At 46.1% G+C, this 136533-nt stretch overlaps 2 protein-coding genes, 1 long non-coding RNA gene and 2 pseudogenes across 3 annotated transcripts; 3 read left to right on the top strand and 2 right to left on the bottom strand.

Annotated features, from left to right (window-relative positions):
- Positions 1–16882: 16882 nt before the first annotated feature.
- LOC123283947 (ral guanine nucleotide dissociation stimulator-like) lies at positions 16883–19643 on the bottom strand. Its single transcript, XM_044766464.2, has 7 exons — positions 19574–19643; positions 19420–19473; positions 18927–19001; positions 18330–18362; positions 17843–17964; positions 17533–17636; positions 16883–17208 (listed from the first exon to the last, which is right to left on the bottom strand). Exons 2-7 carry the CDS (start codon positions 19459–19461, stop codon positions 17051–17053), a joined length of 534 nt encoding a protein of 177 aa, XP_044622399.2. The 5' UTR covers positions 19462–19473; positions 19574–19643; the 3' UTR covers positions 16883–17050.
- A 28553-nt stretch (positions 19644–48196) lies between these two features.
- Positions 48197–50957, top strand: LOC123283963 (ral guanine nucleotide dissociation stimulator-like). The gene is made up of 7 exons (XM_044766481.2): positions 48197–48266; positions 48367–48420; positions 48839–48913; positions 49478–49510; positions 49876–49997; positions 50204–50307; positions 50632–50957. Exons 2-7 carry the CDS (start codon positions 48379–48381, stop codon positions 50787–50789), a joined length of 534 nt encoding a protein of 177 aa, XP_044622416.2. The 5' UTR covers positions 48197–48266; positions 48367–48378; the 3' UTR covers positions 50790–50957.
- Positions 50958–71040: 20083 nt separating this feature from the next.
- On the top strand, positions 71041–134810 carry LOC123283957 (large ribosomal subunit protein uL15m-like; annotated as a pseudogene).
- On the bottom strand, positions 103148–118354 carry LOC139039825 (uncharacterized). Its single transcript, XR_011493034.1, has 2 exons — positions 113491–118354; positions 103148–113122 (listed from the first exon to the last, which is right to left on the bottom strand). It is a non-coding gene; the product is annotated as an uncharacterized lncRNA (long non-coding RNA).
- On the top strand, positions 118352–125422 carry LOC139039820 (ligand-dependent nuclear receptor corepressor-like protein pseudogene; annotated as a pseudogene).
- Positions 134811–136533: the final 1723 nt, after the last annotated feature.

Here is a 136533-nt window from a genome sequence, read left to right as displayed (position 1 = left end):
AGTAACTGGAAGTAACAGATAATAAGCATCTTGTATATCTTGGGAGGAGACTAATCATAACTCACTTTCGACATTCTTAAATGAATTACGGTTATTAAAATTGTTGAAATATCACAAAAGTCAGAGAGAGAAGATAAAACTCTGTTTCAGGAATATAGAAGAGAGGGGACTTTGAAAATTCTCTCATGACAAAAGCACTTAGAATATTGCAAACATCATTGTAAAGGTATACTGAAATGCTCATGATTGAAAGTGTAACACCTCGGCTCCAAAAACAAAAAGTGAATGGACAGCTGGAGTGGAAAGTGAGAGCTGACACAGCCGCTGTGCCAGGAGGCACGTCTGTATAGTGGTGACCGAAGGCTTGGCTGATAGTCGTCCACAAGACAACGTGTAAGTTCTACACTAGGGCTGAAAGGGAGCACCGATGCTTCAGCCGTGCTTGTGGCAACTGTTGATAGTGGTGATCAAAGGGCTTGAGTGCTAATGGTCACATAGGATGTGGGAATTTGAGAAACAGATTTGAGCATGAAGCCTGGACTTGCAAAGGATCTCTGCTCTCCGTGTAAATGTGGACCAAAAGAAAATGCCCACCTTCAATAGGAAATGAAAAGAAATATTGTCTGCTTCAGTTCTGGCTGTGGAAAGGGTAGAAAAAAAATGTTCCCCCTAACATTTTATGACCACATGCTTCCATTCACATGGATTTTTGTGCTAATATTTGTATTGCTTTACTTATGAGGTCTGGGAACTCAGACGACACAGGATTTCTGAGATAAAGTCGCACCAAATGGAAACTTTCAATCTAAAATAACAAAATACAAGAGGAAGCAAGCTATCATGATGTCAGCCGCAGACAGAAACAAATCGCATCATTAATCTGTCAAGAAGAGCAGAATCGAATTATTGGGCGGAGACTATGTGGTGTAGACTGGCTAGCTGTTCTCTCAGTGTGTTTCATCTTCCTCTCGGATTCAGAGATGGAGTCATTACATTTCCAAGTTTCCCTTATGGTTGGCTATGGCCGTATGACCAAGTTCTGGCCTATGGAATGTGTCACTTTCAGGCCTACTTGATGTAAACTTCCAAAATACAATCCTCCATTCTCAACCTTGCAGAATGGAGAGAACAGTATGGGTTTGGAGGAGGAGGATCCAAGATGTATACTCAAATAGGCACAAGGAAGACCACTCAGCCCCAAATACCTGTTGATCTGATTTCTGTTTGCAAGGAATATGTGGCACAGAGACTGATTGCGTTTTTGCAGCAACAGCTAGCACTAAACAAATCAATAAACTATAAAATATGTGTAAGTGATTAAACAGATAAAAGAAGGAATTGAAAATAAGAAAAAGAAAAACTCTTTCAGTAAGGACCAGGCAGATTTGGAAAAGAACCAAAGTGAATACCTATAAACTATATGCATCATCTTGTATATCTTGGGAGGAGACTAATCATAACTAGCTTTAGACATGAATTACAGTTATTAAAATTGTTAAAATATCACGAAAGTAAGAGAGAAAGAAGATAAAACCCTGTTTCAGGAATCATATGAAAGCCTGGGGGAGGGTGTGGTCTTTACTCCCAGGGATCATCATCTGTATTATTGATCCTTCAGCCAGTTGCAGCTATGTGACAGTGAGGTCCAGAGATGGTCCTCTGCTTCAAGCAAATTTGGAAATATTCCCTTTAGCGGCTGCCACTCTGATCCTAGATTAATCCATAAAAGCTATGATCTTAAGCATTTTCCATCAAGCTAATGAAGCTCAGCCATCAGGGTCCCTACACTTGCTTGCACTCCTTAAGGGCCTTGGGATAAAATCTAGCAGTTTGTTCACCTGGTCAGAGATATTTTTGTAATGTTGAAATAGTTTTAAATGCAATTGACTCCTGTCTCCAACTCTCAACTTTCCCTACATCCCACATTCTCTCGTATCAGAAGGCTTGAGAACGACAAAGCTGACTTAGGCTATGACTAAATTTGGCTGAATGGCACTGATTTTTGAGGTTTGCAGTCACATCTGTATTGTTATTTAGAACAGATGTAGCAAGATGACCACTCTCCACTGTGCTGATTCATCCTGCACCGTTGTGACACAACAGTGTCACAAAATACGTCAGGTGCAGCTCATGTCCTTTTTTTCATTGGGGTAAAGGCTTCTACCACAGTTCCTCATGCTGTTGACTATTTCGATATTTTACAATAGTTTACATTTTCTTTGGGAATTTGGCTATTATGTGGAATATGTTGACTACAGAGCAACTTGAGTTTTTCTTTATCATTTAAATGTAATAAGATGCTCATTATACAGCTGTTCAAGCCTTGTAAGGTGAGTACAGCAAGGTTTTGAAAACTAAAACATATTTTTGCTGAATTAGAGGAGAAACCCATTCACAAATGAGATGCAAAATATGTATTTAAAAAGCTAATAAAGTTTGAATCCTCTATCTTAACTGAAATGGCATTTGGAAGAGTTTCAATGAACCCTGTTAGAAGTGGCAGATTCCTGGTTGGGTGTAGGAAGTTGCTGTGGATGGGTGGCACGGAGGCTCCAATATTTCACATCCCTCGGTTTCTGTGCCCTTCGCCATGTGACTTGCAGCGTCTGCCAACTCAGCCCTTCGAAACAGGCCTAGACTTGTGAGCTGCTTTGGTCAACAGAGTGGGCAAATGTGCCAGTGTGCCAGTTCTGACCCTAGGCCTTCAGAAGCTGTGTGTGCCTGTGGAGTTGATTTCCCCTCTGTCGTGATCATGAGAACACGTCTGTGTAGCCTGTTGGGGGATCAGGAACCATGTGGAGGAGCGATGCCTCACTCCCCCTAGAGGACATTCCAGACCAGCCAGCACCCAGCTGACAAGCCAGCTGAATGCCGACACCTGAGTGAGCCCAACAGAGCTCAGCAGAGCCCGTCCGAGACCAGCGCAAGCAGCCAGCTACCCCCGAGACTGTGCAGAAATGGTCAGTAACAGGTTTTTTGTTCTACCCAAGTTATGTTTTGAAGTGGGTTTATTATGCTCGTTATTGTGACAACAGATGCCTGACATAGAGGGATGCATTCTTTGTTTTTGTTTTTATTAATGAAAGAAAGAAGAGGAAAAACAGCTAAGAATTAGGGAAATATGGGAAATGTAATAAAATGAGCCCTAAACTTCATAGACATTATTCAAATACTGTAGTGGGCTGCACGGTGGTCCCCAAAAGATATGTCCACATCCTAACCCCTGAAATTGGTGACTGTTACCTTATTTGGAAAAAGGGCCTTTGCAGCTGTAGTTAAATTACGGATTTGAGATGAGATCATCCTGTAGGATCCAGGTGGGCCCTCAATCCAGTGACAGCTGTTCTTATAAGACACACACAAGAGAAGACAGACATAGAAGAGGGGGCGACGTGAGGGCAGAGACACATTGGAGGGATGTGGCCACCAGCTGAGGAAGCTTCAGCCACCAGAAGCCACAGGGGCGTGAAGTGGATGCTCCCCGCAGTCTCTGCAGGGAACGCGGCCCTGCCGACAACTGGATCTGAGAATCTTGCCTCCAGAGCTGGAGGAGAGGACATTTATGGTTTTTTTAGGCACCAAGTTTGTGGCAACTTGTTACAGTGACCCTAGGAAATTAATGCAGGTACCCAGAAGTAATTTGTAGTCAAAACATTTTAGATTCTGACCAAGCCGCTGCCTCAGAAACCACACGAGCCTCTTATTGTCTGTGATGGTCTCTAGGGAATGAGCTGGTCAGAGTCAGGAAGGAGGGGCTCGAGACCTTCCCATCTGTTCACCAGCAGCGATGCCCTGACACTCACCTGAGCAGGGGCCCTGGGGGGCCCAAGTCCAGGCCTGAAAATGACCAAGTGGTCCCTTGTGAGGGGGCTCAGAGTCTGGAGGAGAGAAGGACAAATGCACAAAAGCAGGGACATGTGAAAGAAAAGAACAAGTGCTAACCCGAAAATGAAGAGTGTGTGAGGGAGGGCTGGGCAGTCACTGGGTGGGAGAGTCTGAAAGGCCTCACTGAGGTGACATCTCCTGGGGCCAGGAAGAGAAGAGGGAGCCAACCCTGCCCAAGTCTGGGAGTAGCGTGGCGGGGAGGAGGCACCACTGGGCAGAGACTCACAGGCAGAAGTGAGTTTGATCAGAGGAGGCTAGAAAGGTGGCCAGTGTGGCTGGAGGGAGCCTGGGAAGAGCGAACAGCAGATGGGATGGATGGTAGGGCCAGGGCCTGGGGCCTGGTGGACTGTGTTAGCTATCTGCTCCTCTCTGGCAACATTACTCGAAAACTTAGCTCTTAGAAAGCACCATATCTAATAGCTCACAATTGCTGTGGGCCTGGACTCCAGGCACGGCTTAGCTGGGTGTCTGCCTCAAGGTCTCTATGGAGTTGGGGCTTTGGCCTCAGCTGAGGCTCCGCTGTGGTGGGATTTGCTCCAATGTGGCTCACATGACTATGGTTGGGATTCAGTTTGGACTGGGAGCCTGAGTTCCTTTCTGCCTGTCGGCATGGGCGCTCTCTAGGCTGCCGTTTTGCTGACCAGCACCTGATATTCGATTCCGTCTGCTCCGCTCCTTCTCCTCAACACACAGTCAAAAGGAGGAAATAATACTCTGCAGACAGCGCACTCAGCGTTCAAACTTGAACACGGGTTAACAACAGAGGGAAACTGGGTGGTTGTGAACAAGCGTGGTAAGGGATTGCTAAGAGAATTTCATCCTTTTTTGGAATCTTTGAAAATTTTATGAAAACTTTAATGTGTTTGAAAGTGGAGAAAGTAAAGAAACGATTCCTCGTTGCTCCCTCTGGTCCAGCCCTCTCCGTGCTCCCAGCTCCATGCTGCACACCTTCCACCCCAGCGCCTGTCAGCCTGGGTTGGTTGAACTCACCTGGTGAAACATCTGGGTCCTCATGTGCTTCTGCTCTCACTCATGTCTGTGGCCTGTGTCCACCGCAGGCCTGAGCCCATTGCCTCCCGTGCACAGTTAGAGAGAGAATCCTCCCCACACCGAGACCAAGGGACGGAGGACAAAGCCACCATCTCCCACACTTCCTCTCTGCAAGAGCATCCTGAATGGAGAAGGGAATAAATGAATCAATTAGTGAAAATGTTGGGAAGGGGCTAGTTTCTTGACTCCCTGATCTGCCATGTGAGGACAGGGCGCTAATATTTCCTGGTGCATTTAGAAGATCAAGGCCAAGAGGAGAAATCTGCCCAGCTGGCAAAGACGGACCAGCTCAGGAGTGTGAACAAGTACCTACTCACCTGTGTGTCGGTGTCAGGAGCTCAGCCCCACCTGTCTCCCTCTGTGTCCTCATCCAGGGACAGTCTGCAAACCAAGCAGATAAAGCAAAGAAAGAGAAACATGCCATGAGAATCCAGGCTTTAATAACATTGCTAGAACCAGCAGTCATGAATCCCCCCCCCAGACATACACCTGCCAGTGACCCTGCCCAACCCATGCACCTGCAGGTGACCTGAGACAAACAGGACAGCCTTCTCCTCTCCCAGGGCTAGGGGTAAGAAGGCTTGGACACTGCTGCTCATAAGGAAGACAGTAATAGCCCCACTTGTAGGTAAGATGATATTCAGAGCCTTTTAAACTTGAATTAGACCTCCCATTTGGAAGTATTATTTAATTAATATTTAATGCCTGGGATTAACACCAAATCCTAGGAAACCCTCACAATTATCACTTGGGAATTCTTGTCTCTACAAGGACACCGCTCTGGAATTTCTGAGGCATTAATTCTTGGTTAGGTGCACACACGTTTCTTCTCCAGCACCCGCCCCAGCCCTCTCTAGCCCCCACCCTCCCTGCCGTACCCTGCCCCCTGCTCCCTGACACACCCATCCCCAACTATCTTGGCTCTCCTCCAGGTGGGATTCAGGCAACATGAGGACATTGACCCTGACTTGCCCTCCATGGCCTTGGACATGTGGCCAGGCCACTTTGGGATCTCCTAATGGTGGGTGAAACATGTCAAGGACTCACATCGTGTGAGAAGGTTCACTGACTCTCATTGTGCATATCAGGGACTAAAGAGCCCTCACACAGGAAAGAAGCAGGAGGACACACGTCAGAAGTCTACTGGTGTGTGCCACGATCCCAACAGGGCAGATAGGCTCAGCAAATGCAGAGTGCAGGAATTTAATTTGGGGAGTAATTTAGTTGACTTCTTCCTGAAACTGAGGATGAAGAGGTTAAAAAATCTTTCCTGGACTAGAAGTAGAGAAAAAACCTTTGAGATAATCTTTGCTAACTGCAACTGTGCATACTCAGCATAATCAACTGTTGTTCAAAACTAAACAGATCTTTCTGTCCCTCCCTAGTATGTGAGCGAGCGAGTTGTCTTTCCCAGGAAGTAAAGGTCCAGACATCAAGATTCAGCCTCACAAGGCCAAATGCAGGCTGACGATGAAAACTAACCAGAAAAGTCCGGAGAGTCAAAGGAAAAAAAATCTCAGCCTTCAAGGCCAAGTGCAGGCTGACGGGAAGGAACCAACCAGCAAGGCAACATGCTCCCCCTCCCCTGCCTAAAAGCCCAGCACAAGCTGCCTCCTCTGTCTAAAACCCCAGATAAAAACCCTTATCTTCTTCCCTTCGAGGAGGTGGATATGAGTTCTATCTCCCATCTCCTAGTCTGCTTGCCTTTTGATAATAAACCTCTTTCCTTGCCACAAGCCTGGCATTTCCAGTTTTGGGCCTTTCAGTGTAACAGGTAATGAACCTGTGTTTGCGTTCAGTAATATTCACATATCTTAGTGAAATGGTGTCTGGAGATCTGTCTTTGTAATTAACATCACCAGGATTATACCTTCTTCTCACAATTTATGTGTATTAAAGCATGTGTCACCTCCAAAGTACTACCCGCATCAACGTTAATAATTCTAAATACGGCATGGACGAATAATGCAGTGTGTCAGGAACAGGGGTGGGGTACAACCTTTAGATCCCGAGCTCCTGAATAGAGAAACCATGTCTGGTAGTACGAATTGAAACCCAGTGAGTGGGAAATACACGTATTGGCTCATATAATATTTCCCTGAGGTTTCCGGAGGTGTTACCCCTTTGACAAGTGAGGTGACCTGCGCTCAGAAAGCTTTAGTGATACCCCAAAATTCCATGCTACAAAATGAAGAGCTAGAGTGTAAACCTACCTCTGTTGTCTCTGAATCTCAAACTTCGAAACGTGCTAGTCTTGAGGGAGTAGGTCCCAGACCCAAGTTGTACCTGGGTGTCCCCTCAGATGAACGATCAGACACTCTTCCCTCTCACCATGACTCTTCTCCTTTCAGCAAGTTCCCACAGTTACTCCCCATGTTAAGCTGCTCCTAATTCAGGGGAACTTTCAGTGCATTGACCCAAATTCCCAAATATCAGGCCTCTGCTCTCCTCTGTTTTACGGATGTTTCACCTCTACTTACTCATGTCAGCACATATGCACCAGGAACAAACGTGCTCACGGCCCTCCAACCTTTTACCGCATCTGATGATCCCAGCTGACTCCAAAAACTGGATCGCCCTTCTCGTGGCTGCATCTGCTGCAGCACGTGATTAAAACACTGACCAGGTCTAATTGTGGCGTCACAAATCTCCCAGTGGCTTTCAAAATGATGAGACATCCTACGGTGCCTTGATAATTGACGCGTCCTTCCGTGCTTCATAAATATTTCAGACCTTCACCGAGCCTTTCGAATCTAAAAAGTTCTTGCCTTTCCCCTCACTTTCCACCAATGGGATCATCTCCTACTATGTTGATGAGTTAGATCATTACAAGAAATACTTGAGCTCACTGCCACAAAGTCTACAAATATCCCACCATTCTTAACCATCAATGACTCCTCTCCTGATTCCATTGAAAATAACATCTTGATCCTTGGTTTAGCCTAATTGTCTCCCTTCTTCCTCTTCTCTAGAGAAGTTTTATTATTGATTCCAAATGTCATGTTCTCTGCTAGCAACCTCCCCTCCCCCATCGAATTCCTTTCACTCATTCAATCTCTTCATTATTGAAACAACAGCCTCTCCTGAACCCATTTCTCTCTAGTTCTCGCCCCACGTCTTCCTTCCCCTTCACAATGAACCTGAAGGATCAGTGTTCATGGAATTACCATCTCCTCACTCCCCCACACTTCAGACTTACTGAATCACCAATGGTCTGTGTATTAATCAATCTTGATAATATCACAGCTATCTCCCCATAATTAGATGCAAAGAGTGTTTCTGCATCTTTCTAATACTTGGAACAAAAGCAGAACTGGGCCACGATTGTCTTTTGGAATGATTCCCTGTCCTCGGTTTCTCGACATCTCAGGCTCCTGACTGCCTGTGAACCAGTTCACACTCCCTGGTGTCCTTCACAGGGTCCTTCTCACACAGCACTATTGCGAAAGCTCAGGACTCAATGTGAGCCCTATTCTCTCCATTGACCCTACGTTGTCTCAGTACTCTTGTGCATTTTTTCTATTCTTTGAATGCCTTCCACTGTTATCTCTATGATGACGATGTCTAAAAACCCCGTCCAGATCTTATTTCTGAGCTATAATGCTACAGGTGTATGTTATAGGCACCTTAAGCAAACATATTTCCAACGGAAGCTGTTAACTCCCCCTCGCCAACTAGACACCCCTTCACCTCTCGGTCTCCGATCTCGTCTGATGACTACAGTTGACATCCAGGGAGTGATGTTTAACGCAAACTCTCAGAACCACCTGACAGAACAAGCACTGCTGCTGCCAGCACACTGAGCAGTCACCCTTCATCTCCGCCCCAGGATCCACACACGTATTCCTACTCTATACTCCGTTTCAGTTCAAAACGTCAGGTCCTCCGAGATCCCTTTGTTCAAACTGCTGCTGAAGTAAGCCTTCCCTCCCCGCCTGTTGTCTGGTGACTTTCCCTTCAGGCCACTGTGGAACAAATTAGGACATTCTTTTCATTGCATATTGTGTAACCTTTGAAATTGTCTCAAATAATAGTAAAATGATTATAATCACAGTGGATATTTGAGAACTGAGATATGAAAGTAGAGAGCAGAATCCTGATTTTATAAGAACAAATGCATGTTTACCTCTGCAGGGAAAGTTCATCCTCTATCGCACCAAACAGCATCCTCCCAGGGGATGAGACAGTGAAGCACGAGGCCTGTGCTCATTAAAGAACAAGGTTCCTGCCAGGAGGCCAGTAAGTTTGTTTTTCCATTGTTGCACCTCACAGTTAGACGCTTTGCGTGCCCTACGTGAGCAATTCATTTGATTTTTTTTGTTTCTTTTCCAGATTGGCACCTGAACCAACATCTGTTGCCAATCTTTTTCTTCTTCTTCCCCTTCTTCTTCTCCCCAACCTCCCCTCCCCAGTTCATAGTTGTGTATCCTAGTTGTAGGACCTTCTGGTTGTGCCATGTGGGATGCCCTCTCAGCATGGCCTGATGAGCCGTGCCATGTCCCTGCCCAGGATCCCAACCCTGGGCTGCTGAAGCGGGGCACGGGAACTCCACCACGCGGCCGTGGGGCTGGCCCCCCAACTCATTGAATTTAACATGTGCTCTCTCTCTCTCTCTCTCTCTCTCTGGGTTGTCTTGTTTCAGTTTCGATGGGCTGGGGAGTAAGGTGAACATCCCTGAGGACTCCCCTTGCTGAGTGGACATGTGTGGTCCTGGTGAAAGCCCTCACCCAGTGGGGCTCCTAGAGATGTGACTCAGGGGCACTAATTCCCTTTTGGTGCCTGGCAAACTGGGACTCATCTTCCTCTGTCTGCTATTTGCTCTGTATTATGTCTGCTCCTTTGGAAGACAAAAATTTGTGTCCAAAGGGAAAGTTCCAGAAATGCTTCCAGGGATGATGATGGGACTTTGATTTCCAAGTGAGTATTTCTGGCATCTGATTCAATTCCGTTGTCATTAATCAAAAGCTGGCTCGTTCTGGATTGGTTCCATCCTTTCACAGCGATAGCACCATCTTCTACGGTCATTACCAAAAATGATCATTTCGTTTGAAAGCTCTTCCCTTAGAAGCCACTGCTGTGTTAGTACTTTATCAAGCTAAAACACTTAATTTTACATGCCTGGGTTTCTGTTTTGGTTTTTTGGTTTTTGAAAGCAGCTGAGCATGTTTGAACTGAAAATGAAAAGTATTTATTATGGAAGTACCCATGCTACCTCATTAGGATAGAATAGGACATATCATTTATTTGTTATAAGATGTGAAAATTCAGAAGTTTTCCCTTGATCGGTAAAATTGCCCCTCTCAAGAAAGTTTTTTTTCTTGATGTTCAGTAACTTGTTTTGGAGACCCACGGGGTCATGTCCAGTGAGATAGTTCTGTTGGAGTGAGGATAGTGCTGCTACAACCTGTCCTTCATGCCACCTGCGACATGCCCTACTCTGCACCACAGACCAAGGACGGTCCTTCTGAAGACAGGGCTATGTTTGCATTATGAGTTGAGAGATGCTGCAAAGACCTCCTATGGTTTCCCTTCTACCCTACACTACACAAATAGACACTTAGGCTTTTAAGTCTTGGCATTTCGTCTCGAGTGTCTGTTAAAACGTGAGTATCTAGGATAGAAAGCGGCTGTCATCCAGAATCTTACCAGGGTTTCCTGCTGGCCACTTTGGAGGACAGAGCAGAGTGACCCACTAGGGGAGGGGCGCATGACTGCCGGGCCTTGGGGAAGAGCTGACCGGAAGCTGACTCACCAAGGACCGTCCATGCTTGTCTTGGTTGGCAGTGACAGCAGCTGAACGCAACTTAAAGGATTTTAATTTGCATGCAGCTTTGCACAACAACTTTCCATCTTACTTCATCCTCCTTGCTTCCTGTGACATTTGGGGATAGGATAGTTTCAGGGATTCACTGAACATGTTTGCAATGTTCAAATAGTCTTGTATGATGTGTGCGCTTGTTAATTGAGGTATAATTGACATATACTTTATATTAGTTTCATTTGTACAATATAATGATTTGCATGTATCGTGAAATAATCACCACGATAAGTCTAACTAACGTCTGTCCCCAGACGTAGTCAATATTCATCTTCTGGATGAGGACATGTTGTGTTTTAAGGTGCAGAAGAATCGGTAATGATGTCATACTTTTCCGTATACAACTTGATGAATTTGAACATAAGTGTCCACCCATGAGACCATCACCACCATCGAGGCCATAAACATATCCATCATCTACCAAAGTTTTCTCCCACCCCCTTTACTATTATCATTATTTTGCTTTAAGAACACTTAACAGAATATATACTCTGTTAGAAATTTTAAGGACAAAACACAATACCGTGAGATTGCTACATTATACGCTAGGTTTAATTTTTAGAGGAACCTCCAGACTATTTTCCATCATTACAGTATTAGTTTACATTCCCATCAGCAGTTGCAAGGCTTCCCTTGCCTCCACAACCTCACCAACATTTGTCACCTCTACTTTTTTTGATAATAGCCGCCCTAACCGGTGTCAAGTGATATCTCCTTGTGGTTTTGATTTGCATTTCCCTAAAGATTAGTGATGCTGAGCACCTTTTCATGTGGCTGTTGGCCATTTGTGTGTCTTCTTTGGAAAAATGGCTATTCTACTCCTTTGCCCATTTGTTAACTGAGTGCCTTGGTGTTTTTGCTATTGACCCGAGAGATGAAAAAAGAAAAAAAATGTCCAGGCATTATGGATGCTTCCCAGTTGATGCAGATGATTTTGTCTTTATGGTGATGACAAAATATCGTGTTGTGTGCTTTTTCTTCAGCAGTTATCATAAGACTAGCAGTAGAATGGCAAAGCAGATAATCAGGATCTCCCGGGTTTCCAGTTTTACAACACAAATAAGACGAGTGGTAAGGAATTTTTGATTATTTCAAGGAAATTATTGAGATCACAGTCCGTGGAATGTAGGACTGACAGGTCCACGAGGAAATTAAAGTGAGGACATGGTGATCTGGCATCACTTCCGATCTGAAGGAACAGGTATCTTCTGTATGAATGTTTGAAGACATATTGGAAATCAGGAATTTGTGGTGGATGAATACATTTTCTGAAGGGTTTATTTCTTTATTTAGGAGGAAGATTACCCTGAGCTAACATCTGTGCCAGTCTTCCTCTCCTTTGTCCGTGGGATGCCTCCACAGCGTGGCCGATGAGTGGAGTAGGTCTGCACCTGGGATCTGAACCCGCAAACCTCAGGCCCCTGAAGCAGAACACACACAACTTTAACCACTCAGCCATGGGGCTGGACTCTACCTTATTTAGTTGTGAACATGATCGTTTGGGTTATGTAAATGTCAGGACCTGGGAGTGAGTCGCTAAGAGTGGGGTAGTTGATAATGTCACAATTGATTTAGAACCCAAAGAGGCTAAGAGCAACAACTGGCCAATGGGTTAACCAAAGGAATAGTCAGAAAACACAGAAAGGATGGGAATGGGGATCTATAGTAAGCTGGGGGATCACGTGTCCTCAGAGAGAGTGCCAGGACTTGCACAGAGGAGAATGGCAAGAGCAATAAAAGAGAATAAAATCACACTGAAACAAGGAGGGGGTGTTACGAGATGGGGGAGGAAAACTGATCTGGAGCAGTCCTGAGTTTTGACCTTGAGCTTTCTGTCCTTGACCCAAATCTGCTTGACGATGTCCTGGGACACAGGTCAGAAGAGCTCCAGAGGGAGAGAGGAAGGGTGGAAGTACAGGGAAACTGAGATAATTGTCCTAAGAAGCCATGCTTCATTTCTCATTTGGGTCCAGTTTCATGATTACTTTTACAGGATGAGAGGAAAAGAAGTGAGGATGGTCAAGTCTTCGCAGAGGAAGCTGCGTGATCGTGGGAATCAACCCAAACCAAAGCCCGGATTAAGAATTCCCATCTCTTTGAGGATGCGCAGTTACATATTCAGAAGGCCAGTTACTAGAATGCCATCCCACCCAGCAGTGAGGGGTCACTGGGAGAGCACGTGGCACCAGCCCCAACAGGTCTGCTGGCAGGAGAGAAGTGGCAAGCCCTTTGGAACTTGCCGTAGCCTTGCAAAATTGCACCTTGCAGCAGAGGTGAATTCCTGCGGGGTGCGCTCGCATGGGGTGCCCCGTCCGGTCCCATACACACCCCTGCCCTTCCTCAGATTTGGCAGAGATGATTCTGGGAACTGGTCTGGGCATCCCACAGCTCCACAGCCAACAATTGCTGGTGACTGTGGAAGATCTGAGCAAACAGGAGGGGACAGGGAAGAGGGCGGGAGAGAGCAATTGTGGACAGGCTCAGCAGCGAGGCAGAGAAAGTGAGCGCCCAAGAAGGATGTGCTGACAGCACCAGGAAAGAGAGGAGACGCTGGTGCCCCTGCGATGGAGCCCGGCACTTCACTGACGTCTCCTTGAAGGGTCCCACGTTTTCTTGCTTGAGCTCTTGCAACTTCAAGACATACCAATCCTTTTCTTTTATTAAACTCCTCTGTGGGACATAGGAAGCATAGACAGGGATTTCTTGTGGAGGAGAGACTGGATTTCAGCTGAGTAGAGCAAGGAGGGCTTTCCGTTTCACGGTGCTCTCGCATTTTCCTTTCCGAAGTATATTATTTATCTGCGCTTGAAAGTCACAGAGAGTTACCGATTCGCGGGATGATTCCGTTGTCGCCCTCACAGCGACACAGTAAAACCTACCTAGTCGGAATGGATCATTCCTTCTGTGTAATACTCCGGTAGATTCCAAAGATCATTTCAAAAGCGCTGGTATATCTCTGTTCTCAAATAAGAGGTCTGCTTCCAGGTCTCCATTTTTCTGCTCTTTATTGCATGTTAATTCAGAGTTGCAAGGAGGAAATACCACATTCGCCTCAATCTTTAGATCTCTATGTGCTGGAAATTGGATTCACAGAAATGGACAAGGCCTTTGAGGGATCGTGCTGTCAACAGAGACCTTTTCCGGCATCAGCAACGTGACAATAAACCGCTGCTTGTTAGGACTTGATTGTCTATTGGAGGGATGGAGCTTGCAGTATTATGGAAATCCTCTTTAGAATTGCTTACCTTCACGTGACAGATTTATCAGTTTCTGAGAGTGATGTGTTAAAAAATGACCTAGGGTGGCGCAGGGCTTAAACTGGCCCACTCCACTTTGGAGGCCCGGCATTGGCACGTTCGGGTCATGGTTGTGGACATTCACACCGCTTATCGGGCCATGCTGTGGCAGACATCCCACATGTTAAATAGAGGAAGATGGGCACACATCTTAGCCCAAGGCTAGTCTTCCTCAAGGGAAAAAAAAAAAAAACCGAGGAAGATTGGCAATGGATGTTAGCTCAGGGTGAATCTTAGCCCTTGGGCATCTTCAGCTGTGGTCATTTGCAAAATATGTAGACCATGCATGTACTGGGCAAGCCCAGGCAGGACAGCGCAACCGGCCTCCCGCCTGGATGCTTGGGGCTGCTTGTTGTGGAGCCTCTGCTGGAACCGTCTGGGTGGATTCAGTGCAGAGAATGATGACAACGGACTGCCTTGCTTCACCCTCAGAGTTTCCCCTGAGTTTTCTCCATCTTGACATGCAAAGCAGACACTGTCTGGAGCCCTCGTGTTCCTCTGGGACTCGGGCTTCCCTCTGCTCCTCAGCCTGGAGAGGAGGAAGCCCACGTGTGGACTTCAGGAGATTCCTGACCGCGTTTTGTGGGCTAGCACGTCCTGGGCTTGAAGTCCCCAGGGAATGAGCAGAATCCAATCCAGGTAGGACTGCCATGACCCGGACCCTTCAGGAAGGCAGGTTATGGTCCCCTAACCAGGCAGAGCACCATGACCAGCCGCGGGGTTTGTGGAGGGCGAAGGGAAGATGAAATGGGTCCTGGAAGAAGGTGCTTATAAATACCAGCTACCGAGAGGGAACCAGCTGCAAAAGCGTGCATTTGAGGAGTATGAGTATTATTTCTTGATTCTGTTTGGAATAAGTTAGAGTGCATGATATATTTGTGTGTGAGTGAACATATATATATAGCTCTCTCTCTAAAATTTATATCAAAGTAACATAAAGACTGATGAGATACAGGTGCTGCACATGTGGGCCTCTTTTTGTTGGCGATCAGTTCATTTTTGGCCATTGGAAGCCCAAAGAGGCAACGAGTTATTGTCCTCTGCCGTCTGGTAGGCTCATGACAAACAAAGCGCTGCAACCAAAGGGTCGGCTCTCAGGAGCCTCACGGCCCTGTGAGGGAAACCCCTTGGACACGGTGTCTTCCTCCTGGGCCTGGACTAGCCTTGGGACTTGGCACTTCTCTTTCTCTGTGGCGGGAAGGTACAGCCGGCTCCGGCTTCCATTTAGAAAGTCACCTTCCTGGATGGCTGTGCCATACCAAGAAGGGCCTGGGCTGCTGGGAACCAGCATTCCTCCTCAGCTGCTGGCCGTACTGAGGAGGCCTCCCTGGCAGGGTTCACGCTGCTGTGTGTCTGGGTGACACTTGCAGCCATCAGAAAGGAGGGGAGAACTCAGAAGGGCCAAGCACTTCCTGTGGTCCTAGTCTTACAGGGGCTTTCCCGGGGTGGGGCGGGGGGGGGGGGGGGCGTTCAAAATGCCAGGTGGTAACCCTCTAGCTCCTGGTCACCGGGTGGGTTCTTGGAGTGAGCTCGGAGCAGTGTCTGCTCACCACCAGACTGGAACCATTTAAGTGTTTTAATTTTGTCAGGCTGTGTTTACCCGTCATCCGTTTGCTTGCGTTCCCTGCTGGACCCCTCAACCACCCTCCTCTCACGACTCATCTCTGAAAGCTTCCAACGGGAAAGATTCACACCCACACCATAAACAGAGCATAAGGCTGGGCAAGAGAACACAGCCCTCCGAGGGGCTGCATGGACCGAGGGGCTCAGGTCCTCCTGCCCCGTTAGGATGAGTCAGAAACAACATGCCTGAGTGTGTGAACAGGTCATTGCCTGAGACCACACACCTCAGAACCACAGGGGCCCAGATGTCACCCTGGGCAGCGAGGGAGAGTATAGGTCATTCTTTGGCCAGGATTAGGGTATCTAATGTTTGCAAGGCAGACTCCACCCGTGATCCGTCAGACCCTGCCAGGGAGGAGTGGCCACGAGGTACGGGACAGAGAGGCTGAGGCATTCGAGGGAATTTCTGCCCTTCCAAGAATTGTAGAAGGAAGTGCACGGAGGCAGGGAATCCTGGTGGACAAGGAGCAGTGATGCGTCGAGAAGGAAGCCCAGATGCAGCCTTCAAAGCGGCATCACAGATCTGTCCCCCTGGATACCAAACTTGCAGGGAAAGGAATTCAGAGCCGTGGACCGGGATCCCAGAGGATTCCATCCAGGTGAAGGGTGAACATGGAGCCCCCAGAGGGGCCGGGGGAGGGAGGGTCCTGCCTGCCCTTAGTCCATCTGCACATGACCTTCTCCGGCCTTGACCCTCCACATGCACGTTTTGAGCTTTTACATCGTTCTCTGCACTTAGAGCTGCTGCTGTCCAGAGCCTGATTAGAAAACGACAAGTTCCTAACATCTGGTGAAGAGGAACCTCCACAAGAGAAGCCGAAAACGTGGCCTCTCCTCCAAAGGGGTGGAAAAGCAGCCACTGTCCTGGGGCAGGTCGTGGTGCTGGCCCGTGCCATTTGAAAGACACCCGCATTCCAGTGGTTGTTGCTCTGCCTGTGAAAGTACCTCCACCCTCTAAATGCCAGGAGTTCTGGGTGCTGTCTCTGCTCCTGGCCCACGTGAACCACACTGAAATGAACCCATCCTCTGAGTAAGGGGGGGCGCGGAGGTGTCCTTCAGTATCCAGGGAGGGGCCTGGCCCTTCTCCCTTCTCTCACATACAATAAGCCGAGACCCTGCAAGATTTCTTCATTCCAGGAGGAACGCGAGAGTCTGTGTCTCCTTGACACGAGCACAGGAGGGGAAAGAACCAGACCGTGACTCGCAGGCTGGAACAGAAACAGGATTTTAACATCAAATTCAAAACTAGCACTAACTATTAACACGAAAGAAATACGGCCCCTTCCCAAGTGGTAAACAGGCGCTGGGGTGGAGATGCCAGGCCTGTGGGGTGGGGTCGTCCCCTCCCTCTTGGGCTCCAGGGGTCCCAGGAAAAGGCTTAGAATGTTCTTCTCCCCATCAGCATGGGAGGAGCCGGCCTGGGGCCCCGCGTGTTTCCCAGCTGTGTCCCCGCCGCTGAAGAGCAGGCTGCACTCGAGCTGTTGGAAGGACCGGGATCTGCCACTGTTGCTGGGTTCTGCGTCGGGGGTCTGGTGACTGAAGAGAAGACACTGATGACTGGGGGGTCACACCAGTATCCCAGCCCAACACCTCAGCCCCACTGCATTCTGCTCCAAACCTTGTCCTGAGTGTTCAGTCAACACTACCCCATTGTCCCTGACATGGGAGCTGGCATTTCGCTTCACCCATTTCACAGAAGAGGAAGCTGAGTCCCACAAAGGTCAAGGGAATTGTCCCTCACAGGCCTGGGCAGCAGTGGAGCTGGGATCCCCGTGCCGGCTGTCCATCTCCCTAGGCCCGTGCTTAGCCCGAAGCTTTCCGGAGCCCCTGGCTTCAGTCCCTGCCTGTCTGGACACTCACCGAGCCCTGAGCTGAGAGATGCGCGGTTCTTCCTGGGCAGGAAAAACCGGCGCATCTTGCCGGCCCTCTCCTGTGGGGGCTCCAGGTGGCAGGACAGGCTGTAGCTAAAGGACAGAGTGGACTTTTCAGCTACCGGGAGCCACACCTCAGGTGACCCTCCCAGAGACGGCCAGCAGTTGGAGTCCCAGGGCCCCACGGGTGACCATGCGACAAGCCCCGGGACTGACCCGGAAGCCACGGGCACGGGCTCCCTGGAGCTGGCCATCAGAGAGAGTCCGCCTTGCCCTCACCAACTCCTGCCCCGCCTCACCTCTCATCCTCGCTGAGGGGCTCCATGGCCTCGAACCAGGCCCCAAATCGCTCCTCAGCCTCAATGTGGTAAAGATGGACTGCCTCCTGGAGCAGGAAGATCTGCTGGGTGACTTTGAATTCCTGGGAGAAAGGGCATGATGCAGACGGGGCCTGGGTGGGGGACCGTGCTGGGGACTCAGACAGGTGAGAAGAGGGTCAAGGAGCTGGTCTGGGGTCTTGGCCCACATGGGAACCCTCCTTCCCTCCAATTCCGTGCAGGACTTGCTCGTTCTCACACTTGGCTTGAAATAGCTCCTCCTGCAGGAAGGTGTCCTTGGTGCCAGCCCCTTCCCCCACGCACCAGTGGGACGGCTTTCCCAGCTCTGGGTGCCGAACTCTCCCAAGAAAAGCAAGGCCCAAGGCATCGGGCCAGAGAAGGTCTTCCCCGGAGGAGTCTCTGATTGCCACAGCCCCACCCTCCGCACGGGGAGGCCACAGCTGCTCACCTCACTCCTTTTCTCATAATTGATCTCATTTCCCTGGAAGGCAGAGAGCCAAAGTCCATGAGCAACAGCCCCCTTAGCCCATAGCTAGCCCCCGTCTCCACCCTTTCTCAGGTTGCACTACCAGCAGGGTCGACCAGGGAGCAGGCGCTACCAGAAACAGGAATGGGTCCCGGGCAAGACTCTGAGCTCCAGAGCAAGGAGGCCACGGGGCTATGGCTCAGGGACATTCTAAGACAGCCCTCTCTGACAGACAGACAGACTGAGGCCTCAGGCAGGAAGGGATGCTCAGCCACTCGTGTGCTTCCTGCCTTGGAGGGGCCTGGCTTCACTCCCTGCAGGGGCGGGGCCTGAGGGAGAGGCTGAGTCCAGCTCAGACACACCCTCCAGCAGCTCCGCAGTCAGGCAGCCTGGACTGGCGGCTCACCTGGATCCTATATTCACTCATCACTAAGATGGGCATGACACCCAGCTCCCGGGGTGGCTGTGAGGCCCTCACGAGAGGACTCTGCCAAGGGTTGTGAGCTCAGGCCTCAGTGCAAGTCTCTCCTCCCAAATCTCCGAATCCTGATCGCCAGCCCCACCTCCAGGCTCACTCACCTCCAGGTAATCCTCCATGTTGGTGTCCAGCAGCAGCAGGTAATTGAGGAATGTGCCAAGGAAGGGGATGAGCCCCTGTGCCAGCAGGGTGGAGATGGTGATGAGATCCCGCTCTCAGGAGCCGTCAAAGACCTCTCCTCCACTCCTCACCCCAGCCTCCTGCCCAGCCCAAGCTACCCACCTAGGCGGCCTCCCCCCAGTTTCCTCCTCTTCTCTCCTCCAGGAACCCCAAACTCCTGCAGGCACCTCCCAGCAGCCGGCTCTGGCAAAACCCAGGGTACGTGGTCCCCGCCCCTCCCTGTCCCAAATCCGTTGTGCGCCCATCCGTTCCAGGCCTCCTCCTGGTCACTTCCAATGCAGGCATTTCAGGTCTGTGGCACCAGGAGCAGGGCTGGAGGAGAAAGGCTCCCTCTCTGCTGGTAGAGACCTCCGGCTAGGAAGGGGAGTCCCCTCTCCTGCGACTCCTGGGCCCCTCCTCCACAGGCACCCTTACCTTCTGGGCACCTATGGGGCCCGTCTCCAGGCTGGTCAACATAGAGGTCGCCTCCTGCCAGGGTGTTGACAGGGCCAGTGAGCCGATGCTCCCCTCCAAGTGTCCTCCCAGACCCCTCCCAGATCGGGGACCCTGGACATGTGGCCCCAGTCACCTGGTGCCCCTGCGGCTCCCACCTCCAGGGTGCTCTGCTTCCAGAGCCATCCCAGCTCCAACACTCAGTCCTGTGTGACCTTGGGCCCGCCCAGGCCTCCCTGAACCTGTTACCTCGTCTGGAAGGTTTGACGAACTCTGTCTGCCTCCCACAGTCTCCTGAGGCCCAAGCGTCATCTGACCGTCATCACTGCTCTCCGCTCAAGCCTGCCTTTGGAGCCAGGTCCAAGCTCCCCACATTCCTCCCCACCCTTGAGCCTCGTCACCCACTGTGAGGCCTGCACCACGGCTCATCTCCCTCTGGCTCCCAGATGAGGAGACCAAGGCCCACACAGGGGCAGGGACTTGCTCAGGGGGCCCCAGAGGAGAGGCTGCTCCCCCTCCCAGCCACAGGCCCTGTCTCCTCTGCCCTTCACACCACCCTCTGCCCAGCCGCTGACCACAGTGCTGTCCTCGGGACTCTCAGACTGTGTTCGGGCCCCCAGCTGGGCCGAGCCATGGATGGAGGGAGATGAGGTGTCTCAGGAGGCCTGGTCAAGTGGCTTCTGCCAGCCCCAACCCCCAGGAGTCTCTGATCCCAGGCCGAGGCCAAGGCCTTGCTAAAGCCCTCAGCTCCCTAGGATCCCCTCAGGGAGTTCCCCTGCACAGAATTCTTTCTTCATCCGCTCAGGATGGGGACCCCGAATGCCACGTCTGACTAGCAGGGGAGGGGGCGACCAGGGCACTGCGGGGTGGCATTTCCTTTCTGTTTTACGAGGAAACTTCTGACGTCTGGGCAGGAAGGATCCCTGAAGAAGCCATCAGTTCCCTGGGCACTTGCCCTTGCCCTCCGGGGCACATGTCATCGCCAACAAGGACCTGGGTGAGCATCCCACTGGGACTGTCTGCAGCGCCCACTTTAGGGGCCAGAGTGGGGAGTCACCGAGGGGACACAGATCTGTCCCAGGTCCAGTGTCCGTCCCAAGGCTGGGAAGCCCCTGAGTGCCCCCGGCCCGTGGGATCCGGCAGTGCCCATCCCTCAGGCAGGCAGGGTGCCCTTCTTGCGAGGCACAGTGAAGACAGAAGGAGCAGTGGGGCCCTGGCTTCCTGAGCACAGACTGGGCTGACTTCGGAAGAAAGGAAGCCCGCCCACTCGCTCCAGCCAGTGGCCAGGAGGAAGATGCAGGGCAGCTGATGGAGCAGCATGGAAGCCAGACACCGGCACCTTCTGCCAGGTCCTCAGCCTCCTGGAACAGTCCAGCCCGCACCATTCTATCCCATGCCCCTGGCCTCCTGTCCCAAGCTGCCCCCACCTGCCCATGGAGCTAGCACATCCCTCTTCCTGTCCATCTTTTCCTGACCAACTTCACGTGACAGGAGAACCAAAGCTCATCCTGCCGGGTCCCCTCCCCTCTCGCTCCCCCTCCTTCCAGATGTGCAGCCTCCGTCTTACCTTCACCAGCTGCCTCCTGCTCACCCACTGGTCTTTGATGAACCTCTTCAACTTTCGAGAGCTCTTCCTGAGGGGAGAGGAAAGGAGGAAAGAAAACCCGGGGCGGTTGAAGGCGAAATGCCTTTTGTTGAGAACCCGGAAGGTTCCAAGGGCCTGGGGCCTGGACGAGGGTTTTCCCTGGGTTCTTCGGAGCTCTGAGGTCACCGTGGGACTCGGGTGGAGGCTCTCCTGCGGTCACCTGGGGCCTCCATTCCCACTCCGACTGAGCACACTGTTTCTAACAGTGTTGGTTGCCGATGAGGGCTCCGTTGCTGCGAAGTACACCCTTGGAAATCTCCAGTGTGGCTCAATCCAGGATGTGACAAGGGGGGAACCTGACTCCTGAAGCAGAACCACTGCCTAGGGTCTCAGAGAGTCTCAGAGACCCGAGAAAGGAGGCCAGTCCCCATCCCTAGGGTCCGCTGCCTCCCGGATGGTCCTAGCTGAATGAGGGGTCCATGGCAGTCGTACGGGGGATGTCTGGTCCGCCCTGGTGGTGCTTGGATGGAGCACGGCCTACCCACCTGGCAACTCGTCCCCATGTCTTTTGCAGACGGCTGATGGAGGGGCTCTGCAGAGCAGACACGATGGCACGCAGGGACGCATAATTGCCAAGGACTCGGCACTCCTGAGGAAGGGAAGGGAATGAGCTGCGACGGCGGGCTGGAGCCCTGCTTCCTCTGGCTTGTGTCCCCTCATGGGCTTCTGCTGTCCTGGATGAGGCAGATGCCCAGGGAAGCGAGGGAGGGCACACCTGGGAGCTGATGAGTAACGCTCGCGGGCAGGAAGATTTTAGCTCAACCCAGGGCGGGAAGGGAGCTTCCCACCACTGGGACCAGCACTCAAGGTCAGCAGGCCCTTGGCAGCAAGGGGCCTAGGACTTTGCCGAGGCCCAGACCACCGACTTCAAGGCTGAAAGCTGCGAGAGGAGAAGGGGCAGTCCCCCTGACTCCAGGGAGGGGCTCCCTGGGCCCTGCCACTACTGACCTTGGCCACCTGAATCCACAGCTCGACGACTCTGGCCCTGTCCTGGGCCGTCATGCTGACGTCCCCAAGGCACGTCGTGATGACGCAGCCGGACACGTGAAGAAACTGGTTGATAGTGGCCCGAACGGTGGGAGCCAGGTACTCCTGGCTCCCATTGGGCCGCTGGCACCACACAAAACCCAGGCAGTGGCGGGGCTCCACCTTCTTGAACAGCTCCTGGGGAGGATGGGGACTGTCACCTGACCCTGCCACACCCGAGCTCAGAGTCTGCAGGCCCCCACAGCCCCAGGCAGGAGGCACTGGTCAGCTGCAGCTCAGGAACCTGAGGAGGTGGCCTGAAGCTTCTGGGAGTCTCTGGGTTTTGTCTGTGTCCGCTGAGGCCGCCCAGCGCAGGATGACCGAGGACCCAATAGGGGCGAGGAAGAGAAGTCCCATTGGCTCGCAGCCCAGTCTTGCTTCCCCCAAGCACCAGAACACGGCTCACACCTGCCCATCTCAAGGGGCATCTTCCACCCGTTCTCATCACCCCCTGGTCCCACTCCCCTTTCAGATGCACGTTCCCCCGAGGCAGCAAGAACCATGGGCTTTGTTTGCCTGTCTTCCATGTAGGTAAGGACGCACTAGGTGTCTAATAAGTCCGGAGGCTGTTGAGGCCTCCTGGGCCGATGGGTGAGTGACCCAGGACTTGGCAGCACTCCAGTGAGCTTCCCTCCCCCACCAGAGGGCTATTCTCTGCCCCGCTTCCTCTCTGTTCGACCTCATCCATCTGCACAGCCACTCTGCCCAGCAGGTGCCCGCCCTTGGTGTGCTCTCTACTGTCCATGTGGGGACAGCAAGGACTTGGGGGCCAGAAGGTGGCCCAGGTCACCCGGTGGGTAAGTGGGGGAGCTGTGACTTGCACCCACATCGTTGGATTGCGGCTGAGGGAACAGGAGGTCTGGGGCAGCTGATGGCCCACCAAGGCGGGCCCCACCTAGCCCAAGAGCCCCGCTGCTCACCGCATCCATCCGGGTCAGCTGCTCGGCCACCAGCTTCGGAGGGAAGTCCAGCAGCTTAGGCCTCTCCTCTCTCAGCTCGGCGCTCGCTTCTGCGGTGACTTCGGCAGCTGGAGGCAGAGATCGTCCAAAAGTCAATGGCGCATCTTGCTCCAGCTCAGAAGCTGGCACTGGGGCTGAAGCTGATGGCGCTCGCTCCGGCCCTGGAGAGGCCGATGGAGGTGAGGCTGCTGGAGGTGAGGCTGCTGGTGGTGAGGCTGCCTCCAGCTCCGGCGCGGACGGTGGAACTACAGCTGGAGCTGCCTCTGGCCCCGGAGCTGGCCCTTGCTCTGGCTCTAGAGCCGGCAGGAGCTCTGGAACTGGCGCTGCAGCAGGAGAAAGAGAAAGTTTCACCTACGTACCCGACTTTACAAGACAGGAGAGACTCCGCTGTCTTGAAGGGAACCCCCGCCCGTGAACCCCACCGCAGACAGTCTTCCCAGACTGCTGTCCCCTCACCTTCCAGCTCTGCCCTCCTGGGCCCCAGATGTTGCAGCTGGACCTGGGGAAGGTAGGCAGGGCCTCCCAGGTGCGACCCAGGCCAGATGACACGCAGAGAGGCCAGCCGCATCCTGAAAGAGGGAAAGGGCGTGGGCTCCCAGAAATCCTGCATTGGGTCCAGCCAGGTGCCCACCATAGAAGACGCGGTACTGGGCGGAAGCAGTTGGGCCACAGAGCCAGAGGCCTGGCCGTCACTTCCACACTGTCCTCCCAAGGCACCCTGCTTTGGGTCTGGGCCCTGTGCCTGCCCCTTTCCACCAGGGGGGAATCCCACCCCGGCGCTGACTCCTGTGTGGCCATCCTGGCAGTGGCAGGCCTGCTCATCCAGCAGGTGGAACACGGGGTTTGTGTGAGTCTCTTCTTCCCACTGCCACTCTTCTCGCAAAGAGGCTGGACACAGTCCAGCCCAGCCCTCCACGCCCTTGTGCAAGTGGACTGAGGACTGAGGCCGATGTGTGAGCGGCTCGCTAACACCCCTTCTCTTCTGGGCCTGCTGGTGGTGGTCAGAAGGGGTGGATATGGAGAAGGGGAAGCGGAGGGAGACGGGACTGTGGTGGGGATGGGTCGCCAGGGAACAGCTCAAGCCAGCCTCCCCTCTGGTTCCCAGGGGCTCTGGGACCCCACCCACAGCTCTCTTTCACTCCTATCCCCTTGCAGTAGAAGCCATCAGACCTCAGCCCTCCCAGAGGAATCAAAAGATGAGTGAGATCAGAGTTGTGCCGGGCCCGCCCCAGCCACAGTCCTCTGTCCTCTTGTTCTCCCCCAGCCCTGTTCTGTGGAGACAGGAGGCCCTCGTCTGGCACTCAAAGAACACTCAGGTCTTTAGTTGGCGCTGGGGTCCATCGTGCATGAGAACGTGGGAAGAGGCCTCCAGTCGTAAAGGAGCATAGGAGGGCATCCCCTGGGACAGGCGGGGGACAGGATCTGTGGATGATATGGTGTGTGACTACTTGAGTCTCAGGCTGCTGCGGGGGTCCAGGGGCTGTGTCTGCTTCATTCACTGCGTTGTGCCAAGTGTCTCTAAAGCTCCTCTAAAGCATGTCACAGGTGCTTAATATACAGTGTTCTCGAATGAACTCCAACCAGAAGCATCCCCGGTAGCTGAGTGGGCTGGGGGCCCCTCTGCGGCCCCGGAGACCCCTCCTTGGCTACTCCAAGGACCCTCCCCACGACCAGCTGGATGGAATCCCACACTCCCTGCCAGAGTGCTTTCCGTGTGCCTTTGCAAACTCAGAAAGGCCCCATCCCAGCGATGGGGGAGCAGACTGCTCTTCATCGGGGACAGGGAAAGAATAACCAGGAACAACCACGGCACGTCTCTCAGCCCCTTCTGTAGAGCCAGGCCCCAGGGAAGCACCTGCCGTGGCTCATCCCATTCGTGCCCACCAGAACCCGATGAAGTTTATCCTCTCCCACTCCACTTTGCAGAGGAGCAATCGAAGCTCAGAGAGATGGAGGGCCGTTTCCAAGACACACAGCTGGCAGTGGGCAGAGTCACCACTGTGCTGAGGAGGGGCTGGGCACTCACGTAGCAAGTAGGTGGTCCAGGACCCCGTGGGAGGTGAGGACAGCCGCGCAGTCGAACATGATGGTGGTGACGTTGGCCACGTTTCGAGGCGCCAAGGCTGGTCCTATGGACGGTGGCAGCCTCTCCAGCAGGCCTGCCTGGAGGGCCCGCATCCTGCAGGCCTCATTCCGCTGCCCGAGTGACTCTCCGCGCTGGGTGTGATGAGGAAGGACACAGAGTCACCAGCACCAGCGTGAACCTCCAGGAAGTCAAGGTCTGGAGGTCCCCCAGGAACTGTGAGCCCCTCAGGGATGTGTGCAGAGGAGGGACAGGATTGCCCACAGCCAACCGGTTTCCAGGCTTGAAAAGTCCAATTTGAGTTTGGGCGGGGGAAGGATTATACGATGAGTTCCTCAGGACACTTGGCTGGCTTGGCAAGGACAGACCGCCCCGCACCAAAGCGTGCATTAAGAGCACTGACCAGCGAATCCAACACAAACATCCCCATTCTAGAGATGAGAGGATGGAAGCTTCGGGCTGCCAAGCGGCTGCTCAGGGTCCTGTGGGTCGGAACTGAGAACCGCCCTAAGCCAGGGCTGCAGGACTCCCCCGCTCCCCCACCTGAGGCTTCATGTGCTCCTGACATGGCGGGAAATGTCTGGTGGGAACCTCAGCCCTCCCCAGTCGGGAGACAGAGACGCTGTGAGGATCTGGCTGACTACAAGAAAGGACGCTGGTTTTTCTTTCTTTGACACGAAAGGGAGGTTTGAGACCCTCGTTACAGAGGTTTCAGATTCAGAAAATGGCAAATTTCAAAGATGCCCCTGGCCGAGTGTGAAGCGCAAACATCAGTGTTTTGTCTACTCCGCCTAGGGTTAGGAAAGAGCGACTTCCCACCCTCCTAGGTAGCTGGTGAGGAGGCGTGGAAGTCCAGATTCCTTTGGGACTGGGCCCTTGGGACACTCCAGTGGGAAAGCCCTGGGCGGGTCCAGGGGAGGGCTCCAGATTTGACTCTGGATTGTGGACACACCCCGGTGATCTCAGGGCCCCGGGTGTCACTCACTCTCCCCTCAGTCCAGCCCCGGGCAAGGTCGGTGGTCTGCTGCACTTGCCCCCTGTCCAGGGAGATGGAGCCGTAGGACCCATGCGCCAGCTCCTGGACCATCTCCTGGGTGGAGCTCTGCAAAGACAGCGTCCGGTGGCCGCGGCGGCAGGTAGCAGGGGCCTGCCTGCACTTGCCCACAGGGGGAAAACTCTCCCACACACCGAGCACAGACAGAGGGGCATCCGCATAGACCTCCAGACAGGGAGCGAATGAGATGACACCTCACGGGCTTGGGATTCACCTACGGGTAGGGCAGCTTGACTCCCAGCACTCACCTTCCATCCTGCCAGCCACCACCTGGGATATGAACACGACATACCGCCAGGCTTCCAAGCCCTAACCGTCTGCTCCCGTCCAGGGTAGCTCCACGCTCATCCCTGCCTTCCGTCACTCCATGCCCGCCAACACACACACACAATAAGGGTCAAGGGGTGTGGGGCTGCCCGCGTGGGAGGGTGGGATCACACTTGTGGCCTGACCCGGAGTGGCCCGCCCTGGGCTGCCTTGTGTTACCTGAGGGTTCCTTCTTCCGAATGGCCTGAGGTCTTGGAGGTGCGGTCTCAGCCAATGTCGACAGCGATGGAAAAGACTGTCATTGTTGGCTTTCTGTGCGCCAGAGCCTCGCAAAGAGGGGATACATGAACACATCCTCCTGTGTCGAGCGTCTCTGGTCAAATGGGCTATGTGTACAAAATGGCTGCCTGGTGACCAGAGTTCTAAGCTCTGTTGGGGTCGGTCGCCAAGGAAGTGAGGTCATGTCTCCAAGGTTCCAGGATGGGGGGCCCTTCCCTCCATCAGACCCACCCAAAGCCCCCTCGGGGCTGTTGACCGCTCACCCTCCTTGCCCGTGTCATCTCCCGAGCTGTACAGAAAGTTCCATCACAGCCCTCCCCACAGCTCCTTGGGATCGGAACCAGCGCCCCAGCTTTGAAGAGAGAGCGCCCAGTTCGGATCGCCTTTTTCCTAGCAGTTCTGTGTCCTGGAAAAGCCACTGTGCCTCTGAGGGCCTCCCCAGTCTCCCAACCTGCCCGATGGGATGGCGCTAGAAACACATTCCCAGGGACGTCTTCGGGTGGACATGTGATAACGCCTCCCATATCTGGGAGGTGGTGCCACCTGGGTCTGGTCCCCGAACTTAGAGGTGGAAGAATTACAAGAAGGGGTGGATGCAGTTGGGAATACCTCTCCAAACAGGCCTGGATGCCAGCCGTGTGATTTGGGAAGAGTCACTGCCCCTTGGGGGCTCATTGTCAGGTCTGCACCTTCAAGGGTTGGAAGTTCGAGGAAATTCAGATATTGTCATTCACTAGCATTCAACCTTTCCCAGTCTCCTGTTGGCCTTAGAACCAGACCCAAGCGCCTCATTGTCGGCCTATGTGGTGGGCAGCCTCCACCAAGGCTCCCAGCGCTCCCTCCCTCCTGCTGTGCACATCCTTGTGGAACCACTACATCCCGAGTAACTGGTTTCTGAGCAATAGAATACAGCCCAGCTGATGGAATGTCACATCCAAGTTTTAATTACCAAAACTCTGTCACTTCCCTCTTGCTTGCTTTCCTGAGTTCCCTCCCTTTATCTCCCCCTCTGTTTCCATCTCTTGCGCTCTCTCTCTGTCACATTTCTGGAAATGAGATAGCAAGTGGCGATGATTTCAGTTGCCCTATGTAGAGGCCAAGGGAGGCGAGATCTGAGGGAGCGCCCAGCCAACAGTCACACGGAAACTCAGACTCTCAGTCCCAATGACTCCTGACACCACCCGTGTGAGTGACTTGGGAGCAAATCCTCCCCTAGTCTAGCCTCAGTTGAGACTGAAGGTCCTGCTTCGCGGAGACCTGGAGGCAGAGGCTCCCAGCTAAGCCGTGCCCAATGCCTAGACCACGGAAACCGGGAGAAGTTCAATATTCGTACTTCAGAGGTGCAACTTTTGGGAGCAGTGTTGTGAGAGAGAAACCCAAATGAACGCAGACTCCCGGGTTCCCTGATCTGGCCCCATTAACCGCCGCCCCTGCCGCAGCTCCTGTTGCTTCTCAGGCTCCCTCCAGCCGCCTGGGCAGCTTTCTGACCTCCTCTGCTCACGCTCACTTCTGCCCCAGAGTCTCTGCACCAACAGCGCCTTTCCCCCTGACTCCCTGTTCCCGGACCTACGCAGGCGTGGCTCAGTCTTGTCCTTCTGGTCACAGCCTAGGTCACTTCAGTGAGGCCTTTCAGAATCTCCCAGGCACAGTCTCTGCCACCACACATCTCACATCTGGAAGCGTCTTCAATTGTTTCCTCCTTCTTGCTCCCATTTGGATAAAGCGAGCCCAGGACGAGGGGCTGTCTGCTTTGGCTGAAGGAGACGTAATTCCTTCTGGTTACCCCGGGCACACGGCTGTCTCCTCCAGGCTGAGTTTTTCCCACCACCAGTCCATCGGGAAGGCACACTAGCCTTCCCTCTCTCCCGGGGGGCTGGTGTCCCAGGAACACGGTGAGCCGTCCTCTCTCCCTGTCATGCAGCACCAGCCCCTCACCCCACGGCCAGAGAACTAGCACCCAGTCTGAGACTCCACCACATCCTGAATTCAGTTACTGCTGAGACCCTCCCATCCATTTGGGGATTCCCTGGTACCTCCTGAGGGCGTCTTTCCCTGAGACCCCACTCCCAGCCTGCCCTTGCTTATTCCAGTAACAATGGCCTTTCCTCAGAGCCCTCCCAGTCTGGAGAAGAAATGTGTTGAAAGGTTCTCTGTGTTAATTTTCAGGGCCAGGGGAAATTGGTAGAAGTAATTTGGGTGTTTCTGTGCAATAGTTCCCAGGAAGAAGATTCAGCCCTAAAAAGAAATGAACTTCTGACACATGGTACAACATGGATGAACCTCGCAAACCTTACGCTCAGTGAAATAAACGCAACCCAGAAAGACACCTATGATACGGTTCCCCTTACATGACGTGCCGAGCACAGGCAAATTCATCGAGATGGAAGGAAGAATAGAAGTTCACGGGGGCTGGAGCTGAGGGTCATGGGGAGGCAGTGTTTAATGGGGACAGAGTTTCTGTTTGAGATGATGAAAAGAAGTCTTGGAAATGAACACGGTGATGGTTGCACAGTATTGTGAATGCATTTGATGCCACTGAATTGTCCACGGAAAAATGGTTCAAATGGCCAAGTCTAGGTTATGCATACTTTGCCACAATCAAAAGGCACTTAAAAATGCAGCGGGGGCTCAAGATGCAGGTTCTGGGGCCCTCAAGTCAGCATATGGGCCAGGTAGGTGTCCAGGGTCTGAGATCTTGGACCCTGGTGAGGCTCTGGAGTGGTCCTGATTGATGCTAGTTTACAAGTTCAAAGTAACAGGATTGGAGCAATTTCACCGATTGGGGGATAAGAAAGGAAACAACTGCATTCAGTCCCATCCAACGTGGAAGAGACCTTTTTCTTAATGGGAAGCAAATGTCAGTCCTTCAAGGAAGTCACTTCTCAACGTCTCTACCCCTCCCCAACCCCACCCGCTACTCCCAGAAAGACGCCGCAGTGCAGAGCTCGGGTACCGTGGTTGTGGCCTCATCCGTGAGTCATGTTTGGGGTCAGATCCCCTGTTTTCCTTCCCCAGCCATGTGACCCTGGGCATGTCACTCAACATGACTGAGCCTCCATTTCTTCAACCATAAAATGGGGAGAATCATCCTGGTAGGGAAATTATGAAGGTCACAAGACTTTCTCAGAGGAGGTAGCACATGGCAGAGGCATTATGCTGAGAGCCGCGCCCCACAGGTCACACGTTTTCTGATTCTGTTGATACGACCTTCTCAAAACAACAGCATTATAAAGATGGAGAACAGACGAGCGAAGGCCAGGGGCTGGCCGGGCAGATGTGACTATGAAAGAGCACCACGAGGGAGGGCTTGTGGGGATGGGACAGTTCTGTGTGTGGATTGCGGTGGTGGTGGCGCAAATCTGCCTTTGTCATAAAATGGCATAGAACCACGCGCGGGCACACACACACGCACACACACACACACCCCAGTGAGCTCATGTCAAACTAGCGACCTCAGAAGTCTGCGGTCTGTGGGTTTAACACTGTCGATTCATGTCCTGGTCGTGACGCTGTACTAGAGTCCCGCAAGATGTTAACCCCCGGCAGAAGCTGGTGGAAGGGTCCAAGGCACTCTGTACTATTTTTGTTGCAACTTCATGTGCTTTCATATTTATTCAAAGGGAAAAGTTAACAGTGAAAGACACAACAGGACACAGCCTGGCATGTAGTAAGTGGCAAACAACACGGTTCTCGGTGACAATTCTTTGCGATTGTAATTGCACGTTCATTTCCAGTCTCTCTCGATACACAGTGACCTTGGTGAGGGACGGACACACCTCACTAACGTCGTCTGCCCTCTGCCCAGCACAGAGCACGCGCCCACTCAATATTTGTCCACTAAATCCCCCGTGGTCCCTGCGCCAGGTGTTCTTACGTCCGTGTTCACTGACCCTCCACGACAACCTTAGGCAGTGTTATTCTTCGTGCTTGGCAGGTGAGGAAACTGAGGCACAGACGGGAAAGTAAATTGTTCCAGGTCAACACACTGGACCGACGAGGAGGTGCCATGCCCTGCTCTGGAGGAGAGCAGAGGCTGTCCATGGCAGCTCCAGGGTCCCTCACGGCGGCTCCTCTCTGCGACTGCCAGGTCCTAACTTTGAGGCCAAATAGCTTGACTTCCTAGAGGGAGCTGGAGAGAGAAGTCACCTACCTGTGGCGCTGAGGGGGTCGGTGGCACCAGTGGGTTCTGTGGGAGGAGCATGGAGGTCACAGCAGCTGAGGAGAAATGGTCTGGAGTGAGACCGGGGACTCCGAGGGGGGCATGGAGGCCACCGCGTGCATCTTTCCTATCCAGCCTGAGCCACTGATTGCGGGTCCTCTGGCTTCTTCTCCCGTGGGTGCCCTGGGATGAGGAGATCAGTCGCTCTCCCTAAGGGGCCTGCAGCACACGGTCATCAGAGCCCTGAGGACTCACCGCGGGGAGTGAGGGCTGAGGTCCGATGTGTAACCTGCTGTGAGAAAAGGAGACAGAATTGGCATGCAAGAGGGGCACGAATGTCCAAAATACAGCCCGAGGACCACCAGCCCCACCCACAACTGACACTTCCAGTCTACACGCTTCCACATTATGATTTAGGAGCAACTATCTCTTATTCCTAAAAGGCTGACAAATCAAAGATCCAGTCCCTGTTTTCATGAGTTTGCAATTTATGTGTGAGATCAATGCACTAACCTTGCTCGAACATGGGTTTGCAAATTGTGCTCTTCAGGTTCCAGAGGTATTTAGAGGTGCTGGCAGGGAGAGAGAGGAATAGCCAGACTCTTGAATGCCCATTGGCTTCAGAGGGATACTCTCTTTCATCTGACTGGAGAAAGGCTTCTGTGCCTCAGGCAAGGGGACGAATCACAGCCCCAGAGTGCAGAGCTGCAAAGGGAAGAGAAGGATTCACAAAGTGCAGGGCCTTGGGGTCCCTGAGCCTTGAGGGAGGTTGCTCAGCTGGAAGACTAGACACACAGGATGGCTCCTGAGGAACACTGGAGAGTGCACATCCTCCTGGGGCCCATCCTTAGCTTCAGTATGGGGTTACTAAATAGATGCTCCCCAACGACGTAGAGGCTGTCGCTGTCCAGGATGAAGGAGCCCAGCTGAGTGCCCCCACAGGTCTCATGTCTCAGCTTCTGTGACAGCCCCTCTTTTTCCAGCTTAAGGCCCACAGTGTCAGGATGGTGAGTGAGGACAGTATCATCTCCGCCGGCTGTTGCAGTTTTCTCAGGCCTGGAGCTGGAGGGACACAGGCATGGGGAGGTGGGGACTCCAGGCAGGGCCGTTGAAACGCCTCCCTGAGGGAGGGGACAGAGACAGCAGGAAGACTGATGGGCAGCTTGGAACAGCCTTGGTGCTGGGGGAGGGTTGTAAGTGAATAGGACAGCCAAGGTCCCTGAACACAGAGGACGTAGCACCTCCAAATGTTGATGTCGGTGCTCAACTCTGAAAGGACGTTCATGATACGGCAACGCACACCCTAACAACAAAGCGTGCGGCAGCGAGCGGAGGCAGGACTCTGGGCACAGGACCAGGTGAAGCAAGGCAACATCAAGTTGCTTAAATTGCAGCTCTGCCACTCACTTTCTGCATGCCTCTGGGTAAGTCTCCCAACCCCTCTGGCTCCTTTTCTTCATCTGTCCAGTGAGGTGAGAGTTCAGACCTCACAGCACTTAGCACTAGTAACTGTTCGATGAAAAGCGGCCATTTTCCTTAGGTATTAACAGGGCCCGCATTCTTGGTGTCAATGGACCTGGCAGGGAGAGAGACTGAGCCTTTTGAAGGCAACACTTAGGGCAAGCAGCCGTCCTGGGATGGAGGCGGCGATTGGGCTGTGTGGGATCTCAGAGCCAGAAACATCTCAGGGCCAGTGGAAAGGGAAGACACGCTGCATCACGGCTGCAGGACAATGGCGAGGACCTTTGGAGCTGGGTCATTTCATCCTCAGACAAACGGGTTCATGACTGGGAGGTTCACACGAGGGCTGAGGCCACCCAAGTGCTCATGCTGGGGTTCCCACGTGCTGGGGTCCTTCTCACAGTTGGGTGTAAGAAAGGGTGCGAGTCCTTTACCGCTTATTGTCTACATGTCGGGACCTTTGCTAAGCACTTTTCATTTCCATCCTCACACAAATTCCTCTCCCCAGTGAGAAGCAGAGTCTACTTCCCCATCTCTTGAATCTGGGCTCGGCCACATGACAGGCCTTGGCTAATGGATGTTAGTGAATGTGACGGAAGCAGAGGCTTGGGAAGCACGTGTACACTAGGGCTTGCCATTTCTTGCTGCTCCTGGAACTCGGAGCAGCTCAATGAGCCCAAGGTGCCCACTGGGGGATGAGAGAATGTGCGGGAGACCCGAGGTCCGCCAGCCAGCGGCCGACCGCAGGCACATCAGTGAGCCTCAGCTGAGATCAGCTGAGCCAGCCCCGGCAGGAGAACTTCCCAGCAGCATTCAGAACAAATCACCATTCAGCAGAATGTGGGCTAAATTTGTTCTGCAGAAAAGCAAACTGAGCCCTTCCGATTGACCGATGAGGTGGCCGAGGCACAGAGATGTTTAGCAACTGGTCAGGGACACACAGTCTTGAAGCAGGGAACTAGGATCGGAACACAGGCCTGTCAGACCCCCCAAAAACCATGTGACCACTGTGCTCTACTGCTCAGGAATCCATCTGGGGGCGCACAGACATAACTTGGTCTGTAGCACGTGTCACATATTTAACAGTCTGCTGGAACTAGGCATGTTACACAAATGGTTGAGCTGGTCAGGACGGAGCGGTGAGGAAGTGGAGAGTGTGCATCATGTCTACAGCATGTAGAAAATGTGCAGGGTCTTGACTCACGAAACAAAGAATTCCTGAAGGCGGAATTCAAATTTCAGGACTCCAGTTTATATCCCATGACTCCAGACTCACATGGCAGGATTAAGGGATGGGGAGGCCCAGCCTGGGTCAGGACACAAGCATGAAAAAGACTCATAGACTTGACTTTTTTCTTCTTTTTTTTGAGGAAGATTAACCCTGAGCTAACATGCACTGCCAATCCTCCTTGTGTGCTGAGGAAGATTTGCCCTGAGCTAACATCTGTGCTGATCTTCCTCTATTTTATACGTGGGATGCCTGCCAAAGCGTGGCTTGAGAAGTGGTACATAGGTCCACGCCTGGGAGCTGAGTGGGCCAGTTCACCGGAACCACAGACCGCTGAAGCAGAGTGTGCACACTTAACTGCTACGCCACCGGGCCAGCCCCCATGGACTCAATTTTAAAAATGAATCTTCAGAGCTGGGGTACGACAGGTTCCACGGCATCAATCAAGCCTCTATATCAGGTTCCTGGAAACTCAGGGGCTCTCAGATCCACATTGGGGCCAGATGAGGAGACAGGGCTAGAATCAAAGTCATGACTAAGATCCAGAAAGATTTTCTGTCTGTTCAAATAGAACCCACAAATGTGGACACGTACAGACATTGCTACATTCATGCATTCATTCCAGCAAGCAGCATAAAGCGAGTGTCAACTAGGTACTCGGCGCCAAGGTGACAAATGCCTAAAGACTGAATACAGCAAATGATAGTAAATTCCATGAAAGAAATACTCAGGGTGATATGGGAAGAGAAAACCTGAGGGCCAGGTGTGTATTCAGAAGTGCTACTTCATAGAAGGTGGTCTGGCAAGGTCTTTCAGAGCAGCTGATGGTTGAGCTGAGATTTGAACGGCAATGAGGTGCCAGGCATAGCTGCTCTGCAGGAAGAGGTAGGATAAAGGCCTGATAGAGGCTAGGACATTAGTAGAACAGACAAGTGTCTGAAGTGGTTAACGACAGAAAGAAACCGAGAGAAAAGATGAAATGAGACAGCTATGAGGAACAAAGATTGGGAATGTGGAGGTCCTCACACACAGGAGAGACAAGACTGAAATTCTTTTGCTAAACGTTGTTTTCTTTCCTCCTCTTCTTCTTCTCCCCAGTGCCTCGCAGTACATAGCTGTCTATTCTAGTTGCAGATCGTTCTAGTTGCACTATGTGAGACACGGCCTCAGCGTGGCCTGATGAATGGTGCCAGGTCCGCACCCAGGATCCAAACGGGTGAAACCCTGGGCCACTAAAGCAAACCACATAAACTCAGCCACTTGGCCACGGGCCCGGCCCCCTAGACTGAAACTCTAGCCCAACGCTCAGCAGCCCTGCTATCTCTTCCCTCCAGGGCAAGGGCACCTGCTGAAACGACAAGTGTTAAGCAATCCCAAAAGGACTACTAAGGACAGAGGCATCTCATGAGGAAACAGTGCACAGCTACTGAGCCTCTCCCCACTCTTCTCAGGACAAGAGCATGTTGATCAATCTTTTAGAAGCATTATCTATTGTTTCAACGTGGGAACCCCCGCATGAGCACTTGGGTGGCCTCAGCCCTCGTGTGAACCTCCCAGTCATGAACCCGTTTGTCTGAGGATGAAATGACCCAGCTCCAAAGGTCCTCGCCATTGTCCTGCAGCCGTGATGCAGCGTGTCTTCCCTTTCCACTGGCCCTGAGATGTTTCTGGCTCTGAGATCCCACACAGCCCAATCGCCGCCTCCATCCCAGGACGGCTGCTTGCCCTAAGTGTTGCCTTCAAAAGGCTCAGTCTCTCTCCCTGCCAGGTCCATTGACACCAAGAATGCGGGCCCTGTTAATACCTAAGGAAAATGGCCGCTTTTCATCGAACAGTTACCAGTGCTAAGTGCTGTGAGGTCTGAACTCTCACCTCACTGGACAGATGAAGAAAAGGAGCCAGAGGGGTTGGGAGACTTACCCAGAGGCATGCAGAAAGTGAGTGGCAGAGCTGCAATTTAAGCAACTTGATGTTGCCTTGCTTCACCTGGTCCTGTGCCCAGAGTCCTCCTCCGCTCGCTGCCGCATGCTTTGTTGTTAGGGTGTGCGTTGCCGTATCATGAACGTCCTTTCAGAGTTGAGCACCGACATCAACATTTGGAGGTGCTACGTCCTCTGTGTTCAGGGACCTTGGCTGTCCTATTCACTTACAACCCTCCCCCAGCACCAAGGCTGTTCCAAGCTGCCCATGAGTCTTCCTGCTGTCTCTGTCCCCTCCCTCAGGGAGGCGTTTCAACGCCCCTGCCTGGAGTCCCCACCTCCCCATGCCTGTGTCCCTCCAGCTCCAGGCCTGAGAAAACTGCAACAGCCGGCGGAGATGATACTGTCCTCACTCACCATCCTGACACTGTGGGCCTTAAGCTGGAAAAAGAGGGGCTGTCACGGAAGCTGAGACATGAGACCTGTGGGGGCACTCAGCTGGGCTCCTTCATCCTGGACAGCGACAGCCTCTACGTCGATGGGGAGCATCTATTTAGTAACCCCATACTGAAGCTAAGGATGGGCCCCAGGAGGATGTGCACTCTCCAGTGTTCCTCAGGAGCCATCCTGTGTGTCTAGTCTTCCAGCTGAGCAACAAGGCTCAGGGACCCCAAGGCCCTGCACTTTGTGAATCCTTCTCTTCCCTTTGCAGCTCTGCACTCTGGGGCTGTGATTCGTCCCCTTGCCTGAGGCACAGAAGCCTTTCTCCAGTCAGATGAAAGAGAGTATCCCTCTGAAGCCAATGGGCATTCAAGAGTCTGGCTATTCCTCTCTCTCCCTGCCAGCACCTCTAAATACCTCTGGAACCTGAAGAGCACAATTTGCAAACCCATGTTCGAGCAAGGTTAGTGCATTGATCTCACACATAAATTGCAAACTCATGAAAACAGGGACTGGATCTTTGATTTGTCAGCCTTTTAGGAATAAGAGATAGTTGCTCCTAAATCATAATGTGGAAGCGTGTAGACTGGAAGTGTCAGTTGTGGGTGGGGCTGGTGGTCCTCGGGCTGTATTTTGGACATTCGTGCCCCTCTTGCATGCCAATTCTGTCTCCTTTTCTCACAGCAGGTTACACATCGGACCTCAGCCCTCACTCCCCGCGGTGAGTCCTCAGGGCTCTGATGACCGTGTGCTGCAGGCCCCTTAGGGAGAGCGACTGATCTCCTCATCCCAGGGCACCCACGGGAGAAGAAGCCAGAGGACCCGCAATCAGTGGCTCAGGCTGGATAGGAAAGATGCACGCGGTGGCCTCCATGCCCCCCTCGGAGTCCCCGGTCTCACTCCAGACCATTTCTCCTCAGCTGCTGTGACCTCCATGCTCCTCCCACAGAACCCACTGGTGCCACCGACCCCCTCAGCGCCACAGGTAGGTGACTTCTCTCTCCAGCTCCCTCTAGGAAGTCAAGCTATTTGGCCTCAAAGTTAGGACCTGGCAGTCGCAGAGAGGAGCCGCCGTGAGGGACCCTGGAGCTGCCATGGACAGCCTCTGCTCTCCTCCAGAGCAGGGCATGGCACCTCCTCGTCGGTCCAGTGTGTTGACCTGGAACAATTTACTTTCCCGTCTGTGCCTCAGTTTCCTCACCTGCCAAGCACGAAGAATAACACTGCCTAAGGTTGTCGTGGAGGGTCAGTGAACATGGACGTAAGAACACCTGGCGCAGGAACCACGGGGGATTTAGTGGACAAATATTGAGTGGGCGCGTGCTCTGTGCTGGGCAGAGGGCAGACGACGTTAGTGAGGTGTGTCCGTCCCTCACCAAGGTCACTGTGTATCGAGAGAGACTGGAAATGAACGTGCAATTACAATCGCAAAGAATTGTCACCGAGAACCGTGTTGTTTGCCACTTACTACATGCCAGGCTGTGTCCTGTTGTGTCTTTCACTGTTAACTTTTCCCTTTGAATAAATATGAAAGCACATGAAGTTGCAACAAAAATAGTACAGAGTGCCTTGGACCCTTCCACCAGCTTCTGCCGGGGGTTAACATCTTGCGGGACTCTAGTACAGCGTCACGACCAGGACATGAATCGACAGTGTTAAACCCACAGACCGCAGACTTCTGAGGTCGCTAGTTTGACATGAGCTCACTGGGGTGTGTGTGTGTGTGCGTGTGTGTGTGCGTGCGGTTCTATGCCATTTTATGACAAAGGCAGATTTGCGCCACCACCACCGCAATCCACACACAGAACTGTCCCATCCCCACAAGCCCTCCCTCGTGGTGCTCTTTCATAGTCACATCTGCCCGGCCAGCCCCTGGCCTTCGCTCGTCTGTTCTCCATCTTTATAATGCTGTTGTTTTGAGAAGGTCGTATCAACAGAATCAGAAAACGTGTGACCTGTGGGGCGCGGCTCTCAGCATAATGCCTCTGCCATGTGCTACCTCCTCTGAGAAAGTCTTGTGACCTTCATAATTTCCCTACCAGGATGATTCTCCCCATTTTATGGTTGAAGAAATGGAGGCTCAGTCATGTTGAGTGACATGCCCAGGGTCACATGGCTGGGGAAGGAAAACAGGGGATCTGACCCCAAACATGACTCACGGATGAGGCCACAACCACGGTACCCGAGCTCTGCACTGCGGCGTCTTTCTGGGAGTAGCGGGTGGGGTTGGGGAGGGGTAGAGACGTTGAGAAGTGACTTCCTTGAAGGACTGACATTTGCTTCCCATTAAGAAAAAGGTCTCTTCCACGTTGGATGGGACTGAATGCAGTTGTTTCCTTTCTTATCCCCCAATCGGTGAAATTGCTCCAATCCTGTTACTTTGAACTTGTAAACTAGCATCAATCAGGACCACTCCAGAGCCTCACCAGGGTCCAAGATCTCAGACCCTGGACACCTACCTGGCCCATATGCTGACTTGAGGGCCCCAGAACCTGCATCTTGAGCCCCCGCTGCAGTTTTAAGTGCCTTTTGATTGTGGCAAAGTATGCATAACCTAGACTTGGCCATTTGAACCATTTTTCCGTGGACAATTCAGTGGCATCAAATGCATTCACAATACTGTGCAACCATCACCGTGTTCATTTCCAAGACTTCTTTTCATCATCTCAAACAGAAACTCTGTCCCCATTAAACACTGCCTCCCCATGACCCTCAGCTCCAGCCCCTGTGAACTTCTATTCTTCCTTCCATCTCGATGAATTTGCCTGTGCTCGGCACGTCATGTAAGGGGAACCGTATCATAGGTGTCTTTCTGGGTTGCGTTTATTTCACTGAGCGTAAGGTTTGCGAGGTTCATCCATGTTGTACCATGTGTCAGAAGTTCATTTCTTTTTAGGGCTGAATCTTCTTCCTGGGAACTATTGCACAGAAACACCCAAATTACTTCTACCAATTTCCCCTGGCCCTGAAAATTAACACAGAGAACCTTTCAACACATTTCTTCTCCAGACTGGGAGGGCTCTGAGGAAAGGCCATTGTTACTGGAATAAGCAAGGGCAGGCTGGGAGTGGGGTCTCAGGGAAAGACGCCCTCAGGAGGTACCAGGGAATCCCCAAATGGATGGGAGGGTCTCAGCAGTAACTGAATTCAGGATGTGGTGGAGTCTCAGACTGGGTGCTAGTTCTCTGGCCGTGGGGTGAGGGGCTGGTGCTGCATGACAGGGAGAGAGGACGGCTCACCGTGTTCCTGGGACACCAGCCCCCCGGGAGAGAGGGAAGGCTAGTGTGCCTTCCCGATGGACTGGTGGTGGGAAAAACTCAGCCTGGAGGAGACAGCCGTGTGCCCGGGGTAACCAGAAGGAATTACGTCTCCTTCAGCCAAAGCAGACAGCCCCTCGTCCTGGGCTCGCTTTATCCAAATGGGAGCAAGAAGGAGGAAACAATTGAAGACGCTTCCAGATGTGAGATGTGTGGTGGCAGAGACTGTGCCTGGGAGATTCTGAAAGGCCTCACTGAAGTGACCTAGGCTGTGACCAGAAGGACAAGACTGAGCCACGCCTGCGTAGGTCCGGGAACAGGGAGTCAGGGGGAAAGGCGCTGTTGGTGCAGAGACTCTGGGGCAGAAGTGAGCGTGAGCAGAGGAGGTCAGAAAGCTGCCCAGGCGGCTGGAGGGAGCCTGAGAAGCAACAGGAGCTGCGGCAGGGGCGGCGGTTAATGGGGCCAGATCAGGGAACCCGGGAGTCTGCGTTCATTTGGGTTTCTCTCTCACAACACTGCTCCCAAAAGTTGCACCTCTGAAGTACGAATATTGAACTTCTCCCGGTTTCCGTGGTCTAGGCATTGGGCACGGCTTAGCTGGGAGCCTCTGCCTCCAGGTCTCCGCGAAGCAGGACCTTCAGTCTCAACTGAGGCTAGACTAGGGGAGGATTTGCTCCCAAGTCACTCACACGGGTGGTGTCAGGAGTCATTGGGACTGAGAGTCTGAGTTTCCGTGTGACTGTTGGCTGGGCGCTCCCTCAGATCTCGCCTCCCTTGGCCTCTACATAGGGCAACTGAAATCATCGCCACTTGCTATCTCATTTCCAGAAATGTGACAGAGAGAGAGCGCAAGAGATGGAAACAGAGGGGGAGATAAAGGGAGGGAACTCAGGAAAGCAAGCAAGAGGGAAGTGACAGAGTTTTGGTAATTAAAACTTGGATGTGACATTCCATCAGCTGGGCTGTATTCTATTGCTCAGAAACCAGTTACTCGGGATGTAGTGGTTCCACAAGGATGTGCACAGCAGGAGGGAGGGAGCGCTGGGAGCCTTGGTGGAGGCTGCCCACCACATAGGCCGACAATGAGGCGCTTGGGTCTGGTTCTAAGGCCAACAGGAGACTGGGAAAGGTTGAATGCTAGTGAATGACAATATCTGAATTTCCTCGAACTTCCAACCCTTGAAGGTGCAGACCTGACAATGAGCCCCCAAGGGGCAGTGACTTTTCCCAAATCACACGGCTGGCATCCAGGCCTGTTTGGAGAGGTATTCCCGACTGCATCCACCCCTTCTTGTAATTCTTCCACCTCTAAGTTCGGGGACCAGACCCAGGTGGCACCACCTCCCAGATATGGGAGGCGTTATCACATGTCCACCCGAAGACGTCCCTGGGAATGTGTTTCTAGCGCCATCCCATCGGGCAGGTTGGGAGACTGGGGAGGCCCTCAGAGGCACAGTGGCTTTTCCAGGACACAGAACTGCTAGGAAAAAGGCGATCCGAACTGGGCGCTCTCTCTTCAAAGCTGGGGCGCTGGTTCCGATCCCAAGGAGCTGTGGGGAGGGCTGTGATGGAACTTTCTGTACAGCTCGGGAGATGACACGGGCAAGGAGGGTGAGCGGTCAACAGCCCCGAGGGGGCTTTGGGTGGGTCTGATGGAGGGAAGGGCCCCCCATCCTGGAACCTTGGAGACATGACCTCACTTCCTTGGCGACCGACCCCAACAGAGCTTAGAACTCTGGTCACCAGGCAGCCATTTTGTACACATAGCCCATTTGACCAGAGACGCTCGACACAGGAGGATGTGTTCATGTATCCCCTCTTTGCGAGGCTCTGGCGCACAGAAAGCCAACAATGACAGTCTTTTCCATCGCTGTCGACATTGGCTGAGACCGCACCTCCAAGACCTCAGGCCATTCGGAAGAAGGAACCCTCAGGTAACACAAGGCAGCCCAGGGCGGGCCACTCCGGGTCAGGCCACAAGTGTGATCCCACCCTCCCACGCGGGCAGCCCCACACCCCTTGACCCTTATTGTGTGTGTGTGTTGGCGGGCATGGAGTGACGGAAGGCAGGGATGAGCGTGGAGCTACCCTGGACGGGAGCAGACGGTTAGGGCTTGGAAGCCTGGCGGTATGTCGTGTTCATATCCCAGGTGGTGGCTGGCAGGATGGAAGGTGAGTGCTGGGAGTCAAGCTGCCCTACCCGTAGGTGAATCCCAAGCCCGTGAGGTGTCATCTCATTCGCTCCCTGTCTGGAGGTCTATGCGGATGCCCCTCTGTCTGTGCTCGGTGTGTGGGAGAGTTTTCCCCCTGTGGGCAAGTGCAGGCAGGCCCCTGCTACCTGCCGCCGCGGCCACCGGACGCTGTCTTTGCAGAGCTCCACCCAGGAGATGGTCCAGGAGCTGGCGCATGGGTCCTACGGCTCCATCTCCCTGGACAGGGGGCAAGTGCAGCAGACCACCGACCTTGCCTGGGGCTGGACTGAGGGGAGAGTGAGTGACACCCGGGGCCCTGAGATCACCGGGGTGTGTCCACAATCCAGAGTCAAATCTGGAGCCCTCCCCTGGACCCGCCCAGGGCTTTCCCACTGGAGTGTCCCAAGGGCCCAGTCCCAAAGGAATCTGGACTTCCACGCCTCCTCACCAGCTACCTAGGAGGGTGGGAAGTCGCTCTTTCCTAACCCTAGGCGGAGTAGACAAAACACTGATGTTTGCGCTTCACACTCGGCCAGGGGCATCTTTGAAATTTGCCATTTTCTGAATCTGAAACCTCTGTAACGAGGGTCTCAAACCTCCCTTTCGTGTCAAAGAAAGAAAAACCAGCGTCCTTTCTTGTAGTCAGCCAGATCCTCACAGCGTCTCTGTCTCCCGACTGGGGAGGGCTGAGGTTCCCACCAGACATTTCCCGCCATGTCAGGAGCACATGAAGCCTCAGGTGGGGGAGCGGGGGAGTCCTGCAGCCCTGGCTTAGGGCGGTTCTCAGTTCCGACCCACAGGACCCTGAGCAGCCGCTTGGCAGCCCGAAGCTTCCATCCTCTCATCTCTAGAATGGGGATGTTTGTGTTGGATTCGCTGGTCAGTGCTCTTAATGCACGCTTTGGTGCGGGGCGGTCTGTCCTTGCCAAGCCAGCCAAGTGTCCTGAGGAACTCATCGTATAATCCTTCCCCCGCCCAAACTCAAATTGGACTTTTCAAGCCTGGAAACCGGTTGGCTGTGGGCAATCCTGTCCCTCCTCTGCACACATCCCTGAGGGGCTCACAGTTCCTGGGGGACCTCCAGACCTTGACTTCCTGGAGGTTCACGCTGGTGCTGGTGACTCTGTGTCCTTCCTCATCACACCCAGCGCGGAGAGTCACTCGGGCAGCGGAATGAGGCCTGCAGGATGCGGGCCCTCCAGGCAGGCCTGCTGGAGAGGCTGCCACCGTCCATAGGACCAGCCTTGGCGCCTCGAAACGTGGCCAACGTCACCACCATCATGTTCGACTGCGCGGCTGTCCTCACCTCCCACGGGGTCCTGGACCACCTACTTGCTACGTGAGTGCCCAGCCCCTCCTCAGCACAGTGGTGACTCTGCCCACTGCCAGCTGTGTGTCTTGGAAACGGCCCTCCATCTCTCTGAGCTTCGATTGCTCCTCTGCAAAGTGGAGTGGGAGAGGATAAACTTCATCGGGTTCTGGTGGGCACGAATGGGATGAGCCACGGCAGGTGCTTCCCTGGGGCCTGGCTCTACAGAAGGGGCTGAGAGACGTGCCGTGGTTGTTCCTGGTTATTCTTTCCCTGTCCCCGATGAAGAGCAGTCTGCTCCCCCATCGCTGGGATGGGGCCTTTCTGAGTTTGCAAAGGCACACGGAAAGCACTCTGGCAGGGAGTGTGGGATTCCATCCAGCTGGTCGTGGGGAGGGTCCTTGGAGTAGCCAAGGAGGGGTCTCCGGGGCCGCAGAGGGGCCCCCAGCCCACTCAGCTACCGGGGATGCTTCTGGTTGGAGTTCATTCGAGAACACTGTATATTAAGCACCTGTGACATGCTTTAGAGGAGCTTTAGAGACACTTGGCACAACGCAGTGAATGAAGCAGACACAGCCCCTGGACCCCCGCAGCAGCCTGAGACTCAGATAGTCACACACCATATCATCCACAGATCCTGTCCCCCGCCTGTCCCAGGGGATGCCCTCCTATGCTCCTTTACGACTGGAGGCCTCTTCCCACGTTCTCATGCACGATGGACCCCAGCGCCAACTAAAGACCTGAGTGTTCTTTGAGTGCCAGACGAGGGCCTCCTGTCTCCACAGAACAGGGCTGGGGGAGAACAAGAGGACAGAGGACTGTGGCTGGGGCGGGCCCGGCACAACTCTGATCTCACTCATCTTTTGATTCCTCTGGGAGGGCTGAGGTCTGATGGCTTCTACTGCAAGGGGATAGGAGTGAAAGAGAGCTGTGGGTGGGGTCCCAGAGCCCCTGGGAACCAGAGGGGAGGCTGGCTTGAGCTGTTCCCTGGCGACCCATCCCCACCACAGTCCCGTCTCCCTCCGCTTCCCCTTCTCCATATCCACCCCTTCTGACCACCACCAGCAGGCCCAGAAGAGAAGGGGTGTTAGCGAGCCGCTCACACATCGGCCTCAGTCCTCAGTCCACTTGCACAAGGGCGTGGAGGGCTGGGCTGGACTGTGTCCAGCCTCTTTGCGAGAAGAGTGGCAGTGGGAAGAAGAGACTCACACAAACCCCGTGTTCCACCTGCTGGATGAGCAGGCCTGCCACTGCCAGGATGGCCACACAGGAGTCAGCGCCGGGGTGGGATTCCCCCCTGGTGGAAAGGGGCAGGCACAGGGCCCAGACCCAAAGCAGGGTGCCTTGGGAGGACAGTGTGGAAGTGACGGCCAGGCCTCTGGCTCTGTGGCCCAACTGCTTCCGCCCAGTACCGCGTCTTCTATGGTGGGCACCTGGCTGGACCCAATGCAGGATTTCTGGGAGCCCACGCCCTTTCCCTCTTTCAGGATGCGGCTGGCCTCTCTGCGTGTCATCTGGCCTGGGTCGCACCTGGGAGGCCCTGCCTACCTTCCCCAGGTCCAGCTGCAACATCTGGGGCCCAGGAGGGCAGAGCTGGAAGGTGAGGGGACAGCAGTCTGGGAAGACTGTCTGCGGTGGGGTTCACGGGCGGGGGTTCCCTTCAAGACAGCGGAGTCTCTCCTGTCTTGTAAAGTCGGGTACGTAGGTGAAACTTTCTCTTTCTCCTGCTGCAGCGCCAGTTCCAGAGCTCCTGCCGGCTCTAGAGCCAGAGCAAGGGCCAGCTCCGGGGCCAGAGGCAGCTCCAGCTGTAGTTCCACCGTCCGCGCCGGAGCTGCAGGCAGCCTCACCACCAGCAGCCTCACCTCCAGCAGCCTCACCTCCATCGGCCTCTCCAGGGCCGGAGCGAGCGCCATCAGCTTCAGCCCCAGTGCCAGCTTCTGAGCTGGAGCAAGATGCGCCATTGACTTTTGGACGATCTCTGCCTCCAGCTGCCGAAGTCACCGCAGAAGCGAGCGCCGAGCTGAGAGAGGAGAGGCCTAAGCTGCTGGACTTCCCTCCGAAGCTGGTGGCCGAGCAGCTGACCCGGATGGATGCGGTGAGCAGCGGGGCTCTTGGGCTAGGTGGGGCCCGCCTTGGTGGGCCATCAGCTGCCCCAGACCTCCTGTTCCCTCAGCCGCAATCCAACGATGTGGGTGCAAGTCACAGCTCCCCCACTTACCCACCGGGTGACCTGGGCCACCTTCTGGCCCCCAAGTCCTTGCTGTCCCCACATGGACAGTAGAGAGCACACCAAGGGCGGGCACCTGCTGGGCAGAGTGGCTGTGCAGATGGATGAGGTCGAACAGAGAGGAAGCGGGGCAGAGAATAGCCCTCTGGTGGGGGAGGGAAGCTCACTGGAGTGCTGCCAAGTCCTGGGTCACTCACCCATCGGCCCAGGAGGCCTCAACAGCCTCCGGACTTATTAGACACCTAGTGCGTCCTTACCTACATGGAAGACAGGCAAACAAAGCCCATGGTTCTTGCTGCCTCGGGGGAACGTGCATCTGAAAGGGGAGTGGGACCAGGGGGTGATGAGAACGGGTGGAAGATGCCCCTTGAGATGGGCAGGTGTGAGCCGTGTTCTGGTGCTTGGGGGAAGCAAGACTGGGCTGCGAGCCAATGGGACTTCTCTTCCCCGCCCCTATTGGGTCCTCGGTCATCCTGCGCTGGGCGGCCTCAGCGGACACAGACAAAACCCAGAGACTCCCAGAAGCTTCAGGCCACCTCCTCAGGTTCCTGAGCTGCAGCTGACCAGTGCCTCCTGCCTGGGGCTGCGGGGGCCTGCAGACTCTGAGCTCGGGTGTGGCAGGGTCAGGTGACAGTCCCCATCCTCCCCAGGAGCTGTTCAAGAAGGTGGAGCCCCGCCACTGCCTGGGTTTTGTGTGGTGCCAGCGGCCCAATGGGAGCCAGGAGTACCTGGCTCCCACCGTTCGGGCCACTATCAACCAGTTTCTTCACGTGTCCGGCTGCGTCATCACGACGTGCCTTGGGGACCTCAGCATGACGGCCCAGGACAGGGCCAGAGTCGTCGAGCTGTGGATTCAGGTGGCCAAGGTCAGTAGTGGCAGGGCCCAGGGAGCCCCTCCCTGGAGTCAGGGGGACTGCCCCTTCTCCTCTCGCAGCTTTCAGCCTTGAAGTCGGTGGTCTGGGCCTCGGCAAAGTCCTAGGCCCCTTGCTGCCAAGGGCCTGCTGACCTTGAGTGCTGGTCCCAGTGGTGGGAAGCTCCCTTCCCGCCCTGGGTTGAGCTAAAATCTTCCTGCCCGCGAGCGTTACTCATCAGCTCCCAGGTGTGCCCTCCCTCGCTTCCCTGGGCATCTGCCTCATCCAGGACAGCAGAAGCCCATGAGGGGACACAAGCCAGAGGAAGCAGGGCTCCAGCCCGCCGTCGCAGCTCATTCCCTTCCCTTCCTCAGGAGTGCCGAGTCCTTGGCAATTATGCGTCCCTGCGTGCCATCGTGTCTGCTCTGCAGAGCCCCTCCATCAGCCGTCTGCAAAAGACATGGGGACGAGTTGCCAGGTGGGTAGGCCGTGCTCCATCCAAGCACCACCAGGGCGGACCAGACATCCCCCGTACGACTGCCATGGACCCCTCATTCAGCTAGGACCATCCGGGAGGCAGCGGACCCTAGGGATGGGGACTGGCCTCCTTTCTCGGGTCTCTGAGACTCTCTGAGACCCTAGGCAGTGGTTCTGCTTCAGGAGTCAGGTTCCCCCCTTGTCACATCCTGGATTGAGCCACACTGGAGATTTCCAAGGGTGTACTTCGCAGCAACGGAGCCCTCATCGGCAACCAACACTGTTAGAAACAGTGTGCTCAGTCGGAGTGGGAATGGAGGCCCCAGGTGACCGCAGGAGAGCCTCCACCCGAGTCCCACGGTGACCTCAGAGCTCCGAAGAACCCAGGGAAAACCCTCGTCCAGGCCCCAGGCCCTTGGAACCTTCCGGGTTCTCAACAAAAGGCATTTCGCCTTCAACCGCCCCGGGTTTTCTTTCCTCCTTTCCTCTCCCCTCAGGAAGAGCTCTCGAAAGTTGAAGAGGTTCATCAAAGACCAGTGGGTGAGCAGGAGGCAGCTGGTGAAGGTAAGACGGAGGCTGCACATCTGGAAGGAGGGGGAGCGAGAGGGGAGGGGACCCGGCAGGATGAGCTTTGGTTCTCCTGTCACGTGAAGTTGGTCAGGAAAAGATGGACAGGAAGAGGGATGTGCTAGCTCCATGGGCAGGTGGGGGCAGCTTGGGACAGGAGGCCAGGGGCATGGGATAGAATGGTGCGGGCTGGACTGTTCCAGGAGGCTGAGGACCTGGCAGAAGGTGCCGGTGTCTGGCTTCCATGCTGCTCCATCAGCTGCCCTGCATCTTCCTCCTGGCCACTGGCTGGAGCGAGTGGGCGGGCTTCCTTTCTTCCGAAGTCAGCCCAGTCTGTGCTCAGGAAGCCAGGGCCCCACTGCTCCTTCTGTCTTCACTGTGCCTCGCAAGAAGGGCACCCTGCCTGCCTGAGGGATGGGCACTGCCGGATCCCACGGGCCGGGGGCACTCAGGGGCTTCCCAGCCTTGGGACGGACACTGGACCTGGGACAGATCTGTGTCCCCTCGGTGACTCCCCACTCTGGCCCCTAAAGTGGGCGCTGCAGACAGTCCCAGTGGGATGCTCACCCAGGTCCTTGTTGGCGATGACATGTGCCCCGGAGGGCAAGGGCAAGTGCCCAGGGAACTGATGGCTTCTTCAGGGATCCTTCCTGCCCAGACGTCAGAAGTTTCCTCGTAAAACAGAAAGGAAATGCCACCCCGCAGTGCCCTGGTCGCCCCCTCCCCTGCTAGTCAGACGTGGCATTCGGGGTCCCCATCCTGAGCGGATGAAGAAAGAATTCTGTGCAGGGGAACTCCCTGAGGGGATCCTAGGGAGCTGAGGGCTTTAGCAAGGCCTTGGCCTCGGCCTGGGATCAGAGACTCCTGGGGGTTGGGGCTGGCAGAAGCCACTTGACCAGGCCTCCTGAGACACCTCATCTCCCTCCATCCATGGCTCGGCCCAGCTGGGGGCCCGAACACAGTCTGAGAGTCCCGAGGACAGCACTGTGGTCAGCGGCTGGGCAGAGGGTGGTGTGAAGGGCAGAGGAGACAGGGCCTGTGGCTGGGAGGGGGAGCAGCCTCTCCTCTGGGGCCCCCTGAGCAAGTCCCTGCCCCTGTGTGGGCCTTGGTCTCCTCATCTGGGAGCCAGAGGGAGATGAGCCATGGTGCAGGCCTCACAGTGGGTGACGAGGCTCAAGGGTGGGGAGGAATGTGGGGAGCTTGGACCTGGCTCCAAAGGCAGGCTTGAGCGGAGAGCAGTGATGACGGTCAGATGACGCTTGGGCCTCAGGAGACTGTGGGAGGCAGACAGAGTTCGTCAAACCTTCCAGACGAGGTAACAGGTTCAGGGAGGCCTGGGCGGGCCCAAGGTCACACAGGACTGAGTGTTGGAGCTGGGATGGCTCTGGAAGCAGAGCACCCTGGAGGTGGGAGCCGCAGGGGCACCAGGTGACTGGGGCCACATGTCCAGGGTCCCCGATCTGGGAGGGGTCTGGGAGGACACTTGGAGGGGAGCATCGGCTCACTGGCCCTGTCAACACCCTGGCAGGAGGCGACCTCTATGTTGACCAGCCTGGAGACGGGCCCCATAGGTGCCCAGAAGGTAAGGGTGCCTGTGGAGGAGGGGCCCAGGAGTCGCAGGAGAGGGGACTCCCCTTCCTAGCCGGAGGTCTCTACCAGCAGAGAGGGAGCCTTTCTCCTCCAGCCCTGCTCCTGGTGCCACAGACCTGAAATGCCTGCATTGGAAGTGACCAGGAGGAGGCCTGGAACGGATGGGCGCACAACGGATTTGGGACAGGGAGGGGCGGGGACCACGTACCCTGGGTTTTGCCAGAGCCGGCTGCTGGGAGGTGCCTGCAGGAGTTTGGGGTTCCTGGAGGAGAGAAGAGGAGGAAACTGGGGGGAGGCCGCCTAGGTGGGTAGCTTGGGCTGGGCAGGAGGCTGGGGTGAGGAGTGGAGGAGAGGTCTTTGACGGCTCCTGAGAGCGGGATCTCATCACCATCTCCACCCTGCTGGCACAGGGGCTCATCCCCTTCCTTGGCACATTCCTCAATTACCTGCTGCTGCTGGACACCAACATGGAGGATTACCTGGAGGTGAGTGAGCCTGGAGGTGGGGCTGGCGATCAGGATTCGGAGATTTGGGAGGAGAGACTTGCACTGAGGCCTGAGCTCACAACCCTTGGCAGAGTCCTCTCGTGAGGGCCTCACAGCCACCCCGGGAGCTGGGTGTCATGCCCATCTTAGTGATGAGTGAATATAGGATCCAGGTGAGCCGCCAGTCCAGGCTGCCTGACTGCGGAGCTGCTGGAGGGTGTGTCTGAGCTGGACTCAGCCTCTCCCTCAGGCCCCGCCCCTGCAGGGAGTGAAGCCAGGCCCCTCCAAGGCAGGAAGCACACGAGTGGCTGAGCATCCCTTCCTGCCTGAGGCCTCAGTCTGTCTGTCTGTCAGAGAGGGCTGTCTTAGAATGTCCCTGAGCCATAGCCCCGTGGCCTCCTTGCTCTGGAGCTCAGAGTCTTGCCCGGGACCCATTCCTGTTTCTGGTAGCGCCTGCTCCCTGGTCGACCCTGCTGGTAGTGCAACCTGAGAAAGGGTGGAGACGGGGGCTAGCTATGGGCTAAGGGGGCTGTTGCTCATGGACTTTGGCTCTCTGCCTTCCAGGGAAATGAGATCAATTATGAGAAAAGGAGTGAGGTGAGCAGCTGTGGCCTCCCCGTGCGGAGGGTGGGGCTGTGGCAATCAGAGACTCCTCCGGGGAAGACCTTCTCTGGCCCGATGCCTTGGGCCTTGCTTTTCTTGGGAGAGTTCGGCACCCAGAGCTGGGAAAGCCGTCCCACTGGTGCGTGGGGGAAGGGGCTGGCACCAAGGACACCTTCCTGCAGGAGGAGCTATTTCAAGCCAAGTGTGAGAACGAGCAAGTCCTGCACGGAATTGGAGGGAAGGAGGGTTCCCATGTGGGCCAAGACCCCAGACCAGCTCCTTGACCCTCTTCTCACCTGTCTGAGTCCCCAGCACGGTCCCCCACCCAGGCCCCGTCTGCATCATGCCCTTTCTCCCAGGAATTCAAAGTCACCCAGCAGATCTTCCTGCTCCAGGAGGCAGTCCATCTTTACCACATTGAGGCTGAGGAGCGATTTGGGGCCTGGTTCGAGGCCATGGAGCCCCTCAGCGAGGATGAGAGGTGAGGCGGGGCAGGAGTTGGTGAGGGCAAGGCGGACTCTCTCTGATGGCCAGCTCCAGGGAGCCCGTGCCCGTGGCTTCCGGGTCAGTCCCGGGGCTTGTCGCATGGTCACCCGTGGGGCCCTGGGACTCCAACTGCTGGCCGTCTCTGGGAGGGTCACCTGAGGTGTGGCTCCCGGTAGCTGAAAAGTCCACTCTGTCCTTTAGCTACAGCCTGTCCTGCCACCTGGAGCCCCCACAGGAGAGGGCCGGCAAGATGCGCCGGTTTTTCCTGCCCAGGAAGAACCGCGCATCTCTCAGCTCAGGGCTCGGTGAGTGTCCAGACAGGCAGGGACTGAAGCCAGGGGCTCCGGAAAGCTTCGGGCTAAGCACGGGCCTAGGGAGATGGACAGCCGGCACGGGGATCCCAGCTCCACTGCTGCCCAGGCCTGTGAGGGACAATTCCCTTGACCTTTGTGGGACTCAGCTTCCTCTTCTGTGAAATGGGTGAAGCGAAATGCCAGCTCCCATGTCAGGGACAATGGGGTAGTGTTGACTGAACACTCAGGACAAGGTTTGGAGCAGAATGCAGTGGGGCTGAGGTGTTGGGCTGGGATACTGGTGTGACCCCCCAGTCATCAGTGTCTTCTCTTCAGTCACCAGACCCCCGACGCAGAACCCAGCAACAGTGGCAGATCCCGGTCCTTCCAACAGCTCGAGTGCAGCCTGCTCTTCAGCGGCGGGGACACAGCTGGGAAACACGCGGGGCCCCAGGCCGGCTCCTCCCATGCTGATGGGGAGAAGAACATTCTAAGCCTTTTCCTGGGACCCCTGGAGCCCAAGAGGGAGGGGACGACCCCACCCCACAGGCCTGGCATCTCCACCCCAGCGCCTGTTTACCACTTGGGAAGGGGCCGTATTTCTTTCGTGTTAATAGTTAGTGCTAGTTTTGAATTTGATGTTAAAATCCTGTTTCTGTTCCAGCCTGCGAGTCACGGTCTGGTTCTTTCCCCTCCTGTGCTCGTGTCAAGGAGACACAGACTCTCGCGTTCCTCCTGGAATGAAGAAATCTTGCAGGGTCTCGGCTTATTGTATGTGAGAGAAGGGAGAAGGGCCAGGCCCCTCCCTGGATACTGAAGGACACCTCCGCGCCCCCCCTTACTCAGAGGATGGGTTCATTTCAGTGTGGTTCACGTGGGCCAGGAGCAGAGACAGCACCCAGAACTCCTGGCATTTAGAGGGTGGAGGTACTTTCACAGGCAGAGCAACAACCACTGGAATGCGGGTGTCTTTCAAATGGCACGGGCCAGCACCACGACCTGCCCCAGGACAGTGGCTGCTTTTCCACCCCTTTGGAGGAGAGGCCATGTTTTCGGCTTCTCTTGTGGAGGTTCCTCTTCACCAGATGTTAGGAACTTGTCGTTTTCTAATCAGGCTCTGGACAGCAGCAGCTCTAAGTGCAGAGAACGATGTAAAAGCTCAAAACGTGCATGTGGAGGGTCAAGGCCGGAGAAGGTCATGTGCAGATGGACTAAGGGCAGGCAGGACCCTCCCTCCCCCGGCCCCTCTGGGGGCTCCATGTTCACCCTTCACCTGGATGGAATCCTCTGGGATCCCGGTCCACGGCTCTGAATTCCTTTCCCTGCAAGTTTGGTATCCAGGGGGACAGATCTGTGATGCCGCTTTGAAGGCTGCATCTGGGCTTCCTTCTCGACGCATCACTGCTCCTTGTCCACCAGGATTCCCTGCCTCCGTGCACTTCCTTCTACAATTCTTGGAAGGGCAGAAATTCCCTCGAATGCCTCAGCCTCTCTGTCCCGTACCTCGTGGCCACTCCTCCCTGGCAGGGTCTGACGGATCACGGGTGGAGTCTGCCTTGCAAACATTAGATACCCTAATCCTGGCCAAAGAATGACCTATACTCTCCCTCGCTGCCCAGGGTGACATCTGGGCCCCTGTGGTTCTGAGGTGTGTGGTCTCAGGCAATGACCTGTTCACACACTCAGGCATGTTGTTTCTGACTCATCCTAACGGGGCAGGAGGACCTGAGCCCCTCGGTCCATGCAGCCCCTCGGAGGGCTGTGTTCTCTTGCCCAGCCTTATGCTCTGTTTATGGTGTGGGTGTGAATCTTTCCCGTTGGAAGCTTTCAGAGATGAGTCGTGAGAGGAGGGTGGTTGAGGGGTCCAGCAGGGAACGCAAGCAAACGGATGACGGGTAAACACAGCCTGACAAAATTAAAACACTTAAATGGTTCCAGTCTGGTGGTGAGCAGACACTGCTCCGAGCTCACTCCAAGAACCCACCCGGTGACCAGGAGCTAGAGGGTTACCACCTGGCATTTTGAACGCCCCCCCCCCCCCCCCGCCCCACCCCGGGAAAGCCCCTGTAAGACTAGGACCACAGGAAGTGCTTGGCCCTTCTGAGTTCTCCCCTCCTTTCTGATGGCTGCAAGTGTCACCCAGACACACAGCAGCGTGAACCCTGCCAGGGAGGCCTCCTCAGTACGGCCAGCAGCTGAGGAGGAATGCTGGTTCCCAGCAGCCCAGGCCCTTCTTGGTATGGCACAGCCATCCAGGAAGGTGACTTTCTAAATGGAAGCCGGAGCCGGCTGTACCTTCCCGCCACAGAGAAAGAGAAGTGCCAAGTCCCAAGGCTAGTCCAGGCCCAGGAGGAAGACACCGTGTCCAAGGGGTTTCCCTCACAGGGCCGTGAGGCTCCTGAGAGCCGACCCTTTGGTTGCAGCGCTTTGTTTGTCATGAGCCTACCAGACGGCAGAGGACAATAACTCGTTGCCTCTTTGGGCTTCCAATGGCCAAAAATGAACTGATCGCCAACAAAAAGAGGCCCACATGTGCAGCACCTGTATCTCATCAGTCTTTATGTTACTTTGATATAAATTTTAGAGAGAGAGCTATATATATATGTTCACTCACACACAAATATATCATGCACTCTAACTTATTCCAAACAGAATCAAGAAATAATACTCATACTCCTCAAATGCACGCTTTTGCAGCTGGTTCCCTCTCGGTAGCTGGTATTTATAAGCACCTTCTTCCAGGACCCATTTCATCTTCCCTTCGCCCTCCACAAACCCCGCGGCTGGTCATGGTGCTCTGCCTGGTTAGGGGACCATAACCTGCCTTCCTGAAGGGTCCGGGTCATGGCAGTCCTACCTGGATTGGATTCTGCTCATTCCCTGGGGACTTCAAGCCCAGGACGTGCTAGCCCACAAAACGCGGTCAGGAATCTCCTGAAGTCCACACGTGGGCTTCCTCCTCTCCAGGCTGAGGAGCAGAGGGAAGCCCGAGTCCCAGAGGAACACGAGGGCTCCAGACAGTGTCTGCTTTGCATGTCAAGATGGAGAAAACTCAGGGGAAACTCTGAGGGTGAAGCAAGGCAGTCCGTTGTCATCATTCTCTGCACTGAATCCACCCAGACGGTTCCAGCAGAGGCTCCACAACAAGCAGCCCCAAGCATCCAGGCGGGAGGCCGGTTGCGCTGTCCTGCCTGGGCTTGCCCAGTACATGCATGGTCTACATATTTTGCAAATGACCACAGCTGAAGATGCCCAAGGGCTAAGATTCACCCTGAGCTAACATCCATTGCCAATCTTCCTCGGTTTTTTTTTTTTCCCTTGAGGAAGACTAGCCTTGGGCTAAGATGTGTGCCCATCTTCCTCTATTTAACATGTGGGATGTCTGCCACAGCATGGCCCGATAAGCGGTGTGAATGTCCACAACCATGACCCGAACGTGCCAATGCCGGGCCTCCAAAGTGGAGTGGGCCAGTTTAAGCCCTGCGCCACCCTAGGTCATTTTTTAACACATCACTCTCAGAAACTGATAAATCTGTCACGTGAAGGTAAGCAATTCTAAAGAGGATTTCCATAATACTGCAAGCTCCATCCCTCCAATAGACAATCAAGTCCTAACAAGCAGCGGTTTATTGTCACGTTGCTGATGCCGGAAAAGGTCTCTGTTGACAGCACGATCCCTCAAAGGCCTTGTCCATTTCTGTGAATCCAATTTCCAGCACATAGAGATCTAAAGATTGAGGCGAATGTGGTATTTCCTCCTTGCAACTCTGAATTAACATGCAATAAAGAGCAGAAAAATGGAGACCTGGAAGCAGACCTCTTATTTGAGAACAGAGATATACCAGCGCTTTTGAAATGATCTTTGGAATCTACCGGAGTATTACACAGAAGGAATGATCCATTCCGACTAGGTAGGTTTTACTGTGTCGCTGTGAGGGCGACAACGGAATCATCCCGCGAATCGGTAACTCTCTGTGACTTTCAAGCGCAGATAAATAATATACTTCGGAAAGGAAAATGCGAGAGCACCGTGAAACGGAAAGCCCTCCTTGCTCTACTCAGCTGAAATCCAGTCTCTCCTCCACAAGAAATCCCTGTCTATGCTTCCTATGTCCCACAGAGGAGTTTAATAAAAGAAAAGGATTGGTATGTCTTGAAGTTGCAAGAGCTCAAGCAAGAAAACGTGGGACCCTTCAAGGAGACGTCAGTGAAGTGCCGGGCTCCATCGCAGGGGCACCAGCGTCTCCTCTCTTTCCTGGTGCTGTCAGCACATCCTTCTTGGGCGCTCACTTTCTCTGCCTCGCTGCTGAGCCTGTCCACAATTGCTCTCTCCCGCCCTCTTCCCTGTCCCCTCCTGTTTGCTCAGATCTTCCACAGTCACCAGCAATTGTTGGCTGTGGAGCTGTGGGATGCCCAGACCAGTTCCCAGAATCATCTCTGCCAAATCTGAGGAAGGGCAGGGGTGTGTATGGGACCGGACGGGGCACCCCATGCGAGCGCACCCCGCAGGAATTCACCTCTGCTGCAAGGTGCAATTTTGCAAGGCTACGGCAAGTTCCAAAGGGCTTGCCACTTCTCTCCTGCCAGCAGACCTGTTGGGGCTGGTGCCACGTGCTCTCCCAGTGACCCCTCACTGCTGGGTGGGATGGCATTCTAGTAACTGGCCTTCTGAATATGTAACTGCGCATCCTCAAAGAGATGGGAATTCTTAATCCGGGCTTTGGTTTGGGTTGATTCCCACGATCACGCAGCTTCCTCTGCGAAGACTTGACCATCCTCACTTCTTTTCCTCTCATCCTGTAAAAGTAATCATGAAACTGGACCCAAATGAGAAATGAAGCATGGCTTCTTAGGACAATTATCTCAGTTTCCCTGTACTTCCACCCTTCCTCTCTCCCTCTGGAGCTCTTCTGACCTGTGTCCCAGGACATCGTCAAGCAGATTTGGGTCAAGGACAGAAAGCTCAAGGTCAAAACTCAGGACTGCTCCAGATCAGTTTTCCTCCCCCATCTCGTAACACCCCCTCCTTGTTTCAGTGTGATTTTATTCTCTTTTATTGCTCTTGCCATTCTCCTCTGTGCAAGTCCTGGCACTCTCTCTGAGGACACGTGATCCCCCAGCTTACTATAGATCCCCATTCCCATCCTTTCTGTGTTTTCTGACTATTCCTTTGGTTAACCCATTGGCCAGTTGTTGCTCTTAGCCTCTTTGGGTTCTAAATCAATTGTGACATTATCAACTACCCCACTCTTAGCGACTCACTCCCAGGTCCTGACATTTACATAACCCAAACGATCATGTTCACAACTAAATAAGGTAGAGTCCAGCCCCATGGCTGAGTGGTTAAAGTTGTGTGTGTTCTGCTTCAGGGGCCTGAGGTTTGCGGGTTCAGATCCCAGGTGCAGACCTACTCCACTCATCGGCCACGCTGTGGAGGCATCCCACGGACAAAGGAGAGGAAGACTGGCACAGATGTTAGCTCAGGGTAATCTTCCTCCTAAATAAAGAAATAAACCCTTCAGAAAATGTATTCATCCACCACAAATTCCTGATTTCCAATATGTCTTCAAACATTCATACAGAAGATACCTGTTCCTTCCGATCGGAAGTGATGCCAGATCACCATGTCCTCACTTTAATTTCCTCGTGGACCTGTCAGTCCTACATTCCACGGACTGTGATCTCAATAATTTCCTTGAAATAATCAAAAATTCCTTACCACTCGTCTTATTTGTGTTGTAAAACTGGAAACCCGGGAGATCCTGATTATCTGCTTTGCCATTCTACTGCTAGTCTTATGATAACTGCTGAAGAAAAAGCACACAACACGATATTTTGTCATCACCATAAAGACAAAATCATCTGCATCAACTGGGAAGCATCCATAATGCCTGGACATTTTTTTTCTTTTTTCATCTCTCGGGTCAATAGCAAAAACACCAAGGCACTCAGTTAACAAATGGGCAAAGGAGTAGAATAGCCATTTTTCCAAAGAAGACACACAAATGGCCAACAGCCACATGAAAAGGTGCTCAGCATCACTAATCTTTAGGGAAATGCAAATCAAAACCACAAGGAGATATCACTTGACACCGGTTAGGGCGGCTATTATCAAAAAAAGTAGAGGTGACAAATGTTGGTGAGGTTGTGGAGGCAAGGGAAGCCTTGCAACTGCTGATGGGAATGTAAACTAATACCGTAATGATGGAAAATAGTCTGGAGGTTCCTCTAAAAATTAAACCTAGCGTATAATGTAGCAATCGCACGGTATTGTGTTTTGTCCTTAAAATTTCTAACAGAGTATATATTCTGTTAAGTGTTCTTAAAGCAAAATAATGATAATAGTAAAGGGGGTGGGAGAAAACTTTGGTAGATGATGGATATGTTTATGGCCTCGATGGTGGTGATGGTCTCATGGGTGGACACTTATGTTCAAATTCATCAAGTTGTATACGGAAAAGTATGACATCATTACCGATTCTTCTGCACCTTAAAACACAACATGTCCTCATCCAGAAGATGAATATTGACTACGTCTGGGGACAGACGTTAGTTAGACTTATCGTGGTGATTATTTCACGATACATGCAAATCATTATATTGTACAAATGAAACTAATATAAAGTATATGTCAATTATACCTCAATTAACAAGCGCACACATCATACAAGACTATTTGAACATTGCAAACATGTTCAGTGAATCCCTGAAACTATCCTATCCCCAAATGTCACAGGAAGCAAGGAGGATGAAGTAAGATGGAAAGTTGTTGTGCAAAGCTGCATGCAAATTAAAATCCTTTAAGTTGCGTTCAGCTGCTGTCACTGCCAACCAAGACAAGCATGGACGGTCCTTGGTGAGTCAGCTTCCGGTCAGCTCTTCCCCAAGGCCCGGCAGTCATGCGCCCCTCCCCTAGTGGGTCACTCTGCTCTGTCCTCCAAAGTGGCCAGCAGGAAACCCTGGTAAGATTCTGGATGACAGCCGCTTTCTATCCTAGATACTCACGTTTTGACAGACACTCGAGACGAAATGCCAAGACTTAAAAGCCTAAGTGTCTATTTGTGTAGTGTAGGGTAGAAGGGAAACCATAGGAGGTCTTTGCAGCATCTCTCAACTCATAATGCAAACATAGCCCTGTCTTCAGAAGGACCGTCCTTGGTCTGTGGTGCAGAGTAGGGCATGTCGCAGGTGGCATGAAGGACAGGTTGTAGCAGCACTATCCTCACTCCAACAGAACTATCTCACTGGACATGACCCCGTGGGTCTCCAAAACAAGTTACTGAACATCAAGAAAAAAAACTTTCTTGAGAGGGGCAATTTTACCGATCAAGGGAAAACTTCTGAATTTTCACATCTTATAACAAATAAATGATATGTCCTCTTCTATCCTAATGAGGTAGCATGGGTACTTCCATAATAAATACTTTTCATTTTCAGTTCAAACATGCTCAGCTGCTTTCAAAAACCAAAAAACCAAAACAGAAACCCAGGCATGTAAAATTAAGTGTTTTAACTTGATAAAGTACTAACACAGCAGTGGCTTCTAAGGGAAGAGCTTTCAAATGAAATGATCATTTTTGGTAATGACCGTAGAAGATGGTGCTATCGCTGTGAAAGGATGGAACCAATCCAGAACGAGCCAGCTTTTGATTAATGACAACGGAATTGAATCAGATGCCAGAAATACTCACTTGGAAATCAAAGTCCCATCATCATCCCTGGAAGCATTTCTGGAACTTTCCCTTTGGACACAAATTTTTGTCTTCCAAAGGAGCAGACATAATACAGAGCAAATAGCAGACAGAGGAAGATGAGTCCCAGTTTGCCAGGCACCAAAAGGGAATTAGTGCCCCTGAGTCACATCTCTAGGAGCCCCACTGGGTGAGGGCTTTCACCAGGACCACACATGTCCACTCAGCAAGGGGAGTCCTCAGGGATGTTCACCTTACTCCCCAGCCCATCGAAACTGAAACAAGACAACCCAGAGAGAGAGAGAGAGAGAGAGAGAGCACATGTTAAATTCAATGAGTTGGGGGGCCAGCCCCACGGCCACGTGGTGGAGTTCCCGTGCCCCGCTTCAGCAGCCCAGGGTTGGGATCCTGGGCAGGGACATGGCACGGCTCATCAGGCCATGCTGAGAGGGCATCCCACATGGCACAACCAGAAGGTCCTACAACTAGGATACACAACTATGAACTGGGGAGGGGAGGTTGGGGAGAAGAAGAAGGGGAAGAAGAAGAAAAAGATTGGCAACAGATGTTGGTTCAGGCGCCAATCTGGAAAAGAAACAAAAAAAATCAAATGAATTGCTCACGTAGGGCACGCAAAGCGTCTAACTGTGAGGTGCAACAATGGAAAAACAAACTTACTGGCCTCCTGGCAGGAACCTTGTTCTTTAATGAGCACAGGCCTCGTGCTTCACTGTCTCATCCCCTGGGAGGATGCTGTTTGGTGCGATAGAGGATGAACTTTCCCTGCAGAGGTAAACATGCATTTGTTCTTATAAAATCAGGATTCTGCTCTCTACTTTCATATCTCAGTTCTCAAATATCCACTGTGATTATAATCATTTTACTATTATTTGAGACAATTTCAAAGGTTACACAATATGCAATGAAAAGAATGTCCTAATTTGTTCCACAGTGGCCTGAAGGGAAAGTCACCAGACAACAGGCGGGGAGGGAAGGCTTACTTCAGCAGCAGTTTGAACAAAGGGATCTCGGAGGACCTGACGTTTTGAACTGAAACGGAGTATAGAGTAGGAATACGTGTGTGGATCCTGGGGCGGAGATGAAGGGTGACTGCTCAGTGTGCTGGCAGCAGCAGTGCTTGTTCTGTCAGGTGGTTCTGAGAGTTTGCGTTAAACATCACTCCCTGGATGTCAACTGTAGTCATCAGACGAGATCGGAGACCGAGAGGTGAAGGGGTGTCTAGTTGGCGAGGGGGAGTTAACAGCTTCCGTTGGAAATATGTTTGCTTAAGGTGCCTATAACATACACCTGTAGCATTATAGCTCAGAAATAAGATCTGGACGGGGTTTTTAGACATCGTCATCATAGAGATAACAGTGGAAGGCATTCAAAGAATAGAAAAAATGCACAAGAGTACTGAGACAACGTAGGGTCAATGGAGAGAATAGGGCTCACATTGAGTCCTGAGCTTTCGCAATAGTGCTGTGTGAGAAGGACCCTGTGAAGGACACCAGGGAGTGTGAGCTGGTTCACAGGCAGTCAGGAGCCTGAGATGTCGAGAAACCGAGGACAGGGAATCATTCCAAAAGACAATCGTGGCCCAGTTCTGCGTTTGTTCCAAGTAATAGAAAGATGCAGAAACACTCTTTGGATTTAATTATGGGGAGATAGCTGTGATATTATCAAGATTGATTAATACACAGACCATTGGTGATTCAGTAAGTCTGAAGTGTGGGGGAGTGAGGAGATGGTAATTCCATGAACACTGATCTTTCAGGTTCATTGTGAAGGGGAAGGAAGACATGGGGCGAGAACTAGACAGAAATGGGTTCAGGAGAGGCTGTTGTTTCAATAATGAAGAGATTGAATGAGTGAAAGGAATTCGATGGGGGAGGGGAGGGGAGGTTGCTAGTAGAGAATATGACATTTGGACTCAATAATAAAACTTCTCTAGAGAGGAGGAAGAAGGGAGACAATTAGGCTAAACCAAGGATCAAGATGAATTTTCAATGGAATCAGGAGAGGAGTCATTGATGGTTAAGAATGGTGGGATATTTGTAGACTTTGTGGCAGTGAGCTCAAGTATTTCTTGTAATGATCTAACTCATCAACATAGTAGGAGATGACCCCCTTGGTGGAAAGTGAGAGGAAAGGTCAGAAGTTTTTAGATTCGAAAGGCTCGGTGAAGGTCTGAAATATTTATGAAGCATGGAAGGATGCATCAATTATCAAGGCACCGTAGGATGTAAAGGGAAGGAAAAGGAGGACATTACGCTTCTCTCCTGTCAGGATGTGTGTCTGCTGGCACAGCCTGAGCCAGCAGCTGGGACGGCTGCTCCGTGTCCTGAGAAAACAGGGTCTGAGGTGGAAACCTACACCGTGGAGCGGGCCGGGCAGTTCTTCGGGAGATGTGCAGTGACATGTGGAGAGCCCGCGCTGCTCAAATCACAGCCTAATTTGCTAATGACATCTGAATCCCCCAATACACAAACACACACTGTGGTAATGTCTGGTAACACCAGCTAAATTGACAGGAAAAATGTCACAGCTCAGTGTCATAAGTGGACACTGAGCATCCTGGCTGCTAGAGTATTTCGGGTCTTCGTTGTTGTCAATCTGGATGTTTCAGACATGCATCTCTCTTCTCACCACTGAGACTGTGCCTGTCGCCTCCTACTCAACCTCTGAGGCCCCACTGTGATGCAGTCGTCTTCCCTGACGCTTCCTCCTTGGCTGGTTCACTGTGTGCTCTCTGTGCTCCTGACGGTTTGCCCCTCTTTAGAGCTCTTTGCACGTGGACCCAGAGTTATTTCTTTACCCTGCATCTTTCTGGCTGGTTTGTGAGCAGGGTCTGTCTCTTATTCATCTTTGCAGCTCTGTTCTTCCACACAAGAATGCCAGCAGAAGTTGAGGGACATACCCTAAAGGGAAGACTTAGTGATTGTATTATTGGCGGTACTTTGATGTTTTGTTTTGATTTTGGTGAGGGTGCTAGAGGGTGGACTGCCAATCAGTGCAAGTCCCAATCACTCAGTGCTCAGCTTATTATTTTGACTTGAATTTTACTAATGAGTTTGTGTCATTTACTCAATGTACAACATGCTTGATTGGGCTAAATGAGGAGAATTCCATAACTCAGGACCTGCAGGGAGGCTGATGCATGCACAACAATCTGCAGTACTGTCCCCAAAGTGGGATTACACAAGTCTGGGCAAAGTCCTCGGAGGACCAGGAGAGGGGGCCCAAGGAGGATGTGGTTGAAAACCAGAACAGTGATGACATTGCTTCACATTTTGCTGCCTTGACACCCTCAGACCTCAGGGCTTTGCTGTCTATGATCATTCTCAGAGTGCTGGGAAGCCCGTTAGGTATCGCACTACTGCCGTCCCCACTACTGTAGATTTTGGTAGAGTGTTTACCTTGGCTTTAATTGTGTCTCTACAGAGCCAGCCACCTGGTGGTCTGCTCATGTCGGGTCACACTTGATATTTAGCCTTTTGTGGTCAGAGACAGCGCTGTCCTGTGTATTCATTCCTCTGGGGCCTAGAACACAGCAGGTGTCCAATCACTAGGTGGAAGGCATCCATCCTCACAGAGCCTTCAACTCTGTGCTTTGTAATTGTCGACTTTAACAGAAAGATTTGAAAGTACAGTGCTTCGCAGTAATTTTCTGATATTGTCAAGAAAGACTGTCCCATCAAGAATATGAAGCGTATCTTTATGAAGTGTCTTTACTTGAATGGGGATTAAGTTGGCTGCCCTGGAGACATTTTCCTGTCATTTCTGTTCGTCTACTTGCTAGTTGCATTGTATCTTTGATAAGTACTTTCTCAAGATATTGAGCAGTGTTTGCTAAATCTTGACTTCTGTTTCTTTTATAGATAGTCACTGATGATTTTCCCCCATTCCTCTTGGTCCAAAACTCTTTCATAAAGAACAGATTTGAGTATCTTCTTATTCACTGTGGAGGCTTTTGTGGTCATGATGTATATCTCATAGACTAGACCTCAGGGATATTATGCTTTTGATTAAAGATGAGTATTTATTATATTATTATGGTGTATGTAGGAGGAGAAACATTGAGAAGGAATGATGGTTTTCAGTTTCTCAGGTATGTATATATATATATATATATATATATATATATATAAAAACATATATATTGAAAATTTTGGGGGCCGGCCCAGTGGCGCAGTGGTTAAGTTTGCACGTTCTGCTTCTCGGCAGCCTGGGGTTTGCTGGTTTGGATCCCAGGTGCGGACATGGCACCGCTTGGCAAAAGCCATGCTGTGGTAGGCATCCCACGTATAAAGTAGAGGACGATAGGCACGGATGTTAGCTCAGAGCCAGTCTTCCTCAGCAAAAAGAGGAGGATTGGCAGTAGTTAGCTCAGGGCTAATCTTCCTCAAAAAAAAAGTTTCTTAATAATGAACGTGTTACTTTTTAACTCAGGATAAGATAAAATTTAAAAAAAGAAGCTTGTTTATGATATAAAGGTGGAGTTGAGAACTGGGATATAATGCAGGTAAGTCATACCCAATGGAATTTACTGCAGAGCCGTGTGTTTTCATCCCTCCATTGACAAGGTGGACATTCACGCGGGTCCAACTCAGGCTGAGTTTGCCTGGTGACCAGCTCTTTCTTCTGACCATCACCTCTGGGATGTGAGTTGTTGTCAGTGGCTCTGCTGTGGGCACCAGGGCCGGTCACAAGGTCTGCTGCAAGCCCAGGAGAGTCCCCCATGATCCTGCTCCAGGGCCAGAAAATCAGCATACTGGTGACTCCATGTGGCTTTGTTTCCTGGGTGTATCTTGTAGGTAGCCTTGTAGACTCATCGGGTCATATTCTGGTCCCTGGAATCTATGACCACGTGGCTCCTCTTACTGAAGAGGAAAAAAAAAAAATGTACGAAGCCATTGACCTGGACCTAGAAGAATACCGGAATAGCAGCCAGGTTAAGAAATTTCTGTTTGACACCAAGGTATGATCACAAGCTGATGGATAATCTGAACAAAGAATGATGGTAACAAATATTTTCCCAAGGCTTAATTTACCGTGTCCTGTTTATCTGCACATCTTAGAACTGAAAGCAGATGTTAATTCCAGGGGGGACTTTCACTTTCAAGGCCACTTCCCTGTGGTCTAGATCAAGCAGACCTTTATCTGGGGTCCCACTGGCACCGGACTCAGGCACCTAACCGTGGAGCAATTGCTCATTTCACAGATGCGTTTTTCCAAATCAGTTTTCTGGACTCAATCCCAAGCCGGCCTGCAGCCGGTGAGCTGGGCTCCCTAATTGTTTAAAGATTGAGAATAGTCTGAGGTTATTCCAGCTCCATGACCCTAATTGTTCATTTTTCTAGACAAAACCAAGAGACTTAGGGGCTAATCTGTAGACTGCTACGTCACTGCTGCCTTGGTGTAATAAGCAGACCCAAAGCCGAAAGCGTTACTGGCAAATTTAGATTTTTTCCTTTTCCCTTCTCCTCCTCCTCCTCCTCCTTTTTAAAACGCTTGCCTGCTAGGGTGTTTGCTAGCTATGGCTGGTTCCTGGGGGAACAGCCAAGAGAGGGAGAAGCATGCAGAAGAGAGTGATAGAGTTTATTATCATGAAGCGTAGCTCTTCCTCAGACTAGCTCTACAGCGGCCATAGCAAGATTGAAAACTGGCTCAAACATCTGCAGAGTTCTTTGAAGACTTCTGAAAAATAAAATACATTTAGCACACAAATTATCATTGCAATGACTGGGATAGAAATTTATAACTGAACCCAAGTTTCTGAAAGGGCCCCTTTGCCATCTAGTAACTGCAAACTTCAGCGACGAGGGGCCCTCGCCAATGGGAGTGGCTTGGGCAGGCGAAGGCAGCAGAGATCTCGTGTCCTGAGGGGAAAGTCCACTTGTACTGTTTGTCCAGACATATCTAAGTGAGGCGATAATTAACTTGCCATTAACCGTGTCACAGATGTACAGAAATTGGTGATGCAAGCAATACAATTCAACTGAGTTTTAATTAAACATTCTTTCATACAATAAAATACTTTTATTTCAATTTAGGAGGAAATTCTAATGCACCTATGGAGGTACCCATCTCTTTCTATTCACGGGATTGAGGGCGCCTTTGAGGAGCCTGGAGCTAAAACAGTCATAGCTGGCCGAGTTGTAGGAAAATTTTCAATCCGTCTAGTCCCTCACATGAATATGTCCGTGGTGGAAACACAGGTAACAAACGTGCATTGTTCTTCTGTCCAGCAGCGCCGTTCCTGAGAGCCACATGCCACACAGTAGTGAGCAACTCAGTTGTTAGCATTGAAGTATCACTTTTTTCCAATACAGAAGGGACTGGAACAAATGTCAAGAAACCAATAGGATTTTTGTTCAGTAAAAATCTCTTTCCTCAATTATATGCAATTACAGTCATCAGACAAATAACCATTTGGAGTTGGAGTGATGGGAAATTTTTGAAAACTAAATGGTGCATAAAAAGGCAAGATGGGTTTTACACACAGACGGAGAAGCTACTTGTCTACGGCTGGACTGAGCCGGAAAATCTTTACCCCCAGCGTTAGTTTGTCCATGATGTCTGAAATCAACCCCCTGAAAGCAGCCACCTTAATGAAAACGTTTGTGTCTGGAAGGAGGTGTGTGTCTGAAGTATCGACCTATCATCAGTGCACCTCAAGTTGCACAGAAGGTAGACTCCGAGGAAGGGAGCTCAAGGAATACCTCGGCGCCCTCTCTCCATCCACTGTCCGCTTTTATCGTCGTCTTAGCGCTAATTACATTCTCAAAGATCCTCCTTCCCCTCTGCGTCCCTCCGTTTTTTTGTTTCCATCTTCCTTCCTCCTTCCCTTTCTGGATGGACTGTTCCTCCTCCTCACAGCACACACTTTACATGAGCGCAGGATGGTCTTCGTCTTGCTCACAGCTATGTCCCAGCACCTAGAACAGTTCCTGCCACGTGACAGGTGTGCCTTAAATGTTTGTCGAAGGGATGAATATTTCAGAGTATGGAGTTTTTCTCTGGTGGATCTCCATAATGGCAACCGGAATGGAGCCCAGGGGAGAGAGAAAGATGCTGTCAATGAGCCTCCTTCACAGCTTAGCGTGAAGTTGCTCCCACTTTTTGGAAATTTCCAAGTGTGTAATGTTCCCAAAATATTCCTTAAGATACTGATAAGTCCAAAAAGAGGGATATTCAAACTGAGAAGTTCTACTTGTACTGTGTTTCATAATTACCTCAAACATTCATCATATTTGTATGACCCACAATATCATTCAAGGTTTCATAATTACCCAAATTCATAATAAGCCGACATTAACAGTGAGACACTGTGGTCGGGGAGGGGTGGGGACAGGAGGGGGGATTGGAGGGTCTCGGGAGGGGTGGGAGTGAGAGCCAGCATTCCTCACACTGGGCGCAGCTCTCCGTCCTGGAGACCCGGCTCACTCCGCGTCCTCCCTGTGGAAGAGCTGAGGGAAAATCAGAACGCTTGAATGCGTCAGCTTGGGATTCCAATCAGTTTCTTGATACAAGGCTATGAGAGCTACTCAAAATTTTCTCTTACAACTGAAAATGTTACCTTTAGGTAAAGCAGCATCTTGAATATACATTTTCCAAAAGAAATCGTTCCAACCAGATGGTTGTTTCTATGGCACTAGGACTACACCCACGGATCGCAAACGTTAAAGATAATCAGTATCTTGCAGCAAAAAGAGCCATCAAAACAGGTTAGACTTATGCTATTTTGATTGCTGGTCTACACTGGGAACAAGGGGTGGTACCCCGTAGGGCTGTAGATAAAGCAGACACTTTTAAAACTTCACTGTGGACTCTCCTTTTATATGGGCCGCATTACTGATGGTAAACGGTGTGGTTCAGGGCTCTTTACACACACTGTCTCATGAATCCTCCCAACAGCCTTCCCCGGGGTGCAGATTAAGGCGCGAGGAGATTAAATAATTTGCTGGAGGGCACTCAGCTAGAAGTAGCAAAGCCGGGGTTCAAACTCACGTTCTGGAGACCTGAATTTGGGGGAAAATGATGGACTTGGAAACCTCCCAACCCTCCTTCTGCAAAACTCATGGAAATATTGGCCGATACATAAAAACTTTTAAAAGCACAGCTGAACTTGCACGAAAGTAAAGGAAGTCCTCTGGGGTTAAAAATGAAGAAGCTAAACTGTGGTGGAGCGAGCAAGCTGGCACCGCGCTGCCCTGTGGGGACTTGCTCTTCCCGGTCACAGAGGTCTGGGTTTAATGGCCTCCAGACCTCCTTGGAGCACTAACTCTCTGCGTCTATGAGTACAAGGGACACAGACATCAAAAATTAGAGGACAAGTCCAACACCGAGAGCCCTACTTCTCTACACAATCATCCCCACTGCCCTCAATTGTAGCAGTATTTTACCAGTAAACTTTGGGGGTGAAGAAAAGAGGAAGAAGAGTTAGGAAGTTAAATGGAATGCCAGCTGAAGAGAGATGTGTCATTGAAATGTCAAATTCAACAGTAAAGACACGAAGTACAGGAAAATGCAGGAATGCATAAGGCACCTTTTTGTCTGTCTGTGTGCTAAACCAGTCCTGCCAACAAAGGACAGTCGTCTGCCACATAATGAGTTTTTCGTCAACAACGGACTGCATGTATGACAGTGGTCCCATAAGATTAGCACCATATCACCTAGGCGTGTGGTAGGCTATACCACCTAGGTTTGTGTGAGTACACAACAATTAAACCATCTAACAATTAAATCACCTAACGATGCATTTCTCAGAATGTATCCTGTCATTAAGCAATGCACGAGCGTACATCATCTTTATTCACATTCACACCTTGCTCTGTGGATCCAGAAGACACGGCATGTTCTCTTTTGTGTCTTCATTTATTTTTCATTCCCACTCCATCTCTGGCAACTTTCCCTATAGCCTAGAAGGTTTCAACTCATCTCTTTCTAAACCCCAGGATATCCATTAAAACTGTTTCCTGGGATACCTTGAAAGTTGAGTACAAACACTGCAACATTCAGGTGAAAGTTGAGTACAGCGATTTATTCATATGTTGGTTACAAAACACCAAAGAAATGTGTTCCTAATATTTAATAGTAGTGTTTCTAATACTTAATTCGTGAAGCAACCATAAAAGTAGGTAGGTACATCTTCTTGTGGTACTCTGGCCAAAAACACGTGACCTCTTCCAATCGTGAAAAAACGTCAGATAAACCCAAACTGAGGGACATTTTACAAAACAACTGATCAGTACTCTTCAGCAGGGTCAAGGTCATGAAAGACAAGGGAAGACTGAGAAACAGTCACAGACAAGAGGAGACTAAGGAGCAATGACAAAATGCAGTGTGGGATTCTGCATTGGATCCTGGTACAGCAGAAGGGAAAGAGTGAAATTCAAATAAAGTCTGAGTCTAGTTAATAATATTATCCAATGTTAATTTCCTATTCTTGATAATTGTACAATAGTTATGTAAGATGTTAACATTAGGGGAAGCAGAGTAAGGAATATATGAGAACTCTCTCTGTACTACTTTTGCAACTTTTCTGTAAGGCTAACGTTAGTTTAAAATATTATTTAAAAATATTTTTTAAAAGTAGATAATAGTAAGTAAGGCAACCACAGTTTTCTTCTTGACTCTATTGACTATTTTAGAATATAAATTGCATGATATCAAGACGCTTACTTATCCCAGCCACCAAATTTCATGGTGGGAAAAAAAAAAAAAGAAAGAAAGATAAAGTGAACACGACATTTGCGGAGATCACTGGGGGTAGTCTTCTCATTAATTTATTCAATGCCTTCTTTTCCTGTGTTTCAGTGTTTGGAACAGAACCAGATATGATCCGGGATGGATCAACCATACCAATTGCCAATATATTCCAGGATGTCATCCAAAAGAGTGTGATGATGCTCCCGCTGGGCACTGTGGACGATGGAGAGCACGCGCAGAAGGAGAAAATCAACAGTGAGCAGGTTCTTGAGGGGGCTGATCTCTCAGTGTGCAAACCACAGGGTGTCCACATCAGTAACCTTCCGACATGCCGCGTATTGTAGATTGAATTTATGTCATCAAATCTTCCTGTTTAAATTGTAGACTACTTTTCCTCCATTATTTGAATGGAAATAACAGTTTCTCTTTATTTCTTCTTTTGTTAGGTGGAACTACATAGAGGGATCCCAATTATTTGCTGCCTTTTTCCTAGAGATGGCTAAGCTGCATTAACAATGACGGGAACCTTCCAGCTTACATCTGAGCTGCTGACATATCCCCTCTCTCACATCCCTGGACAGCAATAGAATCTAAATATCCAGAGAATTTCTGTCCAGTAAATAATATTTTCCCTCTTTAATACGTCTTTGGACATTTGGACCAGTAATAAACTATTTTAAAGGTAGAGACACCGGAAATGGCTTAATGTCTCTGTTGCACACCTCTCTAAAGTCACAGCTACCTTCAACAACTTGATTTCCCCAAGTCTGGCCGAAGTAGTCCCCGGACTGGACTCATTCTGCCCTTCCAGCACAAGGATGGTTCTTCGATTAGACTTCTCTTGCCATTTGATTGGTGGAATTGCTCTAGTTTGCTGTGTCCTGAGGTGCTCAGGACACATAATCATTCATCCACTGACTGTCAGTACTTATGTCACCGTTGCTTTCACCACACATTCCTTTTATATTGTTAATAAAAACATTGGTCTACCCCACCGACTACCATGATTTCCCTGGGGGTTCATTTTCAGATGAGTTATTGAAGCGTGATACATATTAACTTCTTGCCTCCCCTTCACTTTTTCCTTTCTTGAAAAGTTTTGAAACAGAAATGACCAATATTCACACTCTTATGCCATTTGGGATTCCTTGTGAGAAGATGCGTCTATCTTTATTCTAAGCCTCTTTACCTTTGCTGTGAGTGACGCCAGCCCACCGCCCCTCCTGCATCCTGTTCTGTCTCACTACCCCATCGGTAGAGGCCACTCTCCCTCTGACACCTGCGCACATGGAAATTCACCACAGCAGAATCAGCCCTGATGGAATTTCTCTCACCCCGTTGGAATTTTACTCAGTGACTACATCTAAATTGTTCAAAGCTTTAAATAGCATCAATTTTAGACAGAGAACTGATCAACCTGACATCAGTAACACATCCCAAATTTGAAGCTGTCAGCTCAGGTTGCATTCATCAGTCATTTCAGTCGACCAGCTTGTTTGGCTCGATTGGATTGGATGGTGTAAACAAATAAACAAAAGCATGTAATTTTTCTACAGCTAAGTATAAGTAAACAAATCACTTCAGTCTTTAGGAATTCACTATTTAAATAGCATTAATGGAGAAGAAGTTAAGGGTTTATTAAAAATGTTTCTCTTATGATTCCAAATAAAAACAAAGTGCCACACATTCCATCTCTTTGTGGGTGCTTGAAATGTCAGTTTTAAAGCTTGCTGCGTCATGTCTAAAACGGCTGGATCATGGGGCCAGCTTACCCTGCCTCTTGTCACAGAAACGGGACCCACCTGTGGCATCAGCCTCGCTGAGGCATCCATAAGGAGCCACTTCTTCTCTGGTGCTGGACAACATCAAGTCCTCTTGGTTAAATATTCGCAGGTGTTTGGTACTCTTTACTATTTAAGCACAGTCCACGCTCGCCAGATTTGGTTGAATCTTGTGAGGTTTTCAGATTCCGTGGACCTACCTGATGTATTTGGCAGAGGTCCCAAGGACTAACTGTACACGAGGTTTCTGACGCCAATTTATATTTTAACAAGGGTGTTCATAGTAGTCAATTAACAAAAGTTGGTTGTAAAATAGAACCATTTCTGAGCAAGGGAACATCAGTTTTACCAAGTCACCAAATAAGAAGATGTATTTGCTGATCTTCATTCCTGCTGAATCTCTGACACCTGCAGTGTCTTGGTCAATTATTCAGCTGCCACCAGGTGAGGAGAGGAGGAGGACGAATGAGGTCATTGAATCTAGGAGATTCCAACCCTGGGATGCCTGAGTCCAGAGCCGTGGTTTTCTGCCTCCCCGGGTCACGATGGGTCTCCCCAGCTCTCATTGATGGGTCCACGTTTTCTACCCAAACCCAAGCCATGTGGCTACCTGGGTCTTGCTGTGGTTTGGGAGCCAGATAGGAAGTATTTTCCAGACAGATTACATTCAGAGGGGTGACAGAAATCCGCCCAGTTATTAGCCACAAGACCAATTAACTAGTAATAAGAAGACAAAGAGGTTGGGGATAGAGAAATTTAAGTATTTGCTTTAAAAAATTTTACCAAAGATGCATATGCACATGGATAAAGATGACCACCCAGTATACTTATTGGGAGTATATAGTGACATGATCAGGAGGGGATGTCATCGTATTGAAGGAGGGCAACATGTCAGGTTTGGGACTGTCCAGGTTTGGACTATCAATTAGATTTGGTAGATGCTCTTATGGAAGATAATGAGGACTGGGAATGTTCTTGGTTTTATGTTGTATTCATAAAAATAAACCTTGTGTGAGTGTGTGCTGGACAGTGCAAGAGCCCTGTGGTGACACACGTTCTCTGCACTTGCAGCTGGAGGAAGGCAGTCGGCCACAGACACACAAAGAACCTGGTCTGGGCTTCTTCTCGCTCCACATGTTCATTCCAGCGCATCCCTCCCTCAGCCTCTGTGTTAGCCAGACACCAGCCCAGCCCAGCGCAGCCCAGCCCCCTCTTCTGAGAACTGGACCCCGATCCTCCTGCATTTTTCATTAGAACCCGTTAGAATCCGAATTCGGCTCGTGGCTTCCTAGGGTCTGCGACTCTGAGGACCCCTGCTAGGAGCATCCAGAGGCTGTTCTCCTAACCCGGAGGTGCGCACGCGCCTGGCACAGCAGGAAAACCTCGCTCCGTTAGAGGAGGCCTCAGAGGCGCCGGGCATCGCTTGGGCCGGTGGAGGCGGAGGCCGGCCGCCCGGCCCGCAGGCCTCCGGCTCCCGCCCGGCCCGGGCGCGTCCGTTTCTCCCGCACCGCCCTCGGGGTTCTTTACCGCGGGCGGGCGAAGGGGTGGAGGGAGGAGGGATGGAGAGGGAGGAGGCGGGATCGCCCGGGGGTTACCCGCTCGGGGAGCCGCTGGAAGCGCCAGGTGGCCTTCCCGGTCAGACGCCGCCAGCCTCTCAGCCTGACGCGCGTCTCCCCTTCCTTAGATTGACTCCTTCGGCTTTCCGTTTTCCTCTTGGGGAGGGGTGGGACTTCCGGTTTCATCTCCGGAAGACGACGAGCCGGAGGAGTCAGTCCGAGGGGCCAGCAGGAGCGATTCCGTCGGCAAACGGGTAAGTTATTCTCTGGTCGGGCCGGGGGGGAGGTTTGGAGGCGGGGACCGTGCAGCGTCTGCGCGGGGCCTGGGGGCGGTGGCTTGAGGGCTCAGGCCCGGGCAGTTGGGCGCCGGGAGTCCCGCCAGGGCCCTTCGCTCTTCCTCCTCCCTCCTCCCCCCGCCTCCGCCCCTCCCCGCTCGCCGGTCCCTCCGGACGCCGCCCAGACTCGCCCGACGCCCGCCCGCCGCCCGCGCGGCGTCGCAGCCGCCCTGCCCCCGCCGTCACCTGCTCGCTCCGCGAGCCGTGCTCCCGGGGACCCGGCGGGCCTCCGTTTCCCCGCGGGCCCGGGCTCTCGGCGCGGGAGCGGCGCCCCGGGCGCCCCACGCACCCCTGCACGCAGTCGGGGCGCTTCCGCCCGCCTGGCTTCTCCGACTGGAACGCGGGCGCCCAGGCTGGGAGCTGCCCGGTGTCGGTTTCTAGTCCGGGCGGTGGTGTCCGTGGCTGCCCGCCCACTCCCTGTTTTCCCCAGCGCACCGATGCGCTGCTGCCACCCGCGCCTCCTTCGGTTGAGGATGCTGGTGCCCGAGAGCACCACGCCTGGAAGTGGACGGTCCTGGCCACTCAGGGTCCCGCTGCTCTCAGCAACTAGCGGGAGACCCCAGGCTGCCGCACGTCGCTGTTGGCAGCAGCGGGATCGTCCCTGGAGATACCCACCTCTTCCTAGTGGGCGAGCACGGCCTGAGGGTGCGTGCCCGCTTTCTGGAGCTTAGTCGGGGGGAGGTGGGTGCCAGGAGCTGCTGACCCCTGCGGTTGCGTTGAGTTTTGAATAGCCTGTTTATTGGGTTGGGGGGTTCTGGACTAGGACATCTTGGCAGGGTTGGCATCTGTGGACGCTTATGTAGGATTATTTTCTAGGTAATCATAGCCCGAATGGTGATTGTGTCGGGACTTTACAGTCCGTGCCGGTGGAACTAGTTACAGTATGCACCTGGTTTGCGGTGAAGCGTTAGTCCAGATGCAGCACTGCCTGGGGAAGGTCACTAACACGTATTGATTAGAACATCGTTAGGAGAGCTCATTTGATGTATACTCTGTAGACTTCATGTAGCACGGCAGCCTTGTAGGGTCGGAATTACTATTCCCTTTCCACAAACTGAGACTAAAGTTAAACAGTTTGACCAAAGTTAAGGTCAGGATTAGCGTCTCAAGTGTTTGTTACTCATTGTTTTTCAAGTTTTGTAAGGTTACTGACTCCTGCTGGCACGTGTGAAAAACACTGAGGCAAGGCTCTCTAGTAGCTGGTGTCTTCTTGCGTGACATGTAAGGCAGGTGTGATTATTACTGATAATACAGTGGCTCCTGGTGCCTTTTTTAAAAAACCTGTTTATTTTGGAATAATCTCAGATTTACAGAAAAGCTGTGAGATAGCACAGAGAGTTCCACTTGTATTCAGCAAAGCAGAGTGGCTCCACTTGAGCAAACTGCTTCATGCCAGTCACCATTCTAGGTGCTGGAGAGAGTAACACGCTGCCCTAGAGGATTTCAAGGTCTGGTGGAAGAGACAGATCCATAAACAAGTATAGTGCCTTTTGCTCAGTGCTGAAATGGAGAGAGGGGAGCACAGAGTGATTTATGTCTGACTGCCTGGGAAGGAGTGGCGCGAGCTTGCAGGATACAGCATTTGAGTTAGGTCTCAAGGATTAGTGGGTATTCACTTGATTGATGGGACATTTCTGCCCACATTCATGCTACCTAGGTTTGTGTTCGAAGAGAACTCTCTAACCTTTAGAAAGCGGACTCTTCTTATTTGATTCTCCTCTGTCCGTCTTTCTCACATCTCCTCTGAGAGGTTTTTGTCATAGTTTCCACAGGCTGTGAGAAGAATCGCGGTTTATAAATCCATGACTAGGAGATGAAATTAAGCTGTGTTTCTTAGTAATGGAAGTATCTAGATCTGTACGTTTTAAAATTCTTTCTCTTTCATAGCTGCTGAGTACTTCAGTGGTCTGATCACACACATTCTTTATGCGAGGTTGGAGCACAGTTCTTCTGAACTATGCCCACAGCAGAGGGGTATTTTGAGTGAGTGTGTTGGTCGTTGTGGGCTGCTCTAGGAAAACACCATAACCCCAGGTGGCTGAAACAACAGTCATTTACTTCTCCCAGTTCTGGAGGTTAAGTCCAAGATCAAGGTGCTGATTCCTGGTGAGGGCTCTTCCTTGCTTACAGCCAGCCACCTTCTTGCTGTGTCTTCACATGGCAGCGATGGAGAGAGAACTCTGGTCTCTCTTCCTCTTCTTCTAAAGACGCTGATCCCGTCTTGGAGACCCTACCGTTCTGTCCTCATCTAAACCTAAGCACCTCTCAAAGACCTCATTTCCAACTACCATCACATTGGTGATTAGGGCTTCGGCATCAAAATTGTGTGTGTGTGTGTGTAGGGGGGGCGGGGTGCACAATTCAGTCTGTAGTAGGTGGGTTTCTTGGAATTTTTGTTATTATGAGGAATTGCTCCAAAATAGGCTTGATAGAGAACTAAATAGGAAACTGTAAAATTAGCATTTATATGGCTTTTGCTACAGCAAAGTAGTAAACACAATTTTATTTAAAATCAGAAGAAATTATTGTAGATACGTTAAGTCTGATTCAGAGGCTGGTGGATGCCAAGAAGAAATTTTAATTGTTTCATTTGGATGAAAGAGAGAAATACGTGGTGAAATACTGCAGTGGTGTTTTCACTTTTAGGCCTTATACAAATGAATGCTTTCATGGTTATCAAATTAGGGTGTAAGGACTGTGGTAGTGAGCTATTGCAGTTCCCTCACTGATCAGGAGGCTGAGCCCCACAGAAGCTGAGCGGCTAATGCATTGTAGAGGTGAGTGGCAGAGCAAGGATTGGAATCAGGCCTCCAGATTCACGGGGCCAGTCTTTCTGCTGTTCCATCAGTGGTTCTCAAACTGATGGTGCATCAGAGTCAGCTAGGGGGGCTTGTGAAAACGCAGATGCTGGGCTGGGTCTCTGAATCAGCGGGTCTGGACTGGGACTGAGAATTTGCATTTCTGACAAGTTCCTGGGTGATGTTAAAGCTGCTGACTCTGAGGGCACAGTTTGAGAACCCCGGCCTTATGTGATGTTGCCTTTGACCTCTTCTAAGAGGATAGTAAGTAAACGTCTGTGGGTTTATACCAGCTTGACCCTTCCTTGACGTTCAGAGAATCAAGTTCTTTAATTTTGTGTTGTGTACTGTAATGCACCAACAACATAATGATTAGATGGAAAAATGTACTAGAAATGGAGTATGTTTTAGAGTCATTTTGGCATCTTCAGGGATGATTTTTGGAGATAATTGTAGAGGTCAGAACCGCTTATGCAAAGGGGATACACTTGAGCTCCTAGCAGCAATCACACTAAAAAGGGTGCCGGTATTGATTGCTAGATTGTATGGGAGTGAAAAGTTCCTTCCAGTTTTGTTACTCTATGTTTTTCTTTCTCATTTTGTGTACTGAAATGTTCTTAATGTATCAAAATCTTATCAGGCCCCAGCACAGTTCCATGCCCATAGTAGATGTTAAATAAATATAAGTTGAATTGAATTAAAAAAGATTAATAGGGAAAATGAGGTAGATTATTTATCTGGAGAGACTTCAGTGCCCTAGGAAAGTTAGTCGGCTCTCTAGATTATCCCAATCACAGGTTTTTAGTGAATACTTACAGATTATTCTTGTTTATGCCTTATTTGCAATTCTTGGGTTTTTTTTAGCACAATTATTGGAGGAGGTAGCATATTTTTTTTTTCCTTTTTCTCCCCAAAGCCCCCCAGGACATAGTTGTAGATTCTTCATTGTAGGTCCTTCTAGTTGTGGCATGTGGGACACCACCTCAGCGTGGTTTGGTGAGCAGTGCCATGTCCACGCCCAGGATTCGAAGCAACGAAACACTGGGCCACCTGCAGTGGAGCGCACGAACTTAACCGCTCAGCCACAGGGCCAGCCCCGAGGAGGTAGCATATTTTATGTAAGAGTTATTGAGTGATCCCCCATATCTCTTTATCATTCATCTGAAATTATTTTTACAAACTTTTTACTTTGAAATGATTATAGAAGTAGAAAAAAATGGCAAAAATAGCGCAGAGAATTCCTATATACCTTAGACCCAGCGTCCCTTTGTTAGCATCTTATGTAACCATAGTGCGGTTATTGAAACCAGGCAGTTGATACAGTTAATCTAAAGTCTTTATTCAGGTTTCACCCCTGATATCTTTTTTCTGGTCGAGGATCCAGTCCAGTAGCCCACACTGCATTTAGTTCTGGTGTCTCCTTAGTCTCTTCCAATTTATGACAGTTTTTTATCTTTCGTGACCTTGGTACTTTTCCAGAGTACCGGTCAGGTATTTTGCAGAATGTCCCTCAGTTTGGATTTATCTGGTGTTCTTTCATGATTAAATTGAGGGTTAAGCATTTGTGACAAGAATACCACAGTGGTGAGGTTGTTCCCTTCTCAGTGCATCATATTGGCACATGTGTGATGTAGATAGGTCTCATCGCTGGTGAATGTTAACTTTTGATCTCTTGGTTGAGGTGTCTGACATGTTTCTGTGCTCTAAAGAAAAAAATTTTCCCTTTGTGATTAATGACTCTCATAAGTTTACTGATTGTAGTGCAGATGTTTAAATGAAATGAATATAGAATGTCAGAATCCTTTGAGCCTGACCCTAATTATGAGATCTTTCTTATCTTGGAGGCTTCATTATTATTTGTTAGATCCCAACATAGTAGGGAAGGGTAAAGCTGTAGACTTCTAGAAGAACAGTTATTTGTTCAAGAACTTGTACCTGATCTTGGTCAGTCTTAGTCTTGAATTGTCAACAGCGGAAGCTCTTTGTTCCAATTCTTTTTCTGTGGTTCTGCAATCTGTCTCGCATCTGTCTTCCAGTGGATGACTTTCCATAACTACATTGCGTTTCTTCAGATTCTCCCTAGAGCATTTTTGTAGAAGATTTGTGTGCTTCAGTTCATCACAAGGCAGTTGCTCCAAGTATCCTCTTGTTGACCCACTTCCTAGTCCATACAGCTGAGTGTGTGTGTTCTCTTTGTAGACTATGCTGATGAAGTGCTGGAGATATTACATAGATACATAGACACATATAAATTGTCTCTATTTTCAAACTGTATATCCCTTTAATATCCCAACAGGAGTCAGTTGGAAGATATATATGTGGCCTGTCTCCCTCCCCCTCATCCCCCTCCAAAGCTCGTAAGCTCCTTAGAAGCAGGGAACAGATCTCTTTTTGTTTACCAGTCACTTGCTTGGTGCTTGGCATACACAAGGCACTCCATAAATATTTGAGAATAAAAGAATATCATATGTGCATCTTGTTAACTGGTTTTAGAAATTACCAGACTATTAGAAACATCTTTCCACATTAACACAGCTATGTAATCATCATAGTATTCCACTATAGTCATGCCTTGCTTAACAATGGGGATACGTTCTGAGAAATGTGTCAGTAAGTGATTTTATCATTGTGCAAACATCATAAAGTGTACTTTCACAAACCTAGATGGTCGAGCTGTTGACACGAATAATCAATAATCATTCTACAGCGGGGAGTTTTACTCGAGCCAAGCTGAGGACTGCAGCCTGGGAGGGAGTGCAGCCTTCGTAAGTGCTGTGAAGAAGAGTGATTTTTCAGCACCATTGTATACCATTTCCAAACAGACATACATCAAGTGTGACAGGGGTACATTCTTTCAAGGGTTCAAGGAGATACTTTGTTATAGATTAGTACATACACAGTGGGTCAGCATGACCCCAGTGTCATGGGAAAGGACACTTACCTTCAAAAAGTACTGGTGTCATAAGAAGAGAGGCATTGGTTCTTACCTTCAAAGAGTACATTCTGGGGCCGGCTCTGTGGCTGAGTGGCTAAGTTCGCGCACTCCGCTGCGGCGGCCCAGGGTTCGGATCCTGGGCATGGACATGGCACCGCTCATCAGGCCACGTTGAGGCGGCGTCCCACATCGCACAACTAGAAGGGACTGGAACTAAGATATACAACTGTGTACGGGGGGGGTTGGGGAGATAAAGCAGAAAAAAAATATTGAAAAAAAAGTACATTCTTTATTTTGGGACAATATACAACGAACATTTGACAGGCTGTAAGTCAGGCTTCTTTGGTTTAAATAAAATTTAGTCCAAATCGCATTTAAACCAGAACGGCTTCCCCATACACCTCAATATATAAAATTTTCTTCTATCATAGCCTCCTACACATGTAGGCTCTGTGGTACTAATCTCATGGGATCGCCATCATCTACGTGATCTACTGTTGACTGAAACGTCCTTAGATGGCGCATGACCGTATATGGATGTGCTGCAGCGGCTTCGTCTGTAACCCATCCTGCGTTGTTGGAGATTAGGTTGTTTCCAATTTTTTCTGTTATAAAGAGTTCCATGGTGAATATTCCTAAATATGTATTTTGTTCAGTTGTTTCCTTAAGATAAGTTCTGTAAAGAGTCATTGATAGCTCAAAGAAGATATGTATTTTAAGGCTTTTGATATATTGCAAATAACCCTCTAGAAAGTTTGTATAGATTTATATTCCAGCCAGTACTGTTGAGAATGCTCATTTTGCCACACTTTCCCCAATGTTCAACTTTCAGTTTTTTAGAATAAGACTAAATTTAGAGTTAAAAAAATTTTTTTGTGTGTTAACGATTTGCACCTTTGTTTTTCTTCTTCTTCTCCCCAAAGCTCCCCAGTGCATAGCTGTGTATTGTACTTGTAGGCCTTCCTGGTTGTGCTCTGTGGGACGCTGCCTCAGCATGGCCTGATGAGTGGTGCCATGGCCCTGCCTGCAGCCAGGATCCGAGCTGTCAAAAGCTGGGGCTGCTGAAGCCGAGTGTGTAAACTTAACCACTTGGCCACAGGGCTGGCCTCTTTTTTTTTTTTTTGTGGTATTTTTAAGGATTCTTCCTGGAGTATGGTGGGGTGGGGATCATAGTCTGACTAATTTGCTAATAACCCTCCAAGTTTTCCGTATTGAAATTATCCAGTTTTTGGTTTGCCTCGATGAGAGAGCAGAATAAACCTCAATAAGGTAGGGGTTAACAGGAATCATTATCCTCTCTGAAGTTATAGTTGGTCATATCTGTGGGCCTTAGCCAATAGGAAACTTCTTGAGAGTGGGATACATTTCTAATTCATATCATTCAGAAAAATCAACTACAGGTGAATTAAAGGCTTAAATGCAGAAGGCAAAACTATGAAATTTTTGGAAGACAATGTAGGACAGTAATTGTGTGACTCTAATACAAGGAAGAGCTGCTTAAACAGATCACAGAAGGTGTAGACCATAAAGGAAAAGATTGACCGCTTTGACAGCATTAATTTGACAGCTTGTGGTTATGAAAAGAAACCATCAAGAAAGTGAGCAGACAAGTCACAAGTGAGAATAGATATTTTCAGGACGTATTATTGAGAAAGGATTGTATCTAGAAAGGTAAACAGTGACAAATCAGTAAGAACAATAGAAAAATGGGCCTATGACCCAAGTAGGCATCTCACAGAAGAGGAAACCTGCATGCAGAGATTCTCGACTTCATTAGTAATGAGGGAAAGGCAGTTTAGGACCAACGTGGTGTATAGTTTCATAACATTGGGTTGGCAACAGTGTAAAAATCTGACAATGTCTGCTGTTTAGGAAGGTCGGAAATAACTGGAATGCTTACACACAACTGGTGGGATTGCAAATTGGTACCATAACTTTGGGATTACCTAGTAAAGTTAAAGATGGATGTACACTTTGACCCAGTGATTCTACTCCTGGGTCTTTATCCTGGAGCAGTGCTTCTAAATTGTGTTTTCAGCATCTCACAGGAACTTACTATAAATGCAGAATTGGGGGCTCCACCCTAGACCTATTGAATCAGAAGCTTTGGGGATGAGCCAGCTTTCAGTCTTAACAAGCCGTTCAGGTGGTTTAATGCATGCTAAAATTGGCAAACTGCTGCCCCAGAGAAACGCATGTATGTGAGTGCCTGAGGACATGACAAGAATGCTCACAGTTGCACTGTTTGTAAAAGGCAAAAACTGGAAGCAGTGTCCATCAGAGGAGAATGGATAAATTGTATTCCTATAGGAGTGCAACTGAATGGATTTTAGCCACCTGCACCACTGAGGATTATTGTCAGGAATATCATATTGAGGAAAAAAAGCTACTTCCAGAAGAATGCACATAGTGTTTTTCCTTTTTTAAAGTTTTGAAACATGTAAAGCAAAAGTCCATACTGTTAGGAATACAGATATGGCAAAGTAATGAAACAGATTAATTACAAACACATTCAAATTAGTGGGTAGCTCTATTAGAAGAGAGAAGGTGATAGGGATCCCGAAACGGAACTGAAAGATTAGGAATTTAATTTTTTTTTTTTTTTTTTTTTTGGTGGGGAAGACTCGTCTCGAGCTAACATCTGGTGCCTGTCTCCCTCTGTTTTGTGTGTGGGATGCCTCCACAGCATTGCTGATGAGTGGAGTAGGTTTGTATCTGGGACGCGAACCTGTGAACCCAGGCTCCTGAAGCTGAGTGTGCAGAATTTTAACTGCTTGGTCATGGGGCTGGCCCCCTGAATTTAATTTTCTTAAACTGTGATCTGTACTCAGGGTTTTGTTATGTTATGCTTAGTGCCTCGCACATATTCAAATTATTTTTTGTACCTGCCAAATTTTTAAAAAACATACACTTATGTCTTTTCTTTTTGCGAAGTCTGTCTACACAGGGACTATTCAGTTTGTATGAAAAAGATCTGGTGGGGTGATGGTGGGGAAGATATGTTCTTGCAGCATTATGGTCTGAAAGTCCTTTCAGCAGTAGGGATATCAAACAGAAGATTGTTTTTGATGATGATGATGGTTAATACTTGCTGAGCACTTGCCAGGTGCCAAACACTGGTCTAAGGACATTACGTACTGAGTTTATCCTCAGTTAACTGAGGATTGAGCCTCACAGTGAGCATATGGGGGTTGGTACCACGACTCCTCCTGTTTCCTAGGGGAGGAAAGGTGTGTGGATACAGAGGTGAAAACGGTAGAGGCTGTCTGACTCCTAAACACTCTGTCAGACCTGGTCAGAGGGAGAGGACAGCCAGACAAGAGTGTTATGCCTGAGAGCGTTGGAGTTTCGAGACAAAAAGGAAAAGTCAAAATAGGAATGGGAGTGTGGAAGACTGTGGAGAGGGAAGGCTGTATATACCCGCATTTTTGAAGTTGCTTTCTTTATCTTAGTAGGTTTGTTTCTAAACCAGCGTATATGATGGTCATTCTAGCAGATGCTGAGTCCCTAAAGCAGAAAAGTAATTGCATTTTGTTTTTAGTTTTAAGGATTGCACCTTCCAGTTCATTAGAAATTGGTAAGATCACACCATAGGATTTGGGAAATCTTACTTCTTTGCCTAGGCAATTGGTTGCTAAAAAGGGCACTTTGGGGGACTCTCCCTTTGCCTATTGTTTTCTAGCCTTTGATAATTTTTTTGTATCATAGTTATCTCATATTATGAGGACTATTTCTTAGATAAACATTGGTTATATTGTAAACTTTATTTTAAGCCACCGTAGTATGACAGTCACTCCTTAAAATTAACAAATACGGAAAAAATTAAAAGATGTTCCAGAAGCCATAAGTCAAATTATATGAAACCAAATAGCACTGCTGTTTTTGTTTGGTATTCAATTCAGAGTGCTCAAATTGTCTAAACCACATGAACTGTCAAGCATTTGTAATTGTGTAATGTCATACTTTGCAGCAGAGTCAGCCCCTCACTAAGCTGACAGCCAGGAGAGTCCTTCCATAACAGGGATGTCTGCATTTGAGACACACGTAGTGCTTGTTGGAGATCCGAACATAGGCTTCTTGAAACAAATTTTAAGTACTTCAGCTCTTCTGGTTTCAGATGCATTTTGCTGAAGCTGGACAATCTCAGTCTTAATTGCCAGTGCTTTTCAATGTGTTGCATGTTCCTATTTCTCTTTTATTTTCTCTTATATGCTTTTTCCCCCCTTTAAACAAAAACACAAAAAGTTTTAAATAAAAACAAGTAAGGTAATAGGAAGCCTAATAGGAAAAAGATATTTATTGTTTGATGCCTTTGGAATAATAGCAGTGTAATCATCAAATGTAGCCAAAGCCCAGCATGCTTGTCAGTTACTAAGGATAATGGAAACTTTGTGTTTTAAACCTAGAGCAAGCAACAAACCACTTCTTTCAAAGTGTGTAATTCACTTGTGATTTCTGCTGATCGTGGATTCCGGACCAGAATTTGATGCGTATTATTGGATCAATTATTCTAGAATGAGAAATCACAGTTATAGAAGTTCATATAACTATAAAACCATTAGAATTTAAACTAAGGTGGTAATCTACTTTTAAAAATAGCTTAGACAATTTAGATCATTCGAGGAGAGGTAGTAGGAATTATAGTCTTTCAAAAAATGAGACCAAATGGTTTTCATTAAGAATCTTGAGGGTCTGTAATCTGGTTTTCCATATGGGTGGTGTTTAACACCCTAGGATTTCAGGGTGGGAGGTGGAGGCAGTGTTTGCTAAAAGTGACATTCCTCAGAGTCATTTTGCATGAGAGATTGTTTTGGAATCCCTGTGTGACATCCCTATTGAGTGCAGTTTGTTTACTCTCCTTCCTGATTCACCTTTCTTCTCCTTTTTTCCCCTCTTCTCCACACTTAAGGTCTCTGTCTAGTAAATATATGTTAGGTTTATATTATTTTTTTTTGAAGTTAGAAGGGACTTTACTCCAGGGGGTCCCAAATCTGGCTCATCAGAATCACTCAGGGAGCTCTCTGAAACTACAGATCCTTGTCCTTACCCCAGACTCTCTTAATCAGGATCTCTCCATGGGTGGGACCAAGGGATTCATGTTTGGCTGATTAGCTAAATTGATAAATGATTGGTATTGTCTGTGGTTCCCTTGTGTTACAGACGTGGAGGTAGTAAGTCCAGGCATGCTCTTCCAGGGACAGTTGCATTTCTCAGAAAAGGTTGTCGAAGGTCTCGAAAAGCCTTCATTAATGGTAGAGTGACAAGCGATATGATAATTTTTGGGCATTGGTATGTGGCAGAGATGGCTAGCTGTCCATCTAAATCAGTTCTGTCCTTCCATAAGATACAGTTCTACAGCTCCAGGTTTCACTTTTCAGATTCCCTTGCAGCGAAGCAGGTATGAGTGGAAGTGGTAGATGCCCCTGTCCGGGAGGGGGAAATTTCCCCCTTATTCCTCTTGAGTTCTTGTGGCTGGCCTCATAGTAAAATTAACACAAGACAGATTAAAGAGAAAACTCGAATGTAATGCGTACACGTGGGAGATCATAAAATTAACGCTCAGAAGTGACCAAAGCAGGCAGCTTTTATACTTTTTACACACAGAAACACTAAATTTGTGAGGATTTGACAGGACAAAGATACTTAGGTTTGGGTGCTTCATTAGTAAGCAATCTAAGCAGAGTTTGGACTTATGGTGGTAAATTAGTAAAAAAGTAACAAGGTGTGTTTATACAGGCCTCTCCGCCTTGAATTCCACCCCCTCCCAGCCCCACCCTTTTTGCTTGAGGAGGATTGTTCCTGAGCTATCATCTGTGCCAACCTTCCTCTGTTTTATGTGGGATGATGCTACAGTGTGGCTTGATGAGCGGTGCTAGGTCCGCCCCGGGATCCAGACCTGCAAACCCTGGGCCGCCGAAGCAGAGCACGCCAACTTAACCCTTATGCCATTGGGTCAGCCTCGTGAGGAAGCTGTTTTTCACATGGGAGATTCGTTTGCTGCTTTCAGGGGGAAATGGAAAGGGTCAAAATGCAATTTTTGCATCAGCTGCTTCTCAAATAACTAAGTCAAAATAATCAGTGTGCCATTGTAGCATACTTTGGGGGCGGTCTGCCCTGGGTCCCAGCACTGCTTTTGAGTCAAGATTGCAAGACTACTGTTAGTTATGTCTGACCAGATGCTGAAAGTCAAAGGTCAGCAGATGGAAGCAGAGCTGGTTGGGACATGGAGAAGAATTGTCTCAGAGCACGTCTCGATGATATTTTACCAAGAGTCTGCTGCTTCCAGGCTTGCTTTCTTCAGTCAGCTGAATGCAGGGAACAAGGAAGCTCCAGGGCAGAGCTGCAAGATGGAAGGAGCCAGGATCCCTGAGTCGGCCTGGAACAGACCGCCTGCTGACCAGGAACACCTGCCGTGGAAGTTTACCAGAGCGAGAGAGAGACTTCTGTTGTGCTTTGGCCAGTTGTCAGTGCACTTTTTATACCAGTATGGTATTAGGGCATTATCTTCTTGTTAGATGGATTCTAGCCACTGTATCCAAATCTCAAAGGAAAGGCAGGTTCTGAGTATGTAGCAAATTAGTATTCTGCAGTTTTCCTTCTCCACGTGTATAATTCTGTTATCTATTCCTCAGAATGTAGACGTGTGATGTGACAGAGTTGGGACATTTTATTAGGCTGCAGTACTTTCTTAGAGGTGTAATCTGAAGGAGGCTACTACTCATGTGAAAACTGGTGAATGAGGATTTGTGATGCCAACTGTGAAGGTTGCCAGCAGTGGAGGAGAGACTGATCTTCAGAGCACTCTTGTTTAATAATGATCTTAGGGCTAAGAATTATTAGTTTTTATTGATTTCCTAGAATTTACATAATTGAAAAGTTAGCAAATGTATAAGGTGTGTATGATGTGGCATTTTCCAAACTTAAGTCATTTCCCTACTCCTTCATTGTTTCTGCTGTGTTTTATACCACAGCATTTTATCTCACTCTTGTTTGTTGTTTGTTGTTCTGTTTGTTTGGTAACGTCTGTTGCCAAGCTTCCTTTTTTTGCTTGAGGAAGATTCTCCCTGAGCTAACATCTGTGCCAGTCTTCCTCTATTTTGCATGTGGGATGCTGCCACAGCATGGCCGATGAGTGGTGTAGGTCTGCACCTGGGACCCGAACCCACGAACCTGGGCCACTGAAGTGGAGTGTGCCGAACTTAACCACTACACCACAGGGCCGGCCCCTTTCTCACTTTTTTTTTTTGAAAACTTAGCATTGTCATAAGAAGTAATACATGTGGAGTCATAGGTTGGTGTGTTACTTTTTCCTAATATCTATTTGAATAATACATACTTATTTAAAAATCCCAACATGTGGTAGATAACTTTATTTGAAACGCCACTAGTGATATTTCTGTCATACTTGGGAAATACTGTTCACATAATGAATATTATTTTTTAGGATCTTCAGTGCTTAATCCATAAAATTCTAATAGAAATAGATGCAGTCACAGGAAACTAGCGGACGTACTGTGTCTAACAGGGCTTTGGTTACAGCTTTTTCCTATCACAGATTAGTATTCTGTTTGATTAATATCTACATTTGTTTGTGACTGAGGGACAACGAAAACAGTGTATTTAAATAATTTTTGAACAGTGTTAAGCAGGATGTGCTTCTAAAGTTAGTGAGGAATGGGCCTAAGGAAGTGCTAATGAACGTGAAATTAGGGTAAAAAAATCTTGGAAAATACTGATACTTGTGGTAGAGAAAGAATTTGATAATCCCGTGATCCGAGGGTGAAGAAGATAATGAGGCTTGAACGGCCCGGGGAAGCGTTGTTAGATTACTGACTTAAATTTCAGGTATTGAGGAAAGAATTCCAGTAGGGAAGTTTTTCGCATTTTCCTCCTCTTCTCCTTTTATTTGCCCATATCTTTTTGTTCACTTGAGAGTATGTAAGATGTTGTCCTGGGGACATTTCCTATCAGTGTCAGCAGGAAAGAGTACTTTGTTGGAGGGGTGCCCTGGCGATCCTTGGTAGCTGAGGAAGTACCCACGTGCTTCTTCTCTCCCCTCTCAAATGGTTTTAAAGTTCTAGAATTTGCCTAAACCATTGGATTTATATATAATTTAAATGCTAACTTCTTCCGTCATTTTGGTAAGTTTGTCCCTTGGTGTATAAATTAATACTTTAAATTTGTTCTAAAACATCTGTGTTTAAAGTTGAAAAGCAAGTTGCTTATTTCAGGTGTTCCAGAACTTTGTAGATGAGTCTTATACACTATAGACATTGAGCACATTGAAACTTAGTCTTTTTGGTTTTCCTTTTGAAGAGTCTAACTTCATATATAGTCCTGTTTTTGCTCCTGACTTCCTTTACCCATTTTTTAGGATTTGAATCATTAACACCCTATACCAGCAGGCAGGATAGTAAAAGCAGGCAAGGTAAATAAAGGAAAAGTGATAGAACTTCAGATGAGTTAATTTTGTAATTTGTGTTAGATCAGTTAAAACAGGAGTATGTTAAAATAGTCAAAGAACAATCATTTAAACTTTGGAGATTTTTTGCCCTTTTCTCACTTATAACAATTAATTGACAGTGAGATGTGAGAGACACTGACAGAGCTTTAGTGAAAAGCAGCAAAATGGAATTCAGAAGGAGAATTTAGAGGGAAAACTTGAAAATGGAAATGCAGTTTTGCTAGGTGAAAACTAAGGAAAAGGGGATCAGGAAAGTTACAGAAAAATGATAGCATTCTCGAATGAATGGCATAACGTTTATAGAGAGAACCTGCTGAGATGGTGAAAGAATCTAGAGATGTGTGTGATTGCAAACCTCCCCCCTTTTTTAGCGAATAGACCGTTTAAACTAAATTAAGAAAAGGATATAAAGTCTGTTGTTTGTTTTAATATTTCAGGACTGATTTTATAGATGAAATTATATTTTACAATAAATAGGAAGAAGAATTTATGTAGCCTGTTCTATTTGATGTGAAACAGCAAATCTCGTCTCTCTGTAGCTGTGAAGAAAATTCGTTATAATGTCTTTAGTTGTAAGAGATGGTTTCATTGTGATTAGTTCCATTGATAATAAAACAACCTTTTCAAATGGCATACGACACGAATGATCGTGTGTGTCTGCTTTTAATGGCATTGAAATTTTTTCATTTTCTGTTTTACTCATAGAATTTTCCTTTTTTTATGCTGTTTTCCTGTTCCAATAAGAATTTTCTTCCTTTTAAAAAAAATGAAAACAATTAGATGGAAATATTAACAAAGCATTAATTTTAAAAATACATTTTGAAAGGAGATATATTGAATTTTAACTTTTTGTGTAAAATCTTTCCTACTACACAAGATAGCTTTGTCAGAGGTGGTTAAGATCGCCATAAAATTGACTTTATTACTGGATCAATTTAATGTATTTGGAAAATAGTACTTGAAGTGTAGGACCATTTTAATAAAAGAAACGGCCTAGTAAGAAAACTGGGCTAATGTTACAGTTTATTTTTGTCCCATGACTTGTCACGTTATGTTGCTGTTAACTACATCCTCACGAGTAGTGTTGGGAAGGGGAGACTCTTTGATAATGAAAGGGGTGAGGTCTGTTTATTCTGTTACAGTCACCATGGCTTGATCCCTATTAGTATGGCTTTTTAATGATTGTTTTAGCTGTAACTTGAGCACTAAACAAATATTCTAATTTTTAACTTGCAGGCAAAATCAAATTAGGTATTTGAAACAGAACATGAGGATCCCCTGGAATAGGAACAGTATTCTATTCTGACTTGAGTGTGAATTTTTTTCTCTCTGTCGATAGTTTTATTTACTCTGACCATTTGGGCTTAAGAGCACATAGTTCTAGCTTGTCTTCGGTTTGTCCTTGGACTCTGGCTGGGGAAGGTTATTTTTAGAAGTAGGCTAGACATGGCATGTGAGATGCTTTGGAGGTGGAACTTAATCAGATGTGAGTCCTGTGACCAGAGGCCCCTACATCTCCGAAGTTTGAATGCCTCCTGCTAGGTGAGGGTGAGGAAGTTTTGTATTCTGTGTGGCCAAAAGGAGTGTGACTCATTCAGCCCCAGTGGCATGTGGCTGTATAGGTGTTTACTGCATGGGCTGCCCCCTCAGGTTTGGGGAAGAGTAGAAATAGAGGTTGCTAACATTTCTGAGCTTAGCTGGACAGGAACTCATGGCTACTGTTATCTTTGAGGCAAGTTGTTTGCTATAAATGATTCTAGGGGCCAATAAGAATGAATGCCTTCATCCAAAATGAGGTTTTTCAGGAAACATGAAGACATTTCTTTTATTCCATACAAATCTAAATTTGAAACTCTCTACCTCATGTCTTTGTTAGTTAGCTCTTTAATAATTCTTGATTTTAGTATCCCAGTTTTTCATTGTAAGCCATGTCAAGTCTGGTTTTGGTAGTGGGAGAGGCATAAATGTAAATGTCAGTTTATTAAGTTTTGAAATCTTTCAGAAGTTTGATGGGAATTCTTCTCTTCAACCAGTATACTTCATGGACCTCCTCCCGTGTCCCTTAATACTATTGTGATAGTATAGAACATTCTTGTTAAAGGTTGGAGGGTATAGGAAAGGAAATCTATGTAAAATATATACAAACGAGGGGTGAACTTGAGCCCTATCTACTCTTGCCAAGGTGCAAAGGAGAGAGAGGGCATTATATTAGTTATCTACCGATGTGTAACACATTATGTCAGAACTTACTGGCTTAAAGCAAATAAGCATTTATTATCCCCCAGTTTCTGTGGGTCAGGGTGTGGAGTAGGCTCATTACCCAGTTGGTTGTGGCTGCAGTCAGGATTTTGTAGGGGCTGCAATCATCTGAAGGCTTGCCTGGGGCTGGAGGAGCTGCTCTGCAGGCAGCTCACTCCCATGGCTGTTGGCAGGAGGCCCCAGTTCCTCTTTGGCTCTTGGTAGGAGGCTTCGGTTCCTTGCCCCCTGGGCCTCCATGTGCACAGGCTGCAGAAGTGTTCTTGCGACAGGTCCCCCACTTCCCTGGGCGGAGTGATCAAGAGAGGGGGCAAGCAGGATACCGGCACCTCTGTGACTGTGTCTCCAGAGCCGAAAACCCTCACTGCTACTGTTTTCTGTCCCTTGCAAGCACTTGGTCACCAAGGCCAGCCCACACCAAGGGGAGGGAATTAGGCTCCACCTTTTGAAGGGAGTGTCAGAGAATTTGTGGACTCATTCTGAATCGCCACAGGCATTTTCCTAGTGGGGGAAGGTAGAGTTAACAGACTTACCCTCAGGAATGCAATGCAGCCTGTCCCTGGCACCTTGAGGAGGTGGGTTTGGCTGGACCCGAGTGTTCAGGAGCTGATCCCATTGTGAATAAACAACTATGTTACACATCCACTTGTGGTAAAATTGCTTCTGATGTTACCAATAAATGGTTTTTAGGGTGTTAAATTTTACTCTTTTGTCACGGAAGAAGTTATTCAACTTGTGACCGTTAGCATTTTCATAGAAGAGTGATTTTTTTCTTTGTAGGATCAGATACTTTATTTTGTGGTCTCTGTTACAAAGTGATGTTTCTGATGGGAGAGTGTGGTGAGAGGAGGATTACATAAAGCACAGCTCCCTTTGGTTACCCTTAGGTTATGCACATGGTGTTTTGTAACGACAACGAATACTACAGTTTTCTCCTGAACAGACTATATATGGACTTGGTGGTACTTTATTAAATCAGGTAATCGTATAAGACATATACTTTCGATAAAAGGTCCAATTGAAAATGGTAGATTAAGAAAGAGATCTGAGCAGTCCGCTAATTTCCGTTTATTCCTGTCTTGCTCAGCTCGCAGTAGGCCTGTAGGAAGTCTTACCTGTCCTACCTTGCCCTTCCAGGAGGAGCCTGTGCTGTAGGATCTCCACAACTTCTGGAGTTCGTCCTTTGTTGAGCTCCTCAAAGGGAAAGGGCAAAAGAGCATTGGGAGCTTTTATAAATGCACGTGTGTGCACGCCAGCCATGCTGCACACTATCCCCTGTTGTGACTTTACCATGGGCCTGGTGCCAACACGTGCTAACTGCACACTGCTTGCACCACTAATTTGGGTAAGTCTAGGAGGGGTGAAGGGTGAGATGGCGTGGGATGGAGGCAGGGAGAAGGTGGTTTCCTGTGTGGGTGGCCTTGTACCAGTGAGAGAGGATGTCTGTGAGTGTGCGTGTGTGTGTGAGGGTCTGTGTGTGTGTGAGTGAGAGAGGGTGTGAGAAAGAGACAGAAAGCAAGCTCAAGCTGCCTTAATGTCTACTGGTTAGAAAAGAGAGAAGAGATGAAAAGAGAAGTGAAGACTGGAACAAAATAAGTGAAAACTGGAACAAAAAGGAGGGAAATGAGGGGAGAGACTTCACGTGTGCTGCCCATAGTCAAGATAGCATGTGAAGTGGTTGAGAAGTTAACGTTTCCTGGAATAATTTCTTTAAAATGCTGAAAGAAACTTCCTGTGAGAAGCGGCCACCAGGTGTCATCAGAGGGCTGCTAGTGATTTGTTTTGTTCTTGTTCTTAAAGAGTATTGGAGTGTTTCGATTTCTTTCTTGCAAGTGTGTTTTTTTCTTCTTCTTTTTAAACCATAGCAGAGACTGTTTCAGTCAGAGCGGGGACTTTCTTTTGGGAGTTTCTTGCTGGGCTAATAATTTTTTATGGGTAACACTGAAGATCAAGTTACATGTAACTTTTTAGTCAAGGAACAGCTAGTTGAGAATCTGGATAAGAGTTGATAGTCTAAGTGGAATTGCATATTTGAAAATCTTTGTGGAGTTGGATGTTGTTGAATTTGCATAGGCAGCATGTGCTTTAAGATTTGGGAATAAGATATCTCATTATTGTAGTCTGAACACCTGCTATGTCTTGTGAGTCTTGAAACCTGACTATGGGAAGAAATTCGAGGCTCATTTTCTTTCTCCAGTGGAACAAGTCCCAGTTCTTTCAGAGAGGACAGAGATGATGCCTTTCTTAAGGGCCAACAGTGAATCCCCTGCTTGTTCTGTTGTTTGCTTTGTTCTTGAGGGAATTAACGATGCTTTCTGGTACACAGTAGGCTTGCAATAAGTGTTTGTTGAATGAGTAAACGAAATCTGTCTCCAGAAAAATGAGCCCTTAAACTGTCCCAATTGGGTGATTTTTGAATTCTTCTTTAAGAAAGACCCCATCCCCTGTCTCCGTTGGTTACAAGGTACTTGTTCGAATAAGCTTTCTGATGAAGATTTTTCTTTTTAATTTATATTTGCATAAATTTCCTCATTTCTGTTTCATCTCCTGTAGATCACTATAAGATACTTTTCTAGATCACTTTAAGATACTTTTTACATCACCTTGCACTCCCGCTTACTGACATCATTCTAGTTCTGGGCTTTATCAGTTAAACTATTAGAATGTACTTTTTCTGTCTCGAGGCTTTCTCGACCTATACTATGTCCTGTGTACTGAAAAATTAACCTTCCTAAAGCGGTGCTGTGTTTTGGTGACTCCCCACTGACGCTACTGGATAAATCCCAGCTTTGAAGTCAGAGCCTTCTGTGATCTGGTCCGGGCTGGTCATTTGCCTTTGTTTTAAGTTGCTGTGCAGTAGACAGCCAGTGCTGTCGCTGTCTGGACTGCTCACAGCCTTGCACACTCACTGTGTGTGTTTTTGGCTTTGCTTAATCCCTTCCTTCTACTTGAGATGTTTAACTCTTCCTGTCTGCTTCCTCAACAAAAGACAAAAACGGTTTTAGTTTCTTCAAGGTTTAGCTGAAATAACATTTCTACTATTTTAGCCAGCTATTCTACTTGGGAGTAGGATCTCTTGCTCATTATACTGCTATAGATCTTGGTGTGTATCACACACGTGATCCTGTTTGGCCTTGTGTGAGTTCCTTTGCGTATATGTCACATGGCTCCTAATAGAATATGAGGGCAAAGAATGGGTTCATATCAGTGTACTTCCTTTCATATGCTAGGCACTCAATATATATTTGTTGAATGTTTGTTCTTTCTTGATATAATGAGATGATGAATTGACGACCTCAGATGTGTATGGATGAGATTTGTGCACCATACAGCTTTGCGAAATGTGAAATTGCCCTATAGATGAAGCGCAATCTGTTCTTTTGTGTATTTTACTAAAGAATGTCAACTGAATTCCTGGGGAAGGGGAAATGCTGATATGTCCTCCCCTGTCTTCAGGACACAGATGGCCCAGACGTGTTTGTGGCTCAGTGAAGGTGAGGGAGCTGCTGAGCTGCCAGTCCACAAAGATTGATGAAATCTGAGAACTTCAGAGGAAAGAGCTGGCGTGGCACCAAGGCCATTAGCATATGGAATCCTTATCAAGTGTATCTCGGCTTACTTGCACATTGAATTTTCAGTTAGACTTCTTTTAGTTTACTTAATTACCTGCTTATAACAATTCAAATAAATCCTGAGAAGTTATGTTTTGTGTAGCTAGGGAGCTGACTTCATGTAGATTAACACTGGAGTCCAAAATCGGAGAGAAGGGAAGAGTCTCACGTATAAACTTCACATTGTGTCTTTGTACTCAGTTCACTTTGGGTTCTGTCTAATGGAATGCAGTGCCTTAAAACATTACATGGTTGTGTTTTCAACTAGTTTTATCTTCTGTAGTATATTTATTTTCTAGAAGGATATATTTTAAATGTTTTGGCACCGATAAAATGTAGAGAAATGTAAATATAATAGCAATTAGACAATTTCATTTTTAAGATTAGTAATTTCTCTTTCAGTGAAGAGAAGGTGAGTCATGTATGGTAATTTTTCTATTTAAAATGGGGTACTAGCATTATAGCATATGCATATATATTTTTCTTTAAAATCAATGAGTATTCAGTATTGGTACTAAATTCAAACCTGGTTGTTCTTTAACATTTTCTAAAATTGATCTTCCCTTAATGGGCTTTGCGTAGATAGGACAGAAGTTGAGCCTCATGTTCAGTGATTTCTCTCCTATTTCGGAGCCCAGTAAATCTTCACTATGGCCATCACTCCGTCACTTAATCCACTTCATGTACTTACACTCTCAGCGATATCCTAGATTCAGTGTTCAAAGCCTAAAGTTCAGCCAAGTTCCCTCATTAGAATTCCCACCTTTGGTTAGTCTCGTCATAGAATTTTGAGAGAAAAGACCCGAAGCTCACTCTTCTACATGAACCTCATAAAAGTTAGCATTTCCTAGCTTAGAATGGAACCAGGGACACGGTACGAATGTCAGAGCCTTAGGACTTCTCCCCTCCTCACGCCTGAATTGTTGTAAGTCATTCTAGTTCTTCCACGTGGGATGCTGCCACAGAATGGCTTGATGAGCAGCGTGCAGGTCTGCGCCCAGGATCGGAACCGGTGAACCCTGAGTCACCGGAGCGGAGCACATGAACTTAACCAATCGGCCATGGGGCTGGCCAGCTAATCTTTTATGTAAACTTAATTCTCGGTCAAGATGTCCTGGATGCTCTTGGTATTTTTAATCTCACATTGTTCATTTTCACTCTTAACTTCAGTCTACAGAATATGTCAAAATGGGGGCCCACAGAGAACCTTTCTACACTGAAGTTTTTTTTCTTGGACTGATTCTTCAGGCCTAGAAGCTCTCTTTATTGGGCAAGTGACAGGGTAGCAAGTTCCTCCCCGGCTCTCAGTATCAAGAAGGGTTTGATTATAAAAGAGAGCTTCTCTAAACCTGTTCAGGAAAATAAATAGTAAAATATACGTCTGTCATTTTCATAGGACTACCTCATTGCCAGAAAGAGTCCTACAGTCTTTTCCGCGTTGTCATGTACCTCTACTTAAAGGGCATAAAAGAATATCAGGAATCACTTTGAAGAATTAATCTAGCCCAACACACCCTTATAAAGAAGATTTAATAGTTTATTTAATAGTTTATTTGACCACCTACTCAAAATTTGTTTCTCTTCAGTTTTCCTCTAATTCTGCAATTTTGTTACAGTTTTACCTAAGTTTCAAACAGATAATCACAATTTAAATTAAAAACACACACTTCACAATATAGGAAAAGCGTGACTGAAAGATAAATTGTACATCTCAAGTTAGCACAACAAAATCTGTTTGATAAACTGCCAAATAAATCTTTGAGTTGCCTCCCCTACCCTTGAACTGATTTTTTCTCTTAAGGGCATAATTAAGCTTTCATTCAGAATGCCGTGTACCTCACATTGCGATTATTGCTCTTATCAAAATCAACCAGTTGTTCTCCTCAACTTGCCCTGAAATTTTAACTCCTCCGGAAAGCTCTCAGTTGCACACTCTCTACAAACATTCCACCCATCTCTGGTATCCAATGCCCACAGCAACTCAAGGAGGAGTTTGCAATTTTAATACGTTCCAGAAACAGGAGTTGAAAAATGACGAATTCACGATGATGAGAGGAAATTCTGGAGGTTTTTAAAAAAGAAAAGATTCTATCATATTACTGGACTGTAAGAAATATCACTAGCAATCTTTTTTCATACAATCCTAGAGTTCATTAACATTAAACCTTTGATCATGTAAGTAGAGTTGCATGACCCCATTTCATTACTGTTATTAAAAATAATGGTACCTACCCTGTATCTCCCAATCCATGAAGGAAAATCACCTACAAGAGAAAAAATTAATAAACAATGCCCAAATAAACCCACACAGAATCGATACACGCTAGCGTTGGTCAATTCTGGATGCCAGAATTTCAGAACACTACCTTCAGCAAATCAGACTCCATAGAGCTCTCTTCAGTGGGAAAAATACTTACTTTCTCTCACTGTAGTTCCGAAGATAATTAATGTGCGGCTTTAGCACTTAAAGAGGTCCCAGTTAGACATTCTTAAGTGCAAATAACATTCTAGGAAAAATAGTTTGTTTCAAGTCAAACCATGCAAGTCTCATGTAAACTGTAGACTTTTTCCATCACAAAAAGGAGCTTCCGGGGTTAAAAAGACATTTGAGCTCCTCGTACACGGTTTTCTAAAAAACAGCACCCTGTGATGTCATAAGTTGCCAATCTTCAAACTTCCTTAATTCAGGACACGAGTGCAAGGTAAGAAAATAAAGTCATTTTCTTGAGGACTTCAGACTTCCCTCACCCACAAACAAGAGAGAAACGAGCAGCGGAGCCACCTCGATTTAGGGTGCCTGGCCGCTAACGCCGGTCCCTACAAGCTGGGGCCGGCGGCGGGGTCCCGGGGGACCCGGGCCGCACTCGCTCCGCAATGCAGAGGGCTCGGGGCTGACGGGGGCGGGCGCGCTGATCCTCCGGCCCGGCCGCAGCCCCGGCGCCCTCCTGACACCGACCACCCCACCCCAGCCAGCCCACCCCGGACCCGGCGGAGGGAACCCACCCACCGGCCGCCAGGCGGTCAGCGACGCCAACCCTGCGCGAAGGGGCAGTGGTGAGCAGCGGGCCGAGGGTCCCCTCCGAGCCCCGGCTGCCGCCACTCACCGCAGCAGTGGCCTTCCGGGCGGCGGGGATGATGGCGGGAAGCGGGGCAGACATGTTATTACCGCACATACACCGGCTCGACCGACAACGCGCGTCGCAGGCAGAAGGGAGAGAGGGCTCCCGGCCCGCCCCACCGGGCGCGCGCACAGGTGTCGGCGGCCCGGCGGCGCTCTTTCCTGCCGGGCGTCCGGGACACCCTGGGGGAGACGCTCTCAGCCCCAGCGGGACTGCGTGGTCCCTGGAGCCTGGGCTTGCCTTCTGCTCCTGGGGCGCGATAGTGAAAAGAATGAGCCCCAAAGCCAGTCATCCGCAACCCCACATACTCCTTTGTTTCCTGAAGCTGGGGTGGACTCGTTTGCGCTGGGAGAGGTCGGTCGAGCTTTCGCTGTATTTCCGTTTGGGGCTACACCAGTGTGCAGTTTTGGAGTCGACTCCCCTCCTCCTTTAAACTTCAGCTGAAAGAGAAAACATTCAGTTGTCACCGAGAATGCACAACTTATTGATCGATGGATAGTGACATAGTACTGATTTAAGCATGAGACTAGACGGTCCCTTTTCTGCACAGGTGGGTCAATGCATATTAAATACATGGTATGATCTGGGAAAGTGCAAGACATAGAAACCCGTAGAACCAAAATGGCCAGACCTTCCGAAGTTTATCGTTCAGTGGAGAAAGTTAAATGATAGACACAGTCCTTAGGGAGTACAGTGTAAGATAGAGAAAGAAGCTGGTGAACAAAAGGCTTTAAAACACACACACACACACACACACACACTCCACTTTAATTCATTTGATAACCAGAATGCAGTCGTACTGTTTTTTATCTTTGTTGTCTTGGATTTGAGTGCTGAGAATTTGGGGGGCTCTCAAAAATGTTAAATTGATGCTGATTTATTGAAAATGATAATGTGACATTTCACTTATGAGTCTACAATTATGTCAGGCTTTTAAGTACTTGGTTGTGATTTAAGTATTTGGTTGTGATGTTAATAGAGACTAAAACTATCTTTAGCTCTTATGTCAACCTATATGAAGCTGTCTGGGGGGCAAGCTCAAAAAATGAGTTTATTTGGGAATAGCCGAGGAATTGCAATTCTGGACGTGCAAACTATGGTGAACCATAGGCAAGTTGGAAGAGACCTGGGGAAAGTTAGTTTTTATTAGGTGTTAGGAGGAAATTAAGGAGGGTTATTTAGAATAAAAGTTCATGGGAGAAGAACAAGAGTGTAAGGTTGTGACAATGCGTTGTCGCTGCGGCAGGGACGGATCTTCCTTCCTTTTCTTAAAAGCAGGAGATGAAATTCCTAGGTGAAGATGTCCTCTGTTGCACCAGCAGAAAAGTTACTTTCTTATCATCACGGATAAGAAGTTGGGACTGAGAGAATTTTATACAAATAGGCCTCGTTAAAATACTTCTTATCGTCCATCTTCCTGCCAGTTAAGCAGGCAGCAGTGAGTGGTATGTACGTGAGAGGTCCCCCTTCAGGGTTTCATGACTCCATTTTAAAAGAGGTTTTCCTTTATTTTCGCACTTACTATGAACAAAACATGTTCCAAGACACTACTAGTCTGAGTTTTTCTGTGATGTAATATGTAGAGTTCCAGGTGCCACAGCGGTTCTATCAACTGACTTCCGTTAGTTGGGAGTAGGACAGCTCAATTTTATCTAGAGACATGCACAGCATAACAGCGTTTGGGTCAAGGACGGAGGGCATATAGGAGGGTGGGTCCCGTAAGATTAGTACCATATAGCCTAGGTGTGTAGTAGTCTATACCATCTAGGTTTGTGTGAGTACACTCTATGATGAATTGTGTAAGTACGCTCAATGGTGAAACTGCCTAACACATTTCTCAGAATGTATCCCCATCATTGAGCAATGCGTGGCTATATTTCTGTCATCCTCCCCTCTTCGCCAGTCCAAATGCTGCTATTCCTGCAAGATTCACCGAAGTCTTACATCCTCTAAGGAACCTTAGTGTTCTAATTAATCTCTTTGTCCCCCAGATAAGAGAAAGAAAGAAATATAGTAATAGAGAAACGACAAAATTAGCATTATTTTCAGAGGATGATTATGCTAAGGTGTTTAAAGCAAAAGCCAACTGAGTAAATTTGAAGATCGAATTGGCTCTATTCAACAATTCATGAATTGAGCAGCATCCCAGCTAGCAAATAGAAGGGAGGTCCAAGGAGCTATGCAAAGTGGAAGGCTGTTATGGGCAGAAGGGACAGAATAAAGGAAGTTTCTAGCAAAGAGCAGATTCGGGCAAGATCACCTTCCTTTGGGGAAGAGTAGTGTGGGGATCTATGAGGCAGATTACTCACTCATGCCGACCAGGTAATTCCAGATTGACTAGTTAAAGGTCACATTCCTGTGAGAGACTGAAAGTGCAATTAAGTCTTGATTTATTGATGTGGGACTTAGCACAAGTGACACCATTTTGTTCCTGTTTTTTCTTTTTTAACAGTTCTCCCCCTTTGCATGAGACTCTTAGCATAACTTGAAAGATGTGATCAAAATTTAAGGCATTAGTGCCACTCTCAGCTACCGCTCTGTTGGTCTCGCAGCTTTTACTGTTTCTCCGTGTTATAGTCACAGGTCATGATGAGGTTTTCTGCTGAATCCTGTGGTATTCACAGGTCACGACTTCACATTCATTTGCTTGATGGTTAGCAGCTGCAAACACGCATTTAAAGCTTTTGAGAGAATGCAGTGCATCAGGGAGATTACTATGAGTGTTACTGGTAGGATCATTCCCATGTCTGGAGTGCACTTCAGAGCCATGGTCCCCAAGACCCAAACCAATCAAAATCCAATAAGTGAAAGAAATACTCTGTTGAAGGAGTCACCTTTTTAAGCCAAGTGGCGTACTCAGTGATTTTATGTAGCTAAATTTCAGCTTCCCCAGAAGTGTTAATCCAGGTGCAGCGGGTGGTGGCCACAGCACAGACACATCCTTGCTCAGCTAACAAATGATCAAGGGCTGTCATATTATCAAGAACTACTTTGAGCTGAGAGTCTAGAGATTTTCATTGGGCAGCTATTGCTTTAGCAGCGAATTCTGCAATACTTTCAAGAGTTAAGGAGGGATTTCTGATCACAGCCTCATTTGTACTCACTCCTAACAAAGGAAGTAGGGACCTGCCGAAAGAAGCACATCCTGAATCATGAAGGCCTCCTGGCAGGTCTTTTCGAATTGGATGATTAGGGGAGTTGACCAATGAAGTGTCTTAGCCTATTTGAGAACAGTTGAGTGGCACAGTTAGATAACCTAAGGGGCATTGCCCAGTTATGTGTTAGCCATCTAAGCATTTATAGGTCCAAGGAGAATGATCACCACCACCGATGAAATTAAATCCTGTTGGGGCATAAACCATTACTGCTCAGGTGGCATTGTTCATGGGTTCCAGCATCATGAACAGATTGGAGTTTTTGATGATGAATCCAGCTGTCTGAAAGGTTGCTCTCCCTTAGTAATGGCTTGGGAGATATGATGGTGGCATTATCTTGCCAGGCCAATGCCAGAGTAAAGGAAAGAAAGAGAGGAAGACAGTGTTTCATGTTCAGTTACAATGGGAAATCTTGATCTGGTGTCTTGGGTGGAAGCAGTCTACGTCAATGTCAGCTGCTTCTCCTGCTCATCAGTTTGATTCAGAGGTCTTCAGTGTTTGTAAAGGACCAGAGGTCAGGAGGAGCTTTCTTCCACTGTGAGATGTGTAGCCAAGGTTTAAGTCCTGGAGGTTTGGCTGCCATCTGGGTCGGGAGGAAGACCTAGTATAGTCCTTCCCAAGGAGATTCAAGGACAGTCTTTGGTCTCAGTGATTCCAAATCAGAAGGATGGGAGGAAATAGGAAACATTAGGTTGGAGAGTGGTAGCCAGATATTTGAGAAAATTAGAAGAATTTAGGATCCAGTTCAGTTTACAGGTATATAACAGAACCTCAAAGACGATTAACAGGGTTAGAATCTAAATATCTACAAAGGTGCAAACATAATTTTTCTCTCTACAATTACCCCAATTTTTACCAAAGATAATCAGAGTAAAACTAATTTGTTTGTATTAAACTTGGCCTGATTATTTACATGAGTGTAGCAAGAATGGTGATTGACCACATAAGCTCTTTTAAGACTGCTTTGCTGGAACTTTTTATAAGGAATCTCAGATTTGACTCTTTCAAAGCCTCTGAGGCCAGGAAGCCAAGCCAAGTTTCAAGCAGTTCCTTACAGCTGTCTGGTCATGTCTGAATCTATGCATATCTCTCTCAACTATGACATTCCAGTCAAAGCCTTGGTAACATAGCCAATGTTTTCAATTGTACCCTGTTAGAAGGAGAACAGATTCTTCTTGAAATTATGCAAGTAACTTACTGTATTGCCATGAAAAGAACACTTGAGTTTCTAAATTCTGGAGGGATCATACAGGGAGAAAAAGTAAATGTTTCCTCTTTGTTTACAAAGGTATACTTTACCAATTGTAAATCATAGGTAGCTTAAGAGAAAAAGTTTCCTTAAATCTGGAAAAGCAAAACACTAAAGAACCAGAAATGTTTCAAACAAGAAGTCGTAAAAATTATAACTATCCTTCTCAGCTTATTCAGTCCCAGGTTATTAATTCTTGTTCTGCTTGAACCCAGTTGTTTCTTTTCGTTCTGGAAATTCTTTTAATCTTAAAAACTAATTCTAAAATTCATAAACATGTAGGAGTATCCAGGAATGTTAAAAAAGAAATAGAGTAATTGGCAGTTTATTGAAGGGGATTAGAATGCACCACCCAAAATATGCCATATGGATTATTTTGAGTTAAGGCCATTGAGAATCAACAGATACAGAAAGAAGCCTTCTTGGAGATTCTTTCTCTGACTAAGAGCAGAAACTTCTAAAAACTGAGGGCTGCCATAAATCTCTTCTCCTAAGGGAGTTTTATGGCTATGAAGAAGACAGAAAATCGGCACCAACATGAGCCTGCACAAACAAATTTTAATAAATAACCTTTATCTTTCCTTAGTTTCCCCCTATATTTACCTCCTCACAATTTACCACCCTTAGAAGCTCAAACCTCTTTTCCTTTGTCTTGTCGTTTCTTCACAAATTTATTTCCCTTTGTTAAAATGGTAACAGTCTGACTGCCTCTTTAGGATTTTCATGTCATTTCTGAGGCCCCTCCACCATATACATGTGAAATAAACCTTTTTCTCCTGTTAATCTGTCTTTTGTCAGTTCAATTTGCAAGACCCCAGTTATTGAATCTGAGAAAGTAAAGGAAAGAATTTTTTTCCTCCTCATCAACATCGTCTAGAATTACAAAAATTACAAGAGTAAATTACCAATGTAGGAAAGGATAAGCAGATCAGGTCATTTACTGAATGCCCTTAGTTACTCAGATTTATTTCTAGAACAGAATTAAAACTCCAGGAAAAAAAAAAAAGCACACGGGAGAAATAAGTACATATTAGAGGTGGCATTTCAAATCAGTGGAAAATGATAATTTTTCAGCAAATGATATTAAAGTAATTGGCTACATTTGGGAGAAAATTCAGGTGGTTCCTCCATTATTCCTCCCACCAAATTTTAGTCAGTATCCAGAAATTCAAATGACTAGCATTTACAAGGAAGTGCCCAACTTTTCTAATAATTAAAGAAGTACAAATTAAAACAATTTATTACTTTAGATCCATGATATTGGAAAGAGTGGAACAAGCTTAAATTGCGTACACTGCTAATGGTGTGTGGTATAAAAGGGAATGACCCTGAAGAACAATTTGGGAAGATCCAGTAAAGTGGCAGATGTGCATAGCTATGACCCAGCAACTCTACTCTGGGGGCCTACTTTGGAAACCCTCACATGTACGTACACAGAGAGACATATAAGAATATTAACTGCAGCGCTCTTTCTGAATTGAAAACTGAGAACAACCTAGACACTCATCAACAAGAAAACAGATAAATTCATTTATATGTGAAAACACGTTAAAGTACCATATATTGTTTCTTTCCGATGTTTTATTAAGATATGTGATGTACAATGAACTGCACATACCTAAAGTGTACAATTTGATAAGTTTTGTTTTATTATATACTACTCAAACTATAACCACAATCAAAATAAGGAACATATCCATCACACACAAAACTTCTCTTGCTCCTTTGTAGTCTATCCCTGTCTCTTCCCTCTGTGCCCCATCCCCAGGAAACCTCTGATTATTTTGTCACAGTAGATTTGTTTGCATTTTCTAACACTTCTTTCTCTCAGCATCACTGTTTAGAGATTCATCCATGTTGTTGTATCAGTTGTCATTTCTTTTATTGCTAAGTAGCACCCATTATATAGATATAACACAATTTGTTTATCTGTTCCCCCGCTGATGGGCTTTTGAGTTGTTTCCGGTTTGGGGCTATTACAGATAAAGCTGCTATAAAGAATCTTGTACAAGTTTTCATGTGCATGTATGTTCACATTTCTCTAGGAGTGGGACTACTGAATCAACTGGAAGGTGAAGTCTTGACTGTTTAAGAACCTGCCAAAATGTTTTCCAAAATAGTTAGTTTAAACATCTGATCAAATCTTTTGCCCATGTGATAAACTGGATTGTCTTATTATTATTGAGTTGTAAGAAGTTTATGTCTATTCTAGATAGAGTTACTTTGTCAGATAGATGTTTTGAAAACACTTTCTCTCAATCTGTGGCTGGATCGTCTATTTTCTTATGTGTCTTTTAAGGAACAAAAATTTTTAATTTTCATGAAGTCAAATTTATTGACTTTTCTTTTATAGTTTATGCCTTTTATTTTAGTTTATGCTTTATTTAAGAAATTTTTGCTTAACCCAACATCACTAAGATTTTCTCCTATATTTTCTTCTAGAAAATTTATAATTTTGGCTCTTATATTTAGACACTTATTATGATCCATTTTGAACTAATATTTCCATATGGTGTGAAACAACGATTAAGACCTTTTTTTGCGTATGGCTCTCCAATTTCCTATCACCATTTATTGAAAAGATGATCATTTCCTCTTTGAATTCTCTTGGCTTCTTTGTCAAAAATCATTTGTCCACAGGATAGCCACATAAAAAGAATGAAGTTGTACAGCTATCTCATACCATATACAAAAATTTACTCAAATGGATCAAAGAGCTAAACGTAAGAGCTAAACCTATAAACTCTTACAAGACTACGTAGATTTAAGTCTTTGTGACCTTGGATTAGGCAATGGTTTCTCAGATTTGAATAGACATTTCTCCAAAGAAGATATACAAATGGCCAATAAACACATGAAAACATACTCAACATAATTAACTAATAGGGAAATGCAAATTAAAACCAAATGAGATACCACTTCACATCTGCTTGGATGGCCATAATCACAAAAGACAGGTAAGTGTTGGCTAGGGTGTAGAAAAATTGGAACATTCATGCTGTTGGGAATGTAAAATAGTGCAGCTGCTTGGGATATTTTCCAAAGTCTGGCAGTTCTTCAAAAGGTTAAACATAAAGTTACCCAGCAATTTCACTCCCAAGTATATAACCAAGATAACTGAAAACGTATGTCCTCGCAAAAACTTGTAAACAAATGCTCATAGCAGAATGATTTGTAAAAGCCCCAAAGGGGAAGCAAATGTCCATCAACTCATGAATAAATAACCAAAAGGTGGTATATCCGTACAATGAAATATTACTAAGCAAGGAAAAGAAATGATACATGCTACAACATTGAAAGCATTCAACTAAGTAAAGAATCCAGTCACAAAAGACCACATATTGTATGATACCATTTATGTGAAATGTCTAGAATAGGCGAGTCCATTGAAACAGAAAGTAGATTGGTGGCTGCCTAGGGCCAGGGAAGGAGGATTCAGGAGGAAATGGGGAGTGACTGCTAATTGATACAGGGTTTCTTTTGTGGGTGACCTAAATTTTCTAAAATTAAATAGTAATGATGGTTGCGCAACTCTCTGAATATACGAAAAACCATTTAATCGTACATTTAAAATGCGTGAATTGTATTGTATGTGAATTATATCTTAATAAAACTGTTATTTTAAAAATCTATTGTCCATAAATTTGTGAGTCTACTTCTGAACTCTCTATGGTGTTCCACTGGCCTGTGACTATTCCAGTACCACGTTGTCTGGATTACTGTCTCTTTATGATAAGCTTGGAATCAAGTAGTTTTAGTCCTTCTACTTTGCTCTTCTATTTCCAAGTTGTTTGGCTATTCTATATCCTTTGTAGTTCCATATTCATTTTAGGGTTGACTAATTTATTTCTTCAAAAGAACCTATTGAGATTTTCATTGAGATTCTCTCAAATCTACAGGTCAATTTGAGGAAAAATGACAACTGAGTCTTCCGATCCATGAACCAGTATCTCTCTCCATGTATTAAGGTAATCTTGGATTTCTGTCAGCAATGTTTTACACTTCTCAGTGTATAGTCCTGAATATCTTTTATCAAATTTATTCCTAGAAAATCCATGTTTACGTTATTGAAAATGGTACTTTAAATTTCAGTTTGACCATTTATTGCTAGACATAGAAACGTAACTAATTTTTGCATATTGACCTCATATCTGCAATCTTGCTATACTCACTTAAAAGTTCTAGTAGCTTTTATTTGTAGATTCCTTAGGGTTTTCTTAGACAATTATGCACTTGAAAATAAACACAGTTTTACTTCTTTTCCAATCTGCATGTTTGATTTTTTCTTTTGCCTTACGGTACTGTCTAGGACATCCAATAGAAGTGGTAGGTAAACATTGTTGCTTCATTCCAGATCTTAGGGTAAAAGCATTCAGTCGTGCATCCTGAAATATAAGGTCAACTGTAGGGTTTTTGTAGATACTCGTTATCAGGTGGAAAGAATTCCCTTTTATTCCTTGTTGGCTGAGAGTTATTGTACTGAATGAATCTTTGTGCATCGAATGTTTTTATATATATATTAAAATGATTATTTTTTCTTTAGTTTGTTAATATGGTAAACTATATTAATTGACTTTAACATTAAGTCAACTTTGCATTCCTGGGTTAAACCCCACTTGGTCATGGTATATTTTGTTTTTTCACTCAATTCATGATAAGTTGTTTGTTCAAAAATTGTGCAGAATTTTTCCATCTATTTTCATGAGGGATATTGGTTTATAGTTCTTTTTTCTTGTAATGTCTTTATCTGGTTTTGGTATCAGGATAATGTTGGCTTCATAAAGTGAGTTGGACGGTATTCCTTCCTCTTTAAAAGTCTGGAAGATTTTGCGTAGAACTGGTATACTCCCTTCTGGGATGTTTGGAAGAACGTGGGGGGGAAATAGGGAAATGCTTGTCAAGGGGTACAAACTTGTAGTTATAAGACAAATAACCTTTGGGTCCTATTGTACAGCATAGTGATTATAGTTAATAATACTGTATTGTATACTTGAAGTTTTTTAAGAGAGTAGTTTTGTTTGAGGAAGATTAGCTCTGAGCTAGCATCTGCCACCAATCTTCCTCTTTTTGCTGAGGAAGATTGGCCCTTAGCTAACATATGTGCCCATCTTCCTCTACTTTACATGTGGGACGCCTGCCACAGCATGGCTTGATAAGTGGTTCCCATGTCCGTGCCCAGGATCCGAACCGGTGAACCCTGGGCCGCTAAAGCAGATCACGCAAACTTAACTGCTATGCCACTGGGCCAGCCCCAAGACAGTAGATCTGAAGTGTTCTCACCACACACAACAAAAAAGTAACTATGATGGATGTGTTAGTTAACTTGACTGTAATAATCATTTCACAATGTATATGTATATCAACTGTTTGCATTGTACACCTTAAGTACATGCAATTTTTATTGTCAATTATACTTCTGTAAAGTTTGAAAAAAAATGTTTAGTAGAATTCACCCATAAAGTCATCTAGGCCTGAAGTGGAAATCAATTTCCTTAGTAGGCATAAAGCTAGTTATGTTCTTTATATCTTTTTATTAAGGGTAAAAAAAACAGCTTTATTGAGATATAATTTACATACCATACCACTCACCCATTACAAGTGTACAATTCAGTGGGTTTTGATATATTACATTATTGATTTTTTAAAATTGTGGTAAAATATATTCAACATAAAATTTGTCATTTTAACCATTTTTAAGTGTACAATTCAGTAGCACTAATTCCATTCAAAATGTTGTGCAGCCTTCACCACTATTTTCAAAACTTTTTCATCACCGCCAACAGAAAGTCTGTAATTGTTAAGCAATAAGTCTCCACCCTACCCTCTCTCTAACCCCTGGTTATGTCTACTCTACTTTCTATTTCTATGAATTTGCCTATTCTAGATACTTCATATAAGTGGATTCATACAGTATTTGTCCATTTGCATGGCTTATTTCATTTAGCATAATGTTTTCAGTGTTCATCCATGTTGTGTCATGTATCAGATCTTTATTCCTTTTTATCATTGAATAATATACCTTTGTACATATGCACTACATTTTGCTTATCCTTTCATCTGTGGATGGACACTTGGATTGTTTTCACCTTTTGGTTTTAGTGAATAATGCTTCAGTGAACATTGACATAAAAATATCTGTTTGAGTCCCTGCTTTGAACTCCTTTGGATATATACTTTCAGCTTTCAACATCTGACCATGATGCGTCTTGGTGTAGCCCTCCTTTCATTTATCCGACTTCGAGTTTGTTGAGCTTCAGGGATATATATTGTTTTTATCATATTTGGGAAGTTTTCGATCACTACATAGTCAATATTTTTCTGCTCTTTTCTCTCTCTCCTCTCCTTCTGTTACTTCCATTACACATAGGTTGGTGTGCCTAATGGTGTTCCACAATTCTCTAAGGCTCTGTTCATTTTTCCTCATTCTTTTTTCTCTCTGCTCCTCAGATTGCATAATCTCCATCAGTCTGTGTTTAAGTTTTCTGGTTTGTCCATCTTTCGGTTCAGATTTATTGTTGGGCTCCTTTAGTGAGTGATTGTCCAGCCACACCCTTGATGTTCTCTCCAGAACAGATTTTCTCATTTTTTTGTAATGTAGATAGGTTGAGAACTTTCAAATCTTCAGTTTTGGTTTCTTTTTCTAACTTGCACCTCAAAACTCTTCCAGCCTCCACCCATTCCCCAGTTCTAAAGCCACTTCCACAATTTTAAGTATCTGTTACAGCAGCACCCTACATCCTGGTACCAAAATCTGTATTAGTTTGCTAGGGCTGCCTTAACAAATTACCACAGACTGGGGGCCTTAAACTACAGAAATTAATTTTTTCACAGTTCTGGAGGTGAGGAGTCCAAGATCAAGTTGTGGGCAGAGCTGTTTCTTCTGAGGCCTCTCTCCTTGTTTTGTAGGTTACTGTCTTCTCCCTGTGTCTTCACGAGGTCTTGCCTTTAGACGAGCCTTTGTCCAAATTTCTTCTTCTTGTTTGGACGCCAGTCATCTTGGATTAGAGCCCATCCTAATGACCTCATTTTAGCTTAATTACCTCATTAAAGACCTTTTCTCCAAATACAATCACATTATGAGGTACTGGGAGTTAGGACTTGAACATACGAATTTTTCAGGAACACACTTCAGCCCGTGACATACTTCCTGGTATGGAACCTGCATCCTGTCAGCAAGCTGGGGTGTGGGTGCTCAGGGCCCGGTGTTTTCAACCTGCTCCTACCTATGGTAGAGTTCCACCTTCCAAGTAGGGGCTACTTGGGGTAACAGAGCCCCAGTCCTCTTGGCTACATTTGCCTGGAATAGAACTTCTGCAACATGAAGCTGAGAACGTTAGAGACTGCAGCAGCCTGCTCTCCCAGGGAGAAACTCTCACCCTAGACTGCGAGCTAAGAGGAGAGAGAGGGTCTCATTTTCTTGTAAAGCTAGATCACTCCGACTTGTAGGAGGGGTGGAGGTAGGAGTGGGACATGGCTCAAATGGCACAGACTTGCTGTTTTTACCCAGATTTACTAGATTTTCCTGAATAAATGTTTTTTAATTTGCTGTATGCCATTAGGACAATTTCCAGAAAATTTAAATTTAAAAATAATAATGATTTTTACCATTTTTCTTTTTTTGAGGAAGATTATCCCTGAGCTAACATCTGCTGCCAGTCCTCCTCTTTTTTTGCTGAGGAAGACTGGCCCTGAGCTAACATCTGTGCCCATCTTGCTCTACTTTATATGTGGGATGCCTACCACAGCATGGCTTGCCAAGTGGTGCCATGTCCACACCCAGGATCCGAAGCGGCGAACCCCGGGCCGCCAAAGTGCAATGTGCGAACTTAACCACTGTGCCACAGGCTGGCTCCAATTTTGATCATTTAAATGATCGTTTCATGGGGAAATGTTCTGCCGAGCTCCTTATACCACCATTCTGGAAGTCCTGTCTCTATTACTTCTTGAGTCCACTTGGCTAGTTTGTGTCTTTCAAGGAATTTGTCTATTCAATCTAAGTCATTAGTTTGTTGGCGTAAAATTGTCTACTCTATTCCCGTATCACTTTTAATGTTTGAAGGTTCTGTAGTGATGTCTTCTCTCTCTTTCCTGATATTATTTATTTGTGTGTTTTCTCTTTTTTATCCTTATAGGACTTGCTTGAGATTTGTCAATTTATTGATCTCAGACAAATCGTTTTTGGTTTAATTGGTTTTCTCTCCTTTTTGGTTGTTTTTTATTTTTATTGATTTCTTTTATTTACTTTTTTCCTACTTATTTGGGTTTATTTTGGTCTTCTTTTTCTGGCTTCTTAAGCTTTAACCATAGTTTTGAGAATTTTCTTCTCTTCTAATATGAGTTTTTAATGCTATAAATTTTCCTCTAAGAACTGCCTGGCTATACCCCACAAATTTTGATATGTCATGCTTTCATTTCCATTCTATTCAAAATATTTTAAAATTTCTTCTGGGATTTGTTCTTTGATGCATGAGGTATTTAGAAATACGTTTAGATTCCATATATATGCGGATTTTTCAGTTATCTTTTTTTTTTTTTAAGATTTTATTTTTTTCCTTTTTCTCCCCAAAGCCCCCTGGTACATAGTTGTATATTCTTCGTTGTGGGTCCTTCTAGTTGTGGCGTGTGGGACGCTGCCTCAGCGTGGTTTGATGAGCAGTGCCATGTCCGCGCCCAGGATTCAAACCAACGAAACACTGGGCCGCCTGCAGCGGAGCGCGCGATGTTAACCACTCGGCCACGGGGCCAGCCCCTCAGTTCTCTTTCAAATACTGTTTTCTCTGAGTTTGAAAATTTTTGTAATTGAGGTCACATTGGTTTTTAATATTGTGTAAATTTCAGGTGTACATCATTATATTTCAGCTTCTGTATAAGTTACATCATGTCCACCACCAAAAGTCTAGTTTCCATCTGTCACCATATATATGTGCCCCTTTACCCCTTTTGGCCTTCCCCCACCCTCTTCTCCTTTGGTAACCACCAATCTGTTCTCTGTTTCTGTGTGTGTGTTTGTTTGTTTATATTCCACATGAGTGAAATCATACAGTATTTGTCCTTCTCTGTCTAACATTTCACTTAGCATAATACCCTCAAGGTCCATCCATGTTGTCGCAAATGGCACAATTCCGTCTTTTTTATGGCTGGGTAGGATTCCATTGTGTACATATACCACATCTTTATCCATCATCTGTTGATGGGCACTTAGGTTGCTTCCCGGTTGTGGCTATTGTGAATAATGCTGCAATGAACATAGGGGTACATGTATCTTTTCAAATTAGTGTTTTCGTCTTCTTTGGATGTCTACCCCGAAGTGGAATAGCTGGATTGTATGGTAGTTCTATTCTTAATATTTTGAGAAATCCCCATACTGTTTTCCGTAGCGGCTGTAGCAGTTTGCATTCCCACGAGCAGTATATGAGGCTCCCCTTTTCTCCACATCCTCTGCAACTCTTGTTATTTCGTGTCATTTTAGTAATAGCCATTCCGATGGATGTGAGGTGATATGTCATTGTAGCTTTGGTTTGCATTTCTCTAATTATCAGTGATGTTGAACATCTTTTCTTTTCTTTCCTTTTTGGAGAAGATTAGCCCTGAGCTAACTTCTGCTGCCAATCCTCCTTTTTTTGCTGAGGAAGACTGGCCCTGAGCTAACATCCGTGCCCATCTTCCTCTATTTTATGTGGGATGCCTGCCACAGCCTGGCTTGAGAAGCATTGTGTAGGTCTGCCCCCGGGATCTGAACTGGAGACCCCAGGTTGCCAAAGTGGAAGGTGTGAACTTAACCGCTGTGCCAACGGGCCGTCCCCTGAACATCTTTTCATGTGCCTGTTGGCCATCTGTAAATCTTCTTTGGAAAAATGTCTGTTCATATCCTCTGCCCATTTTTTGATTGGATTGTTTGTTTTGTTGTTGTTGAGTTGTGTGAGTTCTTTATATATTTTGGAAATTAACCCCTTATTGGATATATGACTTGCAAATACTTTCTCCTAGTTGGTGGGTTGTCTTTTCATTTTGTTGATGGGGAAGACTTTTAGTTTGATGTAGTCCCGTTTGTTAATTTTTTTCTTTGTTTCCAGTGCCTGAGGAGACATGGTATTCAAAAAGATACTGCTAAGACTAATGTTGAAGAGCATACTGCCTATGTTTTCAGCTAGGAGTATTATGGTTTCATGTCTTACATTCATCTCTTTAATCCATTTTGAGTTGATTTTTGTGTATGGTGTAAGATAATAGTCTACTTTCATTCTTTTGCCTGTGGCTGTCCAGTTTTCCCAACACCATTTATTGAAGAGACTTTCCTTTCTCTATTGTCTGTACCTAGCTCCTTTGTCGAAAATTAGCTGTCCGTAAATGTGTGGTTTTATTTCTGGACTCTCAGTTCTGTTCCATTGAGCTGTGTGCGTGTTGTGTACCAGTACCATGCTGTTGTGATTACTGTAGTTTTGTAGTATGTTTTGAATTCAGAGATTGTGATACCTCCAGCTTTGTTGGTTTTTCTCGAGATTGCTTTGGCTTGTTGTTAGTTTCTAATGTAATACCATTGTGGCCAGAAAGCATAGTTTTTATTATTTGAATTCTTTTACATTTATTGAGACTTTCTTTACGGCCAATCTTACCGTCTATCTTGGTCAGTGATCCAGTTGTATTTGGGAAAATGTTAGGTAGAATGTTGGTTGATAGAGTTATTCAAGTCTTCCTTTACTGATTTTTCTGTCTACTTCATTTGTCATTTATTGAGAGAAGGGTATTGACATCTCTAATAGTGGCTATAATTGTGGATTGGTGCAGTTCTTTTAATTTTATCATTTTCTGTTTTATGTATCTTGAAGTTCTGTCATTAGGTGAATATGTATTTAGTGTTGTTCTTCTTTTCCATACAATTTGACAGTCTCTACCTTTTCGTGACAGTCTCTATCTTTTCATATTTCAAAAATCTCTACCTTTTGATTTTTTTTTTACAGCATTCACAGTTAAAATGATTACTGGTTGTTGTGATTAAAGTGGTCAAATGCACCATTGTGCTATTTATTCATTCTCTTTCTTATTTGTGATCTCTTTGTATTTTTTTTCTACCTTCTTTTAGAAGGCAGAAAATTTTACATTTTCTAATTCCATTTAATCTCCTTTATTCACTTGTTAGGAATAAGTCAATATTCTTTTCATATTATCTGTACTCTTTGTTTTCTTTATTTTATAAGTTGTTTTAGGGTTTATATTAGACATCTTTCACTTATTACGCTCTACCTTCTGATCATATTATTATCCTTCATGTATAGTATAAGCTCATTACAATAGTTTACTTTGATTTCACCTTTCCTAGATTTTAGGTTATTGTGGATATACATTTTATTTCTACATATATTAGTAACCCCACATGCATTGTTACATTTTTGTTTTAACCAGTCAGTAATGTTTTAAAGATATTTAAAAATTAGGGAAAAGTGTATTTTGTATTTACTCACAAACTTTCCGTTTCCAGTGCTCTTTATTTCCTTGTGTATATCCAGATTTATAGTTGGTATCATTTTTCTTCTGTCTGGAGGATTTTCTTTAATATTTATTATAATGCTGGGCTGCTGGTGATGAATTTTAGCTTTGATATGTCTGAAATAGTATTTATTTCATTTTCATTTCTGAAATGTATGTTTACTGTATATAGAATTCTGGGCAACCATTATTTTTCTTTCAGCTCTTTAAAGGTGTTGCTCCGTTGTCTTCTGGCTTTCATTCAATCCAGTGAGAAGTCTGCTGTAATTCTCATTTTTCTTCTGTACACGTGTCTTTTTTTGGGCTGCTTTTAAGTTTTTTCCTTATCACTGATTTTAAGCAGTACGATTATGATGTGCATTGGTGTAGTTTTCTTTGTTTCTTCTGCTTGGGGTTCATTGAGCTTCTTGGAAATATGAGTTTATGGTTTTCATTAAATTTGGAAAAATTTCATCTGTAAGTCCTTCAAAATTTTTTGTCCTATCCCTCTCCTCCTTTTTGGGAGTGCAGTTATATCTATATTAGGGCACATGATGTTTTTCTATAGCTCACTGATATTTGTTTTTTTCCAATCTTTCCTCTCTCTCATTTTAGATGATTTCTGTTGTCTTTAAGTTCATTAATCTTCTTCTACAGTGTCTAACCTGTTGATAATTTTAACCATACTATTTTTCTTCTCAGACATTGTATTTTCACTTGTAGATGTTTATTTGTGGTTTGTTTTGTTTGTTTCCTTTTAGATTAACAAAGGTTCTTTTACCATGCTAAAAATATAAAATATACCATCTTAACCATTTATAAGTGTAGCACAATTCAGTAGTGTTAAGTAAATTCATATTGCTGAGGAATAGATTTCTTTTACATCTTCCATATCTCCTTAAAATGCTCATCTTTCATCCTTTTTGAACATATGAACTATATTTATACTAAGTGTTTAAACGTTCTTGCCAACTATTTCTGTCATCTCTGGGTCTGTTCATATTGATTGATTTTTCTTTTTATTTTAGGTCTTATTTTCCTGTCTTGCATATCTGGTAATTTTTTTTTGTCAAGTGCCACATATTGTGAATTTTATTTTCTTAGTTGTTGGAGTTTCTGTATTTTTTTTCTAAAATATTTTCAGGCTTTGTTTTGAGATTCAGTTAAGCCATTTGTAATCAACTCTGCCATTTTGAGGCTTGCTGTCTTGCTTTCTTAGGTGGGTCCAGTACAACTTTTACTATAGGACTAATTTGGTCCCAACACTGATGTGATACCCTTTTGAGAATGTCCTTGTATTAGGAGGTTCTTTTTATTTGGCTAGTGGGAATATAGAGTATTACCAGCCCTGTGTGAGTTCTGGGATGGCTAGCTTGAATCTTTCTCATGGTCTTTCACTGGCCTTGAGTAGTTTCCTCACACACCTGCATTGATCAGTACTCATTTGGAGCTCTTCCTGTGCAGATCTGTCTTCTCTCATACTTCATCCCATAAATGCTCATAAGATTTCCTTGTATGAACTCTGTATCTTTAGCTCCTGGAACCAGCAGGCTCCGTTTGGGTACTTCCTGCCTGCACACAGCCTAAAAATTCTCTCCAGGCTGTAAGCTGGGGCAATAATATGGCTCACATCTTTTGTTTCATTTCTCTCAGAGATCATTATCTTTCACTGACTGTTGTCTAATATCTGGACACCACTGTATGTTTTGTCCGGTTTCTTAGTTGTGTGTGGTGGGAGGATAAGTCTTGTTGTTTTCTTTTTAATCCAGTTGTTTTCCCCCGTCATTGCTAGAACCCCAAATCTCAAAAATACTGCATCTTGATAGCAGATACATACAGATGTAGTAAAACTACAAAGAAAAGCACAAGAAGGATAAATTCTCAATTCAGAATAGTGGTTACTTCTGGGGAAGCTGGGAGAAAGAGGAATGTGATTAGGTATAAAAAGAGACCTATAGGGGGCCAGCCCCATGGCCGAGTGGTTAAGGTCATGCTCTCCACTTCCACGGCCTGGGGTTCGCTGGTTCGGATCCGGGGCATAGACCTACACACCGCTCATCAAGCCATGCTGTGGCAGCCTCCCACATAGAAGAACTAGAATGACTTATAACTAGGATATAGAACTATGCACTGGGGCTTTGGGGAGAAAAAAAAGAGGAAGGTTGGCAACAGATGTTAGCTCAGGGCCAATCTTCCTCACCAAAAAGCGTGCAAAAACAAGACCTATGACTATTTTTATAATATTTTATTTCATAAGCAGGGTATTGGGCACATAGGTATTTGGCTTAGTGTTAGTCACATTTAATATCAGTCCTGAAATATTTCACAATTGAAAGATTTCAAACAGAACAAAGGATTAAGTTTTTTAAAAAGACAAACTGGAAATACTAGAAGAAAAAGCAGGTATGTCTTAGTGGTGTCTATAACCTTGATTGAACCTTTTACTCCCTCTACAAATGGATGTATAATATGTAAGAAATAGTCTTCAAATTAATATTATCAATCATTCATAAAAAACATTGAGCCGGTCTTGTGCCCATTTCTTTGATTTTTGCTCTGAGAAGTTGATATGGAGAATATATGTATTTCCAGACTGTTCTTGACTTTTAGAAAAGTTTAAGGCAACTTGACTGAAGTGAGCCAACTAGAATCCTGAGTAGGGAGAATGAGGTCACATTCTGTGGATTCATTCTTCCAGGTCTGCAAAACAGTAAGAAACCATTTCCTCAGTATTAGAGGGATCAGATAGCGGCAAGACTCACCAAACTGTCTTCTATTTCTACCATATGCCTCCCAGAGGAACCAGAACTAGCAATTCTAATGGCCTTGCACAGTTGTAGGAGAACTCCTGCCACTACCACGCATGTATCTATGACTTTCCCTCCTTTATATTTTCCCCTGTGAACATGAAGGACTATAGTCGAAGTTAATTATGTTTTCCGAATATTTCTGATTCTCTGCCTTCCAGGACATGGTAGGACTGCAATTCCCAGATTCTTGGTTTGGGTGGGGTCATGTGAATAGTTCTGGTTAATAAAGTATAGGTGGAAGAAATCTGTGTCACTTACAGACTAGAGCTTTTCATTGCTGGTGTGAGGCCCTTCAGAATCTTACTTCCTTTTGTCACAGCAACCTGCAAGTTTCAGTTTGGTGGCTGCTCTCTCAGCCTGGGTCCTGGAATTAGATAAAAACTAGAGTTCCCAGATGATCCTTGATGAGATTATGATATAATCAAGAAATAAACCTTTGCTGAGAAAGTGCTAAAAATTCCTTTGTATCATTCAGTTCAAATGTCCCTTCAGAGAGGCAGTCCTTGACCACGCAGTCTAAAACCCACCACAAATATCAGTTGCTGTCTAACACAATCCCCTGTTTAATTGTCTTCATAGTACTCTTTACTTTCAGAAATGGTTTTATCTATCTGCACTTCTTTATTCTATTCCCCACCCCCTGCCCAAAAAAGCCCCCAGAATACTCCATGAGAATAGAAGACTTGCCTGTTTGATTCACTGCAGTATTCCCAGCACTTTGAGGATAGAGAGACATGAAAGAATCAGATTAGCCTAATTCTTATAGGCCATGGTAAGTGCAGTGTGAAGTCACTGAAGGGTAATGAGACTCTGACTACTTTTGGAGAATGGACTGGAAGCGGGCAACAGTGGAAGTGAAAGTAGATCAGTCAGTAAACTCTAGCATTGTTCTAGGCAAGATAAAGGGGGGTTGAACAAGTATGGTGTTTGTAGATCAAAAAGATAGGTCTTGTTTATGTGGGAATTAGGGAAGAGAAGCATCAAGAAGACTCTTAGGTTGCTGGCTTTAGTAACTAGATAAATGGAGGTGCCATTTAATGAGATGGGGAATATAAGGGAAGAGCACTTTGGGGGGACTGTGGCAGAGAGTTGGATATCTAGAATTTCCTTTTGACTATGTTATGAAGACATCCTAGTCAAGATATCAATTAAACAGCTAGGTACTGTCCATGAAAGTAATCCATAACCAATCTATAAACGAAAATTTGGGTGAATTTGTTCTGAGCTGAAATCTGAGGACCATGGCCCGGGGCCTTTCTTCCCACAGGAAGAAAAGGCACCAAAGAAGTGAGGTGTACAGAGTGGTTATATATCCACAAGCAGGACGTTTCACATATGATTGAAATGTCCCTCCCACAATAGTCACAAGATTGCCCTGTCAGCACAGCACTTGATGGACACAGCAGGTAGTAGGTCTGCTATCTCAGAGGGCGTAGCAGGAGGCAAGTCTGTTGTCTTGAGCTGGGCAGTCACAGGTGAGCACAGCAATCAGTTTCTAGCCTAAGGAAAGACACTTAAGCCTTAAGGAGATGCCAACTTTGGGAGAGGGAGGGAAGTTGCACCTTTATCTCAAGGGCCTTTGTTCTTGCCATAGGGAATATCTAAAGCAGATATACAATGCATGCTCAACAGCCACGGTCAGGCCCTTTTGGAAAGACAAGGTCAGGCCGAATTAGGTTTACACCAAATGGCTTCCTCATATTCTCCAATATATCCTATTGCTTGCCATTTTTATTTGTCAATACAAACAAGTTGAACTCAGATTTGGGATGCAGATATAAACCTGAGAATTTATAAACCATTTAAGATCACCTGTGTTGGGAAAGTGGGAGAATTCCCCCCCCCCTTTTTTTTTAAGGTTCTTATGGCTGGTCAAATAATTTAAAAGGCAGGTTAGCAGGAGAAAAATCAAACAAAGTTTAATAGCATGTATACATGGGAGAAACTCAGGAGAAACAGTAACTCAGTCATCTGGCTGAGGCTGCCTGTTTAAATTTCTTCAGCTACAGACAAGGAGGATGTTGGGGGTAGTGATTTGGAGCTTCAAAGGGGAGGAAGGCAACTCCTGGAAATGGAAAAGCAAATGTTTGGTAAATAGAACTTTGATAAGAATGGGCTTAGCAAGGATCCTCCCAGTCTACCAGATACCCAGAGTTATCTAAGGTGATGGCTTGTCCTGGGGACTGGCCTTTATTTTAAATTTCTTTTAGGCAGTTGGGGAGAAGGTGGAATGTTCTTCCTGAGTCTTCTGAGCCTTTATTTTCTTCAGCTTGAAATAATCCACATACCAGAGTGGTGCATCTTGTGGTGGGCCGGTGGCGGGGGGGGGGGGGGGGGGGGGGGTCATGCCCTGAACCCCATCACCTGCATAGGAAAAATAGATTTCAACATTTAGGGGTTAGATAGTATAAGAGGAGCCACTAAAAGTGAGAGAAGCATGGGCTATCCAGAAACCCAACAAGAAAAGTATTTCAAGGAGCAAGTGCTCAACTGCTTTGAATGCTGCTAAGAACTCATTTAAGAGAACAGAGAATTTATATTTTTTTCAGCTTTATTGAGGTACAATTAACATTAAAAAATTGTACATATTTAATGTATACATTGTGATGAAGTTGGACAATATGCTTACACCCATGATACCATCACCACAATCCTGGTAATAAATATATCCATCACCTCCAAAAGATTTCTTACGTCCCTTTGCTTTTGTGTGTGTGTGTGGGAAGAACATTTAACATAAGACTTATCCTCTTAAGTTTATAATGTTGTAGATCTCTAGAACTTATGTATCCTGCATAACTAAAACTTTATGCTGAACAACAACTCTCCATTTTCCCCACTCCCGTCCCCTGGCAACCAGCAATCTATTTTCTGCTTGTCTAAGTTTGACTATTTTAGATACCTCCTGTAGGAGAAATCATGCTATATTTGTCATTCTGTGACTGACTTGTTTCAGTCAGCATAATATCTTTTTTTTTATTGAGTTAATGATAGGTTACCATCTTGTGTGATTTCAGTTGTACATTAATGTTTGTCATTCGTGTTGTAGGTGCACCATTTCACCCTTTGTGCCCGCCCCCACCCCACCTTTCCCCTGGTAGCCACTAATCTGTTCTCTTTGTCCACATTTTTAAATTCCTCCTATGAGTGGAGTCATACAGAGATTATCCTTCTCTAACTGGCTTATTTCACTTAACGTAATTCCCTCAAGGTCCATCCATGTTGTTGCAAATGGGATGATTTTGTTCTGTTTTGCAGCTGAGTAGTATTCCATTGTATATATATATACCACAACTTCTTTATCCATTCATCTGTTGATGGGCACTTAGGTTGCTTCCATGTCTTGGCTATTGTAAATAATGCTGCAGTGAACATTGGGGTGCATAGGACTTTTGGGATTGCTGACTTCAAGCTCTTTGGATAGATACCCAGTAGTGGAATGGCTGGATCGTATGGTAGTTCTATTTTTAGTTTTTTGAGGAATCTCCATACTGTTTTCCATAGTGGCTGCAGTAGTTTGCATTCCCACCAGCAGTGTATGAGGGTTCCATTCTCTCCAGAACCTCTCCAACATTTGTTACTATTAGCTTTAGATATTTTTGTCATTCTAATGGGTGTAAGTTGATATCTCAGTGTAGTTTTCATTTGCATTTTCCTGATGATCAGCGATGATGAGCGTCTTTTCATGTGCCTATTAGCCATCTGTATATCATCTTTGGAGAAATGTCTGTTCATGTCTCCAGCCCATTTTTTGATCGGGTTGTTTGATTTTTTGTTGTTGAGTTGTGAGAGTTCCTTATATATTATGGATATCAAGCCTTTGTCAGATATATGACTTGCAAATATTTTTTCCCAGTTAGTGGGTTGTTTTTTTGTTTCAATCCTGTTTTATGTGCCTTGAAGAAGCTCTTTAGCCTGATGAAGTCCCATTTGTTTACTCTTTCTATTGTTTCCCTTCTCTGAGAAGACATGGTGTCCGAAAAGATCCTTTTAATACTGATGTCAAAGAGTGTACTGCCTACGTTTTCTTCTAGAAGCCTTATGGTTTCAGGTCTCACCTTTAGGTCTTTGATCCATTTTGAGTTTATTTTAGTGAATGGTGAAAAAGAATGGTCAGTTTCCATTCTTTTACATGTGGCTTTCCAGTTTTCCCAGCACCATTTTTGGAAAAGACTTTCTTTTCTCCGTTGTATGCACTCAGCTCCTTTGTCGAAGATAAGCTGTCCATAGATGTGTGGTTTTATTTCTGGGTTTTCAATTCTATTCCATTGATCTGTTCACCTGTTTTTGTACCAGTACCATGCTGTTTTGATTACTGTAGCTTTGTAGTAAGTTTTGAAGTCAGGGATTGTGATGCCTCCCGTTTTGTTCTTTTTTCTCAGGATTGCTTTAGCAATTCGGGGTCTTTTGTGGCCCCATGTAAATTTTAGGATTCTTTGTTCTAATTCTGTAAAGAATGTCATTGGGATTCTGATGAGATAGCGTTGAATCTGTAGATTGCTTTAGGTAGAACGGACGTTTTAACTATGTTTATTCTTCCCATCCATGTACATGGAATGTCTTTCCATCTCCTTATGTCGTCATCCAATTCTCTCAGAAAGGCCTTGCAATTTTCATTATATAGGTCCTTCACTTCCTTGGTTAAATTTACCCCGAGGTATTTTATTCTTTTTGTTGCGATTGTGAATGGTATTCAGTTAGCATAATATCTTCCGGGTCCATCTATGCTTTTACAAATGGTAGTATTTCCTTAATTTTTAAGTTTGAATAATGTTTAATTGTGTGTATATCCCACATTTTCCTCATTTTCTTTATCCGCTTGTCTATTGATGGACATTTGAGTTGTTTCTATATCTTGACTATTGTGAATAATGCTGCAATAAATGTGGGAGTGTAGATATCTCTTCACAATCCTAATTTCAAGTCTTTGCACATATACCCAGGAGTAGAATTGCAGGATCATGTGGTAGCCTATTTTAATGTGGTTTGTTTTGGTGAGGAAGATTGACCCTGAGCTAACACACCTGTTGCCAATCTTCCTCTTTTTGCTTGAGGAAGACTGTCGCTGAGCTAACATCTGTGCTAATCTTCCTCTACTGTATGTGGGATGCTTTCACAGCGTGGCTTGACGAATGGTGCTAGGTCCATGCCCAGGATCTGAACCTCCGAACCCCAGGTCGCCAAAGTGGAGCACACGAACTTAACCACTATGCCAACGGGTTGGCCCCAATCTTCCTCTACTTTTTGTACATGGGATGCCACCACAGAGTGGCTTGATGAATGGTGTGTCGGCCCACACCTGGGATCTGAACCCATGAAACCCCAGCTGCCAAAGTGGAGCGAATGAACTTCACCACTATACTACCAGGCCAGCCTCTATTTTTAATTTCTCTTTTTTTTTGAGGAAGACTGGCCCTAAGCTAACATCTGCTGCCAATCTTCCCCTTTGTGCTTGAGGAAGAGAGGCCTTGAACTAACATCTGTGCCAATCTCCCTCTATTTTATATGTGGGTTGCTACCACAGCATGGCTTGACAAGCGGTGAATGTCTGCACCCAGGATCTGAACCTGCAAACCTGGGCTGCAGAAGCGGAGAGAGCTGAATTTAACCACTACACCACCGGGCCAGCCCCTACTTTTAATTTTTTGAGGAACCTCCATACTGTTTTCCATAGTGGCTGCACCATTTTGCATTCCCACCAACAGTGTACAAGGGTTCCAATTTCTCCACATCCTTGCCAACACTTGCCATTTTCTGTTTTTTGGTAATAGTCATCCTAACATTTGTGGGTGATATCTCAATTGTGATTTTGATTTGCATTTCTTATCAGATTTGGCAATATGGAGGTTATTCATAGGAAAACATATGAATCAAAGAGGAGGAAAAGAGAGTCCACGTAGAACTCTCAAGAAGTTTTGCTATGAAAGCAAGCAGAGAAATAAGCTCAGCGAGAGGGATTACGGGGTAAAGAAAAGTGGTGTTTTGTCTTTGTTTTTTTAAGATGAGCGATTTTACAACATTTTTTATGATGAAGAGACCATCCAGCCTGAGGAGAGATTGATGATGCAGTAAAGAGAGGGGATACGGAAAACAACTAAACCCCTAACTAGGTGGCAGACGTAGGAGTCCATATCACAGCTGGAAAGACTGAACATTAACAGAAGAAAAGCCACTTCCTTCTCTTTACTATGATGCAGAAGATAAATGCAGTTGTAGGAAGGATTGTACATTTCGTGGTGGGATGTGGGAGAAATTCCCTATCTCGTGACTTTTTTCTGAAGTATAAAGGAAAATCATTGGCCAAGAGAGAACATACAAAATAGTCATCGCGGAGAGCGAAAAAGTAAGTTTCCTAAAACCCTGGAAAAGGATGACCGGCTTAAGGTTTGTGATCATGAATTTAAAGAAAGCTTGTCAGCCTGAAAGCCAGTTCTTTGTGGCCAGGAAAGAGGGCAATAATGAAAAGTGTTCTAGAGAGAGCAAATACAGTAATTGTTGTAGCTTCTTATTTACCCTAAATGATCACTTAAAGTGTATAAGTACATTATAATCTATAACAATGTTAAAGAAAATATATAGCTAACAGAAGTTGGCAAGTAGAAGGAGCAAAGAAGTGTGAGAGGTTAGGTGTGTAAGTATCTTCATCTCGCACAGAGTGAGGAGCTAATGTATAATTTTGACAGTTGAAAATCCAAAAAACAGATGTTTGAAGTACTTACCTTATTTAAATTATACGGTTTATCATAAAATAACTAAAATACTAAGAGGAAATAGTTTAAATTATCTAAATCCTCACCTGTCATAAGATAAGTGAATCCACAATGTCAAAAATTGATAAAACAATTAGTGATTGAGATCCTTTAATTTATAAATATGGAGGCAGTCCCCGGAAGAAATAAAAAAAAAAGTGAAAAGTAATTACCTGTGGAGAACTTTTGTTCCTCATTATTATTTTGTATGACTTGATTTTTTTCATAACAAATGTATGCGTTAGTATACTTTAATAAAATTAAAACAGAAACTATTTAGCTGTGAATGAAGGCCTTGAAGTCAGGGCCAAGCTTTGATACAAGTGGGTAGGTTTTGTCGAGGTGACATTTATTTCCAGCCCCTTCCCGTGCCCTCTGATTGGCTCTCTCGGAATTGGTTTTCTCCCAGTATCAAAGGGATTCACTGCCCTCCTGCCCCTGGCTTCCTCCCGCCTTCACTGAGGAAAAGCACATGTCTGGTTGTTTTCTGCTCCTCAACTTTGATCATTACAAAATGAGTCTATTCTTGGTCTCATTCTTAAAATGATTTGTTTTTGGCGCTCCGGGGCTCGCGCCCCTGCCTCGTGCCTGCGCCGCTCGTATGTAAATGAGGGCGCGGGACACGGGACGCGGGACGCGGATGGACAAGGGAAGAGAGAGAGTGGCCGCTGCCCTCGCCGCCCGGTGCCGGAGCCCTCGGTGCGCGGCGGAGAGGAGAGGAGAGGATGCCGGCGGGAACTCGACTCTTGGCGCCACCGTCTCATGCACTGTGTAGGTTTTGAGAGTATTTTAGAAGGGCTTTATGGACCACGGCTACGAAGAGACCTGAGTTTATTTGAAGGATTGTCTACCATCTCTTGATTCTTCACAGTCAACACCAACAGAGGAACTATCATCTCAGGGCCAGTCCAACACTGAAAGACTGAATGCCAAGCAGAAAATTACCTAAATGCACTCTTTCGAAAGAAAGATCTTCCTCAGAACTGTGATCCTAACATTCCCCTAGTTGCTCAGGAATTAATGAAAAAGATGATACGTGAGTTTGCAATTGAGTATATTTCAAAAAGTGGTAAAATTCAAGAGAATAGAAATGGTTCAATTGGACCAAGTCTAATATGTAAAAGTATTCAAATGAATCAAGCAGAAAACTCCCTTCAGGAAGAACAGGAAGGCCCCTTAGACCTCACTGTGAATCGAATGCAAGAACAAAATACTCAGCAAGGGGATGGAGTGTTAGATCTCTCTACAAAGAAAACCAGCATAAAATCTGAAGAGTCGTCCATATGCGATCCTTCTGAAAATTCAATGGCTGGGAGACTACAGAGAAACAGAGAGGACTATGTGGAAAGAAGTGCTGAGTTTGCAGATGGTTTGCTCTCAAAAGCTTTGAAAGACATTCAGTCTGGAGCACTGGACAGAAATAAAGCAGGCATACCTCAAAAAACTTTACTTCTCCACTTAGAAGCCTTACCAGCAGGGAAGCCTGCATCTTTTAAAAACAAAACTCGAGATTTCAATGATAGTTACTCATATAAAGACAGTGAAGAAACTTGTGCAGTGCTGCAAAAAGTAGCCCTGTGGGCAAGAGCTCAAGCAGAGCACACAGAAAAAAGTAAACTCAATCTACTTGAAACCTCAGGATTAAAATTCCCAACAGCTTCCAGTTACCTCCATCAGTTAACTCTACAGAAGATGGTTGCTCAATTTAAAGAAAAAAATGAAAGCCTACAATATGAAACTTCACATCCTACTGTACAGTTAAAAATTCCTCAACTACGAGTAAGTTCTGTTTCAAAACCACAACCTGATGGTCCTGGTCTGCTGGATGTTATGTATCAAGTTTCCAAAACCTCTCCAGTCCCAGAAGGATCAGCTCTCCAAAAACTGAAAAATATACTCCCTAAACAGAAGAAAATAGAATGTTCTGGGCCCGTAACTCACTCAAGTGTTGACTCTTACTTTCTACACGGGGACTTCTCTCCTTTGTGTCTTAATTCTAAAAATGGAACAGTTGATGGAACCTCTGAAAATACTGAAGATGGATTGGATCGAAAAGATAATAAGCAGCCCAGGAAAAACCGTGGCCGTTATCGGCAGTATGATCATGAAATAATGGAAGAGGCTATTGCAATGGTAATGAGTGGAAAAATGAGTGCTTCCAAAGCACAAGGAATTTATGGGGTACCTCACGGCACTTTAGAATACAAGGTAGAAGAAAGATCTGGAACACTGAAGACTCCTCCTCCGAAGAAACTCCGAGTACCAGACACTGGGTTATATAATATGACAGATTCAGGGACTGGCAGCTGCAAAAACAGCAGCAAGCCTGTGTAGATTACTTGTTAGGAAAGTGTTTGTACGTGTGTATGTGCGTGTGTTTGTGTGTGTGTGTGTGTGCACAGGTGTGTGTTTGTGTGTCTGTATACACACACGTGGGAATTACAGATGCTCACTCTGACAGGAGACATGAAAGTTTGCAGTTCAAAAACCACTTACATGCCTTTTGAAAAAAAGTTTTATTCAGGGTTTTCACTGTGGACAGAATTATATAGTTGCTTACTTAATTCTGATAGTTTGTATTTAATCCTTGTATAAATAGGTGAAAAAGATTCAGGTTTTCTTTAGTAGTCAATAGCATAAAGCGTTGTGGGAAAACAAGTAATTGTCAAGTGAAACATTTTTATAGGTGAAAGACCACCCCAGCCATTCAGTTAAACCATCTTATAATGGAAATATGCTATTAATAGTTTTTAAACATTTTTACCTAACATACTTACAGTTACTGTAAGGACGTCAAACAACCAATCAGAGTTTAAATACGCAGCTATCTCCATACTAAGAAAAATTACTATATACAGTATTAGGACACTACAGTGCATTCTATGAATATAGAATATGAATATGAAATGCACTCAAGTGCATCCACCAGGAATAGACAAGAAAACCTTAAATGATATGTATAATGAAATTTAATATTTATCATTTAACAGTTGTAGCAGGAAGTTGGGGTTTATAAGGTATACACTTTTTGAAAAAAACTGACACATTGTTAACCCCAGGAGCTATAAAATCCTTTAATATAAGATGGAATACTAAGAACAAAAAGTAATTTAAATTTAATTATTAAAATAATTTAATTTTGTTTTTCATTTGAAAAATAAGCTAATGTGTAAGATTAGAAAAGAAAGTTGGAATGCAACTTAGAGCATGTTTATAATGTGCACAGACAAAGCTTGAGAATGATCATTTTGGTTTAAATGTGCTGGTTGGTTGATGTTATGACTACTTTAAGTTTTAAGGATTGTGACAGACTCCTACTATTGAAAAACCTCAGTGTAACTTTAATGTATTTCCTGCTGTGACATTTCAAAACATTTTCAGTTTATCAAAATGAATTACAGATGTCATTTTGGTGAGCGATACATTATCATTTTGCTAATAACCAAATTTGCAGTTTGTTCAGGGTCTTAAATAGATTTACAAATATTTAACACTGAAGCTGTTTTGAACTTTCAGTAATGTAAACTCTACTAATTGGGCAGTTAGAAGCTGGGCAGTGCATTTTAACTTTTACTAGCCTCATAAAAGAGACCAGTAATTTTTATATAGCAGTTTTAAAATGTGGTTCAGAGTATCCATGTTGGATTTATGGAGTATGCCGTTTTAGTGGTAAAATGTTATAAAGCATGTGCCTCCATATAAAGATTGGGGATTTGCTTCATATGTTCACACTTCTCCGAGTGCCCCTTTGCTCTGTTAAAAGTCAGGTTCTGATCATTTTTCTAAGCCAGTTTTCCTAAGTCCAAAAGGAATACTTAAAGCTGAATTTAAAAAATAAGTGCACCTTGTCAAATACTTGTGTTTTTACACTTGTGTTTGTGTGTATCTAATAATCACATATACATGTAATACTAAAGAGATTTTCAGCTATTACATTGAAAAACTGCTTACATATGTATAAGGAAACTGAAGAGAGGAAAATACACAACCAAGTAGATATTTGGTCTCTTCGATCCATACTGAACCCTCTTCAGCAATTAATGTTACCTGCATGCTAGGGTATGAATCCTCTCGCTCTTTTTTATTCCCCCAAGAAAGTATACATAATAGATTGCAAAACAGCAGATGTCAGGGTCATCTTTCTTTTTAAAGAATTAAGCCATATTTTGTGGGGGCCAGAACTTGGATGATTTAATATATTTCCCCTCCCCGCCCCCCGCGCCCCCAGTGAAAAGCAAAGTTAATGTTTCAACACAATTTTATTGACCTCTTTATACAGAATTTTACTTGCAAAAATTTGGGGGCTTGAAGGCATTACATAATATTTATATTGTATTGAGCTTTTTTATTCCTCACACTATATTTACATTAATAAATTGATTGAGAAGTTTATAGTAAAGGGATACTTACAGAACACTTTTATATCATTTAAAAGATGACCTGACCAAAAACTTGACAGGATTCATAAAATCAGGGATCATTTTGCTATTGACTTCACAGTGCTCAGTAGTTTTATAGGTAATATTATAGTTAATTTGCCGCGTTTTAGTACTTGTGTTATTTATTTTTGGTCAGAAATAGTAAAGTAAATATTTTTTGATAGTTTGTAGGTAATGATCAACTCCTAACTTTTAAAAGAAACAAAATGTTTCTAGTTATTGAGTTCCCTTTTGATTATACAAACTTGGAAAGGCAGGGAAATTTATGGGTTCCTCTTCCCCCCCAGTGATTCCATTAAGATATTCTCTATGTTAAACTTTCAAAGTACTTTATAAATTTAGTTACCAGTTATTACTTATTAATTATTTTCTGAAAAATCCAGTTTCAGCAGACTTTTAATGAAGGTGAAAGCAACCATTATGTGCTTTGTACTTATTTGAATGTTCCTCAAGTATTTTATATTTTAAAAAAAGAAAAAAAAAGAAGGCAAAGGAAAAACAGTGCCTCTGTTTTTAGAAAACTCCTGCTCAGTAAAGTTGTTTAAACCATTTCTGGTAGCTAATGATAATTTTATATTGTATACTAACTTTAGTGAGACTGATTTTTTTAGTTGTTTACAGTACAAATACTTGTATTTGTTTTTTAATGGCAGTATTTCCATTGTCGCAGTAATTTAGTAAAACTCTGGCTGCCTTGATTTTGACAGATTTTGTTAATATAAACTGATTGTTAGGCAATTAGTTATATTTATGCATAAATCAATTGCTCTATAATTCATGAATTATTTATTACAATATTTTCTAATGAATTCATGTATCTGTCTTGTGTTGTGAATGTACTGTAATTCTCTTCCTACTTTGTGGTGTTATATATCTAAATCTGATTGTATGAATTTTAATTGTTCAGTTAACGTGTTTCTAGGTTGTAATTTGTAGTAAAGCTCTTCAATGCTTTTGCACTTAAATTTAAAAAATAAATAAATAAATAAAAAATAAAAATGATTTGGTTTTGGCTCATGGTAAAGATCAGTAATAATCTAATAACTGAAATTCCCTTCCTCCTCCTGTTCCCATCCCTGCCAAATATTATTTAATGTGTGATCTCATTTAGGGAGATTAGATGGGAGAGTTTTATATGCATGTTTTTGTTTTTTAATCTCAGAAACAGAGGGTTAAATTGATCAGATGCTTCACTTCACGGTGTATTAGTATTATGGTTCATACCAAGTACCTCATGTGATAAATTTATCCCCTTTTATTTTCATCCCCCTCTCTCATTCTCTACCCACCTTGAGAATTTTAACTCTAAATAATGAGCTCAAAAGAATTCATCTCTGTTGGCAGACTGTTAAGGCACTGGGATAGGTAGGGGAAAATTATTTGGGAGTGTGTGAGAAAGAGGCCTTCCCAAGGAACTTCAAATTACACCATCTTTACAGGGCTTGTTTTATTCTTTTTACATAATGATTCAGTAGTCACTATCAACTGGGACTGGAATTAGGATGGACTTTAAATCTCTCGTTGAGATGTTTTCTTATGGCAAGGTCTCATTAACATCATTTAAACAGAGTGTAGCACAACACCCCCAGCAGGTGGGTGCTTAATAAGTATTATCATGCAATGATAATGATGCTGTAAAACTATAGGCTTCAGGTAAGGGTTGATGACTTATTCACCACACACCTTAACCTACATTCTTAAAACACAGATGAAACTCGTTAAATTATTTTGACAGTTTTATATGCTTCATCAACATGTTGGATATGGGATAAACAAACGGCCTACAATTAACTACAAACAATTATTTCCACTATTATTAACGGATGTTCACCAATAACATTATATAACCTACACAACAAAGAGCATCTACTTGCAAGAAATGCAGCACATTGTTTTTTATTTCCTGTATCTCATCTATTCAATACACATTTTTTCCATGAGAAACATTATTGGTGTTAACACTCATCCGAAAGTTCATTACTTAATGCAAACGATTTTCTAGGTAGAGAAAAAAATTGTATATATTTCTGTAGATTAGGGCACGTTTTGCAACATATTTTGTAATTTTCCTCTCAGAAGTATGAAAATTCTAAAGAAAAGATTATGAAATATATTGAAGTAAAACCTCTTAAAGGCAGGAACTAGCTTTTTTTTTTTCAGTATTTTGTACTTCTAAATAGAGTCTGGACTTTATCTTCACATTGTTTTATAGAACTCATATATCTGTATTTTTCTTGAATTTGCATTATTAGGTCCACAAGAGACGTACTTTTTTTTTTTAACTTTTATAAAATACTCCATTTGGGAAAGTCTGTCCTACTAGATTTCAAACAACGTGGGAGCAAGATCTTGTTTGACTTCATCCACGTATATTTTTCAGTAACAAGTTTCAGTGTCTTGCTCATAAATATTGCTTAAATAAAGCATGAATGCAAATTTTTCTTTCTGTAGTATTTTATACTTGTTTTAAAATAAGTTGAAAAGGGTTTAATTAAACATAGAAGTAGCTCCCCTCCAAAAATTTCTCTCCTTCACTATTTGTGATCACTAAGAGGAACCAGAAAGAACAACTCCCCAGCGAGACAAGTGAAATATAAAAAGAGTAAGAGAAAGAAAAAGAAAGGAACCTTGTCTTCTATACCACATTCACTTAAGACAAAAATAGGGAAGCTATTTTTTAGCTTGAAAATAATGTTATGTATTCTATGCTGCAGATATTCAATTTTATATCCTAGGAAACACTACTGTTCTACTAGGAGGCAGTGTAAGTGTGAGTCCTGGCTCTGCCGCTTGTTGTGAGACCTTGGTTAAGCTACCCGACCTTGCCAACCCTTACCGTCCCGGTCCGTAAAAGGTAGTAACATCTACCTCCACAAGCGATTGATCGAATAAGGCTGACAACACAGCGATGACACGTGCCAAGCGCTCCTGTGGCACCTGTCATCACGAGCAGCTCAGTGAAGTTCGTTATCTCAGCGACTCGGTGGGTCAATGCAGTACACGTAGAAGCACACTGATGGGAGTGCGTAGGTTGAATTTCATTACACAGGTTAGTATTAGCCAGGCATTTTACTAGCTGGACTCTGAGTATTGTTTAATCTCACTGTGTTTAATTAGCCAAATTCAAAATTAGTAATTCTGCGCTCAGGTTATCTCATTCTCCACGGCGCGGTCAGAGAAGACACTGCCTCTTGAGGATCGCAGACTGCAGCGTTTGCAGTGCGCGTTTGCTGTGGCGGAAGAGAACACCGGACGTTCAAGCCCGGGCTCAAGCCACGATCTCTCAAACCATGAAGACATCTGCAGCGAATTTACCAAAAAAAAAAAAAAAGGCAGAGCAACACCGACATGTCAATCTTCTAAAGCTTCCGAAGCCGCTGCCGGAGTCCAGGGCGCTGGCGCGCTCGCGGCATTGCGACAGGGGCGGGGCCGCAGCCGTAAAGCAGCGTCCCAGACCACGTGGGTCCAGGGCTCGGGACCTGCTCCGGACCCTGCCCCGGGTTAGCCTGGCCAACTGAAAGCCGAATCCGGGCTCCAGGAAACTGGTAAGTGGCTGGTGGCGTTGCGGGCAAGCGCTGGCGCACGGGGCGATGGAAGCGGCCCTGCACTGCCCGCGCTTTCCGGGGACTGCTTATTCCAGAGGGTATTGGGATGGAGGTAGGGTTTCTGAGTCCCTGTTCTCCTTAACTGCAGAGGAAAATCTTCTCGCGTGGTCTCAACTCGTAATACGGTTTATACTTAAAAGCATAACTATGCTAGGGCGTAGGAGCGAAGTCGCACTGCAAAATGATTGTCCCGTTCAAAATTGGAATTAAAATGAAGGACTTTTCCAGTATAGCTTCATGGGAAAGAGTTGAATTGATTTATTCCGTTAGATGTCTCTTCAAATCACTAAATACAGCCAGAAAAGCTGTTAGGTGGCGTACTGTAATTTTGAAAATCAGTCCGTTGCCTTCGTGAAGTGACGGGAAGTAAATTAAGAAAAATGTTTTCTTTATTAAAAATTAATCTTTAAATAAAATAATATATGGGTAGCAATGACATATTTACAATTCCAAAATAAAATTTCTGAACTATCATGTAAGCTTTGTTTGTTGTGGATGTTTAACTCTAGGTGTTTTTCCGTTCCAGCCTGTTGTAGAATCCTTATCCCCATCCCATCCTTGGAAGTTTGCCTTTGAAACACAGCTTGCACTTTGGTTGCAAGAATTAGGTACATCTTCAGAGGCAAAGATGCTGATTTAGAGTGTTTGGACGCTAGAGCGGCTAGGACAGTGCTTGGCACAAGGTAGTGTTAGCTAGTACTGGTTGGTTGGATGAATAAATGGTGTAACAAAAAATATACAACGAAAAGATGAGATACAGTTTATAAAAAGGCATCTGTAGATCATAAAACTTTGTTCTTTCCTTTAGGAAAGACGACCGAGGGGGCGGAGAAGAGGTAGAAGATGTGGCAGAGGCGACAGATAAAGGAGAACGACAGAGAGGAACCCGGCCCCGAATGGGCTTTGAGGGAGGCCAGACTCCATTTTACATACGAATCCCAAAATACGGGTTTAATGAAGGACATAGGTAGGTTGTTCTGCTTTTTAAAGTAGAAAGCCCTGTTTTTCGCTGAGAATCACCTAAAAGATAGCTTGGTAGAAATTGATAGTCACTTTGAAGCAAACTTTTGCCCCTGTTCCTCTGAAGCATCTTTAGTCGTGCGATTAGTTTGGAATAGTAGGGAAAAAAGCCCAGACATTGAGCCTGCAAAATGGAGATAATGATGCCTGTTCTCCTGGTTGTTTAGAGGCTTAGCAATAATATATATAAAAACCTGGCTCATTGTGATTACCCAATAAATGACAACTACCATGGTTACTTTGAGTTCCATTAATGCATAATTCAGATAGTGGGTTAAATTTTCCCCAGATTTGTTTGTTGATTTGTGTAAATGAGTGAAGTAAAATGCTTAAGAGGCAAATTATTTTTAGCAAAATAAAGGAAATGCTGGTTTTGTTTCGTTACCAAAAATCAAGCAGTATAACGTTTGTGTTGTAGTCAGGAGGGTCTTATTTTGTTACCATCTAAATTGTTGGAGGAAAATAGAGAACAAAACTTTTAAGTTGATTTGGAGAACTTAGAGGAAGAGAGTTGAGTTTTCCAACTGTTACTCTCTTGTTTTGTAGCTTCAGACGCCAGTATCAGCCTTTGAGTCTCAACAGGCTGCAGTATCTTATTGATTTGGGTCGAGTTGATCCTACTCAGCCTATTGACTTAACCCAGCTTGTCAATGGGAGAGGTGTGACCATCCAGCCATATAAAAGGGATTATGGTGTCCAGCTGGTAGAGGAGGTAAGTCTGGATTAGTATTTTTGGAGTTAGATAGGAGGCTATTTCTGATTTTCATATAATCTATACTCTGCCTCCTTTGTTTTTATCCCTTTTGAATTGTTATAACCATTACATAGTGGTGATTGTGTTTATACTCAGTTGTGGTTTTAGAAAGCCAGCATGATGACGTCGAGGGGCCTCTGTTCCCATGGTCCAGGAATGTTCTTCTCCCGTGTGTCCGTTCAGCTTGTTCCCTCCCTCCCTTTGGTTCTCTGTTCAGATCTGATAATATCAGAAAGGTCTTTTTTGATTTTCTTTTATAAAGGAACACTCAGCCCCCACCCGCTTCCCCCACAGTCGTACTCTGTCTGCATTACTCTGCCCGAAGTATTTTTTTCTTTGAATATATGAACACCTGACATTTATTACTAAGTAATGCATTTATTTTTCATTGTCTTCCTCAGTGTGATGTAAGTTCTTTGAGAGCAGGTACTGTGATTCATTCCTATGTTTGCAATATTGGAAATATTGGCTCATGATAATAACTCAGTATTTATGGAGGAAAGGGATCAAATCCAATTCTAATCGCAGTAAAGGACTTTTCTATTTATAGAAGTTGGCCAGGAATTTCATAAGCAAATAAACGTGTTGTTAAGTAACTACTCCTCCTTCTTGTTGTCAGTAATGTAACTGTGTGAGTAACTTAGTGTCCACTAGAGGGAGGCATATGTTTACGGAAAAACCTTTTAGATTCCTTTGAAAAAGTAAACCTTATGGATAAAGGATTTTCAAATAAGATGATTTGAAGATAGATTACCAAATATGCGATTAAGTCTCAGTATCCTACTCTGGGTGTATAAGGGAATGCACATGTAAATTGACATGGAAAAATCCGTGACCTCTTCAGCTGTTAAACTGCGCATCCCAGCAACTCACAGGTATGTGTCTATTAAACTAACAAAAATAATCCTGAAAACGACACCAGGGCAGTGGTTGTGTAAGTACAGTTCCACATCGTTTACAGCTCTGTAAATTGATTTCAGATTTGTAGTAAATAGTGGATAATAAGACTTTCTGATCCTTCAGCATAAAATTACCAATTTGGAAAGATATGTTTTCAAGGAAAAACAAAATAAACCTAACTGATAGAAAGACATTCCTAAAAATGCTTTTATAATACTTAAAATACTGAAACTAACCCCAATGTCCAAGGATGGGGAGTGGTCAAGCAATCTATGGAATAGTAATTAAAAAATCACAAATTATAGGGGCTGGCCCTGTGGCCTAGTGGTTAAGTTTGGCGCCCTCCCCTTCTGTGGCCTGGGTTCAGTTCCTGGGTACAGACCCACACCACTCGTCGACGGCCATGCTCTGGCAGCAACCCGCAGACAAAATAGAGAAAGACTGGCAACAGATGTTAGCTCAGGGTGAATCTTCCTCAGCAGAAAAAAAAAAAATCACAAATAATATGGCAAGACCTTACTTTATTGAGTCAAACGTACCATAATTATTAAAATGCAGGTCGGTATCATAGATGGAAAAAGTGTATCTTAGAATTGATGGAATATTTTTTAAATATATTAAAGGTTCATAATTAATAAAAGGAACTTGATTGGGAGCCAGCTTGTTTCAACCACACCAAAATAGGAAAAAATTCTTATCACTACATAAAGAATGGTAATGATGCCATCTTTTTATTTTTGTCAGAATCTGTTTTGAAATTAAATATAGCACATCCTAACTAAAGTGATCAAAAGTAGAACTTAAAAAAGTTCAGGACTACATTTTTCAGTGTTGACCATGGTAGGGAAAGGTAAACTTATTTTCTGTCAGTTTAGAGGCTGTAATAAAGTCAATAACGAATGCAAAGTGAATTTCTGTTGTCCTTTGCTCCCTTTTTTCCTAGAGGGGGTGACCCCTCCAAAGCTCAGATATTTTATTCTTTCGCTGATTCTAGCCCACTCGTCCCCCTCTTTAACCTTCTCTTGGCCTCTTGCTTATTAATGGATAGGAAGATAAGTCATGATCTGTATCCTACAGCGTAATGTTGTGGTTAAGAACACATACTGTGGCTGGACTGTCTGGGTTAGAATCCTAGCTTTGTGATTTTGGGCAAGTTATTTAACCTTTCTGTGCTTCAGTTTCCCCATCTGTGAAGTTGGTTTAGCAATAATTCTGTCATAGGGTTGTTAGGAGGGTTAAACAGCCAACTATTACCGAAGTACTGGGAATGGGTGCTTATATTGGTGTCTACGAAATACATCAAGTGAAAATATAGTCATCTCTGCTCACAGGGAAGGAAAATTGGTAAAAGAAGGGGGCCTAGAAAATGTAAAAGAATTTGATGTTATTTGATAGGACCTCGAAGCAGAAGTCTTTGAAGTAGGAATTGCTGTTACATTGTGGGCATTTTGGAGGAGAAAACACAGTGTAAAAAGGAAGCTTGCCATAGTTAATTTACTTGTAGCCAAGCTAGCTACTCACAGACTATTTTGACGTGTTACAGGGTGCTGATACCTTTAAGGCGAAAGTTAATATTGAAGTACAGTTGGCTTCGGAACGAGCCATTGCTGCAATCGAAGAGAGTGGTGGTGTCGTTACTACAGCCTTCTGTGATCCCAGAAGTCTGGGTAAGCTTGCTCTGCAGTCATTTTCTTCTCTCCCTCTTTGTCTCATGCTGACTGCATGTGAGGATTGTAAAAGTCCTCATGGCTCTTTGACTTGCCGTTTGGACACCTCTGTTTTCTGTTTCAGGATTTCTTATTAGTGCTGTGGCTGGTGGGGCTCTGTCCTCTGATAGACCTCAGCCAGTAGGTCATAAAAAGGTTTTGTTTTTGTTTTGAACGCAGGGCTTAAATACAATGTTACCTATGTCTAGAAACTCACTAATGGTTGGTAACCCAGGAGTAACTCTGACTTTCAAGATACAAACTTTTGAAAATTAAGCATTTCCATTTGTTTACTTAAAACAAGCTTATTTAATTAAAAAAGTTCTTGGAATTAAGTTCTCATCTTGGTCATATTTAAAAATTAATGATTATAAAATACCATTATTAAAAGAAAATCATCATGTAAATAAAATAGTCAACATTTGCATTTCTCTTTTTTTAATTTAAAAATTGTTTTAGAAATTCTGTGCAAACCTGTTCCATTCTTTCTGCGTGGACAACCCATTCCAAAACGAATGCTTCCACCTGAAGCACTGGTGCCGTATTATACTGATGCAAAGAATCGTGGTGACCTGGCGGATCCGGCCAAATTTCCTGAAGCAAGACTTGAACTCGCCCAGAAGTATGGTTATATTTTACCTGACGTTACTAAAGATGAACTCTTCAAAGTGCTTACTACTCGAAAGGACCCAAGGCAGATTTTCTTTGGTCTTGCTCCTGGACGGGTGGTGAATATGGCAGATAAGAAAATCCTGAAACCTACAGAGGAGAATGTCCTCAAGTATTACAGCTCATGAATTCCCTTCCAAGAAAGCAGAGTTGGAAAAGAGGACTGGAAAAGGAGGCAATGCGATAAAACAAAGAATTGGTGCGGTCACTGTGTTTGAGTGATGTCTACAACCTGACTCTCAATAATACTTTCATCTTGGTCATTGTATTATTTATTATCATAGTCATTATCAAGGAAACTCTGCCTAGCAATGGCTTAAACAAATTAGAGTTTTTTTCTTATTTTTTATCACCTAAGAAGAATTGGTAGTGATGGTAATAGCCACAGCAGTTCAATAATCTTGCAGTTTCTGTATCTGCAATTCTCAGGGCCTCTCCCCAAGACCCTAAGATGATCACCATGGCTTCAGTAAGAATAACCTTAAAGGGCAGGAAGAAGCGGGGAGAATGGTTCAAGCTATAGCTGCCCTGTTCATAAGGAAGCAAAAGTTTTCTCATGCCCACCCCTTGCAGACTTTCATATACATCTTATTATCCATAGCTGTGTCATTTGATTCCCTCTAAGGGCAATGAGGCTGACGCACTGAGACTTAACTATGCCTGCCTCTACAGTTGGTAGATGGGAGAGGCAGAACATCCTTGGGGATGGAAATTGATTAGCCAACCACTAAGGACTGCCAAAGTCATCAAAAAAGTTATTCATTCAGTATATATTTGTTGAATGTCAAGTATTCTAGGTTCTATTTAAATAACATAATATACATATATTTTATAGGGTACTTGATATTTACAAAATATATTTTTATAAATATAAAATAATTAAAAATACTTGCGAAAAGGTGCACTACTCCAAAAAAAGATCATAATAGAAGTTTTCAATGTACATTTTTTAAAATGTGCTTTCAAAAACTGTACCTAGGCATTCTGGAAAATGGAATGAAAACAGGTATTGCAGTTTGAATGGTACTACGCTAGAAAACAAAAGTAGATAGTTGCAGCAAAAACTTGTAGATATAAAGATGTTTCTGTGAGAACATAAAGGGCTGATGTACCCATAATGCACATGACAGAGGGTTTCACAATGTGCTGCCAGGCACCGTAGCTTTTAGATACTCGTCGATCCGTTGCTGCTGCTGTTAAGTTGGTTTTTCTTACTAATGCAATAGGATAGACTTCGGGTAGATGATGGTCACACATTGTGTCCTGTGAGAAAATATTGGGCCGTGGAAAAGAGAAAATTAAAAGGGATGATTTAATTTTGAAGTTACATATATGATCCTGAAAGAGAGAAACAATAGGAATAGTATTATCTTATAATAGCACAACTATTTATTTGGTAATTTAAGACAACTGTTTAATATTATCTTTATTATGTTCAAGATTATCATTATTATGTTTAAGATATTATGTTTCTAAGACATAATTTTCACTCTGATCTCATTAGTAACAATATAACAAAAGTTGAGGCAAATTCATTTTTGTTTTCAATCTGAAAAAAGTCACTTTTGGAAGTTTCAAGAATGGAAAAAGTGCTATAAATGTGTTTCATTAAATTGTTCTTTTAAAAATGTATTTTGAAAGTCTACAACAATGTATGAACACACCATTTTACTATTAATTTCTTCTCCTGTACATATCCGTGAGACCAGAATAAAAATGGACTATTTTCCTGGCTAGATATGCATTTATCTCATAAGGGAGCTCCTAATTGCAAAAATACTTGGGTGAAACCATCATCTCCATTCTGTGGATCCATTCCCAACGTCAGATGGAGAGACGAATGTGACTGGATTTCACCTGTTCAGCTTGTAACCCCAACCTTTGTCTCCACTTGGAATAAAGTTGTGTACTTTGGCCATCAAAAGGAACTTCCCATTCACCATCTGGCCCTTCAGCAGTCCCCTAAGCACTAAAAATAAAAGTAAGACTAAACGGGTGAAATTAATTTTAATGATTTGTTTTAGTTAAGCCAATATTTCCAAGTATTGTCATTTCAATATGTACGTAGTGTACACTTAGTAATGAGATATTTGATCTTCTTTTTTTGTACTAAGTTTTCAAAATCCGGCTTTTACAGCATATCTCAATTCAGACTATCTGCATTTCAAGTGTTCAATAGCCAAATGTGGCTAATGGCTACTGTGTTGGACAGTCCAACTCCAGAGTATCTGGGATTTAGCTACTCTGTTTCCAGTTGACTAAAGCAGCACATCTACCGTGACAATCAAGTTCGGTGGTGGGTTAAAATAGTTCTATATAAATTGATGTGCATAATGAAGATGCATGCCTAATTAAAATACAAAACCACCTCCCCTTGGAGAGAAATCAAGCAGGTACCATAAGCCGAAACATAGACCACACATCAGAAAATATTTAGATAATCATCACAAATCTGCTTTTAATTTTGAAATATTTGAAACATAACCATCCAATATTAGAAGACTAACAGAAAATATTTGAAGTAATCCAATAGTACAAAATAGAGGCAATAAAAGTTATGAGTATTTAATAAATGTTGTGTTTAATAACATGGACAATATAGCCATGAAGTATCTTTAAGTAAAAAGAGTTAGAAGACACTGTGTCTGATATTACTTAATTTTGGTAAAGTAAAAATATTTATCATTATTTGAACAAATACATAGTAAAAAAGATTGAAAATCTATCGATCAAACTCTTTAAAATGTAATATATAGACGTCTGGTTTATGAAAATTTTGTATCTTTTCCACATGCTTATCTATGTTTTCTAAAGGCACCATTTTTTGTTCATAACAAAAAATAAAATAAGGCATGGCACTGTGCATGAGTAGCTAATCTGAAAAACCTTCCACTGTAAACGCCTGGATATGCAAGACAAATTATATCAAGCATTCTTGTACCTGCAAAATTGAGGTCATATAAAGGAAAGCACAATGCCTCGTTTGCCACAAAGAAGAAGGAGTTCAGAACAAGCTCAATGAGCATCCAGTGCTGAGGCTGGTGTACCGCTTCCCTAAGTTGATGGGTATGTGAGGATGGGTGGGGAGCTTCTCTAGAACCTAGAGGATTGGGTTTTACTATCCCTACAGGAAGAGGAACTCTGTACTGGGACCCTGAAGGATCCGTGTTTCACAATGAAACCCCTACAGTAAAACTAACCCTCAGTGAAAAACTTGGCTGAAATATAAACCCACAAACACAGGGAGTTGACAGACAAGTCTTTGTTTTTTTCTTGGACTCCAGCTGGGATTCCTCTAAGAATTTGTCACTAAATGTGTGCCATCCAGTTGGTGTGGCTTCAGTGTCCACCACAACTGTACCTAGGAAAAGTCTAGCCGAAAAATAAATATGAAAGTATATTCTAAATTAATTGCATTTCCGTAGCAAGAGAAACTCTACACCCAGGCTACACAACAGT

The sequence above is a fragment of the Equus asinus genome, chromosome 12 (assembly GCF_041296235.1).
Source record: "Equus asinus isolate D_3611 breed Donkey chromosome 12, EquAss-T2T_v2, whole genome shotgun sequence".
NCBI lineage: Eukaryota > Metazoa > Chordata > Mammalia > Perissodactyla > Equidae > Equus > Equus asinus.
The sequence above is the reverse complement of the archived record's forward strand: the minus strand, read 5'-3'. Positions and strand labels throughout refer to the sequence as shown.

What these genes read in the sequence shown, in the direction of transcription:
- LOC123283947 (XM_044766464.2), bottom strand. Translation starts at nt 19,461, where the DNA reads ATGTTGACCAGCCTGGAGACGGGCCCCATAGGTGCCCAGAAG. An exon ending in ATTATGAGAAAAGGAGTGAG is followed by an intron (nt 17,965 to 18,329) that starts GTGAGCAGCTGT and finishes CCTTTCTCCCAG; the next exon opens with GAATTCAAAGTCACCCAGCA. An exon ending in ATCTCTCAGCTCAGGGCTCG is followed by an intron (nt 17,209 to 17,532) that starts GTGAGTGTCCAG and finishes TCTTCTCTTCAG; the next exon opens with TCACCAGACCCCCGACGCAG.
- LOC123283963 (XM_044766481.2), top strand. Translation starts at nt 48,379, where the DNA reads ATGTTGACCAGCCTGGAGACGGGCCCCATAGGTGCCCAGAAG. An exon ending in ACATGGAGGATTACCTGGAG is followed by an intron (nt 48,914 to 49,477) that starts GTGAGTGAGCCT and finishes TCTGCCTTCCAG; the next exon opens with GGAAATGAGATCAATTATGA. An exon ending in CCCCTCAGCGAGGATGAGAG is followed by an intron (nt 49,998 to 50,203) that starts GTGAGGCGGGGC and finishes TCTGTCCTTTAG; the next exon opens with CTACAGCCTGTCCTGCCACC.